The sequence below is a fragment of the Scyliorhinus torazame genome, chromosome 15 (assembly GCF_047496885.1).
Source record: "Scyliorhinus torazame isolate Kashiwa2021f chromosome 15, sScyTor2.1, whole genome shotgun sequence".
NCBI classification, from domain to species: Eukaryota; Metazoa; Chordata; class Chondrichthyes; order Carcharhiniformes; family Scyliorhinidae; genus Scyliorhinus; species Scyliorhinus torazame.
The window spans coordinates 116,997,948-117,142,126 of record NC_092721.1 but is presented as its reverse complement, the minus strand read 5'-3'; the positions used below and the strand labels follow the sequence as shown (position 1 = coordinate 117,142,126).

Below are 144,179 nucleotides of genomic sequence, written 5' to 3'. Positions count from 1 at the left end.
CTCATATATTTTACTTTTATTGAGTTAAATAATGGGCCTTCCTCAATGGCTTAAAACACAAGAATAAATCAATCTGGATTCTTCTCCCCATTATAATTTTGTAAAATTTGTACAAGTGAAGAAATGGGCAATGGTGAACTGGACTGGGGCAAGGTTTTGTTGAATTTTCAACAGTTTTATTCACAATTCCACACAAAGCATCGCCTGGTCTTTGATGCAGGATTTGATTTTCAAATGCTGAAATTTCCTTTGATTGTGAATGTGCATTATCCAAAAGCTTCTACCATTCACAGTGTTACACAGGCATGGCAAGTATCTGTAAATGTCATAAAAGTGGCCAAAAAAACAATATCCAATACTAGCAGAAGCTCTGCTAAAAATTTCCACGTTACTTTTAAGCTGAAAATTATGTCCCCCAGGGTTTTAGGACAGGTTACTGTCCATGTGGAGTTTGCACATTCTCCCTTTGTCTGCGTGGGGTCTCACCCCCATAACCCAAATATGTACAGAGTATGTGAATTGGCCACGCTAAATTAGAAAAAAAATGAATTGGATACTTTAAATTTTGAAAAATAGCACAGGGATGTGCCTTGGCTGCGTGTGTGGGAAGGCGGGGTGGTTTGGGTAGTTTAGGAATACCAGCGGTAACACAGGTCATAAGCAAAATTATATCCAATCCTAAAGTCACTGTAGGATCCTAATTTGCACATATATATCAGGATCCCGTCTGCATCCATGAGAATACTTGATGCCTCAATTGAGTCCAAAAATCAATCTCATTTTCAAATTCTCTTCCCACCATCTGAAAAAAAGGCAACCGTATTGAGATAAAAGAACTCAACAGTGGTTAGTGAGTAAAAGCTAAATGGGGTACAGTTTGGGGGAAGAGAAAGTAAGACAATAAAGAGGGGGGGGGAAAGGAGATTGAAGAGGAGCATCGTAAGAAGGGTTTTTAAGGCAGAGAAACAGATGGCGAGGAAGAAAGGGAGCTCCAGTGGCAGGAGAACAAGTAATGCATCATCGGTCTTGGCAGGAACAGAGGATGTGAGCAGTGACTTGGGGCTCGAGAGGCCCACAGAGCTAGGGAGAAGAAGGAAAGAAGTCAGTTGTTAATACAAGGAGCTGGTGGAATTTGCTGAAGATAGTATAGGGCCTCAGTTAGGGTGAAAAAATTGGCCACAGCGTTCTGAATGATTTCATTCAAGAGGATACAAACTTACATTTGAAAACGTTCTCAATGTGCACACGCTCCAGTCCTTCACATACACCTATTTCTCATTCTATATTCCTTCTCCTGTCAAAAATGAACATTTCTTTAAGGAAGTTTGTTTTTCTCTTCCTAAAACCTGTCATCTTTCTTTACTCTTTATTTGTTTCTTTTGGATTCTGCTTCCCATGACATGACAGCCTGATACCCAATTACTCCCTGAGCTATTCCTTTGTTCGCAATGAGCACTGTAAGTAGCTGTTGTATTGATGTTATATTTTGAATCCCAGCTTTTTCTACATTGGGTCTATTTTATATGCTGCAGGCTGTTCCTCGGTCAAATCAGAAATGTTATCACAATTTATATTGTACTGAAATTAATGGTTCATCTCATCATTTACAATTGCATTCTCAAAAGAGAACATAGCTGCCAAAACTTCTAGGACAAATGTAGAGTCTTAAAAACAAGTGGAACCAGGAATAAATGTGTAATTGTACTCAGTGTAAATGCAGGAGAATCCTCTGATCCGAATATGATATTTGCTGATCGATTTAACTGTTTGTGCCAGCAGGCATCCAGTAATGAAGAAGTGGCCTCCAGACCATAATTGGTTCTTTATGAAAATGAATATTCAACATGTGTGGCTCCAGGACTGGTTTGGAGGGGTCACCATCATTCCACTGGAAGATTATTACAAAGCAAACCCAGCAAATGTGGAATAGGTTCTAAAAGAATATTATTTAAAAGAAAAAGAAGCATTGTTTACGGTTTTTGTGGGTTCCCATTTTTTATCTTCGGACTGGAAAAGCTTTGTTTCTCGTTGATATATTGGCTGGGCATAGCAGGAACACGTTTTATCATTATTGATCCCATGAGCATTTAATGGCAATCCCTACTTGCCTTGAGAAGGTGATAGTGAGCTGCCATTACAATTTATGTGGTAACGGTGTTCCCACAGTGCCCCGAGGCAAAAAGTTCTAGGATTTTGACCCGGCGATGTTGTAAAATATACTGTATGATGCAATATGGGCAAAATGCCTCTTCTCCTTGCCAACATTTTTTGCCTACACTATGCCATGTGCTCTGCAAGAAATGTGAAGTGTTCAGCATTGTTACTAATCTTCAGCACTGTATTGTGTTAATGTGTGAGTGCGCTTTGACTCTAGAGATTATTTTGATAAAGTTCTGTTAACTTTCTTCAGAATTCTTTTTGTCTGCAAAGTTTTAAATGTTGTGCTAAACCCACTGTAGCATGCAACCTTTAGTAATTACACAGCGTTGTAACTTGAATTATACTAAGTTTGTATAGATGTACTGTACTGCTCATTTCTAAATCATCTTTTGTAATTGCTGAAACATGAAAAAGTCCCTGGGTTGATCACAGCAATTTACGAATGTTGGTTGTGATCAACTGTAACATTGATCATTGATTACGCTGGTAATACATACTGAGCTATGTGAGTAAAGAAATCTGTTGTCTGTCTGTGATACGTTAATGGTTTTTATCTCTTCTTCAGCTGTTGCATTGAAGGGTCTGTGGTATGTGTGATTGCATTAAAATTTATAAGAAATCATGTTTTACATTTTGCTGGCTAATATTAAAATATACTCAAGTTTATTGTGAATGAATTTTCCTAAAGAATATGTCAAAGAGAAAATATGCATCGTTTGACTTCATGGGCATGTGATAGACAAATAAAAGGTGCCCTCAGATCAGCCTGGAGTATTTGCCAATTGAAAGAGTTTCCACTCTGACCAATTTTCAGCTGGTTTGTGACTGGCGGAAGGTTTTCTTGCATTCCTGTGGTATTCTTGCATTCCTGTGCAAGATATTCTGGATTCTGCCATGATGTCTTGACTCTGCACCCATCCTATATCTCCCAGATCTTCACATTTCCAAACTTAATTCCTTGGAGACAAGTGTTACCCTCTGAGGAGGAGCTGAAGACACTTGTGAGAAACCCTACAACTAATGAATACAAGAGTGCTCATAAAGCATGGAATTTGATCTCTGAAAATGTGATTCAGATGCCTGAACAGATCCGGAGGCAGCCTTCAGTATGTATCAGCAACGGTCTCCATAATTCTAGTGGTCTCTGTAATGATATGTATATAGGCATGCCAGTGAAGGGTTAATTATTACATCTCAATGTAATTCAAACTCTAGAGGGCACCACCAGTTCCCAGTATAAATATCAGACCTCAGGGAATGCTTGGTAGTTAGAGGAGAGTTAGCAGAGGAGACAGATTGATCACAGCATGAGGAGTAGTTTAGAGAGAGAGTTAACACGAGGATATCATTAGTGACTACTAGATTATGGATTACTGCTAGACAGATTCAATATTACTTTATTACGAGTTATAGCTCAGTAGCGTGTGCTGTAGCGCACAAAGACTCACGAGAGACGAATAGAGATGAAGTCGATGAGGCTTTATTAAGCGTGACTTGTTCCCCGCAGTTCAGTAGCAGACTGGCCTGCGGGGTAGAACTCCTGGTTCTTATACTCCGCCTTCAGGGCGGAGCTAGAGGTCAACAGCCAACCAGGACCCGGGATCTGTCAGCCAATGACATCACGGCTTCACAGTCCCACATGACCCCTAATGCATACTACCACATTCACCCCTTGTTAAAAATGAACCCGGCGGGGTGGTGCTTCGTATGGTGGTAAGGGTTTACAAGGCTGGTCCCGGGAGGAAAACTTTTGCATGTCATCACAGCATGTACAGAGGTGTTTTTTTTTTGTTTTGAACTATTTACAGTAAAATGGGGAAAAGGAAAGAGTTCTCGTTAAAGTCCACAACATTGTAGTGTTACATCGATGCCACGAGTCGGTCGGGCGGTCTGGTCGTCCTCGTCGATCGCCTCGGCCCCGGTGGTGGTGCTTGTTCCCGTGTTGTCGTCTCCGGGAGCCTTACGGTTTCTGCTTCAGCTTCACTTCTGGTCGGACCTGGGAGGAGGACCGATCCTCCCGGGAAGGGGGCGCTCGCGGGGTGCGCCGGTGGCAGGGAGGGGGTGCGTGTTGCCGGCGGGCGCCAGATCTCGCAGGGAGACCGTGTCGGCCGTCGGGGTACTCCACGTAAGCGTACTGCGGGTTTGCGTGGACGAGGCGAACCCTCTCGACCAACAGGTCCGACTTGTGCGCCCGCACATGTTTTCGGAGCAAGATGGGTCCTGGGACCGCCAGCCAGGTCGGCAGCGACGTTCCAGAGGAGGACTTCCTGGGGAAGACAAGGAGGCGCTCATGAGGCTTTTGGTTAGTGCTAGTACACAGTAGCGACCGGATGGAGTGGAGAGCGTCCGGGAGGACCTCCTGCCACCGTGAAACTGGGAGGTCCCTGGACCGTAGGGCCAGTAGGACGGTCTTCCAGACCGTGCCGTTCTCCCTCTCTACTTGCCCGTTCCCCCGGGGGTTGTAGCTGGTCGTCCTGCTCGAGGCTATACCGTTGCTGAGCAGGAACTGGCGCAGCTCATCACTCATAAAGGAGGACCCCCTGTCACTGTGGACGTATGCGGGGCAACCGAACAGTGTGAATATGGTGTTAAGGGCTTTAATGACTGTGGCCGCTGTCATGTCAGGGCAGGGGGTGGCGAAGGGGAAACGGGAGTACTCGTCCACCACGTTCAGGAAGTATATGTTGCGGTCGGTGGAGGGGAGGGGCCCTTTGAAATCCAGACTAAGGCGTTCAAAGGGACGGGAAGCCTTGATCAGGTGCGCACCATTCGGCCTGAAAAAGTGCGGTTTGCACTCTGCGCAGATGTGGCAGTTCCTTGTGACTGTACGGACCTCCTCTACAGAGTAGGGGAGGTTGCGGGACTTTATAAAGTGGTAGAACCGAGTGACCCCCGGGTGGCAGAGGTCCTCGTGGAGGGTTTGGAGGCGGTTAATTTGTGCGTTGGCACATGTGCCGCGGGATAGGGCATCGGACGGCTCGTTCAGTTTTCCGGGACGGTACATGATCTCATAGTTGAAGGTGGAGAGCTTGATCCTCCACCTTAAGATCTTGTCGTTCTTAATCTTGCCCCGCTGTGCATTATCGAACATGAAGGCTACCGACCGTTGGTCCGTGAGGAGAGTGAATCTCCTGCCGGCCAGGTAATGCCTCCAATGTCGCACAGCTTCCACTATGGCTTGGGCTTCCTTTTCCACTGAGGAGTGGCGGATTTCTGAAGCGTGGAGGGTTCGGGAGAAAAAGGCCACGGGCCTGCCCGCTTGGTTAAGGGTGGCCGCTAGAGCTACATCGGAGGCGTCGCTCTCGACCTGGAAGGGGAGGGACTCGTCGATGGCGCGCATCGTGGCCTTTGCGATATCCGCTTTGATGCGGCTGAAGGCCTGGCAAGCCTCTGTCGACAGAGGGAAGGTCGTGGTCTGTATTAGGGGGCGGGCCTTGTCTGCGTACTGGGGGACCCACTGGGCGTAATATGAAAAGAACCCCAGGCAGCGTTTTAGGGCTTTTGAGCAGTGCGGGAGGGGAAATTCCATGAGGGGGCGCATGCGTTCGGGGTCGGGGCCTATTATCCCATTGCGCACTACATATCCCAAGATGGCTAGCCGGTTTGTGCTGAAAGCGCACTTGTCCTCGTTGTATGTGAGGTTCAAGGCTTTAGCGGTCTGGAGGAATTTTTGGAGGTTGGCGTCGTGGTCATGCTGATCGTGGCCACAGATGGTTACGTTGTCGAGGTACGGGAACGTGGCCTGCAACCCGTGTTGATCAACCATTCGGTCCATCTCTCGTTGGAAGACCGAGACCCCGTTTGTGACGCCAAATGGGACCCTTAGGAAGTGGTATAATCGCCCGTCTGCCTCGAAGGCTGTGTACTTGCGGTCACTTGGGCGGATGGGGAGCTGATGGTAGGCGGACTTGAGGTCCACGGTGGAGAAGACCTTATATTGGGCAATCCGATTGACCATGTCGGATATGCGGGGGAGAGGGTATGCATCTAGTTGTGTGTACCTGTTGATGGTCTGGCTATAGTCTATGACCATCCTTTGCTTCTCCCCTATCTTTACTACTACCACCTGTGCTCTCCAGGGGCTGTTGCTGGCCTGGATTATGCCTTCCTTCAGTAGCCGCTGGACTTCGGACCGAATGAATGTCCGGTCCTGGGCGCTGTACCGTCTGCTCCTAGTGGCGACGGGTTTGCAATCCGGGGTGAGGTTGGCAAACAAGGATGGGGGCTCAACCTTGAGGGTTGCGAGGCCGCAGATAGTGAGTGGGGGTATTGGGCCGCCGAATTGAAACGTTAGGCTCTGCAGGTTGCACTGGAAATCTAATCCCAGTGATGTGGGCGCGCAGAGTTGGGGAAGGATGTAGAGCCTGTAGTTTTTAAACTCCCTCCCTTGCACCGTTAGGGTCACTATGCAGAAGCCTTTAATCTGTACGGAGTGGGATCCTGCAGCTAGGGAAATCTTTTGCGCACTGGGACGGATGGTCAAAAAACAGCGTCTTACCGTGTCGGGGTGGATGAAGCTTTCCGTGCTCCCGGAGTCGACCAGGCATGGTGTCTCGTGCCCGTTTATCAGCACTGTTGTTGTCGTCGTCTGGAGCGTCCGGGGCCGTGCCTGGTCCAGCGTCATTGAGGCCAGACGTGATCGTAGTGCTTGAGCGTCTTCCTCGAACCCCGTGGAGCCGTCGACACTGGGGTCCGTTGTTGCCGTCCAAGATGGCGGCGGGGGTGAACAAAATGGCCGCCCCCATGCATCGCACATGGCTGGGGGGGGTCACAAGATGGCGGCGGGGGTGGACAAAATGGCCGCCTCCATGCGTCGCACAGGGCTGGGGGGTCCCAAGATGGCGGCGCCCCTCCTCCCCTCGTGGTGGCCGGGACCCAAAATGGCGGCGCCTGCAGGTCGCACATGGGGCGCTGGGGGGGTTGGGGAGCGTCAGAAACGTGCAGATCGCCTTGTTCTCCGGGGACAGCGGTGGCCAGGACCCAAACTGGTTGCGCCTGCGGGTCGTACATGGGGCGCTGGGGGGGTTGGGGAGCGTTAGAAGCGCGCAGGAATCCTTGTTCGCCGGGGACAGCGGCGACCTCCCGGGACCGGCACACAGCCGCGAAATGGCCCTTTTTCCCGCAGCTCATACAAATCGCTGCGCGGGCCGGGCAGCGCTGCTGGGGGTGTTTCGCCTGGCCGCAGAAATAGCAGCGGGCTCCCCCGGGACGACTTGGCGTCTGAACCGCGCAAGCCTGTGGGGTGGGGGGGGGGAGGGGTTTGCCGCGACGGGGGCCCACGGAGCCCAAGGGGCTGCCGCGCGGTCGGGGCCGTAGGCGCGGGCGTTTCGCGCGGCCACATCTAGTGAGGCTGCAAGGGCCCGTGCCTCTGAGAGTCCTAGCGACTCTTTTTCTAAAAGTCTTTGGCGGATTTGGAAAGAGTTCATACCAGCCACAAAAGCATCACGCATCAACATGTCCGTGTGTTCCATCGCGTTTACCGGCGGCCAGCTGCAGGCCCGTCCCAAAATTAGTAGCGCGGCGTAGAATTCATCTATCGATTCTCCGGGACTTTGCCGTCTCGTTGCGAGTTGGTAGCGTGCGTAGATCTGGTTCACTGGGCGAACATAGATGCTTTTTAGTGCTGCGAACGCCGTCTGGAAATCCTCTGCGTCTTCGATGAGAGGGAAAATTTCCGGGCTTACCCTCGAGTGCAGGACCTGTAGTTTCTGGTCTTCTGTGACCCGGCCGGGGGCCGTTCTGAGGTAGGCCTCGAAACAAGTCTGCCAGTGTTTGAAAACTGCTGCTGAGTTCACTGCGTTGGGGCTGATCCTCAGGCATTCCGGGATGATCCTGAGCTCCATAGTTCTTTTAAGCACGCTTAATAAATTGTAGCGCACAAAGACTCATGAGAGACGAATAGAGATGAAGTCGATGAAGCTTTATTAAGCGTGACTTGTTCCCCGCAGTTCAGTAGCAGACTGGCCTGCGGGGAAGAACTCCTGGTTCTTATACTCCGCCTTCAGGGAGGAGCTAGAGGTCAACAGCCAACCAGGACCCGGGATCTGTCAGCCAATGACATCACGGCTTCACAGTCCCACATGACCCCTAATGCATACTACCACATGTGCGAACTTCAAATAATGAATCGTTAACCAATAAATTAGTTTTGATTCAATCTAAAGATTGGTGGTTTCTTTGTCATCAACTCAACGGACCATTCTGGATCAAAAGGCAAAGAACATTGACAAATTACCACCAAAGGTAACGTGCTTCCAGGAGTGGAAATCTTTCAATTTTAATGGACCACATAATAACATGGGTACCAAAGAACAAAGAAATATACAGCACAGGAACAGGCCCTTCGGCCCTCCAAGCCCATGCTGACCATGCTGCCCGACTAAACTACAATCTTCTACACTTCCTGGGTCCGTATCCCTCTATTCCCATCCTATTCATGCATTTGTCAAGATGCCCCTTAAATGTCACTATCATCCCTGCTTCCACCACCTCCTCCGGTAGCGAGTTCCAGGCACCCACTACCCTCTGTGTAAAAAACTTGCCTCGTACAACTCTAAACCTTGCCCCTCTCACCTTAAACCTATGCCCCCTAGTAATTGATTTCTCTACCCTGGGGAAAAGCCTCTGACTATCCACTCTGTCTATGCCCCTCATAATTTTGTAGACCTCTATCAGGTCGCCCCTCAACCTCCGTCGTTCCAGTGAGAACAAACCGAGTTTATTCAACCGCTCCTCATAGCTAATGCCCTCCATACCAGGCAACATTCTGGTAAATCTCTTCTGCACCCTCTCGAAAGCCTCCACATCCTTCTGGTAGTGTGGCGACCAGAATTGAACACTATACTCCAAGTTTGGCCTAACTAAGGTTCTATACAGCTGCAACATGACTTGCCAATTCTTATACTCAATGCCCCGGCCAATGAAGGCAAGCATGCCGTATGCCTTCTTGACTACCTTCTCCACCTGTGTTGCCCCTTTCAGTGACCTGTGGACCTGTACACCTAGATCTCTCTGACTTTCAATACTCTTGAGGGTTCTACCATTCACTGTATAGTCCCTACCTGCATTAGACCTTCCAAAATGCATTACCTCACATTTGTCTGGATTAAACGCCATCTGCCATCTCTCCGCCCAAGTCTCCAAACAATCTAAATCCTGCTGTATCCTCTGACAGTCCTCATCGCTATCCGCAATTCCACTAACCTTTGTGTCGTCTGCAAACTTACTAATCAGACCAGTTACAGTTTCCTCCAAATCATTTATATATACTACAAACAGCAAAGGTCCCAGCACTGATCCCTGCGGAATACCACTGGTCACAGCCCTCCAATTAGAAAAGCATCCTTCCATTGCTACTCTCTGCCTTCTATGACCTAGCCAGTTCTGTATCCACCTTGCCAGCTCACCCCTGATCCCGTGTGACTTCACCTTTTGTACTAGTCTACCATGAGGGACCTTGTCAAAGGCCTTACTGAAGTCCATATAGACAACATCCACTGCCCTACCTGCATCAATCATCTTTGTGACCTCCTCGAAAAACTCTATCAAGTTAGTGAGACACGACCTCCCCTTCACAAAACCATGCTGCCTCTCACTAAACTCTCACATTTTGCTTCCAAATGGGAGTAGATCCTGTCTCGAAGAATTCTCTCCAGTAATTTCCCTACCACTGAAGTAAGGCTCACCGGCCTGTAGTTCCCTGGATTATCCTTGCTACCCTTCTTAAACAGAGGAACAACATTGGCTATTCTCCAATCCTCAGCAATTTCCTCTCCAGAAGTGTCTACTGTAGCTAACTAGTTAGTTTTTCTTACTAGATCCTCACAAAACTAAGACGCAACTTGAATTTCGAAGCACCAACCTGTTACTGCAAGACATCAACGAATCCAGGACTGATGGAGAATACTCACGCTCCACGACAACTCCAGATCAATGGTAACCGTAATGTTAACTAGCGCGTGTATAAACAAGAGTTTCAACTCTATCTCTCATCCTCTAATTTAGAAACTGCCAGAGATGAGCAAAACGCTGCCTTATTGTTACTAATGGCTGGGCAACAGGCCATAGAAGTATATAACACATTCCATTTTAGAGAATGATGCTGAAAAAAAATCTTTGAACTGGTAGTTAAAAAATTTGATCATTATTTTGAAAGTAATGAAGAGCTCATGAAAAACAACAAAAAATGCTGGCTCAAGATTCGATTAAAATGTGCAATGCGAGGAGACAATCTAAAAATAGAAGTGTTGAAATGTTAAATTGTCAATATAAACATCTTTTTTCCCTCCGTTGAAGCTACGGCGCAGTTGAAACTTAATCGCGCTCAAAAAGACAAATGTGCGCATGCACACGTGAAAAAAGAACGCAATCCAGAAGACAATCGATTTGCGCTTGCGCAATCGAAGTTTGCGCATGACGTCACCAACGTCATGACATCAGAATATTTTGGACACACCCACTTAAAGGGAAACTGCCCGAAAATTGAAAAAATGTTTTAAGGGCACAAAACATAAGTTTCCTTTACCTCGTAAGGTAGACATTGCCTGAATTTCAACAAACAGTTGAAGAAAACGTTTGGAGCACCATGGAACAAAACATTTGCAGCATGCAACATGAAGAAAATGTCAACAAATCTATAACTCAAGAAGATGAATTCTCCATTGAAGAATACTACTCAGGCATGGCTGAGATATTCGGACATGATGATCATAGTATTAGCAACACGATTGAAAATCTAAATACCACTCTACTAATGGTAGATGAATCCAATACCTTGATGGAATGGCAGATTGTTGATACATTGGATGACAGTAACCTGTCAACCTGTCAAATGAACAAGAAGAAAAAGACTCCACAGAGAGAGCACTGAAAGATTCACACACAAAGCACTGAAAGACTCCACACAGAGAGCACTGAATGGCTCCACAGAGAGAGCGATGAAAGATTCAACAGAGAGAGCACTGACAGACTCCAGAATGGAAGCAATGAAAGAGTCCAGAAAAAGAACAATGCAAGAAGACTACGAAGGGGTCTAGCTTATTTGATCAACAAGAAGACTGTGAAGGTCTATCCAACTTATTTGAGCAACAACAAGATAACTATGAATGTCTACCCACTGTATTTGTGAATAGTGACAGTGATCACAAGTAGCATACAAGATGTGCAAGACAACAGCGAGACCGACAGATCTCAGCTTGACTGTACAAACGGACATGACAATCAAAGTAAAACAATAAATGAACCAATTGAGACCACATCTATTCTTAACAACCTACAAGAAAATGACATCTTGGAGAAGTTGACTCCAGAAGAGGAGCACCAAGAGATCAAAGATGAATCAAATCATCCAGAAATGACTGATGTCACCAAGATCAATGATACATCAGATCATTCACAGGAACCTCAGATCATAAAGCTCAATGAAACATCAAATAATACAAAGGACACTGATACTAAAAAGTTTGAAAATGACTCAAACAATCCAGGTGGAACAGTTATTGAGCACAAAAACAGAAACAATGGAACAACAAACCGTACACAATGGTACGTCTCTGAAACTCAAGGACAACTTAACAACACAGTCCAAAAACAATGCCAGGAGTAGAAACATAACATGGACATTGTTCAGACAAAACAAATGTCATGCCAACAAATTTCAGGAATTCGTATTTGCTCCAAGTCAAAAAAGCAAACCAGTTTTTAAGGCAAATGACACAAAATCGTATCACAAGCACAGAAAAAAGACAAGGGGCGAAATTCTCCGGAAACAGCGCGATGTCCGCCGACTGGCGCCCAAAACGGTGCCAATCAGACGGGTATCGCGCCGCCCCAAAGGTGCGGAATGCTCTGCATCTTTGGGGGCCGAGCCCCAACACTGAGGGGCTAGGCCGACGCCGGAGGAATTTCCGCCCCGCCAGCTGGCGGAAACGGCCTTTGTTGCCCCGCCAGCTGGCGCGGAAATGACATCTCCGGGCAGCACATGCGCGGGAGTGTCAGCAGCCGCTGACAGTTTCCCACGCATGCGCAGTGGAGGGAGTCTCTTCCACCTCCGCCATGGTGGAGACCGTGGCGGAAGGGAAAGAGTGCCCCCACGGCACAGGCCCGCCCGCAGCCCCGGCGATTCTCCGACCCGGTGGGGGGTTGGAGAATGTCGCCCCATGTCTGACAACAAAAGCGGTTCAACCAGTCGAACACCTGATGATGACTTGTTGGTACTTCAACACACCATGAGTGAAGACTAAGGACAGTCTCAATTTGTGGATCGTTCCTGTTGAAATTCTTTGTTATTGATTTTTCTCTATGTGTCAAAGTTATATACATATCATGTATTGTAATAATATTATAAATTTTTTCCCTTTGTAAATAAAAAAGCAATGTTAAATGATATGTATATAGGCATGCAAGTGAAGGATTAATTATGACATATCAGATTAATTCAAACACGAGAGGGCACCACCAGTTCCCAGTATAAATATCAGACCTCTGGGAATGCTGAGTAGTTAGTGGAGAGTTAGCAGAGGAGGCAGATTGATCACAGCATGAGGAGTAGTTTAGGTTAGAGAGAGAGAGTTAACATGAGGATATCATTCGTGACTGCTAGATTATAGATTACTGCTAGACCGATTCAATATTACTTTATTACTAGTTATAGCACAGTAGCATGCAAACTTCATTTAATTAATCGTTAAACAATAAATTAGTTTTGATTCAATCTAAAGATTGGTGTTTCTTTGTCATCAACTCAACGGACCATTCTGGATCAAAAGGCAAAGAACAACGACATTATCACCAAAGGTATATAACAGTTTTCTGTGCCTTGCACATCATTGTGGTACAGAGGACAGGAGCTACAGGAGGAGGAAGGTGAGATCTTCTCTTCATCCTCAGTGGAGAAGTTGCAAGGTGAGGAGGAGCCTGAAATGGCCACAGAGTCTGAAAGGCCTGCAATGGAGTCATCCAGGTACAATTCAGGTACCCTGAGCGAATGAAGCCTAATGGTTCAACAATGCTGAATTCACTACTTACTGGCCCCTCCGAAACACAAATTCCCACAGTCAAAAATCCTTACAATTCATCCACACCTTTTGCTCATCTTCCACTCTGGTCACACCATTCTCTTCAAGACTAATGCCCATTTCGAAGGTGAGAGGCAACAATGGAAATGAATGGATAATTGAAACTTAAAATAAAGTTTATGAATCATTTATAATAGGCAATACGTTAACACAATGACAGTTTGCAATCATTAAAGAAAATTCCATTGTGCAACTAAAAGGTTTCCCCTTTTCTGATTACTTCTATATGGTTTTCCCCCTGTCATGTCTGCCGAGATAGAGGAAGGCTGCTCGTTCCCCTGCTCTGAAGGCCAAGATGTCTGGCATCCATTCACTGGCTTTTGGGGCTTGTGAGGACCCAGCCAAAGGCTGCACATATAGGGGCAGACTCAATCATCAGAGCAGGAGGCAGAATGTGGGCTCTGTCAATAGCTAGTCTGCTTGGATTTTCTTTTTCTAATGTATTTTTATTCACGTTTTATAATCTTTACAGATAAATCATCAAATTTTCTTTTTTTTTTAAAGTAAATTTAGAGTACCCAATTATTTTTTTCCAATTAAGGGGCAATTCTGCATGGCCAATTCGCCTAGCCTGCACATTGTTTTGGGTTGTGGGGTTGATGCACTGTCAATTACGACGAGACGAGAGTAGAGAGTAATCGAGGCTTTATTAAGCAGAGATGTGTTGCCTCCTCCAGCTTCTGACGAAATGGCTGCAGCTCGGTGAGCACACACATTTATACTCCGCCACCTGGGCAGAGCCAGCAAGCAGGGATCTACCCCCGTACCTGCAGTACAGGAGTCTTACCGTATTACTTCTCATATATGTCATATATACAAATAGTGGTGACTACCACAGGGGTTGAGACCCACGCAGACATGGGGAGAATGTGCAAACTCCACATGGACAGTGACCTGGGGCCGGGATAGAACCCGGGTCCTCGGCGCTGTGAGGCAGCAGTGCTAATCACCGCGCTGCCCAAATCAACAAATTTCTTGACAGATTTTCAGTCTCAGAGAATCAAAGGATATAGGGAGCAAACAGGGAAGTGGTGTTGAGGCAGAAATACATGATTGTATTGATTGGCGGAGCATGCTCAAAAGACCATATGGTTTACTTCTGCTCTTATTTCTTCTGTTTTCAGTTCTTATGAATGAACAGGGACCAAGGGATCAGAAGTGGGAGCACATTGACAGCCTCTTCCAAACCCATGACTTCTATCGCCCCAGAAAGACAACGGCGACAGGCACATGAGAACACTACCACCGCTAAGGTCTGTCCAAGTCATACATGATCTCTATTTGGAACAATGTCACCATTCCTTCACTGTCGCTAGCATAAAAAGTTGGAACTCTCTTCCTAGCAGCACTGTGTCTGTACAAACACACCATGGACTGCATCAATTCAAGATGGGTGGTTCACAATCATCTCAAGGGTAATTAGGGATGCAAAAGAAATGCTTCCTTTCCAGCGATGCCTTCATTCCACAAAAGAAAAAAAAGATCACTCATGCTCAGATCTGCATTAATTTGAGTAGAACTTGAAATGTCCTGTGGCCTCCAATAGGTACTCTCCACTCTGACCCTGCCCCCGGGGCCTGGTCTTGGTCCATTGTAACATGTGCCACACCATGTGACAATCTACCTACCCCCCTTTGAGTCCTCACCAGTGTGTATCTCCACTTGTAGTGGGTGTGCATGAGTGGTGTGATGAATATTTCCTTTGACTACACTACCTCTTCTGAGGAGTCCTCAGCGTCTTTTCTCTCCAAGTCTACAAGATGTGTAGCAATTTTCTCCAATTAAATATTGGGAAGTCTGAAGCTATTGTTCTTTTGTCCCCACTCTAAATTCCATTGCCTAGCTACCCACTCTTCTCACAGACAACTATTTGAGTCTAAGTCAGACTGGTCGCAAACATGGCATCCTATCTGACCTCAAAATTAGCTTCCAATCACATGACTACAATATCACTCAGACTGCCCATTTCTACGTCTGAGCATCCCTTGGCTGTATCCCGGACAAACCTTATTCACCTGTATCCAGGTTTGAGGGATCACATCCTGCTTAATGTTTGCTCACCAGAATTCGACCTCAGAAGATGGGAACTGCTAACGTTGTTCAATTGTTTCTTCTCATAGCAAGGTTCCTCTGAGCAGCTGTGCTGGAGGCTAATTACAAGGACCTGCAAAGAACAGCCTTGTGACAGAAATGGCCAGCTGAAGCCCGTCTCAGAAGAAACAAATATTAAAAAAAGAGTGTTATCCATACATTCATTATGTTTCTAAAGCCTTATATCTCTGAGAGTTCAGCTAAACTGCACTTAAGTGCCTCTGCAAAACCAGCACAAAATGCTTCAAGGGAACACAGTGTACATAATTAAATGTTTGAATTGGTCTTGAACGCCCAGAATATAATAAAAAGGAAGATTATCCTTATTAAAGTACTTATTTCCCAACAGTTATTGGTTCATGATAAAGACCTTAGGTTTGCTGAACAAATTCTAAATTATTAGTCTACATGAAAAACAAAGATTAGCATAAAATTGTTGATCTCAAATAAATATAAAAAATAACAAGCCCAGATACATAATAAATGAATGAGGAATAGAAGACAAATAACTGAGTAAAGTAATAGGTTTTCATTTTGTAAATTAATTTGCTCTCCATTCACTATATCTATATAAAATCACTGAACCGTTTTTAAAGCTATTCTTAATTCAGAATAAGGAAAGGGCAATTTATCTCCTACAGTACAGGAATTGAAATGAAAATCGCTTATTGTCACAAGTAGGCTTCAAATGAAGTTACTGTGAAAAGCCCCTAGTCGCCACATTCCGGCGCCTGTTCGGGGAGGCTGATACGGGAATTGAACCGTGCTGCTGGCCTGCCTTGGTCTGCTTTCAAAGCCAGCGATTTAGCCCTGTGCTAAACAGCCCCTAAAATTGTTGCATTCACTAAGGGAGAAAAAGCTTCAGGATATCACATTAGTGTATGATTTATAGGAATATGAAATCAGGTATGAATCACAAGTATGAATTAGCTGTAACAGTTTCTTCGGTTGAAATGTTACAGATGTGATCCACTTATTCTAAAGGTTCAGTTTGAAATATATTGCATGATAGATTGTGGGCTATCCATATTTAATACTCTGTTCCTCTTGTGTTCATCTGATATACCTGAAATTTAATGAAAAAGTGGCAGAATTGATTGGCTCAGGAGATGGTCATATAGAAAAGGGAGCAGCTATTATTTAAAACAATTCACAATAAAGTTTCACTGGTCTTTTATAGCATAACGCCACCTTGATTCCACTATTTAATGTCATGCAATGTTCTGCAGTGAGCACATATCCATAACTGTTCATGGGCCCAATATTTGCAGAGAGGGCGCTGGGAGGCTGGAAATGTGCAAAGATTTGGCAAGGCTGATGACAGGGAGACAAAATTAACAGTGGAACCTTTTTAGATGGGGGGTGGGGTTGGTGTGGGTGGTGGTGCATGTGGATGGGACACAGTGGGCAGGATTTTCCATTAGCCGACACCAAAATCGGGAAAGGCAATTAGGCGGAGAATCGGTTCCGACACCGAAATCACAGCAGATTCCAATTTGATGCTAAATCGCAATGCTCCAGCACCTCGACAGCGGCGTCAATGCCTTCCGGAACGCACGTACAATAAACACCGTTTGCATATTAGCGGGCCTGACCCAGTATTCTCCGGGGCCTCTGCGATTCTCCGCCTCCGATGGGCCGAGTTCCCAACCGCGTGGTTCACTTGTGTTTTCAAAAATCGTGAAACCAGGGTGGCTGCTGCTGAGGGAGAGAAGGTACGGAAGGTGTCCAACATCGCCATGTTTCCTGACAGTTGTGCTGCTGGCCGGGGGGTTTCTGCCAGGGCCAGGGGGCTAAGTGGGGTGTGGCCATGAGGTGGGCTGGGGGATTGGGGTGGACGGTCACAGAACATGTCGCTGATTGCCCACTGAACGTAGGGCCATGTGTCGTATAGATATCCCCTCTGACCCCAGCTGACCCATCAGCTGTATGAGTGTGCTCCAGGACAACCAGTGCCATCTTTTTGGCTGGGATAAATCTGTGTGGGGATGTAATGTGTATGTCTGGCTGCAGCTTGTCAGCCTCCTGAGTATCGATCACGGACCTGGCGTATCCTGGTCTCTCTTGGACAATATGCTGGTCCTACTCCATAAAGCGGGAGGGGATGATGCCGTCCCTAGCTCTCATGCCCATACACACACTTGTCCCCGCCTGGTCTCCATCCTCGGATCCTAGCAACCTCTTTCTCAACTTCCTCACGAAGATCTTCCTCATCTGAGGTTATGTGCCACTCCTTCAGGTCTTCCTCATGAAGGTTGTCACCCTGTTGCAGAGCCAGGTTATGTAGGGCATAGCATAGAATTTACAGTGCAGAAGGAGGCCATTCGACCCATCGAGTCTGCACCAGTCCCTGGAAAGAGCATCCCACTTAAGCCCACACCTCTATCCTATCCCCATAACCTAGTAACCCCACCTAACCTTTTTTTTGGACACCAAGGGCAATTTAGCATGGCCAATCCGCCTAACCTGCACATCTTTAGATTGTGGGAGGAAACCGGGGCACTCGGAGCAAACCCACGCAGACACGGGGAGAACGTGCAAATTCCATGCAAACAGTGACCCAAGCCAGGAATCGAACATGGAACCCTGGAGCTTTGAAACGACAGTGCTAAAAACGGTGCTACCATGCCACCCAAATGCAAATGCCAGAGACACTCTGGGTATTGTACTGGAGGGCCCCACCGGACCGTCAAGGCAGCAGAAGGGCATCTTCAGGAGGATGAAGCATCGCTCTATCATAGATCATGAGGCTCATCATACCAGGCCTCTGCTGTGGTCTCTGGCTTCTGAGCTGCTGTCATCAACCAAGACCTGAGGGGATATCCTAGGTCCCCTAGAAGCCATCCCCAAGCCTTGGGGACCCTCAAAAATGCCAGGAATCTGCGATTGGCTGAGGATGTAACTGTCATGCACACTCCCTGGAAAACGTGCATACAGGTGCATGAATCACATCTGGTCACACCAGCTGCACATTGTGGAACAGTAAGGGGATTCCCTGATGCCATGGGGCACAAAAAGTGACATGGGTGCAGTTGATCACCCCCCCCCACCCCCCTCACCTGTGGCAGAGCAGCTATGGTGCCGAATATCATCTTGCTGAACCTGGTCCAGGTCAAAATGAATAAAGTCCAAAGCCCTTTCATAGAGTGCATTAATGGCCTGCGAGATGCCACACAGATCACCCTTGAAGCCCTGGAACGACCCATTGTTTAATAGTTGAGGGCTTCCGTGACCTTCACAGCCACAGGAAGTGGGTGTCCGCCGCCGCTACATGGCGCAACGACTGCAAGGATGTGGCACAAGGACCGCACAGTGTCCGCGTGAGGCGGAGTCTCCTACTGCAGCTCCATGAAGGACACTCTGGTCTTGTACACCCTTGATCTCTTTCTGCACCATCATGGCCCCTGTACGGCTGGTGCGGTCTCCGGCCCCTGAGCCTGCCCTCAGGGCCGCACCTCTGGGTCTTCCCTGTGTGTCACCATACATTGCTGCTGGGGTTTGTGCTCCTCCAGCGTGTGATGATCCTCAGGTCAAATCACCACCAGTCAGCTCTCCCCCTCAAAGGGGAAAGCAGCCTATGGTCATCTGGGACTGTGACTACTTTAATTACTAAGAAGAAGAATAGCCAGCTTGACTGGCCCCATACCGATATTGCTCGGTTACCTGCAAAGGATGAGAGAAGAGAGAGAGTCAGATTGGTGTCGCAGCCGGTAATATCAGTATCTTTCCTGACTCATTGGCCTCCCGACCTGGAAGCAGCCTGCTCCATACCTTATCCGGTAGCTACCGCTCACTCAGGTGCCCTCTCATCACCATAGTATGACCTCACCCAGTCAGAGTCCCCTTTGACCTCCTGTCTGGTTCTCCTGTCCTTTATTTTCTATATAACTGGGGGGTTCTGTTAGGAAGTTTATATGCTCGCAAATCCCTAATAGGCAGGGTCAACTGGACAGAGATGTCCATTTTGTGAGCTAATGGACATGGCAGGCACTGGGGTCTGGCACATAAAAACCCTAGTGCCTCACGATCCCGTGTAAACAAGACCCAAACGCTTAGCCCTGAACCTTAAATATTAACTTCATTCCTTGATCTTGAGACTGCAGGAAGCTCTTGATGGTCAATTAGTTTGACGAGCATGAGTCTCAGGAATGTTATAGGGCACAGTTGCTTTCTGCTTCAGGGATAGGCAAAGTTAATAGGCACTCTTCTTACTGCATAATTCTGAGGTCTCATTGCTGCCATGCAGCTACACTCAAGACTCCTGGACAGCTACTCCAGAGTTTTTGCTTCCCGCCCTCTGTTGTCTTCTCTTTTGGGATCTCATCCGCCCATTAGACCCGGCTCCTTGCCCTTTATCACCTCCCACCCTCCACCCCATGTGGCCTGCAGCCACCCCATACCCCCATACCACTGACATCAGATTAACGCAGCCCTCGAAGAACCTTTAAACAACACAGGCAGCAGACTTCAGGACCATCCACGATCCCCGTCCCAAATCCCATTTTTGGCCTCTTGTGAGAGCAGCCGTTACGAATTTGAACCACGGCTAACGCGGTTGTTAAATCCCACCCCGCCTCTGTTCCACCATTCAGTGAGATCACGGCTGATCAGTATCCTAATTCCAACCACCTGGAATCAATTAGTAGCCTTTTCTAGCATAACTTTGTTGACCTTCGATTTTAAAATTATAAATTCAACTGCATCTGCTGCTTTTTATGGGAAAGAATTCCACACTTCTACCACCTTTTGAGTGAAGAAGTGTTTCCTAACTCTTCTGAATAGCTCAGCTATAAATTTATGTCTATGCTCCACATCCTAGAATCCCTACAGGTAGATTGGGCTGTAGTGGTAATGTCATTGGACTAGTAATCCAGAGAGCCCAGGCTAATACTCTGAGGACATAGGTTCAAGTCCTACCATGGTAGCTGGTGGAATTAAAGTTGTGGCCATGGCTGGAATTTTCTGGTCCCGCTGTGGGGTTTCCCTCATGGAGGTGCATTGATTCATTTAAACATTCAGCAGAACTGGAAGATCCTGCCAGCGGGATAAACTATATGCTTGCCGTTAGAACCCATCTGGTTCCCTTGAGGGAAAGAAATCTGTGTTCTTACCTGCTCTGGCTGACATGTGACTCCAAATACACACAATGTGATTGACTCTTAACTGCCCTCTGAAATGGGCTAGCAATCCACTCAGTAGTACCGAACATGACATTTTGATAGCCCACCACATCAAACCAGGAAATAACACTGGCACACTGTGCCCAGTTGATCAGAAGCCTAATTGAAATTGCCATATAAAGGCAGTGGCTACAAGATCAGGTTGGAGTTCTGCAGCAGTAACTCACCTATAACCGCAAAGCCTGTCCACAATCCACAAGGCTTAATCAGGCATGTTATGGAATACTCTCCACTTTCTTAGATGTGTACAGGTCAAATAACATACAAGACGCTCAACATAATCTGGGACAAAATAGTTGATCGGCACCCCATCCACCATCTTAGACATTCACTCCCTCCACGGCCACACAGTGGCAGCAGCGTGTACCAAATACAAGATGCACTACAGCAACTTTCCAAAGGTTCTTTCACAGCCTTCCAAACCCGCGATCTCTAGCACCTCTCAGAAGAAGGGTAGCAGACCCTTGATTTTTTACCAAAAACACATTTTTTTACAAATCCATGCTGCCTGTCTCGAATCAACTCAATTTCTCTCAGTGTTCAATAACTGTGTCCATAATTATAGATTCCAATAACTTTCCACAACAGAAATTAGATTAGCGCGTTTGGCTATTATTTACCAGTTTCTCTCATTGTCTTAAATTATAATTAATATCAAGTTTCAATTCCCTCGGAGGAACCACAAATCAAAACAACAAAATATACCAAATGACCCCAAATGAAGAAATTACCGTCAATGTTTATCTTTTTGCAAAAATTGCTTCAACTTGAATCAAAATCAATGTTAATTACACATGCAATAGTAGTTGCAACAAAAAGTACAACAAGCGTTTGCATCATTCCCACACAAATATAGCACCACGTGTAATCTCACAGTCTTTCCAACTTGGCCTCTGGTACATTTGATCTCACTTTTCTCACTGAATGAATTTGGTCTTCAAGTCACCTGCAATAGTAGTCCCACTCCTTCCAAGTTCCCTGGAGACAATCATTGCTGAAATGGCACACCTCTCAGCTAGGTTAATGACAGTCTTGATGTCATATATTCCCCAGAGAACCCTTTAGCTGACTCCCTTAATAAATATTATTGAATGGTCTGGTCAACATTGAAATGAAAATGAAAATTTCTTATTGTCACAAGTAGGCTTCAATGAAGTTACTGTGAAAAGCCCCTAGTCGCCACATTCCGGCGCTTGTTCGGGGAGGCTGGTACGGGAATTGTCCAATTCACAATTTTAGTCTAACTGTCTTCAAGTTTTTTCCCTTTTAACTGTATTACACACATCCAGCCCCTTGTAAATATGCCTTCACTATATTCTTCCCCTGTTGTAGCTTCTCTGTATCTGTCAGCCACATCTCTTAACTTTGTTCTTGCTGGTACTGCTTCCAAGTCAAGGGTTGCCAGGTCACATGGCCAGGTCACATGAACCAGTATTTCTCATTATCCAGAAAAATTACAATTGCTCCCTTTACAATTGATGTAAACACTTCAGAGTCCTTTCCAAACATTCTTGAAAACAGTTATAGATTCCACAGACATTTTTAAGAAATTTGAAATTTTACTTACTGTACTGTTTCTGAGTTAAAGTTTGTCACAATATATCTATACTTTTTAGGAATTCAATAGTTATTTATTCCTTATTCCAATTATCTTGCGGCAAAAACTTCTCACGCCTGCAACTGGACCTATGGGATCTTAGTTGTGTGATTCTTCTTTCAGTTTAGGTAATCAGTTTATGAAATCTGACCAACTCATGTATAAAGAACAGTTGCATACTGTGAGTCTGCCTTTATCTATGTAATAGTTAATATTTGGGGCTAGTGCTATTTTAATTCAATTTGCTGGGGACTTTAAAAATATGTGCTGCAATTTTGCGCTCATGTTTGCCATGAGCGTAAATGGTGAAATGAGCGCAAAATATCATGAGACTCACAAAATAAGCATTGCGCTGCGAGAATTTTCTGCTTCTCCCTGCAGACAAGTTCCTGTGCCAGGGAGGTCGGGAACCTCATTTCAATACATTTAAATACATTTAGCCGGCTTCCTCAGCGTATCAATCCCCCACATTTCAAATTCCCCCTCACCGTCATAAGACCAGTATCCGTAAAGATTTAATCACCTGCTAATGCTCGCATTCCAAGCATTGTTTGGCATCTTTGAATTTGTCTATATATGTGTTTCTGGAACAGACCTCTTCATTCACCTGAGGAAGGAGCAGCGCTCCGAAAGCTAGTGACATCGAAACAAACCTGTTGGACTTTAACCTGGTGTTGTAAGACTTCGTACTGTGCTCACCCCAGTCCAACACCGGCATCTCCACATCACGTCATAAGACCATTAGAGATAGGAGCAGAATTAGACCACTCGGCCCATCGAGTCTGCTCCGCCATTCAATCATGGCTGATATTTTTCTCAACCCATTCTCCTGCCTTCTCTCCATAACCCCTGTCCCCTTATTAATCAAGAACCTATCTATCTCTATCTTTTTTTAAAAATATATTTGATTCAAGATTTTTGGCCAAACATAACAGTACGTAGTGTTTCTTTTACACAACAATAAAGCAATATAAATAACAGTGGCCAGTTTTAAACAAGTAAATAAATAATATATAAACAAAAACAAAAACAAAACTGAATGGCAACTGCCTTGTCCAAAATAAATACTCTCCAAAAATACAATCCAACAATCCAATATACAATTACCTATAACAACTACCTATACATATTATACATATACAATAACATCTCTGAGAGTCCGTTCGATTCCTCCCACCCCCCCTCCCCCCCTCCCCCCCCCCCCCCCCCCGGGTTGCTGCAGTTGTCTACTTCTTTTCCATTCCCTCTATCTTTCTGTGAGGTAATCGACGAACGGTTGCCACCGCCTGGTGAACCCCTGAGCCGAACCCCTTAACACAAACTTAATCCGTTCTAACTTTATAAACCCTGCCATGTCGTTTATCCAGGTCTCCACACCCAGGGGTTTGGCTTCCTTCCACATTAACAATATCCTGCGCGGGGCTACTAGGGATGCAAAGGCCAAAACATCAGCCTCTCTCGCCTCCTGCACTCCCGGCTCTTCTGCAACCCCAAATATAGCCAACCCCCAGCTTGGTTCGACCCGGACCCCACCACCTTCGAAAGCACCTTTGCCACCCCCACCCAGAACCCCTGTAGTGCCGGGCATGACCAGAACATGTGGGTGTGATTCGCTGGGCCTCTCGAGCATCTCGCACACCTATCCTCTACCCCCAAAAATTTACTAAGCCATGCTCCAGTCATATGCGCCCTGTGTAACACCTTAAATGGTATCAGGCTTAGCCTGGCACACGAGGACGATGAGTTTACCCTACGTAGGGCATCAGCCCACAGCCCCTCCTCAATCTCCTCCCCTAATTCTTCTTCCCATTTCCCTTTCAGCTCATCTACCATGATCTCCCCCTCGTCCCTCATTTCCCTGTATATGTCTGACACCTTACCATCCCCCACCCATGTCTCTGAGATCACTCTATCCTGCACCTCCTGCGTCGGGAGCTGCGGGAATTCCCTCACCTGTTGCCTCGCAAAAGCCCTCAATTGCATATACTGAAATGCATTCCCTTGGGGCAACCCATATTTTTCCGTCAACGCTCCCAGACTCGCAAACGTCCCAGCTACAAACAGATCTCTCAGTTGTACTACCCCAGCTCTTTGCCATGCTCCAAATCCCCCATCCATTCTCCCCGGAACGAACCTATGATTGTTTCTTATCGGGGACTGCACCGAAGCTCCCGTCCTTCCCCTATGCCGTCTCCACTGCCCCCAAATTTTCAATGTAGCCACCACCACCGGGCTTGTGGTGTATTTCTTTGCTGAGAACGGCAACAATGCCGTCACCATTGCTTGTAGGCTAGTCCCCCTGCAGGACGCCCTCTCCAATCTCTTCCACGCCGCTCCCTCCCCTTCTCCCATCCACTTACACACCATTGAAACATTGGCGGCCCAGTAGTACTCACTTAGGCTCGGTAGTGCCAGCCCCCCCCTGTCCCTACTACGCTGCAAGATTCCCCTCCTTACTCTCGGGGTCTTCCCAGCCCACACAAAACTCATAATACTCTTCTCGATTCTTTTGAAAAAAGCCTTCGTGATCACCACCGGGAGGCACTGAAACACAAAAAGGAATCTCGGGAGGACCACCATTTTAACCGCCTGCACCCTACCTGCCAATGACAGGGACACCATGTCCCATCTCTTAAAGTCCTCCTCCAGCTGTTCCACCAACCGCGTTAAATTAAGCCTGTGTAATGTACCCCAATTCTTGGCTATCTGGATCCCCAAGTACCGGAAGTCCCTTGTTACCTTCCTCAACGGTAAATCCTCTATCTCTCTGCTCTGCTCCCCTGGATGCACCACAAACAACTCACTTTTCCCCATGTTCAGTTTATACCCTGCAAAATCCCCAAACTCCCCAAGTATCCGCATTATCTCTGGCATCCCCTCCGCCGGGTCCGCCACATATAGCAACAAATCATCCGCATACAGAGATACCCGGTGTTCTTCTCCCCCCCTGAGTACTCCCCTCCACTTCCTGGACCCCCTCAATGCTATGGCCAGGGGTTCAATTGCCAGTGCAAACAATAACGAGGACAGAGGACATCCCTGCCTCGTCCCTCTATGGAGCCGAAAATAGTCAGACCCCCGTCCATTCGTGACCACGCTCGCCATCGGGGCCCTATACAGCAACTGTACCCACCTGATATACCCATCCCCAAAACCAAATCTCCTCAGCACCTCCCACAAATAATCCCACTCCACTCTATCAAATGCTTTCTCGGCATCCATCGCCACCACTATCTCCGCTTCCCCCTCTGGTGGGGGCATCATCATTACCCCTAGCAGCCTCCGTATATTTGTATTCAGCTGTCTCCCATTCACAAACCCAGTTTGATCCTCATGAACCACCCCCGGGACACAATCCTCTATCCTCATTGCCATTACCTTGGCCAGAATCTTAGTGTCCACATTCAGGAGGGAAATGGGCCTGTAGGACCCGCATTGCAGCGGGTCTTTTTCCTTCTTTAGGAGGAGCGATATCATTGCCTCTGACATAGTCAGGGGCAGCTGCCCCCTTTCCCTCGCCTCATTAAAGGTTCTCATCAGTAGCGGGGCCAACAAGTCCATATATTTCCTAGAGAATTCAACTGGGTATCCGTCTGGTCCCGGGGCCTTCCCCGCCTGCATGCTCCCAATCCCTTTCACAACTTCCTCCATCTCAATCTGTGCTCCCAGTCCCATCCTCTCCTGCTCCTCCACCTTAGGAAATTCCAGCTGATCCAGAAAGCACATCATTCTCTCCTTCCCATCCGGGGGCTGAGCTTCATATAATCTTTCGTAAAATGCCTTGAACACTCCATTCACTCTCTCCGCTCCCCGCTCCATCTCTCCCTCCTCATCTCTCACCCCCCCTATCTCTCTCGCTGCTCCCCTTTTCCTCAGTTGGTGGGCCAGCAACCTGCTCGCCTTCTCCCCGTATTCGTACTGTACACCCTGTGCCTTCCTCCATTGTGCCTCTGCATTACCCGTAAGTCAACAAGTCAAATTCTACATGTAGCCTTTGCCTTTCCCTGTACAGTCCCTCCTCCGGTGCCTCCGCATATTGTCTGTCCACCCTCAGAAGTTCTTTCAACAACCGCTCCCTTTCCCTACCCTCCTGCTTTCCTTTATGTGCCCTAATAGATATCAGCTCCCCTCTAACCACTGCCTTCAGTGCCTCCCAGACCACTCCCACCTGTACCTCCCCATTATCATTGAGTTCCAAGTACCTTTCAATACACCCCCTCACCCTTAAACACACCCCCTCATCTGCCAATAATCCCATGTCCATTCTCCAGGGTGGACGCTGTTGTATTTCTTCCCCTCTCTCCAGGTCCACCCAATGTGGAGCATGATCCGAAATGGCTATAGCCGTGTACTCCGTCCCCGTCACCTTTGGGATCAGTGCCCTTCCCAAAACAAAAAAATCTATTTGTGAATAAACTTTGTGGACATAGGAGAAAAACGAAAACTCCTTACTCATAGGTCTACTAAATCTCCTGGGGTCTACTCCTCCCATCTGCTCCATAAAGCCCTTAAGCACCCTAGCTGCAGCCGACCTCCTTCCGGTCCTGGACTTCGATCTGTCCAGCCCTGGATCCAGCACCGTATTAAAATCTCCACCCATTACCAACTTCCCCACTTCTAGGTCCGGGATTCGTCCTAGCATACGCCTCATAAAGTTGGCATCATCCCAGTTCGGGACATACACGTTCACTAATACCACCGCCTCCCCTTGCAATTTGCCACTCACCATCACGTATCTGCCCCCACTATCCGCCACTATAGTCTTTGCCTCAAACATTACCCGCTTCCCCACCAGTATGGCCACCCCCCTGTTTTTTGCGTCTAGCCCCGAATGAAACACCTGCCCCACCCTTCCTTTGCGTAGTCTGACCTGGTCTATCAGCTTCAGATGCGTCTCCTGAAGCATAACCACATCTGCCTTCAGTTTCTTTAGGTGTGCGAGTACCCGTGCCCTCTTAATCGGCCCGTTCAGCCCTCTCACATTCCACGTGATCAACCGGGTTGGGGGGCTCTTTACCCCCCCCCCCCCCACACCCCTCCTTGACGACTAGCCATCTCCTTTTTCAATCCAGCTCCTCACCCAGTTCCCACGTAGCCGTATCTCCCCCAAGCGGCGCCCCCCCGCCCCGACCACCCCCCCACCACCCCCCCATACCAGCTCCCCCTTCCCCCCAGCAGCAGCAACCCAGTTTATCTATCTCTATCTTAAAGACACTCAGTGATTTGGCCTCCACAGCCTTCTGCGGCAAAATGTTCCACAGATTCACCACCCTTTGACTGAAGAAATTCCTCCTCATCTCTGTTTTAAAGGATCGTTCGTCCCTTTAGTCTGAGATTGTGTCCTCTGGTTCTAGTTTTTCCTACAAGTGGAAACATTCTCTCCACATCCACTCTATCCAGGCCTCGGAGTATCCTGTATGTTTCAATTAGAGCCCTCCTAATCTTTCTAAACTCCAACGAGTACAGACCCAGAGTCCTCAACCATTCCTCATCCGACAAGCTGTTCATTCCAGGGATCATTCTTGTGAACCTCCTCTGGACCCTTTCCAAGGCCAACACATCCTTCCTTAGATACGGGGCCCAAAACTGCTCATCAATACTCCAAATGGGGTCTGACCAGAGCCTTACACAGCCTCAGAAGTACATCCCTGGTCTTGTATTCTAGCCCTCTTGACATGAATGTGAACATTGCATTTACCTTCTTAACTGCCGACTGAACCTGCACATTAGCCTTAAGGGAATCATGAACAAGGACTCCCAAACCCCTTTGTTCTTCTGATTTCCGAAGCATTTCCCCATTTAGAGAATAGTCTATGCCTAAATTCCTCCTTCCAAAGTGCATAACCTCACACTTTTCCACATTGTATTTCATTTGCCACTTCATTGCCCACTCTCCTAGCCTGTCCAAATCATTCTGCAGCCCCCTTGTTTCCTCAATACTACCTGTCACTCTTCAGATCTTTGTATCGTCTGCAAACTTAGCAACAGTGCCTTCAGTTCCTTCTTCCAGATCATTAATGTATATTGTGAAAAGTTGTGGTCCCAGCATAGACCCCTGAGGCACACCACTAGTCACCGGCTGCCATCCTGAAAAAGACCCCTTTATCCCCACTCTCTGCCTTCTGTCAGTCAGCCAATCCCCTATGCCAGGATCTTACCCTTAACACCATGGGTTCTTAACTGATTTAACAATCTCCAATGGTGTACCTTGTCAAAGGCCTTCTGGAAATCTAAATAAATTACGTCAACTGGTTCTCCTTTGTCTAACTTCCTTGTTGTCTCCTCAAAGAACTCTAACAGATTTGTCAGATATGACCTCCCTTTGACAAAGCCATGCTGACTCAGTCCTATTTTACCATGCACTTCCAAGTACTCCGCGATCTCATCTTTAATAATGGACTCTAAATTCTTCCCAATGATCGAAGTCAGGCTAACCGGCCTATAATTTCCTGCCTTCTGCCTCCCTCCCTTCTTAAACAGTGGTGTTACATTAGCCACTTTCCAGTCCTCGGGGACCCTTCCTGCCTCCAGTGATTCCTGAAAGATCATCATCAATGCCTCCACAAACTCCTCAGTTATCTCTTTTAGGACCCTGGCATGTAGTCCATCCGGTCCAGGTGACTTATCCAACTTCAGACCTTTCAGTTTCCCCAGAACCTTCTCCTTAGTGATGGCCACTGCACTCACCTCTGCCCCCTGATTCTCCTGGAGCTCTGGCATCCCACTGGTTTCTTCCACCATGAAGACTGCTGCAAAGTAACTATTCAGTTCATCTGCCATTTGTTTGTTTCCTATTATAACTTCTCCAGCCACGTTTTCCAGTGGATGAGACCACAGGCGACTGACGCTGTCGGGAACTCGGCCGGTCGGGGGCGGAGCTTCGAGGGGTGGGTCTCAGGCAATGTCCTGAGGCCGTTGGTACGGCGCGCCCAAGTACACCACTTTGGAGAGTGCGGAGCATCGTGAAAGTGGTGCCGCCCCCGATTCGGTCGTGAACGGAGATTCTCTGGCCAATCGCCGAATGCGATTTCGGCGACCGGAGAATCTCGCCCCAAATCTCCTGGGAGAGATTAAATAAATGTAGGTCACTTTTGGGAAAAAACTCACGGCTTCTGAAGGGTAATCAGGCAGGTTCTAGGCGCTTATGCTGACAAATAGTTCTTCTCCATGCCAATCTACCTATCTTCTATAACTCAGGATGTCTTTCACTCACAGGGACTTGCTCCATTCTGTTTTGAAGAAGACCTGCAGCAACTTCACACTCATCATATGGACTGTCTGCCCACAGGTCACCAACTCTATAAGAAAAGTAATCCTTGACATCTGATCTGACTCTTTTGTAACTAATCCTCCACTACTTGTCCAGGTCAAATAACATTCCACTTGGACATAATGTAATCCTGTCAGTTCAAAGACCTCAATCATATCTCCTCCATATCTACACCTCTCCAGATTAAAACGCCACAGCTCTCCAAGCCCATCTTAATAAATAAGGGCCCTTTATGAGAAATCAACTGAGAGTGGTGCTTCTCTGAACTTTTTCCCAAGGTCATGTTGGGAAATGAAAACAGTATGCTACATGTGGTAGAACCAAGAATATGGCACAAATTACATTTTTAGTTTTTTCTTTAAATGTCCCAATTTGTTTTTGTGATACTGATATGGACCTTCAATGTTTTTTCTAAATTACAGCCTCCCCTTTTTTCTTCTACTGTACACCCTGTATGTTGTATCCATGCTGTAATTGTCCTCACCAAAATGCATCATCTGCTCAACATTCCTCAATGCAACTATAATTGTGTTGTGGAAAAAACTAGCCAAAACTTTGAGGTTTCGCAAAGGTCTTTTATTATAACACGAAGTTCGTGGAGGGAGTTAGAGTGACCACCGTCCTTCTAATTGTCCCCACCTTACAAGAGTATAGCAGTACTTTATATGGTTTAATAAGCAATATTATGGAAAAACGAGGCATTCCTTTGATAAGCCCAGACACAGACAAGCGAACAGAGTTAAACAACAGGCCTTGAATTCCCAGCCGAAGGACAATAATAATCGTCTACTCTCAGCAAAATGTGCAGCTGTGCACTTGTTTACATAGTCTGGCCTTCTGCCTTTTACATGCAGAACTTCTTGACTGAAATAAAGCTAATATATCCATAATGCTTTGCCAAATGCCTATTGCCATGAAATATAGTCAAGCAGCCAGGTAAGAAGGAGTACAGGGTATTAAGGCAACTAATCCGACAACTAAAGTTCCTTCTACAATTCCCTCCTTGTTGATCATATGATCAACACATTGTTAGTACATCACAGTGTCCTCAGCAGCAAAGGGTGGGTTATAATGTACGGGGAATGGGCGTATGATAGACACCTGTTTGTTATGTGGCTGGGACCATGGAGGCAAAGCTGACATCCGCGCCCCCTGACAACATCCCGAGCAACATTTAAACAGTAACCATACAACAATCAGGATTACAATAATGATTATAATCCAAATAACAACCCTCTGTCCTAATGTTCCCAACCACTTAAAGCCAAAGTCCCATCCCTCATCCTCATGCAACTGTGCCACCTCTCGACGAATGTGATCCACCAGGTTATCAATTTTCTCTGAGTTATCAGGGATGTATGTGCAGCAGTCACTGCCAATCAGGGCACAAGTACCTCCCTTCTCTGCTAACAAGAAATCAAGGGCCATCCTATTCTGTAGGGCAACTGCTCTTATAGCAACCATCTCAGTCTCTATTTGGTGAACAGCTTCCACAGTGTCATTAGCTACCTGCTCAAGGATGTCTCTTAATTTGCGTAGTTTGTATGCATTAGCGGCTATTCCTAATGGTGGCATCATGATTCCCAGCATTTGTGCCCATGTCATAACACTGCATGTCGTCCTGTGATTATGGATGGTCCTTTAGTTGTTGGACGTGATGTACATAAGGGAATACGTATCCCAAATAGCAGGAGCCCTCCCAATTTTCTGGTAACCATGGGTACGCCTTGCGTCCACAGATAAAGTATGTGCCGTTATATGCAATCAGGTTTCCTTCACTATCAGTCATCATTAGTCTAATCGGGTCCCCTCCCCAGGGGCCTCCATTAGTACGATTTTCAACCCCTGACCAACCAAAGATGAATAGCCCTTTAACTGTAAGGCGGGGCATAGGGGGTTGCCAATTCAAGGTCTGGTCGCACTGACTTGTGCCGACTGGGTAGGTCCCTTATGTTTTATGTTTCCTAAAGCATATGCTACCTTTTGGGACTCCAGTATAATTGGGAAGGATCAAACAGGGTGGCTGGCGTGTCACATTAAATCTAGGCCCCCACCATTCCTCAACCCTATTCATGTCGTATCCAGCTAATCTCCAATCAAACATATTCTGTGTATCTTCATCATGCCCTGTATGATTCCGTCACAGCGCCCACTCTGCTATCTCGTTACTAGTGAATGGGAGAGGTCGCACAGGGAAGCCCTCCCCCAAGCATCTAAGAATTTGTGTACAAACCCAACAACTGAATTTATTTACCCTCGCTGCGTATGAGTGAGACATGTATATTAAGGTGTCAGTATGCAATTTACTCTCTACATGATGTTGGATTAATATGATAATATAGAAACATCAACGGTGTCATTCTCTTCAGGTCAGCGTTTCACTAGTACTCTCAAAGTTCTGTATGATGCAGTTTACACGAGTTGCGTGGATCCCATCTGGCTTTTCTTTTACTTTAATGGCTGTTCAGGTTGTTAGCAGCACTTGGTGGGGTCCATTCCACCGAGGAGAAAAATAATCTTTGTTTAGTGCTTTCACATACACTTGATCTCCAGGTTTAAAGGGTGTGTATTTCCCTCTTTTGGATGCATCTGAGCCTTTTGCACCTTTTCATATTTTTGGTTTTTTTTTCTTTTTTTTCCCAGCGGTTTCACACATGACCTGGGCATACTTTAGTGATGCCTCATCTGCCCATATTATGGCTACTGCCGCTGGAGTCATTGGGGGTTTAGTTCCAGTTGTCGTGGGACATTCCAATTATTTTCTCATACGGGGTTAAACCCATATTACGATTTCTCTGATTTCTCAGGGCATACATTACTATGGGTATGGCATCTGGCCATAGCAGCCCATTTTGTTGACACACTTTTGTAACTGCAGTTTTAATTATTCCATTCACCCTTTCCACCATTCCTGAGGATTGCGGCTGATATGGTATATGCAATTTCCAATCAAATCCCATGGCTTCGGTTCGGGCTTTGGTCAATTTGCTAGTGAAATGAGTTCCCCTGTCACTGCTAATACCCATTGGTATCACAATCCCAGGATATTCATCCTTCAACACTCCAGTTGTCTGATTTTCCACTGGCTTATCAACCACAGTAGGCATCACTCCCACCTGCGATCCAGCTCTATCATTACCCAAGATAAACTGTCTTCCTGGACCAGATAATTTCTCTATTACTCCTACTACCACTTCACCACTCTTCGCTGGACTTTCCAACCTTACCTTATATAACTGAACACTACTCCTCTCACTCTGAATTCTACGTATTACCACCTTTTCTGGCAACATTCTTCCCAGACTACATAACTCCTCATCTCCAACCATCAAGGATTGACTAGCTCCCGTATCGCTTAAAATTGTGACTTCATTACCTGCTCCTCCTGATACACATGGGTAAACTTTACCCACACAAGTAAATTATTTCAAAAGATCTGGCACCTTCTTATCAATCAACTCTTGGTCAGGCTGTACAATCTTTTGCACCTCCTTCGCTTCACTTGGGCTTTCCTTTACCACTTTAACAAACCCCACTGTCTTATCCTGTTTTACCCCATCAGCCTTCCCAGTGCTTTTCTTCAACCACCAACACTGTGACTTTACATGGCCTAGTTTATTACAGTGAAAACATTTGAAACTTTTGACACTGTCCTTATTATCTCCCATCAGATCATCTTTACCTTTGCCACTTGAGTATTGGTTTATTTTCAAAGCCCTTATCCACCTATCAATATTGTCTTGATAGCAACCTGCTTTTAGACAAGAGCGATGCTCCTGTAGAGAGGCTTGCTCCTGTGCCTTTTTTTTTACTTTGGTGCTGTTATGGTGGATGGAAGTTCAACTGCAGCCGCTTGCAGTTGTGGCTGCTGTTTGAGAGCCACTTCCGTAGCTATTTTATCAGCAAATCTATTGCCACATGAGACTTCATCATCTGCGGTAGTATGCGCTTCTCACTTTAAAACGGCTATCTTGCTGGGCTGAACAGCATCTAGTAAATGTAAAACCAATTTAGCATGTTTCATAGGTTGGCTGGAGGAAGTTATGAATCCCCTGCTTTTCCATAATTGGCCAAAATCATGTACTACCCCAAAAGCGGATCGGGAATCAGTATAAATATTGACTGGTTTATTTTTAGCTAGAATGCATGCTTTAGTAAGGGCAAACTATTCGGCCGCTTGAGCAGACGTTCCCGAAAGCAGAGCAAAAGCTTCCACTATCTCGAATGGAGTTACTATTGCATCACCGGCCAGGAGAGTTGTATCATTTGGTCGGTTCACGGACCCATCAGTAAAAAAATGATGTCTGGATTTTCAAGTGGGTGGCTCAATAAATCAGGGCGAGGGGTTGTGGTGGCTTCAACCAATTGCACACAGTCATGATGAAATAAATGTTCTTCATCCGAGGGCGCGGGTAAGAGTGTAGCAGGGTTGATAGCTGGTGCTCGCTTGTAGACATAGTTAGTCTTAGAGAGAAGGATTACCTCGTACCCAGTGCGCGAGACGCAGAAAAATGCTGCGTTGCGGATGAATTAAGCAGGAGCAAAACTGATTTTTTTTCTACTATGGCCGCTGTGGCTGCTACTGTTCTTAAGCAATTTGGCATACCGTTTACCACTGCACATAGGGTGACCGAGTAATAGGCAAGGGGTCTTTTCCCTCCTCAATGCTCTTGCACCAGGACCCCTGTTGCAAATCCCCCTGCTTCATTCACATAAAGAGTAAAGGGCTTGGCGTAATTAGGAAGTCCCAAGGCAGGGGCACTAATCATGGCTTGTTTCAAATTTCGAAATGCTTGCTCCCTCTCTGGGGTCCAGGTAACAACTGATCTTTATGGGACTCTTCTTGTGACTGGTTCTCATGCCGACCTACTGCCATTAATAATTACCCATTGTCTATATGAATGCACCCAATGTGTTAACTAACATAAAATGAACTTACCATTCCCACAAGTCTAACTTTACTGAGCAACCTTCTGAGAAGCATTTTATCAATGTTTTGGGGAAAAATCTAGATGCATATCTATCCTACATTTATTGTTCAGGAATTTTGTAATATCTTCAAAAGAATTCTCTCAAACTGATGATACAGGACTTCCTTTTTACAAAACTAACTGTCCTTTAGCTTCTCTGGAGCTTGCTTTCATGTCCAATACTCCATTGTATAGTTGTCCTGCTTCTAGCAGAGCTGAGAGCTGTTCTCCCTCTAGTTTAATTTTTAAAAATCCCTTTTTGAATGTGTGATTGAATACTTCCACATGCCATTGTACTTGGTCCCATTCATTATTCTTGGATTGACAGTGATATTGATTTTTCTATAGAACATACAGTGCAGGAGGCCATTTGGCCCATCGAGTCTGCACCGACCCACTTAAGCCCTCACTTCCACCCTATCCCCGTAACCCAATAACCCCTCCTAACCTTTTTGGTCACTGAGGGCAATTTATCACGGCCAGTCCACCTAACCTGCACGTCTTTGGACTGTTGGAGGAAACCGGAGCACCTGGAGGAAACCCACGCAGACACGGGGAAAACGTGCAGTCTCCGCACAGACAGTAACCCAGCGGGGAATCAAGCCTGGGACCCTGGCTCTGTGAAGCCACGTGCTATCCACTTGTGCTACCGTGCGGCCCCAAGATCTTGCCTGTGCCTAAGATGCTGCGAAATTGGCTTTTTGAAATATTTTCAGATACTCAGTTGAAAAGTGGGAGTGCTGTTGAAGACCAAAAGTGGCCAGCTTTTAGACCTTAGTTGAGTAGTCACTAACCTCTTGATGTTTGTAATTGTTAAAAATCTACTTAGCTGGGAAAAAGTCACTTCAGTTCTACTTGTAATGGAGCTTAGTTGTATGGGAATTGGCTATAATCTGGGTGTACTCCCGTGATGAACTTTTCTACCTTTTGTAGGCTGGATTGAAAGTGGTGCTCTGACATACCCACGAATGTTGGATTTTAATTTGCTAACTAGCTGCTTTAACATGCATGGGGCCATAAATTGGAGACTAGTTAGAATAACCCTTGCATGATTGAAATGTCTTTAATCAAGTATAAATGCCAGAGTTAAGTTTAAGGGATTGTAATAAGCATTAGTTTCCAATATTTTTATATTAATATTTAGTCGTGATGATACTGGAGGGAGGGAGTCAGACAGTTTTTCCTTCAGACTTTTGCAGGTTTATACACAAGATTGAGAAGTAAAAGGATGAATGGTAAAACTTGCAGCTGTGACTGAATATCTTTGATTCTTCGGCCTTTTTTCCCCCAAGACTCTCCCAGCCTGTTATAAACCCTAGGTAATCCCAATTCTGCCAAACATCGAGTGGGGTTCTGAACTCGTCTAATGCAGATAAGTTGTGCTGTGCATCTAAATGAATTTCATTTCAAATGGGGAGGGGGGGGGGGGGAAGGAGAATGTCTTTCCTTTCTTTTCCAGATACATAAAGAAACAATTAGAAACTACTTGGAGATTCCTAGCACATCTGATCCAGGTAGCCTCACTCAATGCTGTAGGTCATATTTGCAAGCAGCATGTAATACAGTTGTGGTAGTCTGTCAACTTGTCGCTAATCGGAGTTTGGGAGAAGCCAAATTACTTCCAAGTTTGACAAAGTAATGACACCCCAAGAAAATCCATCCGGTAAGCAAACCCAATCAACAATTTTAAACCCAGCCTGTTCACTATAAATTTAGATAACATTTTCCGATAGCTCTTAAAACGTTAATCCACTAAATATTGATATCCTTGCATAATATTTAATGTGTATTTAATTTCGGTACATTTTGTGGTTCAAGGTATGAACTAAATTCAGACCTCGTGGGGTTAGGGCTGTGCAATAGTACTCTCAGTTTTTCTTTCAGATATCCATGCTCTTGGCTGCTCCAAGTGGAACTGGACACTTGATGGATGCTGAAATGCATTCTAGAAACGTTGCAATGAGGTTTAGGATGGGAAGCAGTCTGTTAGGTTTTTTTTCAGGTATCCAGCCCTTGCTGTTATGTGGGGAACTGCGTTGGAACAGCTGACTAGAAGGTGCTGTGAATCTCAAATTCTCAACCATTTCAAGGGTGGGCAATATTCTCTTTAGTTTTTCAGGATTCAAGTTGGTGCTGCTTAGACACAGGTGCTGAGTTTCATTCATTTCAACTATTTCAAAGGGGTTTAGGATGGGAAATAATGTTTTTTTTAGTTTTTCAGATCTCCAGTTTGAGGTGCTTAAACAAGTGGAACATAGCCACACTGGACTTGGACAGGTGCAGAATCTCATTTCCATTCTTTATAACTATTTAGAGGGTTGAGGGCAGGGAACGACTTTGTTCTTAGTTTTTCAGGTCTCCAGTTCGTACTGCTGATTGTGCTGCTGATTTTGAAGAAGAAATATATGGCTACTCTTTTTTTTACTGTGGCGTACACCAATATATTTCTCAGAAATAAGCCATGCACATTGTAATTATGAAAAGTACTTTAAACATTTTTCTTTGGTAAGTAATAATGTGCCTAAGATAATGTAGTAACTTGTAATTTGTAAAGAGATTTTCAGTTTTTTTTTAGGGTTATACACTGAAATTCACCCTAATCGGGCCCCTGGTTGCTAAGCAACATCTCATTCTTTTCTCAACCTCGTGTTTACTTTTCCCGTCGTAAACTCTCGCAGCACGATAGAAGCGCAGGCCGTGATTCTCCTGAATCAATTCGAAGTGCTGCCACCAGCGGGGAAAATTGTGCATTTCCCACTGGCCCTGGCAGCGCTAACAAGGCCCAATTCAACGCATGCAAATGAGGCAACTCTCTCCCCACAAGAATCACGCTGGGCCTGACTCCCCAGGCACGTGATTTTCTGGAGTCAGGAATCATCTGTTTGCCTCTGACACGTGGGAGCATGATTTAAGCACTCCCCGCAGCACTGGCTGTCAGTCCAAACAAGAAGATGGCTGCAAGAAGAGCTGCCCCAAGGTTACTGGATGCTGAACTTGACCACATGTTGGATGCAGTGGAGGAGAGGCGGGCCACCCTATTCCCAGATTTGGCAGAAAACCACCAGGAGCTCCATGAACGGTGGCTGGGAAGCGGTGGCAGAGGCTATGAATGCCGGCATCCAATGCCAGAAGAAGATGAATTATCTCCTTTGAGCAGCATGGGCGAGTACCCACCTGTCTGCCCCTGGCATCATTCCCGTCCCCAAGACCCAGCATCTCATCATTAACTCCCTCTATGCCACTTCACAGCCTCCTAACAGCCCACCTTGCAGCATCTTCCTCAGAACCGCTCCCCCCCCCCCCCTGAACAATCCTCACTACTTTGGCTAGGCACCATACCCACACATGTCACTTGCTACAAACCCTCCCCACCCACCAGGCTTCTCATTCACAATGTTCTCTTTGTATCCCCGCAGGGGAAGATAACCCACAACAGGAGCGAGCAAGAAACAAGGACGCCCATCCCATAGTCAGTATGAGGCGGGAGGTCAGTGGGCTTTCATCAGGAAGACAGGAGTCAGAATTTCCCAGAATCTAAGAGGCACCACAGCTTTCCTCACAGCAAGTCGGCATCACCCTCCTGCCCCTGAGAAGAGTCCCGGTGACACTGCCAACCCAGGCCAATCACCCTGTTGTGATGTTAAGTTGAATTTTGGAGGGAGGGGAGGGGAACACTGGCCATGGAAAGGGGGAACAGGTTAAAGGGAAAGGATGGCAAGGTTTTGAGGAAGGGAAAGAAACACAAGGATGATGGGAAGGGGAGGGGGGAACCCAAGGTTGATGGGAAGGGGGGGAGAACCCAATGGTGATGGGAAGGAGGGGGAGAAGCCAAGGGTGATGGGAAGGGGTTGAACAAGGGTGATGGGAATGGAGGAAAGAAGGGATTGGACAAGGCAGTGTTAGTGGGTAATTGGGGTGTTGTGGTATGAGTTGCCAGACAAAGACTCTCCTAGTTGGTGAATCTGGACGTTACAGGGCCTTCCTGGTCCTCCAGCCATGTTGGATCTTTGCCCTGCCTTTCCACCATCCACCAGGGCCCCTCCTGGTCCTGCTCCTCCTCCAACAAGGCCACATGACCCTCCTCCTTCACCATCATGTCACCCTGCTGCTGTGCCAATTTGTGGAGGACGCAGCATGCAGCCACCTTCTGGGAGACCCTCAGGTGGGGGGGGGGGGGGGGGGTGCTCCAAGCAGCGGAACCACATTTTCAGGAGCCCTATGCCCTGCTCTATGATGTCCCGGGTCTCCTTCTCGGTCTTGGGCCTTGGCACTGTCATTAACCATGACCTGAGCAGGTAACCCTTGTCCCCCGCTAGCCAGTCCCTCAGCCCAGGGTGACCCTCAAAAGCTCCGGGTATCTCCGAATGCCCTAGGATGTAGGTATTGTTCACGGTCCCAGGAATGCGTGCACTGACGTGCAAGATAAACATGCGGCGGTCGCAGACAATCTGAAAGTTTACATAGTGGAATCCCTTTGTAGAAGTCAACTATTTTTTAACACACCTGATAGATAAAAGATAGCTATTTAGGATAAATATCAAGCCCCCGTTTTACCCATTTTAAATCAAGGATTTCAACACTCTCATAACCTCAGGTCATCTCAAAACATACAGCTTACAAATCAGCATAACACAGCATAATTCACTTTACTCCGTTATTCTAGCAAGACAGTACAACATAAAAACAACAGAAACACAAAAAGAACCTGATACATGCAAAAGCAGTAGATTAAAACAAACACTTTAACTGAACTACTGAATACATTTTTCAAGACACTGTCCAAGGACAGGGCAGGCTCCATAGCAACAGCATAGCAGTAGTACAGTAACATGAAGGCTCTATTGTTATAACAGCTAAGGCAGCGAAAGACCAGTTCAAACTGGTCTTGATAATAGCACAATATCGCATTCCTTAACATACACAAGTATGCAGACACAAAACAATTAAAACTAATGTTGCATATTAAAGATGGACGGCTTGCTGTCAAATCAGATGTGTTTGAGTCTAACCAAAACCAATTAGCATTATATTGGGGTATAATTAGATGGCTAAAGACAGATAACTGTGAAGTTCCGGTCGGCCATTTTCAGCTGGAGCTGGAGCTGGATCATTAGCTGGATTTCTCGCTCCTTCATGAATCATCTGTCCTTTGATCTGAACTATTCACTGTCTCCCTGTCTTCATATTCCATTTTTAGACTTTGACTTCTAAAGTTATTGCGAGCTGTTTGCCTAAGCAAGAAGATAATTTCTGTGATTCTTTGAAGGTTTCAATTGCCTGCGAATTGCCTTTTAAATGACTTTCAATTGTAATCAATAGAAGACAAATAAAACAATTCTTATTTGCACCTGAGAAGTTTTAACTTAAATTTCTACTGAGTTCTAGTAATCGCAAAGTGCTACTAAAACCGCATGGTAGATCTATCACCCTTCCTGTTGTTGAAGGGCACCCCCTGTTGAGATGGCGACTTGGGTGCCATCAATTGCCCTCTGGACGTGGGTCATCCCAGCTATGGCTGAGAAATCTGCTGCCCGGGCATCCTGGTGGGCCTAGTCTAGTTGAAAGGTGATGTGGTCTGATGCCCGGGCATCCATCACATCCCAGATGCACCTGTGCACTGATGTTTGTGAAATTTCACTCATGTTCCCATTCGAGCCCTGGAAGGAGCCTGAGGCGAAGAAACTCAGGGCCTTCACGGCCACTGGGAGTGGGCGTCCTCCTCCTCTTGGTGCCAGGTCTGTGAGGACTTGGCACAGGTGCTGCACTGTCTCCCTGTATGGACATAGTGTTCAGCGGCACATGTTGTCCGACAGCTTATTAAAAGACCAGCACCTCCAGTAGACCAATAGCCTAAAGTTGCACTGTCTTCTTACACCCCCCCCCTTCCACCACCACCCCGGCATGGGTGGCATAGTGTTTAGCACTGTTGCCTCAAAGCCAGGGACCCAGGTTCGATTCCGACTTTGGGTGACTGTGTGGAGTTTGCACTTTTTCCCCGTGTCGGCGTGGATTTCCTCCGGGTGCTCCAGTTTCATCCCACAGTCCAAAGATGTGAAGGTTGGATGGTTTGATCATGCAAAATTGCCCCTTAGAGTGGGATTGGAGGAATAGGACAGGGGATTGTGTCTAGGTAGGGTGGTCCTTTGAAGGGTCGGTGCAGACTCGATGTGTTGAATGGCCTCCCTCTGCAGTGTAGGGATCCTATGGTGGGTGGCTGGGTCTTGAGCTTCTGCAGGGGCCCCAGTTCTTCACGTATTGACTCAACTGGTGCCAGATCAGTCCTGGGTTGGCCCTGGCGCTCTCACCACTGTCTGTCTACCTCAGCAGCAATCACCAGGACTATCGCAAGCTGGACCGGCTGCAATCCAAAATTCATCATTAATCTGTGAGGAGGTGGAGAAGGGGAGAGAGAGAGCGAGACAGTCAGCAATGTCAACCACCTCTGAACACTCAAGTCCTCTCATTGTCACCCAAGGCATCCTGTCCCGCTGATTCATTCACATCTTCAGTAATGGTGAGCATCCTATCCTGGTGAAAGCGCTCCCCCCCCCCTCCCGCCCCCCCCCACCCCCCCCGCCCCTGTGGCTTCATGGTTCCTGAATCCACAAGTGCAGTTGTGTAGTTGATGATGTGAGGCACCAGATGACCCCTGACTATGCCTGGCCCATGACCCTCAGGTCCTGCCTATGAGTTTCTCTTCCCCTGAGCCTTATTTGGTGTTGAGGCTGATGCGATAACTGAATTATCAATGATAATGGGCAATTGATTGGAGTTTCATGACTAGTGAGAATTCGAGGGGGTACAGGTGCTCTGAGGTGAAGAAGATTGCCCGATGGATGCTCAGGTTTGAACATCATACCACGTTCTTCCTGTCAAGTAGCTACACTCCATACAGTAGGGTAGCTGTAGAAACTGACTTCAAGAACTAATGACAGAGTACTTTCCACCCCTCCCTCCCTCTCCAACTCTCCCCAACTTTCAGGACATAGTCTTGACAGTATAGCCCTGTCCCCATCAGTGAATTGTATACAGCTCCTTGCTCTGAAAAGTTTCAGGCTTCACAAGACCTCCCGTCCAAATCAGGAACCTAGATCCCCCAGTTACAGTGGCAGCAGCATTAAGGTGGTTGAGCTGGGTTCTGAGGCCCTAATGGTGAGATCTCTAGGGATGTCCTCATTGTGGGAGTCTTGTGCTTGCTTCATAGAATTGCAGAATCCTTACAGTTCAGAAGGAGGCACAATCAAGTCTGTACTGACTCTCTGAAAGAGCACTCCATCCAAGCCCACTTCCTCACCCTATTCCTATAACTCCTTAACCTAGCCTACACATCCCTGGACACTCAGGGGCAATCAACCTAACCTGCACATCTTTGGACTGTGGGAGGAAACCAGAGCACGCGGAGGAAACCCACGCAGACAAAAGAAGACCTTGCAAACTCCGCAAAGACAATCACTGAGGCCGGAAGTGAAGCCAGGTACCTGGTGCTGTGAGGCAGCAGTGCTAACCACTGTGCCACCATTGTGTTGTGGCAGACACTAATATGGTGAAGATGTTTCTACTGTCCTGGCATGCGACTCATTTTTAAGATGTTGAAGAGCAGCAGCAGCCTAAGGATTAGTGTCATTGAAGGATATGTGCATTTGTTGGAAGCTTGGCCAAGATGAGACAAGAAGCATTTGGAGAATAAAGCAGTCAAAAAATCTTTTCCAGTCTTGCTAGAAGTTTTGCAGGCAAGAAAAAAGCCATTGTCTTAAAAAGAGTGATATTAGAAAGCATTTCTCAATCAAAGCAGTTCAAAGAGGTTTCAGAACAGCTGGGCTCATTCAAGCTGGAAAGGGCGATCCCTTCTCTTGAATGCTGCTACAATTTAGAAGAGCATGGAGTTCAATCTGAGCCAAGGTACTTCTAAACTCTTACATAAAACAGACAGGAATCAACAATATTATCCGTAAAGTGCCTGACATTTCAATCTTAAGAGTGATTAGCTAGTGTTTCACAGCAACATGGAGAGGTCCAGCCAGGAGACCCCCATCCTGGACTGACACCCCCATCCTGGGCTGTTAGCCGTGGGGAAGTACACGGAGTGTCTGGTGGTGCAGTCGACGATCAGGATATGGAACCAGTTGAGTGGGCATTTTGGGTTGGATAAATTGTCGGTGTTGATGCCACTGTGTAGGAATCACAGGTTTAAGCCGGGCTGGATGGAAGGGATGGATGGGAAGTGGAGGGAGGCGGGGCTTGAGGGGGTTAGGGATATGCTCTCGGAGGGGAAGTCGCGAGTTTAGGTATGTGCAGGGGTGTGGGACTTTGCACAAAAGGAGTGGCGAACGTTCCCTAAACTACCGAGTACACATTTTTGGAGCAAGTGCTGCGTCCTGACGATTTGAAGGAAGGTAGGATTGGGGCTATATACAGGTGGTTGGGGAGATGGGGAGGCACAGGTGGTGAGGGTCAATAGCAAGTGGGAGGAGAAGTTGGGGAGGGAAATAGGTTGGGGACTTTAGAGTGAGGCATTGCGGCCAGTGATCTCAACCTCCTCCTGCGCGAGGATAAGCTTGTTTCAGTTCAAGGTGGTGCACAGGGTGCACATGGCTTGGGCGAGGTTGAGTGGGTCCTTCCACTGACTGATGGGTGTGACAAGTGTGGGTGGGGGCCAGCGAATCACGCTCACATGTTCTGGGGTTGCGAGAACCTAGAGAGATTTTGGGAGGCGGTGTTAGGGATGTTATCCAGGATAGTGGGAGTGGAGGTCAGGCCGGACCAATGGTGGCCATCTTTGGAGTCTCAGAGGAGCCGGAGCTGCTGGAGGGGAAGGGGGCTGATGTTGTGGCCTTCACCTCTCTGATTGCCCGGCAAAGGATCCTGTTGAATTGGAGGTTGGATAAGCCGCCAGGGGTGATGGCCTGGCTGGAGGACGTGTACAACTTTCTCTGGTTGGAGAAGATCAAGTTTGAGTTGAAGGGGTCAGGGGAGGGTTTCAAGGTGTGGTGGAGGCCGTTCATGACCTTATTTGAGGAGTTGTTCATTGCAGGGGGAGGGGAGGGATTAAAATGGGTGGGGGGGGGGCGAATTGTACAAACTGTTGACTATGCTTTGATGGACTGTGTATTTTGTTGATGTTGTGTATGTTTGGAATAAAATATATATTTTTTAAAATGTTAATGACAATTACAAGTAGTGCTGTGGGTGTCATTTGATACCAAAATGGCATCCATGCTATAAACATACACGCACAATAACATGATCTGAGGCAGATGCCATTTTTGGTGACAGCATTAGGGTGGGTATTAGATATGTGCACCAATTTGCAGAGTACGCACGCGTATTATGACGTCGATCAGTTTGCAACATTGATTTTATGCCAGTACTGTCATTTTCGATCATGTTGTTCAAGCTCTTACACAAAAACAGCTTAACTTGTCTTCAGCAGCAGAAAGGAGTCTCACTTGTATTACTTAAAGGGATCATTAACAATTTGCAGGTTTGTTGCTGATTGATTTCCACTGGCTCTGTCTGAGTTTTCTACTACTATTAAAGGATGGCAAAGACTGTAGGGAGGTGATGCTGTACATGGAGAAGGCCTTAGTTTTGATTTCAAGGGTTCAGCTCACGCCACTCACTCACAGTCGTGGGTGCTGTATTTATGAACCCTTTTAGGTGATACCATGGGTGGGAGTTTGAGCAGAAGCAGACAGAAGAGGACAAACTATTCGCAGAGCAAGGAGGAGTAGGTGGAGGGGAAGTATGGCAGAAGACTTTATCCTCCCAGGTCTGAGGAAATCTCCCAGCTGCCATACCACTGATCTCCAGACTCTTTCCCTCAGTCCTAATTTCCAGCCTCCATTTTTAAAAATTCATTTACAGAATGTGAGCCTCTCTGGCTCGGCCAGTATTTATTGCCCATTCCTTGTTGCCCTTGAGAAGGTGGTGGTGAGTTGCCTTCTTGAACCGTTACATTCTCTGAGGTTTAGGTACACCCACAGTGCTGTTACTGAGGGAGTGCCAAGATTTGGCCCAGCTACAGTGAAGGAATGGCAATATATTTCCAAGTCAGGGTGGTGAGTGGCTTGGAGGGGAACTTCCAGGTGGTGGGCTTCCCAAGTATCTGCTGTTCTTGTCCTTCTAGATGGTAGTCATCGTGGGTTTGGAAGATGCTGTCTAAGGAACCTTAGTAAGTTCCTGCTGTGCATCTTTTAGATGGTACACCCGGCTGCCACTGTTTATCCTGTGGCTTCTGGTCAGGTTATAATAGCGGCCATCCTGGATGGCCCCCAAACAAAGGGAAACCCCAGAGTGCAGGGGCACATCCACATGGTGAGTATGCTGACACTGCTGGGGCAGGGGATAGAAACCCCCATTAGGATAGTCACTTGGAATGTCATTGGACTCAATGACCCGGTGAAAAGATCCAGAGTATTCGCCCATTTGAAAAGCCTGAGTGCCGACATAGTCTTCCTCTAAGAGACACACTTGAGGGACAAGAGAGTAGGAAAGAACTGGATAGTACCAAATGTGCTACGGGGTGAGGGCTAATGTCGTCAATAAGAGGACGACATTCACAGGGACAAAGACGGGGACAGACCAGGGGGTCGGTATATCATGGTTAGCGGTGTCCTCGAAGGGGCACAAATGGTGCTTGTAAATGTGTACACCCCCAACTGAGACTGCCACCAATTTAATATTTGGTGGGGGGGGGGCTCAACTGCCTGAGCAGACCCATGGGCAGACAGATCCAGCCCCAAATCGGGGAAACAATCAGCATGGTGACAAGACTGAATGCCTTATGGAATAGATGGAGGCAGTGGACCCATGGAGGTTCACACACCCAAGGGAGAGAAACTTCTTCTTCTCCTTCTCCCAGATTAAGAAGGCCTACACCAAGATTAACCCCTTTGTAGTGAGAAAATCGGTGCTTCCAGGGGTGGTGGGAGCGGAATGCTCTGCAATAGTAATCTCGAACCACGCACCACACTACATGGAGGTTGGAGACAGGCCGGGCCCAACGCCCCCCCGCCATGGAGGCTGGACACAGCCCTCCTCGCTGACAAGGCATTCTGTAAGAGAATGTCACAAGCCATCGACTGCTACGGAACCTGCAACCAGAATGGGGAGGTCTCACCCTCCACATTCTGGGAGGCACTGAAGGCAGTGATAAGGGGGAAAATAATAGCATAAAGGGCACCCAAGGACAGAAAGGAGAGGGCTGCTAGGCAGCAGCTGGTCGACTCCATATTGGAGGTGGATCGACGGTACTCCATGTAGACTGTGGATCGACTGGCAGAGAGGAAAAAAGTTACAAATGGAGTTTGACCAGCTCTCCACCGGGAAAGCAGTGAATCAGCTCTGGCAGACATGGGGGACCTTCTATAAGCATGGAGACAAGGCCAGCCACCTGCTGGCTCACCAGCTGAGAAAGCAGGCAGCCATGAGGGAAATAGCGCAGGTAAAAGACAGGAACAGCAAGCTAGTCGCAGCACCTGATGAGATCAATGAGGTCTTTGCGGCTTTCTACCAAGAACTGTACACCTCCAAGCACCCGGAAGGGGGCTCGAAGATGAAGCCGTTCCTCGATGGGCTGGACATGCTAATTATGGGAGAGGAAAAGAGGCAGAGACTGGAAGCACCACTGGAACTGGGCGAAGTCATGGCGCGCACCACTCCATGCAGTCAGGGAAGGCACTGAGTCCAGACAGATTCCCGGTGAACTTCTGTAAAAAACATGCACTAGCACTGGCCCTGCACCTGTGGGAGATGTTCAATGACTCACTATCGATAGGGTCCCTGCCACCCATGCTGGCACAGGCCTCGATATCACTGATCCCGAAAAGAACAAAGACCTGACAAAGTACGGGTCATACCGACCCATTCCGCTCCTAAACACTGATTCCAAAGTCCTGGCAAAAGCCCTGACAAGGTGGCTGGAGAGTTACGTGCCAGAGGTAATCATGGAAGATCAGATGGGCTTTGTCAAGGGCAGTCAACTAACAGCGAACATCAGGTACCTGCTGAACGTGTTCATGACCCCGCCCGGGGAGGAAATACCAGAGGTGATCATCTCCCTAGATGCAGAGAAAGCCAATGGAGGTACCTCGGGTACTGGAAACGTTTGGGATCGTGTCATGGGTGAAACTACTGTACTGCGCACCTATGGCCAGCATACGGACAAAGACCACCAGCTCTGAATGCGTACTGCTGCACAGTGGCATGAGTCTGGGATGCCCACTTCCCCCGCTATTATTTGCAAGGCATCCAAAAGGGAGACGGAGAGCATGGAACATAGAACATTACAGCGCAGTACAGGCCCTTCGGCCCTCGATGTTGCGCCAACCTTTGAAACCACTCTAAAGCCCATCTACACTATTCCCTTATCATCCATATGTTTATCCAATGACCATTTAAATGCCCTTAATGTTGGCGATTCCACTACTGTTACAGGCAGGACATTCCACGCCCTTACTACTCTCTGAGTAAAGAACCTACCTCTGACATCTGTCCTATATCTATCATCCCTCAATTTAAAGCTATGTCCCCTCGTGCTCAACATCACCATCCGAGGAAAAAGGCTCTCACTGTCCACCCTATCTAATCCTCTGATCATCTTGTATGCCTCAATTAAGTCACCTCTTAACCTTCTTCTTTCTAAAGAAAATAACCTCAAGTCCCTCAGCCTTCCCTCATAAGATCTTCCCTCCAGACCAGGCAACATCCTGGTAAATCTCCTCTGCACCCTTTCCAATGCTTCCACATCCTTCCTATAATGCGGCGACCAGGACTGCACGCAATACTCCAAATGCGGCCGTACCAGAGTTTTGTACAGCTGCAACATGACCTCATGGCTCCGAAACTCAATCCCTCTACCAATAAAAGCTAACACACTGTATGCCTTCTTAACAACCCTCTCAACCTGGGTGGCAACTTTCAGGGATCTATGTACATGGACACCAAGACCTCTCTGCTCATCCACACTACCAAGAATCTTACAATTTGCCCAGTACTCTGTCTTCCTGTTATTCCTTCCAAAATGAATTACCTCACATTTTTCTGCATTAAACTCCATTTGACACCTCTCAGCCCAGCTCTGCAGCTTATCTATGTCCCTCTGTAAAGTGTTACTTCCTTCCGCACTGTCCACAACTCCACCGACTTTAGTGTCATTGGAAAATTTACTCACCCATCCTTCTTCGCCATCCTCCAGGTCATTTATAAAAATGACAAACAGCAGTGGCCCCAAAACAGATCCTTGTGGTACACCACTAGTAACTGGACTCCAGGCTGAACATTTCCCATCAATCACCACCCTTTGCCTTCTTCCAGCTAGCCAATTTCTGATCCAAACTGCTAAATCACCCTGAATCCCATGCCTCCGTATTTTCTGCAATAGCCTACCGTGGGGAACCTTATCAAACGCTTTACTGAAATCCATATACACCACATCAACTGCTTTACCCTCGTCCACCTGTTCGGTCACCTTCTCAAAGAACTCTATAAGGTTTGTGAGGCACGACCTACTCTTCACAAAACTGTGTTGGCTATCTCTAATTAAATTATTCCTTTCCAGATGATTGTACATCCTATCTCTTATCAACTTTTCCAAGACTTTGCCCACAACAGAAGTAAGGCTCACTGGTCTACAGTTACCGGGGTTGTCTCTACTCCCCTTCTTGAACAAGGAGACAACATTTGCTATCCTCCAGTCTTCTGGCACTATTCCTGTAGACAATGATGACATAAAGATCAAAGCCAAAGGCTCAGCAATCTCCTCCTTAGCTTCCCATAGAATCCGAGGATAAATCCCATCCGGCCCAGGGGACTTATCTATTTTCACACTTTCCAGAATTGCTAACACCTCCTCCTTAAGAACCTCAAGCCCTTCTAGTCTAGTAGCCTGTATCTCAGTATTCTCCTCGACAGCATTGTCTTTTTCCTGTGTGAAAACTGACGAAAAATATTCATTTAGCATGACGAAAAATATTCATTTAGCATAGAGTCTCATTCTACGCAGCTGACCTGCTCCCCTACATCTCAAACCCCCTGGCCAGAATGGGAGGAATAATGGAACTGCTAAGGGAGTTCGGAGCCTTCTCAGGTTACAAACTTAACCTGGGCAAGAGTAAAATCTTTCCTGTGAACCCACAGGGCACGGGGAGCAGGTCTTAGAAAGTCGCCGTTCAAGCTCGCCCGGACCACATTCCGATAACTAGAGATCCAAAATAGCCCACAACTGGACGCGGATCCACAAATGAAACCTGATGGGTCTGGTGCTGGAAGCAAAATGGGGCATAGAGGTGGTACTAGCTCGAGAGAAAGTGCATCCGATCAAGGTGAACGTACTGCCCAGGTTCCTCTTCCTGTTTATATCCCTCCCGAACTTCATCTCCAAGGCCTTCTTCACCAAAGTCGACAAATTGATTGTGACATTTGTGTGGGGATGAAAGAGCCCAAGGATCAGAGAAAAGGTTCTACAAAGAAGGAGGAATATGGGGGGCCTGCCCTCCCAAAGCTCCAATTCTACCAATGGGCTGCTATCGCAGAAAGGGTACGGGGATGGGTCAAGGAGTCGTGGGCGGAATGAGTTAAGATGGAGGAGAGTTTGTGTACAGCCTCACTCCCATCTCCACCCACATAGCCAGATACTCAAAAAGCCCAGTGATAGTGGCCACGCTGAGAACATGGAGGCAGTGTCATAGTGGTATTGTCACTGGATTAATAAACCAGAGGCCCAGAATGATTCTCTGGGGTACCCAGATTCAAATCATGCCATGGCAGATGGTGAAATTTCAATTCAATAAAAATCTGGAATTTAAAAAGTCTCATGATGACCATGAAGCCATTGTCGATTGTGGTAAAAACCCATCTGGTTCACTAATGTCCTTTAGGAAAGGAAATCTGCCGTCCTTACCTGGTCTGGCCTACATGTGACTCCAGACCCACTGCAATGTGGTTAACTTTTAACTGCCGCATTCAAGGGCAATTAAGGTTGGGCAATAAATGGTGGCACAGCCTGCGATGCCCATGTCCCAATCAATGAATTTTTAAAAATTGTGGCACCACTTTGGTATAACCGTGATGTCCGACATGGCCCCCATCTGCAAGAACCACAAATTCACCCCCACGATATTGGACGCCTCCTTCAAAAGGTGGAGACAGAACGATGGGACACTGATGGTAGGAGACCTATACGTGAATGGCAGAATAGTGACCCTGGGGGAACTCATGGACAAGCTGTAACTCCCAAAAGGGAACGAGCTGAGATACATGCAAATTAGAAACTTCCCCTGAAAAGAGATGATGACGTTCCCCCAGACACCAGGACACACACTGCTGGATAGGCATCTGACCATGAGCGAACTAGGGGGTAGTAACTGCGCTGACATATACAAACGACTACTAGAGGAGGAACGTTCACCCCTTGATGATACATGGGAGAAAAGGGAGGAGGAACTGGGCACGGAGATAGGGGGTGGACTAGTGAAGCACTGCATGGGCGAACTCCGCCTACATATGCGCAGGGCTGAGCATAACGCAGCCAAAAGCCGTGCACAGGGCGCACCTAACTACAACAAGAATAGCATCTTCTACCCGGAGGTGGAGGACAAATGTGAACGGTGCCAGGGAGGCCCAGCCAACCATATGTTCTGGTCTTTCCGCAGGCTTGTCGGGTACTGGTTAACTTTCTTTGAGGCCATGTCCAAATGGTTCTGGGGGTGAGGGTGGGGCCGTGCCCACTAGTGGCGGTTTTCGGGGTATCGGAACTGCTAGATCTCTTCACGGGGAGAAGAGCAGACACCCTAGCATTTGCCTCCCTGATCGCCCGCTGGAGACTCCTGCTCGGCTGGTGATCGGCTGTGCCACCTAAGGCTTCTGTCCGATCCAAGCAGGGGGAAGAGAAACAAAACAAACAATGGAAGATAGAAAGGGAGAAGAGGAGGGAGGTGGGTGGGGGGGGGGGGAAAGACACCAAGGGAAACACAGAGCAAGCAGGATGGAGAACCGTAAGGAACAAAGGGTGAGAGTGCAGGCAGAGGCGACCACAACGGCGGGACCAAACCATGTCCGGCTGACACCGAGCACGCCCCCTCCTCTGGCAGGTTTCAGTAACAGGAAACAACAAAGACGGGGGGTGCGGGGGGGGGGGGGGGGGGGGGGGGGGGGGTCAAAACTACACAGTGGTGGCAGCCAATCACCAGCGGCCCGCAACCCCCCCCCCATGTTGGTACATAGGCTTTATCTCAGCGGGACACAACTAGCTATTTGCCCCACAGGAACTACAGGAATTCAGGATTAGGATTATTGATCTGGAGGCCGAATTTGCAGATACTGCGCAACATAAGGGAGAGGGAGGAATACCTAGGTATTTCATTCCAAGATGAGGTCACGTCTCTGAGAACAGGGTCGTCTGTTTTGGTCAACGGTGAGGGAAAGGAGGATGTGACAATGAGTGACGCAGGTAAAGGAACCAAGCAGACAGTAGTGGAGGAGCCCGAGGCTTTGCATTTAGGAAACAGGTTTAAGGTGCTCATAATCTGTATGGGTAGAAGTGAGATCTGCAAGGTGGATGAGCAGGTTGGCCATGGGACCACTGGATAGGAAGCCATTCAATCTGGGGGGAGCAAATAGGAATGCAGTTGTAGTAGGGGACAGTATAATGAAGGGCATTGAACGCTTCACTGCAGCAAAAAGTGAGAGTCCAGATGGCTGTTTTCCCTGCCATCTGCTCAGAGCTGGAGAAGAACTTGTAGTGGAAGGGAGAGGATTGGGTTGTCATGATCCATTAGGTACCAATCACATAGACAGGACAAGGAAAGAGGTTCTGCATAGTCAGTATTAGGAGCTAGGCATCAAATTAAGAAGCTAAACCTCAAAGGTAATAATTTCTGGATTATTGCCTGAGCCATGTGGAAATTGGAATAGAGAAAATAAGATTAGAGAGACAAATGCATGGCTGAAAGACTGGTGTGGGAGAAGTGGGTTCCAGTTTGTGGGGCACTGACATTAGTACTGGGGAAAGTGGAGGCTGCACCGTTGGGATGGTCGACACCTGAACCATGCAGGGACCAATGTTTTAGCGAGATGCATAACTGGGGAAGTAGAGAGGGGTGAGGGATCAAGCGTGGGTAGATGGAGCAAATTAAGGGGTAGAGTCAAGGTAGGGGACAACATAAATGGGAAATGTGGGTCAGAAAAAGACAGGAAGGGACAAAGAGAAAAAAACCTAAGACTACACCAACAGTCAAGATTAGATGTTACAAAGATTTTTTTAAAAGAAAATTCAAGGCTCTATATATGAATGCACACAGCTTTCATTAGAAAATTAATGAATTGATAGCGCACATTGAAGATAATAGATATGATCTAATAGCAAAATACGAAGACGTGGCTGAAGGATGATAAGGATTGGATACTGAATACTGATGGGTACATGGCATTCAAGAAGAATAGGAAGCTCGATAGAGGTGGAAGGGTAGCACTGTTCATCAAAAATGGCACTGGTGCAAGAGTTACAGGTGACCTTTGTTCAACAGATCAGGATGTAGAATTGATTTGGGTGGAGATGAGGAATAGTAGGGGAATTAAGTCACTAGTGGAAGTGGTCTACAGATCTCCTAACAGTAACCACAATGTAGGACAAAGAACGTACAAGAATAAATATTAAGTGCTTGTGATGAAGGGACAGAAATAATCATGGGTGATTTCAATTTACACAAACTGACAAAATCAGATTGGTAGTAATGGCCTGAATGAAGAGTTCTTAGCATGTTTTCAAGATAGTTTTTTAGAACATCACATTCTGGAACCAATCGGGTAGCAGGTTATGTTAAGCTTGGTATTGTGCAATGTGCCTGGATTGATCAATGACCTCAGAGTAAAGGTATCCCTAGGTAGTGGTAACCACAATAAGATTGAATGTTACATCCAATTTGAAAGGGAGAAGAGTGGGTCTAAGGCTAGTATTTAAAACTATGTGGGTCTGAAAGCTAGCTAGCTGAAATCAACTGGAATACTAGGCTCGAGGATAGATCAATTGTGAAGCAGTGGCAGACATTTAAGAAGGTATTCCAGAACACTCAGAACTAGTAGATTCCTACTATAAAGAAAACTTCTGAGGGGAGGACCCACCATCCGTGGTTAAGAAAATAAGTTAGGGAAGGCATCAAACGTAAGGAAAAAGCATATCACTGTGATATATATATTTATTAAAGTTTTTTAACACAATTTTTCTCCCTTAAAAACAATAACCCCCCCCCCTCCCCCCGTAACAAAAAATAAATAAAAAAAATAAAAAAATGAGAAATCGCGCAGAGCAAGATATATACATGGCAAAATGATATATTTACACAGCTTTGTACACTGGCCCTCACCCGTACGTGCCAGTTTCCCCAACCCTTCATGTTATCTCTTGGTGGCAGGATAGATTAATGGTCCGAATATAAAAAACAGCAGAGATAGACTAAAAGGTTAATCAGGAGGAAAAAAATTACAACGTGAGAGAAAGCTATATAGATCATAGAAGTTACAGGCAGAAGGAAGCCATTTGGCCCATCGAGTCTACCCCGGCCCTTGGAAAGAGAACCCTACCTAAGCCCATACCTCCACCCTATCCCCACACCTCCACCCTATCCCCGTAACCAAACCTACCTTTTTTGGACACTAGAGGCAATTTAGCATAGCCAATCCACCTAACCTGCACATCGTTGGACTGTGGGAGGAAACCGGAGCACCCGGAGGAAACCCACGTAGACACGGGGAGAACGTGAAAACTCCGCACAGACAGTGACCCAAGCCGGGAATCGAACCTGGGACCCTGGAGCTGTGAAGCAACTGTGCTAACCACCGTGCTACCATGCTGCCCTAAATTAGATCTATTATTTTTAACCACAAAGTAGGGCAGTTAATACTTCCAGATTTTATGAATTGTATTTAAATTCCACCAGCTGCCATGGTGGGATTTGAACCTATATCTCCAGATCATCAGCCTGTGTCTCTGGATTGCAGACACTGCCACGATGCCACCATCTCCCCAATTTTGAAATCTAGAAATGTAAAAGCAGATAGCAAGTGTTTCTGCAGGTATTTAAAAACAAAAAGAGAAAGTAAAGTGAGTGTTGGTCCTCGGTGAAAGCTCGTGATTCCAAATAAATCTTGGAATTTAACCTGTTTTTTTATCATAGAATTTATCATAGAAGGTGCAGAAGGAGGCCATTCGGCCCATCGAGTCTGCACCGGCTCTTGGAACGAGCACGCTACCCAAGCCCATACCTCCACCCTATCCCCACACCTCCACCCTATCCCCGTAACCAAACTTACCTTTTTTGGACACTAGGGGCAACTTAGCATAGCCAATCCACCTAACCTGCACATCTTTTGGACTGTGGGAGGAAACCGGAGCACCCGGAGGAAACCCACGCACACACGGGGAGGATGCGCAGACTCCGCACAGGCAGTGACCCAAGCCGGAATCGAACCTGGGACCCTGGCGCTGTGAAGCAATGTGCTATCCACAATGCTACCGTGCTGCAGGTGTTGTAAGACTTCTTACTGTGCCCACCCCGTCCAATGGCAGCATAGCTAGAGAGTGAGAATGAGGAGTTAATAATAGATAATAAGGAAATGGCAGATAAAATGAACAAACATTTTGCTTTTGTGTTCACTACTGAGGATACAAGAAGCATTCTGTAGGAGCGTTTCCAAGGCCCGAGTATTGAGCCAGCCTTTACGTGGGGTTCCTCCCTCATAGTTATGGCTTAGCTTAATAAACAGTGAGCAACAGGCACAACAACCTGGTTAAGATGGCGTTATTATCCCAAGTTTGGTTTTGTGTACAGGGAGAGAGATCTGGATAAATGCCAAGATCAATCAACCTAACACTGATAAAAATACACTAATCATAGTGTTTTCTAAAAATCAATAGCCCACTCCAGTTGGACTTGATCCAATCCTTGGAGCTGTCACTTCTATATTATCCAATAAAATTATTTTAAACAAAATGATAATTTGTGATCAGCTCATGATTTACCCCCATCCTATCACCTGTTGTTTACTAGGATCTTGTGTACAGTCTAAAGCTGTTTTTCAGACTTTCCCAATCTTGTATCACAGTCAGTTCCTGTCCACTTGATTGTTCATCCAGTGGCAGGATACCAAAGCTGGTTTCCTCTTTACTCCATGGATTGTTTGAGACAGGATATTGGGGCCACTAATAAAACCTGTTTACCGAGTTGACTATATAATCTGCTGACCACACAATCCTATTTATCTCAAAAACATGGGCAAGTTAGCTATCTTAAATCCCATCATGCACTGTGGCCACTGCTTGTAGCTAGAGTTTAAATGATTATTACTGCTGTATCCTAAAAATACAGGTTTAATAGTTAATAATGATTACTGGGTATACTTTCTGTGATCAATCTCAATCCTTAATAAACCAACTTATGTAGAACCATTCTAGTGTTATCCTAGCTATTCAGTTTTAAGAGGTCTCATCTCTGGTTACCCCCTTCACATTCCAGTAATAGCTGTAAATCAAGAGATGGAAGAGAGAGAGGAAATTGGTGAAATTGTATTCACCAGGGAAGAGGTGGCTAATGAGGTAGTGGACACACTGGTGTTAATTATCAAAAATCCCCCAGATTCTGGGAAGGTTCCATCGGACTAAAAGTTGCAAATATAACCCCACTATTCAAGAAGGGAGAGATACAGAAAACTTGAAATTATAAGCCAGTTAGCTTGATATTTGCTGTGAGGAAATTGTCAGAATTAATCATTAAGGAGGTTATAGTTGAGCACTTAGAAAAACTTAAGGTAATTGGACGGATAAGCATAGTTTTGTGAAAGGAAATCAGAGTGGTTTCACAGGTCGGTGCAACATCGAGGGCCGAAGGGCCTGTACTGCGCTGTAATGTTCTATGTTTAACCAATTTGTTGGAGTTTTTTGAAGGAGTAATAGGTGCTGTGGATAAAGGGGATCCTATAGATACGCTGCCGTTAGATTTCCAGAAGCCAGTTGATAACATGCCACATCAAAGATGGATGCACAAACTAAAAGCTCATGTTGTAAGGGGTAACATATTTGCCTGGATAGAAGATTGGCTGGCACAAAACAGAGAGTATGCATGAATGAGTCTTTGTCAGATTGGCAGGATGTAATGAGTGGAATCCCTCAGGGGTCTGTGCTGGGGCCTCAACTTTTTACAATTTACATCAATTACTTAGATGAGGGGAGTGAAGGCATGTTTTCTAAATTAGCAAATTAGGTAGAAAAGTATGTGTGAAGAAGACATAAGAACTTTGCAGACGGATATGAATAGGTTAGGTGAGTGGGCAAAAATCTGGCAGATGAAGTATAATGTGTGAAAATGTGAAGCTGTTCACTTTGGTAGGAAGCATAAAACAGCAGAATATTACTTAAATGGAGAAAGACTATTGAATTCTGAGGTGCAGAGCGATCTAAGTGTTCTCATGCATAAGCCCCAAAACATTAGTATGCAGGTGCAGCTTGTAATCAAGAAGGCGAATGGAATGCTATCCTTTATTATAAAAATAATTTAACATAAAAGTAAGGCTGTTATACTAAAATTAATACAATTAATTGGTGAGATCACATCTTGAATAATGCGTGCAGTTTTGGTCTCCTTATTTAAGGAAAGATGTAAATATATTGGAGGCGGTTGAGAGGTGGTTTATGAGATTGATTCCTGGAATGAGCAGGTTATTTTAAGAGGGTAAGTTAAACAGAGTGGGCTTGTTTCCACTAGAGTTTAGAAGAGTGATGGGTGACTTGATTGAAGTGTATAAGACATTGAATAGTCTTGAAAGGGTGGATATGAAAATGATGTTTCCTCTTGTCGGTGAGTCCAGAATTGGGGGATGCGCTATTTTAAAATTAGTGGTCATTCTTATAGGACAGAGATGAGGATTTTTGTTTCCCAGTGGGTTGTGTGACTTTGGAACTCAGCGCTTCATAAGGCTGTGGAGGCGGGGTCACTGAATATTTTTAAAGTAGAGGTAGATGGTTTCTTGTTAGGCAAGAGAATCAAAGGTTATCAAGGTAGATGGGAAAGTAGAACTTGAAACATAAATAGAATAGCGGAGCAGGCTCAAGGGGCCGAATGGCCTACTTCTGCTCCTTATTCGTGTGTCCTTACACAGTGTAAATTGTTGCCCCCTTTGAAATTTGTCATTCTTATGTCTCTTCTCATAAGTGTAAGGGGAAAAGACATGGCTGTTTTTTTTAGCAAAACTCAAGATCAATATTACCAAGCAATGTTATATCAATCGGGTTATTTTAACTGACCCCATAAACTGGAATATCTCAGCCATCCAGAATCTGATTTAATAAATGTAATGCCTAACTGATTTGTAACCTAGTACATTTCATAACTGATCTTGGCATGGCAATGACAGAACCCTAACATACCGGGAGTTGAAGCAGAGGCATCTCAGGATGACATCAACTTTATTCATGTTGTGATTGGAGCAAACCAATACTCAATTTTACCACTTTAAATGGGCCTAATTTAAAGGGTTTAAACTAAGGAAGAGATTAATAATGAATTGTAGTATTCATGAAAACCTTGCTGAATAGCCAAAGGGTAACTTTCATTTAGAACATGGTACGGAGCAAGGAAGATAAATACAGGCTAAGCAAGAATGGTGCTTTTGTTCCTTTTCCCATCGCCCTCCCATCACACAAGTCACATTCGCTGCAAGACAAATTGTCCCACATCTACATGGAACAGCATGTAATGTTCTTGCTTAAGTGGTGAGTGCTGTTGACCTTACTGAGGAAATGGGTAGAAGGCTGTTGGGCTCAGCTTTGCTAACAATCATGTTTTTGCATGGTACTTATGATTTTCTTGCCTTTCCATCCTGTTGTGAACTCAGGTCTCTGACACTGTTACACTCAACTGCTACAATAACTCCAGTGGTGTCACAAGTATGAACTGTTTACACAAAGTATTCAACAACCTAATTAGGGACATAATTGAATAAAATTAGGTTCACTATTATTTCTTTTAAAGAGGATATTAATAGTGAAATTTACTCTAAACTGCTGTGCCATGCAGTCACCATTGTCCAATTATATATTATCTATCCCCACAGTGGACTACTTTGTAAACTTCACTGACCCATGTTGTTCATTATATAAAATCAAAATACTGTGGATGCTGGAAATTTGAAATAAAAACAGAAAATGCTGGGAACACTCAGTAGGTAGGATAACATTTGTGGAGAAGCAATTAATATTTCAGATTGATGAAACGTTCACTCCCTTTCCACAGTTGCACCTGTTGAGTATTTCCCGCATTTTTTGTTGTTTGTTATATACTTGTAGCAATCTGTATCTCTCGCTGAAGGGAATCTCTTTCTGAGTAAAATTTGCTTCTCTATATCCCATTTAATGGCTCGCCTCCGGCATGGAGCAGAGTGATTCAAGTTCTCCGACAACCATAATTCCCTCTCCTAGTGAGTCTCAATATCAGTTCAGCTGGTGATAGGAACTAGCGAATGAAGCTGCAGTGATTCCCCAAAAGAGAGTGGGTAAATCATCTCCTACCAGTCATGTATGCAGCATCAGTTAATTTGCACATAATTATTCCCAATGAATAAAGAAACATACTGTGTGAAAAATATATTGGGTATTTTTGGCGAGGAGGAGCGTTTGTTACAAATAATGCGCAACATAGGGCAATCAAATCACAATGTAGCGTGGCCCGATTGTAACAAAGGTTATATATAGTTCTTCCGACTTCTCTCCTCCGCGGAAAATGTTGGCGAAATTATTTTTCATGCCAGTATCCCTTTAATTGGAAAAGAAGCGTAACATTTTGAACATTTCCCCCATGGGTCATTTTTGAGGACCGTGGATGCTTGTAACATGGAGCAGCCAGATGCTGGGAGCACAGAGTCATTGGCAACTTGCAGCAACTCCCATTGAGCGTCACAGTTCCCCGTCTGTTACTGACGTCAACCCTATTAAAGTCAGGTCAGAACTGCATGGGAATGTAAAAGGGAGAGTCAGCAGCAGCAGACTGAAACCTGGAAGAGAGAGGCAACAGGAAACGGTTGAAACCTCGAGTCGGAGTGGAATAGACAGGCGGAGTTGGAGGCGAGGGCGTCCACAGTTAAGACAGATTGAGACAGGTCGAGATACGCAGTCAACCGTGAGGGCAAGGGTGGAACAGCAATAGCTGAGAAAAAAGAAGCTGGTACACTCAGCAGGCAGAATCTGGGAGTTAGAAAGGCAGTGAGGTTTAAGGCAAGAGCGTACAGTGTCGGGATTTGACAGACACCGACGAAAAACAGCAAGGGAGACAGACTAGATTATATATAAAATTGGTGATTTATACAGATTCAGGGTACATATACAAACAGACACTGGTGAGTGAGCGCATGTCAGACAGGAGCGTATACGTGCAGCCAGAGGCCGGTGTGAACATTGCAGGAACTGTTGCGACAGGGGCCGATGTGTACAGCCAGTGTGTATACTGAGGGGCTGGTGTGTACAGGCAAGGGTAGGTGTGTGTGTGTAGTCGGTGTTATACTGAAGTGCCCGTGTGTACAGTCCGGGGCCGGTGTGTACACTGAGGAGCCGGTGTTTAGTCAGTGTGTACAGCCAGGGGTCAGTGTGTGCAGTCAGTGTGTGGTCAAGGGTTAGTGTGTACAGTGAGGGGTCAGTGTGTACAGTCAGGGGTTAGTGTGTACAGTCAGGGGTTTGTTTATACTGAGGGGTTAGTGTGTACAGACAGGGGTCAGTGTGTACATCTCGGGGTTAGTGTTTACATTGAGGGGCCGCTGTGTACGGAGTCGCTCAGGCCGGAGCCGCGATCTCTTGCCTGAGAAGTGAAGCTCCTTTGCTAAAGACTGAAACCGGGGATCGGAGAGACGATGCGGTTCTGGGCCCCGGGCCTGTATTTCCCGTTCCTGCTGCTCCTGGTGACGGTGTCGTGCCGAACCGCCGAGTGGTACACGGCCTTCATCAGCACCGCCTACCTGGATCCCGACACCAACATGACCGTTTCGGCAAACAGCGAGAGCGGCAGGTAAGGGAGGGGGTGGGGGTGTGGGGGTATGGGGGGGGGGGGGGGGGGTGTAATGTGGAGGGAATAGTGGCGAATGGGGGGGGGGGTGGAGGGGAGGAATGTGGAAGAGGTGGGAGAATCGGGAGGGGAGCGGGGGAATGGAGTAGAGGATGGAAGGGGGTGTAGGGTGAGGGGGAAGGGAGTGGAGGTCAGGGAGAGTGGGGAAGGGGCATTTTAAGGATCTACCCAAATCGATGTGATCTAACCCTTGCCTTGGAGATATCGGGCGAGCGCCGTTCAGTGCTGGTCTCCACAAACAAGAACCAGACGGAACAGCACTCGTGGGGCTCTCTCACGGGTGCTTTCCCTCTGGGCAGGATGGCATTCTGGCACTCCTGTTGCAATCTGGTCATCCTCACAGTGGCAGTCTGGCAATGTCACCTGGGTGCCAGCCTGGCAATACCAAGGTGCCCAGGTGGTACTGCCAGCTGGCAGACGCACTGCCAAGGTGCCAAGCATTTTTCCCACACTGTGGCTCCGGGAGGCTGGGGGTATCGTGCACAGGTGTGGAGGTTGAGGGGGGCGGGGAGGGGGCTGAAGACCCCCTTCTAGGTGAGTTGGAGATTGTGGTGGTCATGCGGGGGTGGGGGGCGAGAGACAGATCAGGATTCCATTAAAAAATCCAATCTCCTTCTGTACTCAGGAGTTCCGGCGAGCGAAGCTCCTCAGTGCAGTAAATGGGACTAAGTGCGACCTCGTCGGTGCCTTCCCCTCTGAGGCTCCTGTATCGCCCCAAATGGACGTTCAGTAGCGTGGTGCTTCTTGGCGTTCCATGACTAAATGTGCTCGCTAAGTGGCTCTGTTCCCATTCGGGCCCATATCTCCATTTTCAGCTTTTAGTCAGCTTACATTGCTCTTACCCGCTACCTTCCCTTTATATAACTGTAATATTTCTTATTGATTTTGATATCCCTTGCAAGTTTACTTTCATAATTCCTTTTGTTAGCTCTTATAAGCTGTGTTGTTATCTATCCCATTCGTCCAGATCTGTGCTATGTTTTTGAATTTTCGTAAGCCCTTTTAGTTTTTTATTGTCCCTAACCTTTCGTTGGCCATGGCTGTTATTTTTGTGAAGTGGATCCTCTTCCTCTCAGGGGTATATACTTGCCCTGTATCTAGTTAAATGTTTCTTTAAATATTATCCACTGATCTTCAGTCGTTTGACCCATGAACAGATTTCCCCTGTTGACTGTGGACAGTCTCTGTCTCATCCTGTTAAAGTCGACTTTACCCAAGTTTAAAATTCTAGTCTCTGAATTGTGCTTACCACTTGCAAATGCTGCACTGAATTCAATCATGTGATCACTATTTGATAAATGTTTGTGCACAGTTAGGCTACTAATTAAATTTGGCTCATTACTCATAACTAAACCTAATATTGCCTGTCCCCTTGTTGCATCTAGAACATATTGCTGCAGGAATCTATTCCGGTCACAGACCAGAAATTCATTACCTTTCTTTAAAAAAATATATATTTTATTCAGACGTTTGCATAAACAAACAATACAAATGAAAGCAGAAGCAAAATTATACAATGTAATAAATACCCCCCCCCCCCCCCCACCACACCACCACCACCTTACCCCCTCCTCCTGTCCTGCCACTCTGCTGACAACTCAATCCTCCTTAAAGAAGTCAATGAACGGCTTCCACCTCTGAGAGAACCCATCAACCGACCCCCTCAGGCTGAACTTGACCTTCTCCAGCTTCAGGAGTTCTGCCAGGTCACTCACCTACACCCCCGTTTTCGGCGAACGCATCCCTCCACCCAAGCAAAATTTGTCTCCGGACTATCAGGCAGGCAAAGGCCAGAACATCGGCCTCTCTCACCCCATGGACTCCCAGGTCTTCCGACAACCCAAATATCGCTACCTCTGACCTCGCGGCCACCTTTACCTTGGACATTACATCTGGAAACCTCGGCCAGAGCCCCTTCAGCTTCGGACATGCCCAAAGAATGTGGACATGATTTGCGGGCCTCCCCGCGTACCACCTTCACCTGTCCTCTACCCCCTGAAAGAACCTACTCATCGTTGCCACCGTCATATGGGTCCTGTGAACTACTTTAAACTGAATAAGACTGAGCCTCGCACACGACGAGGACTCATTCACCCTCCGCAGAGCCTCCTCCCACTGGGCTCACGGAGAACCTGGCTGGCAAGAACGGTAGAGTCGCCGTTAGCAATGTCCGCAAGCTCGTTCCCCTACAAGAGGCCGCCTCCATCCACCCCCTCCCCCACTACCCATTTCCTGACCATAGTGATGTTTGCCGCCCAGTATTAATTCATTATATTCGGCAACACCAACCCCATTTTCTCCCCCCCACCCCGCCCTCCTTGCCCCCGCACCAAAAAAGTCCTTTTGATCCGTGGGGTCTTCCCCGCCCATACAAACCCCGAGATCAGTGCTTTCTTCTTCTTAAAGAATGACTTCGGGACAAAGTTCGGAAGGTTCTGAAATATGAACAGGAACCTTGGCAGCACCTTCACTGTCTGCACCCGTCCGGCCAAGGACAGTGGCAGCACATCCCACCTCTTAAATTCCCCCTGCAGCCAAGTCAAACTTAACTTGTGTAGCTGTGCCCAACCCCACGTCACCTGAATGCCCAAGTATCTAACCACCACCACCTTGAACAGCAGCTCCCTGAACCTCCTCTCCTGCCCTCCGGTCTCAATCGGGAACACCTCGGTCTTTCCCATGTTCAATTTATACCAGGAGAACCTGCCAGATTCCTCCAAAATTCCCATAATGCCCCAATGCCCCCCAATGGATCCGAAATATATAACAAACCGTCCGTGTACAGAGAAACGCTGTGCCCCCCCCCCCCCCCCCGCAGAATCCCGCTCCAGTCCCTCGACGTTATAAGCGCCATTGCCAATTGTTCTATAGCCAAGGCAATAAACAATGGGAAATGCGGGCACCCCTGCAGTTCGTAATGTCCCAAACTCATCCGGTTCATCCGTGCACTTGCGACTGGCACTCTATACAGCAATCAGACCCAGTCCATAAACGCCTGCCCGAACCACCCCTGCACCTCCCATAGATACTCCCACTCCACTCGGTCAAAAGCCTTCTCCACGTCCATTGCCACTGCCACCTCCACTTCTTGCCCCTCCAGAGCATCATAATCGCATTAAGCAGCCTCCTCACATTTGCCAACAACTGTGTCCCTTTCACAAATCCCGTTTGGTCCTCACCTATCACCCCCGGAACACAGTCCTCAATTCGCGAAGCCAACACCTTCACCAACAACTTAGCGTCCACATTCAATAAACAATATCAGACTTTGTGACCACACTGCTCTGGATCCTTATCCTTTTTCAAAATCAGGGAGATGGATGCCTGCAACAGTGGAGGAGGGAGTTCCCCCTCCTCTCCCTAGCCTCGTTGTATGCCCTCGCCAGCAGCGCCCCCAGGTCCCCCCCAAACATATTATAAAACTCCACCGGGAGCCCATCCGGGCCCGGGACCTCCCCTGCCTGCATCGCCCCATACTCTCCCATCACTTCCCTCAAACCAATAGGGGCCCTCAATCCCTGCACCTGCTCCTCGTCCAGCCTGGGAAACTCCAATCCATCCAGGCACTGCCGCATTCCCTCCCTTCTCAGCTGGAGGCTCCGACACATACAACCACATATAAAAATCCTCAAGCAATCCATTCACTTCCACCGGGTCCAACACCACCCTTCCCGTCCTGTCCTTCCCTCTACCAATCTCCCTCGCTGACTCCTGCTTCCTCAGCTGGTGGGCCAACATCCTGCTCTCCTTCTCCCCATATTTGTATATTACCCCCCTGGACCTCTGCAACTGTCCTACCACCTTCTCTGTGGATGCCAATCCAAACTCCGTCTGGAGCTTTTGCCTCTCCCTCAACAACTTTGCCTCCGGGGCGTGCGAATACCTCCTGTCCACCCTCAGAATATTTTCCACCAGCTTTGCCATCTCTGCCTGTTCCGCCTTTTCCTTATGTGCCCAAATCAAAATGAACATCCCCACCCTCCCAAACCACTGCCTTGAGTGCCTCCCACAGCGTGGAGGCCATGACCTCCACCATATCACTCCCACCAGCAACGCCTTGTCCACAAAAAAAAAAGGCAATCGGGGAGTACACCCTCTGCACATGGGAGAATAACGAAAATTCCTTTGCCCTCAGCCTTTCAAACCTCCATGGGTCCATCCCCACCCTATGCTCCATGAACTACTTCAGCTCCCTGGCCGCCGCCGACCGCCATGATAAACCAGTGCGTGTCCAGGTCAGGGATCTACCCCAGCGCCCGCCTCATAAAATCCACATCATTCCAATTAGAGGCATAAACATTTATCAGGGCCACCGGCATCCCCTCCAGCTTCCTACTAACCATCACGACCCCCCCCCCCCCCCCCCATACCCCCTGGATCTGCCACAATGTTCCCCACCTCGAACACCACCTGCTTAAATCACCAACACCACCACCCTCCTCGTCTTCATGTCCAGTCCCATTGGAACACCTGCCCTACCCATCCTTTCCTCAATCTTGTCTGATCCCTAATCTTTAAATGCGTCTCGTGTAGAAAAGCCACATCCCCCTTCAGACTCCCCAGGTTCATGAACACACTTGACCGTTTGACCGGCCCATTCAGCCCCCTCACGTTCCACGTGACCAGCTGGTTGGGCGGCTCCCCACCCCCCTCCCCTGCCGATCAACCATATCCCTTTTTGGGACTGCCCCCGGTTCGTTTCACGTGACCCTCCAGGCCCACCCTCAGATGTCCATCACCATCACTCCTTTTCAAACTGTACCACAACAACCACACCTTTGTCTGCATGTACCCACCCCTTCCCCCAAAAAAACAACATCCCCAGCCCCTCCCTTGCACCTTCCTCCCGACCATCCCCACTGTGCTCCCATTAACTAGCCCACCCAGCGAGCATAGCAGCCCCCACCCAAGGCCTCTAAACCTCCTACCCCCTGATTTCATCCCCCATCCACACTTCCACAAGAAACAAAGAAACAGAAAAAAGGAGCACTCACCCTCGATGCTCTCCAAGCACCCTGCCACCAAGCACATCAAAACGTTTCAAAGGGAAAACAGTTTTCCAAGAACAACAAAACAAAAATCTCCTCGTACCTCCTCAAAAGTTCAGTGTCCTTCTCCTGCCAGTCCATTGTCCCTCAAAAACTCCATCACCTCCCCTGGCGTACCAACGTAACATTCTCGATCTTGGAAAGTCACCCAACGGCGGGCTGGGCACAGCACTCCAAACTTCAGCCCCTTCTTGATAAGGACAGTCTTGACCTGATTAAACCTGGCCCTCCTCTTCGTCAGCTCTACAGCCAGGTCCTGGTACACTCACAGCTCGTTCCCTTCCCAGGTGCATCTCCTCATCTGCCTCGCCCACCAAAGAATCTTTCTTTGTCTAAGAAGCGGGGCAACCGCACCACCATTGTCCTTTATGGCTTGCCCACCTGAAGCTTCCTCATTAATGCTCTGTGCACTCGTTCGACCTCCAGGGGCCTCTCCCCCATCAGCTTCTCCAACAATTTGGCCACATATGTGATGGTCTCTACTCCTTCGATGCCTTCGGGCATCCCCACAATCCTCAAATTTTGCCTTCTGGAGCAGTTTTCAAGGTCCTCCACCTTCTCCTTCAGCTTCTTTTGGGTCTTACCCGCATTACCCCACCTCGGCCACGAGAGAGGCGAGCTGCTTCTCGTGCTTCCCCACCGCTTCTTCCAGTTTCTGGATCGTCCGGCCCTGGGACTCCAGCCTCTGCTCCACTTGCTCAATCCGTGCTTTGGGCGGCTCTACCAATTTGGGCAGGTGCTCCAGGGCCTCCCTCCTCTGCTGGCTGAACTACTCATTTGAAAGGTCCACCAGCTGCTCCGTTGACCACTGGGCAGGCAGAACAGACCCTTTGTCCTCCGCCATCTTAACCTGTTGCGCACCTCGAAGACTCTCCTGCTCCAACAGCTCCCTTCTTCCCGATCCACTCCTAGTTCACGGATCCATCCACCAGCCACACCAGAGGAGTTGCACCTTCTCCTGGCACTCCTACACCTCTTTCCATCCAAAATTTTCATCCCTCAGATCGGGAAAGGACCAGGACATTCCACTTTGAATGAGAGCTACCAAATGTGCGACTGCTCACTCCATGGCGACCGGTAGTCAACTCACTACATTTCTGAGAGGTGCTTGTCTGCTTCTCCCAATCTAGTGTAAGTTGAAATGCCTCATTACTGCTTTTCCGACTTTGCTGCACACTTGCCCAACTTCTGCATTGATGCAATCTAACACCTCAGAACTACTACTTGAGGGTCGATACTCAACACCCATTACAGTTTTAGATCATTCTTTGTTCCTCAGTTCCAACCATATGGTCTCCACTGGATGCTTTCCCCTCATTATATCCTCTCTTACCATTGAGGTGATAGTATTTCTAAGGCTATTCCACCCCTTCTGCCATATTCTCTTTTCCTCCTATAAACTTTATAACCAGGTTTATTTAGTTCCTAGTCCCAACCATCCTGCAGCCATGTCTCTGTAATAGTTACCTCATCATAATCTTGACTTTATATTTGTGCAACGGTGTGGTAGGGGGAACGGTGAGGGGGAGTGTGAAGGGTGAGCGGGCCAGGGGTCGGGAGTGATAGGGGCAGGAAGGAAAGGGCTGGGGGAGGAGGATGGGTGGTGGGAGGGGGGATGGTGTTTAGGGGGCAGCGAGAAGGTAGGGAGGGGTTAGAAGGGTGGGGTGGAGGCGTATATAAAAGGGTTGGGTGGGGGGAGAGAAGGGTGTGCTGTAGAGAGGGTGGAGGAATCACTATTGCGGTGAGAAGAGTGTGGGATCGGTGTGGAAGTTTGGTTTGGGGTGGGCTTTGGGGGATAATGTGTGGTGGGTTGAGAGAGGTGGTTAAAGGGGGCAGGTGGGGAGGAGTGTAAGTTGGGGAAAGAAGTAAGGGTGCGAGAAGGACAGAGGTTTGAGCAAAGGGAGAGGTGGAAGGGTACCAGGGAGGAGCAGGGTGGAAGGACAGTAGCAGAACAAGTGTGGAAGCCAGGGGAAGGGAATGCCATCGGGAAATGGGGAGGTCCAGGGCAGCATGAAAGTAGTGCTAATGCATTAGGTCGGGGGCAGTAAGATGTGGATGGGGGAAAGATGGTCGGGGGGGGGGGGGCGGGGGGGCGGTAAGCTGTGGATGGGGGAAAGGGATGGAAGTGGATGCAGACTGAGGGAGGGGAGTAAAGTCTGTGGAGAAACAAATAGAGTGATGGGGAGAGAGGACAGAGAAGGGAAAAGGTGTGAGATGAAGGGAAGGAGGTTTATGCAGGATGTGGCATAATTATTAGATGTGTAGGGACTAGGTTGATGGGTGTGAAAGAAAGGGGAGGGAATGGGTGGAGGACAATGGGGATCAAGAATGGGGAAGATTGGTGATGAGAAGTGAGAGAAACTGATTAATTTTTATCTGGGAGAAATGGGTGGCACGGTAGCACAGTGGTTAGCTCTGTTGCTTCACAGTACCATGGTCCCAGGTTCAATTCCCAGATTGGGTCACTGTCTGTGTGGAGTCTGCACGTTCTCCCTGTGTCTGCGTGGGTTTCCTCCGGGTGCTCCGGTTTCCTCCCACAAGTCCCGAAAGAAGTGCTGTTAGTTAAATTGCACATTCTGAATTCTCCTTCTGTGTACCCGAACAGGCACCAGAATGTGGCGACTAGGGGATTTTCACAGTAACCTCATTGCAGTGCTAATGTAAGCCTACTTGTGACGATAACGATTATTATATTATTATGAAATTGGATCAGCCATGAGTTTGCTACAGTCTTTGTACTTGTTTTCTAGGTATGGTGACAGTTCTCCTAAAGATAGTGTGCAGGGAGTGATTGGAATCCCCAGGGCCAACCGGGACCAATTGGGATGTGACCCCAACACGGAATACTTCATATCCAGATCAGGAGAACCATGGATAGCTCTCGTCGCTAGAGGGAATTGTACTTTCAAGGAGAAGATTTTAAATGCTGCAAAAAAAATGGCATCTGCAGTTGTGATTTACAATTTTCTTGGGACTGGGAATGCAACAGTCACCATGAACCACATTGGTAAGTTTTGGCCCACCCACACATCCCACCGTAATCATTTGTGGAAACAGTAAAGTATAAATGACAAATCTTGTTTTAAATTGCAGCTTGGTCCTTTAGCAAAACACAAAAAGTGCCTCTTTGTCGTAAATGGTGCAATCTTGTTACCAAAATAATGTGGGTAATTGAGCAGCTTAGTACCACGGGAAATGAATAGTTTTTATGTTGTCATGAGCAATTGTACATCAGCTGTCACTTGACACTGTCAAAGCATCCTATCAATTAAAAATCAGTAGAGCTTTAGTTATTATTGAGAAGGTTTGAATTGTTTTGTTCTGTTTGCATAAAGATCAGATTGTGTCTCACAAAAAAAGAATCAGATTGGATGAATTCCTTGAAGTAGTTAGCAACATTGTTCCTTTTGAGCAAAAAAGAACTGGTTCATGATATTGTGAACATTTGTATTTGCAACACATTTATGTTAAGCATTCAGAAGTTACTGTGTATTTGGCCTTGTTTCTGAAATCCATTCTGTATTGAAAAGAAGTGGCTGAGAAAATTGTCAAAACGTGAGTCATAACCTTTTAAAGTTCTCTTGATTAGGAAATTACGACATTAAATTTGAAATTTGTTCATGTCACTTTGTTATTTAAGACGGTTGGGGGGGGGGGAGAGAGAAACTAAGTATCTACAGGCCTGTGAGTTCATCATTAGTTATGGGAAGGTGACTCAAATCTGTCACCTGTGAGAGAATCAGCAAAACCCAACATGTCTTTGTTAAGGGCAAGTCATGTCTGAATAATGAATTTTATGAAGAGATCAGTAACTGTAAAGTCTCACGCAAGCGACCACTCTGAAGCAATGACTGTAGAAAAGTTTTGATTTATTCTCCTTACTATTTACACCTCCTACTCCTGGAAGGGTCTACCGCACCTGGCTCACGCCCAGGCCGGGGTATTTATGTCCCAGCAGTCCTAGGAAAAGGGGGGTAGCCCCTCACCCCCACCATCTGGGTAAATCATACTCGGGTGACACCACAGGGACTCTGTGCAGATCCCTGGACCTCCTGTAGGGTTATAATACCACATCACCCCCCCCTCCAATGTCCAATGCGTCATCCACTTTGATGGGATGGGGAAATCCTTTGCCCTCTACGCCTGGGGTTGTCTATCCAGTGTCCACCGTTCCGGGCTTGGAGTGTTTTTTCCCGGGACCCACATTTGTCAACTGACCGATCTTTGGGACCCACGCTGGCTGATCTCCACATTCGCTTTCCCAGTCTATCCTGAGTCAAGGCAATGTTTAGGACACTAAGGTTTTCTTGCCCTCGGCAAGGAAGGGAAGAGAAATCATCTAGTTTTCTTTTCGCAACCACAATGCTATAGCTCTTGGTGCATTTAATTTATGCCAGAATTGAGTGAGGACAGGATGAAGCATGTGCAGCTGAGATTGATGTCCTCCTATCTATGAAAATGCATTGTTCAGGGCCACACATAAGAGACGCAGGAGGTATTCCACCTTAATGAATCTTTAATCCTTGGTGGAAGGACATTCTGTGCATGATCAACGAATGGCCTATTTTCTCTGCGTGCTCTCTGTCTTGGGCGCCAAGCACTTATATCGTCTGTTGCGAAATCCAGGAATAAAAGTAACAGACAACGATTCCCACGTAGTGCAGGAGCAGTCGCAGCTCCTTGCTGGGTATTTTCTCCATTGAGGATTTGGCCGCCTTGCCCGACGCCTCCGATTCCCCGGCAAGAACGTTGGCCGATCCTTCCGCGGCAAGAACCTCGGCCGATCCTATCGACCCTCATGCCCGTTAGGACCCCGTTACTGCACCGCACTCCCTGGGACTCAAACTGGAGCATGAGAACATTCACTTTTTCAAAATCAGGCCACCAGTGAGCGTCACTGATATTTCTTACCCCAGACCAGTCTGGGTTTTGAAATATTCCAATTTTCACAAAGCAACTCAACATCAGCTCCACACCCCTGCTTGTAGAAAACATTCAGTCCAGTACAAACCACCAGCTGCATCATATTCATCAATACGCAGGGACCTCGTGCACAGAGTTTGCGCCGTCCCCTCACAGCGTGACCAGTCTATATTGCCTGGCAGAATTGCTTTTCCGAAGACTTTCCAATTATATAGATTAGAAACGTGCTGTGAAAATGTTATTTCATTCCAATCTGTTGCAAGTGAAGCATGTTTTTTTTAATAAACTGCCAATGACTGAATAATTTGCTCACTGTCAGGCAAACCCGTGACCGGCGATCGAGTGAAAAATCAAATGGATCCACTGACTGCCCAGTGAATTTGATATTCTGTAAGGACAAGGAAATTAAAAATCTTCCTACCTGACGCTCAATCAAAGATTCCTTTGTGCTTCCAGCAAAGATGCTAACACCCAGGAGTTGTTGCTATGCTAATTAGCAGGGGGAGGGGGGGGGGGGGGGTGCGGCGGCGGGGGTTGAATGGTGTTGTTGGGAAGAGGACAGACTTTGAACGCAGCTTTCATGTGGCAGCTCCAGCTGGTCGCTGAGAGAAACTTGTCGGGTAGCTGGATGCAAGGGCACATGAGCGGGAGTGCTGGCAGCCGCGGCACCTCACCTCTGCTCTTCGTATCCAGTTAATGGCTTGTTAAACTCTTGTTCTACCAGTGGAGTGGCTACTCCCGATGAAATACAGAATTGTTACCGGCCGCAGGATCTGCGACCCTTCTGACACCCGCCCACGACACACCCGAGGGTCGCGGTCCCCACTTTGAAAAACCCTGGTATAATGGACCAGGGAGCTTCGCTTCCTGGTCGAACATCTGGGTAGTTACTCAGATTTTCAATTGGAGTCTTTACCTTGTACCCACAACATATACGAGATCAGCCCGAATTGTTTTATTATCGCTCCCGGAATCCATAATGCCTCATCTGCAAATTTCCGGATGTAAACGGTGTCGCCTGCAACAGATTCTCTAATGGGCCTGGCTTGCTTCGCTCTGACCTGTTCCTATTGGTTGCGGATCCTATCCCCGATGTATGGCAAAATGAGGCTCAATCGTGCGCGCAACCAACATCCCATCAAATGTTCCACGGCCGTCACCCCGGTGGTAGAGTGCGGTGTAGTTGTATAATAGAACAGGAAATGGGCGAGCCGGTTTCTGAGGAATCCAAAGTCTGTTTTCGCATCCCGAGAGTGAATACCTGTACAGCACGTTCCGCATATCCATTTGAGGACATGTGATAATGAGCGGTATGGACATGATGGACCCCATTTTGCTTCAGAAAATCCGCGAACTCCGAGCATGTAAAAATGGTGCCATTGTCTGATACAAGTACCTCCGGGAATCAACACTGAGATGCTCAGTGGTGGCATATGATGTAGTCGTCGTCATCCGGTGCACGTCCATCCATTTGGAATGCACGTCTATTATAATCAGGTACATCGTCCTGAAAAGGCCCCGCAAAATCTACATGGAGAAGGGACCATGGCCAGCCCGGCCATTCCTACCGGTGAAGTGGAGCTGCTGGGGGAAGCCTTTGGTACCCCTGGCACCATGTATGCTGTTTTGCCAACTTCTCGATATCCGCGTCTATGCCGGCGATCACACATAGCTTCGAGCCAGCATTTTCAATTTGGAGTCGCCCGGTCCGCTATGGAGGTCTTGCTGAATTGCTGCCTGACCGCATTCGGGGATGACAACCCATGAACCCCACAGCAGGATGCTGTCCACTACGCTGAGTTCCACCACTGTTATGGTAAATATCCTCAGGGAGGGCACTGTGCTGGGGCTCGTACAGCAGTCATTTTCAAACCCAGGGTGGGCACTCGCAGGCAGGTGTTGGGCCCGGGGGGGGGGGGGGGGGGTGTTGTCGCAGGGCGATACACTGCTGCGTTCCCTTTCGTGAGATCATGTGTCAATGTTACCGATCGCTGGAATAAGTGCTCAATGGCACGACCAGCTTTTAAAAATGCCGGCCGCGACAGACTTTCAGAATGCCAGCCGTTCCGTGCATGCTTGCCCCCTGAGCAGTGCGCAGGCCCAGAGCCTAGCAGGACCAAATACCACCTCCTGATGTCAGCGCACTGACCCAAGAGCAGATTTTAAAAAAAAATTGCTGGAGTCTTCATGCCTGGGGCATGGCAGAGAGCAGGTCCCGCTGATGTCACGTGTTCTGGACACAAGAGAAATTCCTCCATTTTGCAGCTGCCAGCAGTGCTGGTGTGAACTCCTGAGTCTCTTGTGAACAACCCAGGAAGAAGAAGCTGAAATCGGGAACAAAGCAGCATAAAGATGATAACTTGTTATGGGCTATTAATTCTGGCAAATCAGGATTCAAAGTTCATGTATGTAATAAGCAGGGAAGTACTGGCAAATGGAAGTTTAGAACACTCAAAACATCAAAAGTCTAAGCATGGCGAGTTTGGAGTGAGATCTTAAATCATCAGCTGAAGGCACTAACATTGAATAACAAAACAAGTGAGATCGTGAGGACCAAGCAGGCTCCCCTGTCACATTAAAGGTAAGCGAAAATGGTGGGTCGCGCAGGTCGGCCGGCGTGGGTTGCGAATGATGGCCAGTTGGTAAAAATGCGTCCCGGGCAACAAATTTTGAAAACACTGCCATATGGGACCATGTGGCGGGCCCTGGCCAGCAGCAGGTCTGTCTATGTCCGTGCCTTTACTTCGGCCGCAGTCACAGGTAAAGAGTCTATAAAACGTAAAGTCATGACTACTTTGTCCGATGCTGTCGGCATTGGCGTACTGGTGGGTAGCGGGAGATGGCTGAGAGCGTCATGTGGGGGATTTTCGCCCCTGGGTGATTTTCCAAAACATACTCGTATGCTGGCAAGCGGAGAGTCCAACGTTGAATGCAGGTGGATGCAACTGGGAGAATTGCCTCATCCCCTTTGAACAATCCCAATAGGGGTTCATGGTCTGTACGCTGTGGACACATGTCCATAGACATACCGATGGATCCATTTTACGCCGAACACCAGTGCCAACCCTTTATGTTTCTGAGCATAATTCCGCTCTGCTGCTGCCAAAGTGCGGGAAGTGAACGCAATGGGTCGCTCGGTACCATCGTCCATCTTGTGTGCCAGGATGGCCCCGATTCCAAGGGGCGAGGTGTTGCACGTGAGCAACAAAAGCTTTGATGGGTTGAAGTGAGTCCGCGGTTATGAGGGCGACAGTCGTTTCACTTCGTCGAAAGCATTCTGCTGCTGCGGGTCCCAAAACCACCGCTGGTCCTTCTTTAACAACAGATGCAGTGGGGCCAACACTGTCACCAAGTTTGGAATGAACTTCCCGTAATAGTTTATATAAGGCCCAAGAACGAGAGGAGTTCTGTAGTATCCTTCGTTATGGGCACCTGCCGGATAGCCTGCAATTTATCGTCCAATGAATGTAATCCATGCCTTTCAACCCTGTAGCCTAAATAGATCACCTCCTTTGCATGGAAAATGCACTTTTCGCTTCGCAAGTAGACCCCAGCTGCCTCAAACCAATGTAGCGCTTTCTCTAGATTTTTCAGATTCTCCCAGCCCCAGTCGGAGGAACTGGTAATCAGCACATCTTCCAGGTAGACTGCCACCTATGGCAATCCTCGGAGGATATTTTCCATCTCTCTTTCGAATATGGCACATGCTGAAGAGACTCTGACAGGCAGCCTGGTGTACTCATACAATCCTCTTTGCATATTGATGGTTACACATTTGCAAGAGGACGGGTCTAAAACCAATCGATTTTGCCAAAAGGCCCTGCAGTGCTGATCCAAGGCAAGAGAAGAGCTCCTATATGACTGCTTGGAGTCAGTGGACTGGTCCATATTTAAGAACGCAGCGACCAACCTAAACGAGTATGCCACCACCGTCACAGACTTTATCAGCAAATGTGTAGACTGCCTGCCAAAGAAAGTAATGTATATGTTTCCCAACCGGAAACCATAGCTTAATCGTGAGATTGACTCCCTACTGAAGTCCAGGTCTGTGGCGTTCAAGTCAGGCGACCCTGACCTCCACAAGAAATCCAGGTACGATTTCCACAAAGTCATCGGGGATACCAAGAGACCAAGCTAGAGTCACAGACTAGTGTTACAGACTCTCGTCGGTTGTGGCAAGGCTCAAACAACATAACGGGCTACAAAGCAAAGGCGAGCAGGATCTCCGGCAGCAGCGCACCCGTCCCTGAAGAACCCAATGCATTCTATGCTCCGTTCGAGCAGGAAACCATCAAACAGCTGTCAACAGCCCCGGATACACCCGTACTCACTGTCACAGTTTCTGAAGTCAGATCGATCTTCTTGAAAGTGAACCCTCCGAAGACGGCGTGGACTCAGATCCTGCGCAGACCAGCTGGCAGATGTGTTCGTGGACATTTTCAACCACTCCTTACTCCGTTCCAAGGTCCCCACCTGCTTCAAGAAGACAACCATCATACCGGTTCCAAAGAAGAACCAGGAAACTGCCTCAATGACTATCGTCTGGTGGCCTTGACATCGATCATAATGAAGTGCTTGGAGAGGTTCGTCATGAGGCCCATCAACTCCATACTCCCAGAATACCTAGATCCACTGCAATTCACATACCGCCGCAACCGATCCATAGCAGACGCCATCTCCCTGGCCCTACACATCCCACTCGAAAAACAATGAACATAGAACATTACAGCGCAGTACAGGCCCTTCGGCCCTCGATGTTGCGCCGACCTGTGAAACCACTCTAAAACCCATCTACACTATCGTCCATATGTCTATCCAATGACCATTTGAATGCCCTTAGTGTTGGCGAGTCCACTACTGTTGCAGGCAGGACATTCCACGCCCTTACTAATCTCTGAGTAAAGAACCTACCTCTGACATCTGTCTTCTATCTATCTCCCCTCAATTTAAAGGTTTGTCCCCTCATGCTAGACATCACCATGCGAGGAAAATGCTCTCACTGTCCACCCTATCCTATCCAATCCTCTGATCATCTTGTATGCCTCAATTAAGTCACCTCTTAACCTTCTTCTCTCTAACGAAAACAGCCTCAAGTCCCTCAGCCTTTCCTCATAAGATCTTCCCTCCATACCAGGCAACATTCTGGTAAACCTCCTCTGCACCCTTTCCAATGCTTCCACATCCTTCCTATAATGCAGCAACCAGAATTGCACGCAATACTCCAAATGCGGCCGCACCAGAGTTTTGTACAGCTGCAACATGACCTCATGGCTCCGAAACTCAATCCCTCTACCAATAAAAGCTAACACACCGTACGCCTTCTTAACAACCCTCTCAACCTGGGTGGCAACTTTCAGGGATCTATGTACATGGACACCGAGATCTCTCTGTTCATCCACACTGTCAAGAATCTAACCATTAGCCCAGTACACTGTCTTCCTGTTATTCCTTCCAAAATGAATCACTTCACACTTTTTTCTGCATTAAACTCCATTTGCCACCTCTCAGCCCAGCGCTGCAGCTTATCTATGTCCCTCTGTAACTTGTAACATCCTTTCGATTGTCCACAATTCCACCGACTTTAGTGTCATCTGCAAATTTACTCACCCATCCTTCTACGCCCTCCTCCAGGTCATTTATAAAAATGACAAACAGCAGTGGCCCCAAAACAGATCCTTGTGGTACACCACTAGTAACTGGACTCCAGTCTGAACATTTCCCATCAATCACCACCCTTTGTCTTCTTCCAGCTAGCCAATTTCCGATCCAAACTGCTAAATCACCCTGAATCCCATGCCTCCATATTTTCTGCAGTAGCCTACCGTGGGGAACCTTATCAAATGCTTTACTGAAATCCATATACACTACATCAACTGCTTTACCCTCATCCACCTGTTTGTTCACCTTCTCAAATAACTCAATAAGGTTTGTGAGGCACGACCTACCCTTCAGAAAACCGTGTTGACTATCTCGAATCAAATTATTCCTTTCCAGATGATTATACATCCTATCTCTTATAAACCTTTCCAAGATTTTGCCCACAACAGAAGTACGGCTCACTGGTCTATAGTTACCTGGGTTATCTCTACTCCCCTTCTTGAACAAGGGGACAACATTTGCTATCCTCCAGTCTTCTGGCACTATTCCTGGCGACAAAGATGACATAAAGATCAAAGGCAAAGGCTCAGCAATCTCCTCCCTAGCTTCCCAGAGAATCCTAGGATAAATCCCATCCGGCCCAGGTGACTTATCTATTTTCACACTTTCCAGAATTGCTAACACTTCCTCCTTATGAACCTCAAGCCCTTCTAGTCTAGTAGCCTGAATCTCAGTATTCTTCTCAACAACATTGTCTTTTTCCTGTGTGAATACTGATGAAAAATATTCATTTAGCACCTCTCCTATCTCCTCGGATTCCAAGCACAACTTCCCACTACTGTCCTTGACTGGTCCTACTCTTACCCTAGTCATTCATTTATTCCTGACATATCTATAGAAAGCTTTAGGGTTATCCTTGAATCTACCTGCCAAAGACTTCTCATGTCCCCTCCTGGCTCTTCTTAGCCAATGAGTCAGAATACATAAGAGAGATAGAGAACCTAGTGGAGTGGTATGGTTTAACGACAACAATTTCTCCCTCAATGTCAGCAAAGCTAAAAAGCTGGTCATTGACTTCGGGAAGATTATATGAAACCCCCACCCCCCCATGCATTTACTTTGTGTACACCTCCCGCCGTCTTGGGAAAGCGGGCAGCATAATCATCAAAGACTCCTTCCATCCACTTATTCACTCTTCCAATCCTTCCATCTGGTAGGAGATACAAAAATCTGAGAACACAGACTCCTAAACGACCCTCTTATTGACTGATCAGATGTCTTCACACATCTTCTCTACGGAGGAGTACTACACTCCTGTATGCTTCACCGATGCCTGTGTCTATGTATTTACATTGTGTATTTTATTTTATGTTTGCCTTATTATGCATTTTCTTTTCATGTATGGAATGATCTGTCTGAGCTGCACGCAGAACAATACTGTACCCTAGTACACATGATGATAAACAAATCCAACATCCAACAATTGAAGATGGGCGCGGCTCATCTCGAGCTTGGTCCTTCCTCCACTGAGCCTTGCATATAGGTCCATGATCTTTGCACTGGGTAACAGTCCAGACGGGATGGTCATTTTATAATCTCCGCAGAGGCGGATGGAACCGTTCGGCTTCATAACCAGCGCAGCCCAATCTCCAAATTACAGCGGGTGGATGATTTCCAACTTCTCCAAATGGTCCAGTTCTGCATCGAGTTTTGATTTCAAAGTGTAGGAAACGGGGCGGGCCCATAAATAGCGTGGTCGGGCCTCTGGGTCTACTGATATCTTGGTGGAGGCCGCCCGGATGGTCCTGTAATATCCTCGGAAAACGTGCCAATACGTGCCCATCGGGGTGCATCTGGCATAATTGCTGCCTGTGCACCAAGAGAAGTTTTAGCCAGTCACGCCCCAGCAAATCTGGGCCCGAACCTTTTACCACAACCAAAGGTAAGTTCGCCGGCTGAGCCTCGTATTCCAATGGGTACTCTGAGGTGCCCGCAGTCTCCAATGGTTCCCCGATATTCGGCGCCAGCCGGGCATCGGTATCTCGTAATGCCAAAACGCGTATCCCTGAGCGAATTTGGTTGTGCGTGCGGTGGCTGATCACTGAAACCGCTGCACCTGTATCAAGCTCTGTCCGTGTTGAGAAACCATCGTTCAGGACCTTAACTTGGATAGGCGCTACTCGTGGTGCCGAAATTCAGTAAAGGCGGTGAGCCTCTTCAGGTTGGCCGCCCTCTGGCACAGTCATCGGGGAAGCGGTGGCAGATGGGTATAATTTCTCTCTGGCATCTGCCCCGTTGACCCCCTCTGGTACCGGCGCATTCATCCCTTACATCGGGGTCTCTGGTGTGCGGAAACCACGGCGTTCCTCGACAGGAAAATGTTGCCGTTGGTCCTGGTCACCCAGAGTGCTCCCCGAGTGGTGGGTGTACGGAACTGCAGCACCGGAGAGGGGCACTCCGCACCCTGTTGGGCGACCGGGGTTCAGGACGACCATCCCTCAGAGCTCCTGGACACCGTGTTCTGCGCCCTCCTGGGAAAAAGCTATTTTGGTTGCTTTCTTCGGGTCCAGATTAGTTTCACCCAACAAACGTTCTTTGGTCGCCCCATCTCCTGATCCCGCAAACCAAACGGTCTCTGAGTGCCCCAGATAGTATCGGACCGAACTCACAGGACTCGGTGAGTTTCCGCAACCGACCCAGAAATTCCGTTCCAGGTTCGCCCAGGTGTTGAGAAACCATGTGGAAATGAAAACAGCAAACGATTAGTGGCGGTTTTGGGTCAAAATGTTGCCGACCAGTGTAACGAGCACAGCAAACTGGCAGGTGATTCGGGTGAAGTTAAACTTGTGATAATGTTGTAAATCTTTGCACCGCAAACTGCGAGGAGGGTCACCACCTGTCTGTTGTCCCCAATGATGTGTTGGGTGCTCTGGATCCATGGAACACATACAGGCCACCAACACTTAAAATAGTACAACACTATTTTATTAAGTTAGAAACTGTTGAACATACTTTCACTGTGGGTTAACATGATGTTAGATTAAACTAAAGACCTATGCCTGTCCTAACCAGTCTATGCACTCAGCACATGGTGAAGATCTGTGCTGTAAGCTGTAAGCTCTGTCCTTCTGAGAGGCTGCATCCCGAATGAGCGGGAACTCTGATGCCCCCTGTCTTTATAGTGAGTGTGCTCTAACTGGTGATTGGCTGCGGTGTTGTGTGTGTTGATTGGCCTTGCTGTGTGTCCATCAGTGTGTGTGTCTGCACCATGAACTTATTGATGTCATCGTGTAGTTGTTTCAGTGATTCTTCGCCGTGGGTCCAAAGGAAAAAAATGTCATCGATGTATCTGGTGTATAACGTCGGTTGAAGGTCCTGTGCGGTGAGGAGGTCTTGTTCAAACTTGTACATGAAGGTGTTGGCATATTGAGGTGCGAATTTGGACCCATGGCTGTTCCGTGCGTATGTAAACACTTAATTAACTGCAAATGCTCACATTCTAAGCATTGTCTTGCATCTTTGAATTTGTCTATATATATATGTTTCTGGAATATACCTCTTCATTCACCTGAGGAAGGAGCTGTGCTCCGAAAGCTAGTGTTTGAAATAAACCTGTTGGACTTTAACCTGGTGTTGTAAGACTTCTTATTAAGAAGACATAGTGATGGGTTGAAACAAGAGGGTGCAGGTTGGCATGACAGATTGGGAAGAAGATCGTAAGGGATCTAATGAGGGACACATTTTCTTTGTAGACCCCATCCCAAATGCTAGTGATGACTCCTTCCTTTCTCACCTGAAAGAGAAGGGAACACCAGAATAACACCGAGTGTAACAAAAAGTGTGTGGGAGAAAACAGGAAATAAGAGAGAAAATGGTAAAATAACAGCAACATTAAGACAAAAGGAAAAGTAATATCAACAACTTGCATTTATATAATGGCTTTAGCACAGTAAAACATCACAAAACACTTCTCAGGAGTGTTATCAAACAAAATTCTACTCTGAGCCGCACATAGAGATATGAGGACACGTGACCAAAAGCTTGGTTCAAGAACTAGGTTTTAAGGAGCGTCTGGAAGAACAATGAAACCGATCAGCAGAGAGGGTTAGGGAAGAAATTCCAGAGCGTGGGGCCCAGGTAGCTGAAAGTACAACCACCAACAATAGGTTGATTAAGATCAATGATATGTAAAAATTGACAATTGGAGAACAGAGACTGTTTTAGATCTGAAGATCTTCCTAACTGTTTGGGATCAATTTATACATTTGGGTGAAAATGACGATAATCTCTACCAGCAGCCTCGCACTGTAAACAATGAGACAAATGGCCACTAATTTAAGTTTTTGGTGATATTGTATTGGTTGAGGCGGAAATGTTGTCCAGGATGCTAGTGTTCGTAAGTTAGTATAATTAGATTTTAACATGCACTTAAAAAGGTAGGTGAGAACTTGTTTAACTTCTGTTCTGAACGATATTTTCTCCTAAAGATAATTACGCCAACCAGTGGTAGCAACTCCGATTCACGAGCTCCACTAATTGGCTCTAACCAGATGTATTCCACAAATTACACATTAATCTAACTAAGTATAAACTGTCATTTTGTGGTGCATTTGATCATCAGTGCCTATTCCTCTGTTCTTTAACTTGATATCCCTTTTAAAGGGATATTTATCTACTTCATGATAAAAGACTTAACTTACATAGTATTAAACACTTTTGCTGAGTGCCATTGTACATCTATTTATCTGTGAGAAGGATAACTGCTTGTTAATTTTGTTTTTCCATCTTCTAGTTCTGTGATTATTATTAAAGTAAAATAAACATCTACAGTTAATAGCTAATGTCCCAGCCCATCTCTTCCAAATTAAGTTCTATGAGTTATTTTTGTAACTTTAAGCCTGATGCTAGAAAGATCTTGATGGTATTTATTTAACTATGCCCAATGGAAAGTAAAGAATTTAGCAAAGAATAGTTAAATAAAGGATAAAGCTGATTAAAGTTGAAAAAGGAAATCTTTTTAGAGGAGAATAGAATGGTAGAGATGAAAGAGAAAATGCTGGAAAATCTCAGCAGGTCTGGCAGCATCTGTAGGGAGAAAAAAGAGCTAATGTTTCGAGTCCAATGACTGTTAAAGAATGGGAGAGATATTGCACTATTACTTTACCTCTTTTTTTCAGGGGAAGTAACAGTGGAAATAAAAGGGAGGGTAAGGTGGAACAATAATACAGTACAGAAGAGGCTCCTTGACCCATCGGGTTTGCACCAACATGTCTACATTGATCCCACGTTCGAGTGCTTGACCCATAGCCTTGAATGTGATGACATTTCAAGCGCCCATCCACATACTATTTAAGGGTTGTATGGTTCCCTGCCTCTACTACTCGTTCAGTCAGTGCATTCCAGACTCCACCCATCCTCTGGGTGAAATATGTTTTCTTCAAATCCCCTCTAAACCTCCTGCCCCTCACCTTAAAATGATGCTCTCTCGCTATTGACCCTTCAACTATGGAGAGCAGTTGCTTCCTATCCATACACCTCATAATCTTGTAAACCTTAATCAGGTCACCTCTCAGCTTTCTCTGCTATAAAGTCCATCCAGCCTCTTCTCGTAGCTCAAATGTTCCTTCTCAGGAAACATTCTGGTGAATCACCCCTGCACCCTGTCCAATGCAATCCCATCCTTCCTATAGTGAGGTGACCAGAACTGCACACGGTACCCCAGCTGTGGCCTAACCAAAGTTTTGTACACCTCCAGCATAATCCCGCTGCTCTTATAATCTCATGCAACGACTGATAAAGGCAAGTGTCCTGTATGCCTTCTTAACTACCCCATTAACCTGTCCTGCCACCTTCAAGGATCTGTGGACAAGCACTGCAAGATCCCTCTGTTCCTCAGAGCTTCCTAGTGTCCTTCCATTCTCATTAAGTACTCTCCTGTCTTGCTAGTTCTTCCAAATTTCATCACCTCGCACTTTTCAGGGTTAAATTCTGTCTGCCACTAATCTGCTCATCTGACCAACCCATCTATATCTTCCTGCAACCTATCTCTATCCTATCCTACACCATCCTGTTCATCCATCACCTGTATCTTTGCTGGTACACATTGGCTCCCAGTCCTCCAACAAATCCTTTGATAGCCTTATACAGCTCTCTGTATTCTCCAGCCTTGCAGCCTCACCGGAGCTCTTAATTCCTCCAACTCAGACTTCTTGTGCAAATCACCCTTTACTTTGCCCAATACTGGCAGGTGTGCCCTCTGCCACCAAGGCCCCACACTCTAGAATTTACTCCCTAAATGCCAAGAAGCATTTGGGAGCAGAAGCTAGCATGAATCAATATTTTTTCTTGACCCTTAGCAGACTTTCTTTCTATCATCAGAGTGGCATAAAGGACCTCTAGTTTTCTCACTATCTGTCAGGGTGTGTTACAACAGATGTAGGCCTCTACCCTGAGAATGCTAGTAAGCACACACCCCAATTTGGGAAAGAGTCTGGGTTTCTTGCTCAGGTGGATTTGCAGCCAATCCATCACGCTCCATGGTAGAACAGATCTGTCAGAAGACCAGGCTCTATAATTCTGTTCTATCAACGGCTTTTGAAGGTAGAATGTCTAACATTGCACTGAATCTGCATTGTGCGGTCAGACAGCTTTCCATGGTTAAAGGAACTTGTTTTTACTTGCAGTTAAAAGTCTCTGCCAAGGATTTGCTCAATGAGCTTTGTTGGTATTTTCCTGCTGACCAGTTATTTTGGTGAATGGGCTATAATCGCACTTTAATCCTTATCTTTTTGCATGTCAGCTGTTGTTCACAATTCACTGTATATGCATATTTCCCACTCAAACATGCACAACCTTCCTTTTGAGTGCTAAAACCCATTTGCCATTCCAAAGCCTATTGCCCATGTTGATATCTCTATTTTAACTCACTCAGCATCAATTAGTGTTTGTATAATGCCTTTAGCAAAATAAAATATCCCAAGGCATTTCACATAGACAGAGTGATAGTCAGAAGGGTTAGAGAGTGAATGAATGGTTGCCAACAAGGTCTGTGCGGATTAATTGAAAAACTGGAAGAGAGTAGCAAGGGTTTAATTCTGGATGACTGGAAGCTCTCCCACCAACTGAGGCGAGTGGGGATACATGGATCACCAAATTCAGATGGACTTAGAACTGGAGAAAATTGGACTTGGGTTATAAACCAATTTAGAAGTTTTGGGGGAGCTGAATAAGAAGGATTTGGTTTTTCCAATGTTTAATATAGGGAGCAGGTCCAATGAGGAAGAAGCAGTGTTGTAATGGAAATAAACATAAAGACTTTCTTGAACTTTTTTCCTCCTAGCCTGTTTAAAAAAAGGTGATCTATTCGCACCACTATGCCACCTAGTGAATTGCAGATGAGTTAGACTTATGCCATGATTTACAGCCAAGCAGACTATTATACAGCAAAAAAAAGCAAACAACTGGACAAAGTCTACTTAGAGTCTATTTAAAAAGTGAACTATGAACTGCAACAAACCTATCTCATGACTGAAATTGCAGCAACTTCTCCCAATAAAATCACTCCAGCAAAATGTGTGGAGGGTAGTTACGTAATACAATTGTATTTGCATAAAATCAATCCGTCACTTGCAACAAAGGCATGATTGATTGAGGAATTAACCAATCCACTTCATTTTTGCTGGAATAATGGTGTCACTGAACGCAGCCTTTTTAACATTTCCTGTCTTCAGGCCCTGTCCAACCAGCATTGTTTACTGGGGACGGGAGGTTTTGGTATAGTGGTAATATCACTGCACTAGTAATCCCAAGGCCCTGGCTAATATTTTGAGGACACGGATTCAAATCCCATTACAGCAGCTGGTGAAATTTAAATTCAATCTATAAATCTGGAAGAAAGAACAATGCAGCACAGGAACAGGCCCTTCAGCCCTCTACGCATGTACCGGTCACAACACCACCCTTGGCCAAAAGCCTCAGCACTTCCTAAAAGAACAAATATAAAGCTAGTCTCCGTAGCTTTCACTGATTATTTTGTAAAAACGCATCTGATTCACTAATGTCCTTTGGATAAGGAAATCTGTCAACATTGCATAGCCTAACTTTATCCTGACTCTTAGCTACCCTCTGAAATGGCGCGAAAGCCACTTAATTCAAGGGCAGTTAGGATTGGGCAATAAATGCAGGCCTTGTCAGTAGCTTCCATATCCCATAAAATAATTTTTTTCATGGTTGGTTTTGGTTTTACTTTTACTGACAAAGTATAAATTGCTAAATTCCAAGCTCATTGTCTACAGAGCTGCAGTGCTAACTGCCCTCTTCAGAGACACAGACAACATACAGCAGATACATAAAATCCTACAAATTCAGTGGCAGGATTAGCGCTCCAATATTAGGAACTTCTCTCAGGCCAACATCCCCAATATCAAAGTACTGGTTATGGTTAATCAGCTACCTTGGGAGTGGGGTCGTTTGGGGGGTGGGGGGGGGACGACGACATTGTCTGCATACCTGACACGACACCCAAAATAAACCCTCTACTCCAGGCTTTGTCATGGCAAGTGGGTATCAGAAGAGCAGACAAAATGCAGCAGCTCCAGCGGCTTGTGGGAATCTCTTGCTCGAGGCCATCCCAACTGGAGCAGAAGCATCCACAAAAGTGCCAACCATTACAAATGCATCTGACAGGCCCAGGTGGGGTAAAGTGCAAACAGCTGAAGGGGTGCACCAAAACCCAAGCATCCCATCCACCTGTCTCATCAAATGCTACCTGCCCCTCTTGTGGCGTAGAGTGTGTGGATCTAGCATTGGACATTTTTTCGTCACATCAGAATTCACAACCCCTGAGTGGAAGAAAGTCATCCTTGGTCCTGAGGGACTGCATGAGAGCAGACGATAAGTTGCTAATAAAAATAGAAAATGTGGAGAATAGTCAGCAACATCTGATAAGATAAGAACAGAGCTGATGTTTTAGATTGGTGACTTTTCGTCAGAACTGGGAAAAGTTAGAGATGCTACAGGTTGTAAGCATGTACAGAGGCAGAGAAAAATCAGGTGGCAAGGGGTTGGGAATAGCATTAGGGTAGCTCTGTAATCAGTGTGACATTATGTATAATGTCGAGCACATTAAGGGTTAATGTAATACTCTAACCGACCACTAGATGGAGCTGGGGAGCAGACCTATAAAAAGGAATGCCCCTCAGGCTTCTGGGAGAGTGTGTGAGGAGAGCTAGAGAGAATAGGAGCAGAGCAGAAAACAATTTAAGATAGAGTACACGAGACAGGTGTTAGTATAGTGTAAATTGTAGTTTAGTTTAATATTGCTTGTTTTAAGAATAGTGATCAAACTGTATAATAAGTAGTATGATAAATTTAGCTTTGTTTATTAGACGTGCCTTTTTCTTGTCTTTGTGTACACTATGAAATCCATCCTGAGTAATAGCAGCACAAATAACACCACAATCGGGTGGACTGCAGGAGTGGTTAAATGGCAAAAGAGATGATAGTGCAAGCAAAATGTGGTGGTAACGGGACAAGAAACAAAAGATGGTTCTACAGGAGCTGTAAATGATAATAGTACAATTGCCAAAAGCTGCTATCTGGAAAAATGGGGACAAATAAATATTGTTCTGTTTTGATTTTGTATAAATGGATTCTACCAACAATGTTAAATGTGAATGTTCTACTATTGATACAATAAAATGATTTATTCCCATATTTGTATATGTTAAGTTTTTTTGTGTTTGACTTGTGATTTGAATTGGACTTTATACAATTGGAATTTAATGTAGATTCTGTTGTAGCATTTTTTTTCACATGATGCTTGGAAAGTAAAACATTCAAAAATAACTAACCATCTCAAACAAAAGACTAGAATACAATTCATTTACATTGAAATATATTGATAGTCATAACAAAAAGCAAACTTTATTGACTTGGTGCATCACCTAATCGCAACAAGACATCTTGGATACACCCCCATTCTTATGTATTGGTTGTAATTGATTATGCCATTAACAGCCTGATGGGCAGCTGGGATGTGTGTCGAACAAAAGTGATGTGCAGAATTGACTGCTGGACTGACCACCATCCTATAATTTCAAATTAAGCATCAAAATCCACCTCCCTTGATGCCCTAGGGCATGTAGGTCCAGGAGCATCTCAGTGTCGTGAAGTTCAAATAAGCAGTTGTGAATGAATCACTCTCAGAAAATTGATTAACACACCATCCACCATCTTCAGTGTTCACTCCCTCCAGCACTGAAGCACAGTGTGTACCATCTACAAAATGCACTGAGCAATTCACCAAGGCTTTTTTGACAGCACTTTCCAAACCTCTGCCAGCGCCTAGAAGGATAAGGGCAGCAGATGCATGGGAACACCACAACATGGAAGACCCCCTCCAAGTCGCACACCATGCTGACTTGAAACTATATTGCTGTTCCTTCATTATCGTTTGGCCAAAATCCTGGAACTCCCTTCCTATTAATGCTGTGGGTGTACCTACATCACATGGATTGCCGCGGACCAAGAAGGTAGTTCACCACCTCCGAGGCAATTAAGGATTGGCAATAAATGCTGGCTGAGCCAGTGACGCCCACACCCTATGAAAGAATAAAAAATCAATTTGAGAATCATCTGTGTACAGCAAAAATGGACGTTTGCTGTGCGAGGGTAACTGGACAACCCTGATAGATATCATGTACTCCACTGCTCTAATGGCCCTTAGTGGGCGGCACGGTAGCACAGTGGTTAGCACTGTTGCTTTGCAACGCCAGGGACCCGGGTTCGATTCCCATTTTGGGTCACTTTTGTGAGGGCCACGAAGAATCCAGCACGAGTTGAAGGATAGAAAGAAATAACATTTATTTACAATAACATATATACAACAGCAGCAGCAACTCCTTGCTATTCACTCTCCTCTAGCTGGTTCCAAACTGGCCAGCTTTATTTATGCAGGGAATCTGCTAATGATTTCTCCGCCCCACTCATTGGGGAGCCTCATATTCCCAAAGGATTATGGAATTGCCATTAGTCCTCAGCCAGCAGTAAGCAGACAGGTTACAACATCCCCCCCCCCCCCAAAGTCCAAGGAATCCACTGAAGACCCTGGCGAAGGAGAACGGCGGACTCGTTTTGCCGCAGGCCGGACACCATTTGCACGAGGCACTGGATCGGGCGGCGTGTAACGAGACGGAGAACAGCGCTTCTGTGATGAACAGCGTAACTGTTGTACATCCATGGCTCGTGGGCCTGAGGATTCCCCCTCTGTGGCATTCTGTGTCTCCATTTCGGAGTCGGAGTCCGCTGCCTCCGTCATCTCGGCGTCTCTATCTCCACGCGGTTCTGCAATGACCTGCGCAGGCTTTGAGTGCGGCACCAGAGGAAGATTGTGTGGAATACTTTCCACTGTGTCTGGTCTCTGTGGCTGTAGAAATGAACTCCGGGGGCGGGGAATCTTTGGAAGGAATGGTCTTCTGGAACGAACGTGGTCTACATGCTTGCGCTGGAGATGACGCTGGGCTTGCACCTGGTAAGAGCTAAGGCCCGTTTTGCGAAAGATTACGGCAGGGACGCACTGGGCACCACCAGCAAAATTCCGAACGAACACTGGGTCACCGGGCGCAAACAATCGGCCGATACCGAGAAAAACCATGTCCCTGCCGTTCTTGTGTGTGGCGTACTTTTGCGGCAATATCCGGGAAAACCATGCTAAGGCGGGTGCAAAGTCTCCGGCCCATTAGGAGTTCCGCGGGAGCTACCCCAGTCGTTGCATGCGGCGTGGTCCTATATGAAAACAAAAAACGAGCCAGTCTCGTGTCCATCGACCCAGAAGACTGCTTCTTTAGGCCACGTTTGAATGTCTGCACTGCGCGCTCCGCCATCCCATTTGAAGCCGGGTGGTATGGGGCGATGCGGATATGGCGTATTCCGTTCACCTTCATGTACCTCGCAAACTCCTCACTTGTGAACGGAGTGCCGTTATCCGTGACCAGCACCTCGGGGAGGCCATGCGTACTGAAAGACAAACGCATCTTCTCGATTGTTGCGCAGGATGCTGTGCCTACCATCTTATGCACCTCTAACCATTTAGACTGGGCATCGATTAATAGAAGAAACACGATCCTTGAAACGGGCCAGCGAAATCCGCATGCAAGCGCGCCCAAGGCCGCCCTGGCCATTCCCAGTGATTGTAGGGGCGCAGCCGGCGGAAGCTTCTGATGCTCCTGGCAAATGGAGCAGTTTTGGGCCACCTTCTCAATGTCGCGTCGAGGCCTGGCCACCAAACATAATTCCGGGCCAACATTTTCATTTTGGTCACACCCGGATGCCCATTGTGCAAGTATCTTGGTATTAGCTCCTGTCCTTTTTCCGGGACAATCACACACATCCCCCACAAGAGGATACCGTCTTCCACGCTAAATTCTGACAGCTGGGAGGAAAATGCCCGCAACTCGCCTGGGAGCTGTCTATGCTGCCCCCCATACAGGACTATGTGCCGAACCTTTGACAGGACTGGCTCCGTCTGGGTCCACTCAAGGATCTGTGATGCCATGACAGGCAAGGTGCCAATAAAATTTAGGGTTGCAACCACCTCACCGGTCGTGGGGGTCGACATGGGTCCGGTCGATAAAGGCAATCGGCTCAGTGCGTCGGCATTTGCTATCTGGGTTCCTGGTTGTGCTCCAGAGAATACTCTTGGACAGCGAGCAACAAAGCCCAGCGCTGGATCTGTGCGGAAGCAATGGGCGGTATTGGCTTATCGTCTCGGAAAGTCCCAGCACAGGCTTATGATCAGTCACGATAATGAAGTGGAGGCCATACACGTACTGGTGGAAGCGTTTCACCGCAAAGACCACCACCAGGCCCTCCTTCTCGATCTGCGTGTATTTCTTTTCCGCTGCAGTCAATGTGCGGGAGGCGAAAGCTATCGACCGCTCGGCCCCATTCTCCATCTTGTGGGACAGATCGGCCCCAATACCATCACATGTGATGAGCAAAAACTTTCCAGGATCATAGTGGGTTAGTAACCCAGATGACGACAATTGTTGTTTTACCTGCCGGAAAGCGGTTTCTTGCGGTTGACCCCAAACCCAGGTGTGATTCTTCTTTAGCAGAAGGTGCAACGGGGCCAGCGTAGTTGCCAGATTGGGGAGGAACTACCCGTAATAGTTTACGAGGCTGAGAAAAGAACGAAGAGTCAGTTGGGGCGGGGGCCTGTTGAATTGCGCGCACCTTCTCTGCGACGGGGTGCAAACATTTGCGGTCCACCCGATAACCCAGGTAGACTACTTAACCCAGGTAGACTACATCCTTCGCCTGAAAGACGCACTTTGTGCGACGTAAACTGACTCCAGCCTCTGAAAAGCGACAAAGGACAGCCTCCAAATTTTCCAATGTTCCTGCTCCGACATCCCTGTAATCAAAATGTCATCTAAGTAGACAGCAACACGCGGTAAACCTCTCAAAATGCCCTCCATGACGCATTGAAAAATAGCGCAGGCAGAGGATACTCCAAAAGGCAACCGTGTATATTCATACAGGCCCCGGTGTGTATGAATCGTTACATATGGCCGGGAGGCAGGGTCCAGCTCCAACTGTAGGTAGGCGTGACTCATCTCTAATTCCGCCTGCTAGCATCGCGTAGAGATCCTCTATGCAAGGCATTGGATATCGGTCGAGCCAGTAAGCCGTATTCACTAAGTTTATAGTCGCCGCACAAGCGAACTGTGGCATTTGGCTTCATTACAGGTACAATTGGTGCTGCCCAGTCAGCGAAAAGGACGGGCCTGATAATACCCAAAGTCTCCAAACAAGTGAGCTCCCCTTCTACCTTCTCGAGCAAGGCGTAAGGCACCGGGCGCGCCCGGAAATAGCGCAGTGTGGCTCCTGTTTTGATTTGGAAACGGGCTGTGGCCCCTTTTATTTTCCCCAAACCGGGCTGGAATACATCTGGGTACCGTCCTAGCACCTCAGTCAACCCTCCAGGAACTGTTTGGAGGATGTGCTGCCACCGCAGCCGCAAATGTCGCAACCAGTCCCGACCCAACAGGCTGGGCCCATGGCCGCGCACCACGATAAGTGGGAAACGCCCCTCTTGGCATCCATAAACAACAGGGGTCATCATAGTTCCTGCAATGTCCAATGGTTCTCCCGTATAGTTGGCCAACCTGGCCTGTGTGTCGGTCATTGTAAGGGTCTGTATACCCTGCTTGATGCGGTTGAATGTCCTCTGGGCGATCACGGAGACCGCTACGCCAGTGTCCAACTCCATTTCAAGCGTGTGACCATTGACCCGTACTGTCACCTTAATGGGGGCCACACGGGGAGCTGCCACACAATGCAGCTGCAGGCAGTCGTCCTCCGTCTCCACGTCCTCGGGAGTAGTATCCGCAGGTTCATCCAAATGGAAGGTACGGCCCCTGGGCTGGCCCCAGTTTCTGTCAGAACGATGGCCCCAGGACCGGCGTCCGCGACCGGGTCGGCGCCCACAAGTCTGACAAGGACATGGCTCCTCATTCATTGGTTCTGGAGAAGGCTCCCTTCGGGGAGGAATGTCCGACAGCCACTGGCGTCGATCCGGACGTCGCCTCGCCCAAGGTACCGCAGGGGTGCAGGGGGACGCTTTCGGGCGGAAGGGGTTGCGCCCCAAGGCATGCACCTCCATTCCCTGTAGCTCCTGCACTCCTCGTTCTGCACTCTCCCGGGACAAAACTATTTGAATGGCCTGCTGAAAAGTCAATGTTGGCTCAGCTAACAACTTTCTCTGGGTGGCCGCATTGTTAATACCGCCAACCAAACGGTTGCGTAACATTTCTGACAAGGTCTCACCATAGTCACAGTACTCCGCAATCCTGCGTAGCCTGGATAGAAAACGGCAAGGGATTCTCCTCGGGTCCATTCAGCGGTATTAAACCGGTAATGCTGGACTATCGTGGACAGAGTTGGGTTAAAATGTTGCCCCACTAAGTTCACAAGTTCATCAAACGTTTTTGTGTCCGGCTCAGCTGAGTACATAAGGCTCCTAATCACCCCAAACGTATGCAGGCCGCAGGAGGTGAGGAATATGACCACCTGGCACTCGTTTTCGGTGATGTTGTTTGCCCGGAAATAGTAATGCATCCGTTGTGCGTACTGGTTCCAGCTTTCCAGCGCAGCATCAAAAACGTTCATACGTCCATGGTGTAATAGAAAACAACTTCCAACCTGTATCCAACAAAAATCCAGTGAGGTGGCTTCAGCAGTGTAGACAGCTATTCACTTTAACCCTCGTCGCCAGTTTTGTGAGGGCCACGAAGAATCCAGCACGAGTTGAAGGATAGAAAGAAATAACATTTATTTACAATAACATATATATATACAACAGCAGCAGCAACTCCTTGCTGTTCACTCTCCTCTAGCTGGTTCCAAACTGGCCAGCTTTATTTATGCAGGGAATCTGCTAATGATTCTCTTCTCTCTTCCCCCCCCCCCCCTCATTGGGGAAGCTCATACTCCCAAAAGATTGTGGGATTGCCATTAGTCCCCAACCAGTGGTAAGCAGGCAGGTTATAACAGTCGCTGTCTGTGCGGAGTCTGCAACTTCTCCCCGTGTCTGCGTGGGTTTCCTCTGGGCGCTCCAGTTTCCTCCCACAAGTCCCAAAAGATGTGCTGTTAGGTAAATTCTCCCTCCGTGTACCCGATTCTCCCTCAGTGTACCCGAACAGGTGCCGGAGTGTGGCGACTAGGGGCTTTTCACAGTAACTTCATTGCAATGATGATGTAAGCCTACTTGTGACAACAATAAGGATTATTATTATAGCTGTGCCTCTCATAAATATCAAGATAAGTTTCATGAAAATAATGAAAAAATTCAGAAACTACTGGAGAAGAAACATTGCCTCTACATGGTTCACCTCTGTGACAAGATGATGCCTACCAAGACTGTCCAGTGCAAGTTCAGAGAGATGCAAAAACACTGGCTGGACAGGAAGAAGACCAATTTCAGTCATATGCAGACCACAGAGGGTGGTAGAGATGCTATGATCCTCTGAAATCTGCTACAGGCCTCAGTTAACTGGTTCATCACCAATACTTGGTGCAAATGGGTCATCATTGCTCACAAAGCCCAAATTCTTGAAAGAAAAGCAGAACACTTTAACCACATCCTTAATCAACCTTCATCCATCAATGAAAAGGCAATCAACAGACTGCGACAGGTTGCCATCAACTATTCTGTTGATGACTTGAAATAACAAATACAATCAAACTCCTGCTTAGTGGCAAAGCTCCAGGGTCTGATGCTATCCCAGCTGAGGTCTACAAAGCTGGACATCAATTCATGATCAAGAAACTCTTTTTCAGTCTATGTTGTTGCTAACTTTTGGTTGGTTCAATTGGCTCTGTTTTATAACCTTTGCACTTGAGTCGCCAGGTATCTTTATGATACCGCCACGAGGTTCAAGTTCAAGTAATGATCAATGACTCAATACACCGATTAGTAAGATTCAAATCAAAGCACATTTATTATACACCGTAATCGCTACTCATGCACAAATTCTACGTCTACGCTACTTCTATGACTAACAGGCCTATACTTAGCTTTGGACTGGCCCACCAGGTCAGGGGAACAAATGGCCTTTCGTTCGGGTTCTGAGTCTGCGGGATTCGAAGTTGGTACAGATTGGTAGCTGGGAGCGCCAATCTCGTAGCGAGCGTTGACTTAAGACTTACTGGATCTCGGCTGCAATTGAAGCGGTCACGGTCAAGGTTGGTTTGCGTTGCTGTGTGACCCGGTCAAGAAGAACGATTTGAACTTGGGGGCTTAACTTTATAGTCCCCAGGGGCTTCCCGCCTTTCGGGGTGGACCCTGTACCTGGTTCCAAGTGATTGGACTTCGTTCCAATCGCTTGGTTCGATTTCTCCAATACTGGAGCGGCTCCCTGATCGATGGCCGGTCTTGAGGTGTCCGTTAACCTCGTTTGTGTTGGCTCCTGCTGGCGCCAAGGAGTCTGGCTTGGCTTTGTATATCCCAAATGTTTCGATTGTACCTGGGGATCGCTCATTAGCTGTGGACGGGGTGTGGTATGCTGCGTCGAGCATGACGTGATGTGTGTGGTTAGTCTGTGTCCATATGCCTTCAGCTGGTTGATATGGAACCACGCAGTCTTTCCATTGGGGTACTTTATTTTGTAGACGGAAAGGCTTACTTTGTTCGCAATGGAGTACGGACCCGAGTACTTAGGTGACAGGAATGTGCTGGGGTTGTATACGGAGAGCGTGACTTGCTGTCCTACACTGAACTCAGTCGCATGCACTGTCTTATCGAAACTTGTGCCCAATTTAACTGCGGCTGCTAGCTGAGCCGTTTTAACATTCTCCACTAATTGTTTGACTGCGTTCTCGTGTGTGAGGGTCGTCACTTCGGGGCTGGTCAAGCCTGCGCCTAATAAAAATTCTGTGCCTTTCATGGGGCGTCCGGTCATGAGGGTGTGTGGGGTGTAACCTGTGGATGTGGAAACCGTATTTCGCAAAAACATCAGCGCAAAAGGGAGGACTGAGTCCCAAGTGGTGTTGTTTTGCTGGAACAGTTTTCTGAGGGTTGATTTTAGGGTCCGATTCATGCGCTCCACGATACCACTCGACGGGGTGGTATGCAATGTGGAATTTTTGGGTAATGCCAAATATCGTGAGGACGTTCTTCATGACACGTCCCGTAAAATGGGAACCTTGGTCGGATTCAATGCTGCGGGGGAGTCCCCATCTCGTAAAGATGTGGTGGGTGAGGATCTTGGCTGTGGTCTTTGCCGTGTTTGTTCTGGATGGGAATGCTTCCACCCATTTCGTAAACATGTCTATTACCATGAGTACATATTTATAACCATTCCTGCAAGGGGGCAATGGTCCTATATAATCAATCTGGAGGTTAGTCCAGGGGCAGTTAACGGGTCGGGTGTGACTGAGCTGAGCCTTTTTGGTGTATCTGTCTGGGTTGTTCTGGGCACAGATATGGCAATTCTCAATGTAGTGATTTACATCGTCCTTTAAACTCGACCACCAGTAGAGCTGCCTGAGGTGGGCTGTACAGCCTCCCCGAACAGGCGCCGGAATGTGGCGACTAGGGGCTTTTCACAGTAACTTAATTTGAAGCCTGCTTGTGCCAATAAGCGATTTTCGTTTCGTTTTGTAGTGGGATCGATTCCCTGATGTCCATGACTGTCATGGAACAAACAAATCAGTTGATTCCTGTCTTGTTCAGGAACCACATAAAGGGTGTCTTTTAACACCACACCGTCTGTTTAAATTGCTGGCTTTGAAAGCAGACCAAGGCAGGCCAGCAGCACGGGGCCAGCAGCACGGTTCGATTCCCGTAACAGCCTCCCCGAACAGGCGCCGGAATGTGGCGACTAGGGGCTTCTCACAGTAACTTCATTTGAAGCCTACTTGTGACAATAAGCAATTTTCATTTCATTTCATTTTCATGTGTGGTCAGTGTATTCTTAAATCTCTCGTAGGGTGCTGGATAGTTTCCTTTCAAAATCTCCCTGAGATTGCTGTCCTGCTTCTGGGCCTGCACTAAATCCTCGATCTTAGTCTGCGAGACCTGAACTGCATTCACTGGTGTGCTTTCGGGGGGTGTCCAAAAATATCCATGCCTGGAACCAGCTTTAGCCAGTGCATCGGCTTTTACATTTCCAGTGGGGGGGAGGAACGATGGTGACTTCGAACTTTGACTATCCCAAAAGTCCTGTTCTGTGCTCGCTCTAAAATGTGATTGGGCAATGGGGCTGAGGGGAGGGGTTTTCCGTCTGCGGAAACAAATCCTCTTGCTTTCAACAGGGATAGGAATTCCGTAAGGCTGTTGCAGACATAGAGGCTGTCCGAGTATATGTCTGCTGGGCTGGGGAAGGAATATGGGTGTTCCACTATGTGTGCGATGGCCGCAAGTTCTGCTGCCTGTGCGCCTAAGTGTCCTGGAAGTTTTATTGCTATTTCTTCTAGGACGCGTCCCTGCGCGTCCTCGACATAAATACCGCATCCTGTTATGCGCTTCCCTTCTAATATTGTGGAAGATCCAGCCACATATATCTTTATGGGTTTGCACGTGTCTGTGTGCTTGGGGCTCTGGGTTGAACTACCTATCTTTCTGGGGGGTGTTTTAGTAATAAAGGGGCCTGTATTGTGGTGTGGAGAGATAATTTCACATTCATGGGGGGTTCCGGGGTACTGTAAGTTGTCGGCTAAAAAAGTGGGTCTTTGTCCTTTTTACAGGGATGTCCCGTCCCTGCAAAAGAAGGGTCCATCTGGCTGCTCTTATCTGACTGACTGTACCATCCTTGAGTCGTCCGTCAAGTAAAGGTTGGGTGGGGGGGTGTTCTGTGAGGATTGCGATGGGGTTCAGTCCGGTTATGTACGTAAAATACTGTACTGCCCAAAAAACTGCGAGCAGGTGCCTTTCACAGGCTGAAAATCCCTGCTCCACAGAATCGGAAACTCTGGAGGCGTAAGCCACGGCCTTAACTGTTCGTGCCGTTCCAGAAGGAGCACGGCCGAAAGGGTGCGGTCTGTGCTTGCTACCTCTATCGCACAGGGGGAAAGCGGGTCGGGAACTTGTAATGCGGGGGCTACTTTGAGTGCTTGTTTCAAAGAGTCCACAGCATCCGTATGCTGCGGAAGCCACTCCCAGGGGCTCCCTTCTTTAGAAGGTCTGAGAGGGGCGCTGCCTTGCTGGCGAAACCGTCAATGTGGTTTCGGCAGTAGCCAACCAGTCCTAAAAACGACCGGAGGGCTGAAACGTTCTGGGGAAGGGGCAATTTAGCAATCGAGTCAGTCCTTTTGTGCTCGATCTCGCGTTTACCATGTGTGATAATTGTACCCAAATATATCACCTTATCTTCCAAAATCTGGGCCTTTTTGGGGTTAACTTTACAACCAATTGAATGTAAGAATTCCAGGAGTTCGGACAGAAGCTCAATGTGCTCTTCCTTGGTGTCTGTCTGCAGTAGTAGGTCGTCTACGTACTGGACCAGACATTCGGGGCGAGAAAATTTGGCTAAACCATTTGCCAGCTGTTGGTGGAAAATGGAGGAGGAGTTGTGGAATCCTTGTGGAAGGCATGTTCACGTGTACTGTTGGTTTTTAAAGTTGAAGACAAATTTGTACTGGCACGCCTTTGCCAATGGAATGGACCAGAATCCATTACTGATATCCAAAACCGTAAAGTATCGGGAATTGAGTCCCTGCTTGAGCATGGTCTCGGGACTTGTTGCTACTGTGGGGGCTGCTGCGGGGGTGACTTTGTTGAGTTCCCGGTAATCGATGGTCAGTCACCATGATCCATCGGGCTTTCTCACTGGCCAAATCGGGGCATTATTAGTGGAGGCTACTGATCTAAGTACGTCCTGCTCTAATAAGCTGTCGATTACTTTTGCGATTTCTCCCTCTGCCTCTTGGGGAAATCCATATTGTTTTTGGGGTCTAGGGTCAGGTCCTGTGATTTGTACTGAACCAGTCATCCGGCCACAGTCGTGCTTGTGGGTCACGAATGCTGTCCTGTTCCTTTGTAAAACTGCCCCAACCTGCTTGTCCGTGCTAAGTGTCGTCGGGTTAAACCAAAATTCGCCTACTGCGCTAAGTTTGTTGGCGTATTCACCTATTGTGAGCGTTGCGGGGGCTATTGCAGATTTTGCCATTTTCCAGACACATTGGTTGACTGGATGAAATGATAGGTTGTGGGAATTCATAAAATTGATTCCCAGAATGTGTTCTGCTGTGTGGGGCAGATCAATTAAAACTACGGGGTGCTTGGTGGTGATGTTGCCGATTTGAATGGGTACAGGGGCTGTGAAGTGTCCCTGCTGTGAGTGGCCTGTAAAGCCGCTGAGGGTGATAGTGGCTGTAGTGGGCCACGTGTCCTTTTGGAACATGGTGGAGGAATTTATTGTGGAGCGGGACCCTCCTGTGTCCCAGAGAAACTCGATGGGCTTTCCCCGTATTTTCGCTGCAACTACCGGTCGCCCGGACCTGTCCCAAAGGGTGTCGCAGACCCATCTGGGGGAGCCCGAACACCGTCAGTCCGTTCCGTTCAGGTCCGTCTGATCTGAACGGGTGCTCACACTATGTATGAGCTCTGTCTTATTCTTAAGAGTGCCCGTCTGCTGGGCTCTCTGTGGCTTTCGTGGGGCATTGCACTCTCTTGCAAAGTGTCCTAAATGTCCACAGTTGTAACACTCCTGTGACTTTGGTGGGGGGCTGTACTTGCCTTCATTTACCCATGCGGGATTCTGGTGTGTTTTAACGGCTTGTATGTCTGCTTCTGCCTGCTTTTCCTCGGGATTTTCAACTGCGGGTTTGTTTTGAACGGACTGCTCCCAGGTGCGGGACAATCTTTTTACGACCTATTTCTCGTTATGAGCCTCCTCTGAGGGATCATAATTCGCGCAAGCTTTTTGTCCTGTTTCTGTGGCATGGGAGATAAGGGTGCTTCTGCAAGGGTGCCTCCTCCTACATTCTGTGGGTCGGGAAGGGCTGCTACGACCGAAGGGTCTAGACTCAAAACTGTGAGCTTCACGTGCTCTCGCTCATCCAGGCCGTACATGGTCACCTGCTGCTTTACTCTGGCAAAGAAATGGTGGGGGTCTGAGGTGGGGAGGAACGGTGTGATCTTCTCGCACGCGTCCCGTAATTGGGTCACTGTTAAGGGGGTGGTGTACAGAAATTCTGTATCGTCTGATGTGGCTGTGCGGTGGGTGGTTACAAGGTTCATTGGAGCCTGAACTCTCTGCTCTGTGGAGGGTTGGGGCACTTTTCTCGTTTGGGGCTTTCCCTGCGCACATGTTCTCTGCGCTGTCTCATTCAACTCTTCCCAATCAGGGCCATCTTCCTCATCTAATTTTGCTCCAAAGGTTTCCTGGAATCCTTTTTGGACTGAAAGCAGCGATTGCAGCTCTGCAATCTGCTTCCGGCACTTTGCGTGGTCTAGTGAGCTTTGTCTTTGCTCCGTGGTGGCAGAATGGAGTGCTCTTAACGCTGCCTTCAGGTCACTACACTGCCTCTGCAATGCTTCTACCTGCTTCTCGGTTTCTCCTCGTACCAGGACTGCACGTTGCGTGTCCTGATAGGCCTTTTCATACTGGGACTGGAAGCTACTTAAGTGCGCCAGACAAGACTGGTGTGCCACCACTTGGCATCATCCACCTCTCCATCTTTTGCTGCCAACTTCCTCCTTAATTCTATGTTCTCTCTTTCTACCTCACTAACATCGACCTTGCTCATTCGATGTATGCCTTCTATCCCTTTCCGGAGGGTCCTAACGACCTCCTCTGTGCCTCGCAATTGTGCCAAGCAGGACACGATTGCCATCGGCTTGCGAGCTTTCCCTCAGCTCTTCCTGTGAATCTCACTCAGGTTCTCCGACCAAGTATGTCCTGTACTCCCGGGACCTGTTTCCTCGTTGTTACAGAATTCGCTCCAAAGGGGCCATCCTTTCCCTTTGAGGTACTTCCTGATTTCTTCCTCCCATACGGGACATTGTCCTACTCTACTGCTGCTGGTCGCTGCGACCGCAAATTCTTCTGGGTTCATGAGGGCCTGCATTGCCATCTTTCTTATCCGAATGCTTCTTTTAAATTTGGAACGGGGAACTAAGGTGGTGCTGTAAATACGGGTACGGCTTTCGCTAATTTCCGAAATACAAACTCCCGACAGTGTTGTCGCAATAAAAAATCTATCCGTTTATCTTATAGCCCTGTTAGTTACGCATGCATACACACACTTCCGAATTATGAGGATTGATCAGAACTGCTTGAACACTTGTGGTTTTCTGTTCCCAATTGGATCTCTAATTCAAATTTTTGGGTTCTCCCGGCGTGGTTAAGCCACTTCTAGTTCGGGTCCCGTCACGATGTCGCCACTAATATGTTGCTAACTTTTGGTTGGTTCAATTGGCTCTGTTTATAATCTTTGCTCTCGAGTCGCCAGGTATCTTTATGATACCGCCACGAGGTTCAAATTCAAGCAATGATCAATGACTCAATACACTGATTAGTAAGATTTAAATCAAAGCACATTTATTATGCACAGTAATCGCTACTCATGCACAAATTCTACGTCTACGCTACTTCTACGGCCTATACATAGCTTCGGACTGGCCCACCAGGTCAGGGGAACAAATGACCTTTCGTTCGGGTTCTGAGTCTGCGGGATTCAAAGTTGGTACGGATTGGTAGCTGGGAGCGCCTATCTCGTAGCGAGCGTTGACTAAAGACTTACTGGATCTCGGCGGCAGTTGAACCGGTCACGGTCAAGGTTGGTTTGAGTTGCTGTGTGACCCGGTCAAGAAGAACGATTTGAACTTGGCGGCTTAACTTTATAGTCCCCAGGGGCTTCCCGCCTTTCGGGGTGGACCCTGTACCTGGTTCCAAGTGATTGGACTTCGTTCCAATCGCTTGGTTCGATTTCTCCAATACTGGAACGGTTCCCTGATCGATGGGCGGCCTTGAGGTGTCCGTTAACCTCTTTTGTGTTGGCTCCTGCTGGCGCCGGGGAGTCTGGCTTAGCTTTGTCTGTCCCAAATGTTGCGATTGTTCCCGGGGATTTCTTATTAGTATGTAGATGGCTGCTATATTATTATGCAGATGGCTGCTTGTATCGATGCTGCCTGGGCTTTTGCAGAGTTTAATACACAGTAACTCGCACCTGCTGGTTTCTGCCTGTGTTGGCTGAATTTCCCTTCAGCCTTTGCTGTTCTCCATTTTAAATCGGCAGTTGGCCAACCCAGGTGGCTACAATGTCTAGGCAAAGATCCATCTGCAAAAAAAAACAATGTCTCAATTTTCCACCTGTGCAAGCGGAAAGGAACTCTCAAATCATGCGGCACTCGTAGAAGAATCTCATTCTTTTCCATTGCCGGCAAAATCTTCACCAGACTCCTTAATCACTTAACATGGTCAATCCACCCAACCTGCACACTTTTGGACTGTGGGAGGAAACCCACATAGACATGGGGAGAATATGCAAACTCCACACAGTCACCCAAGGTCTGATTCGAACCTGGGTCCCTTGTGCTGTGAGGCAGCTGTGCTAACCACTGTACCATCGTGCTGACCATTATGAGCTTTCTGACGCTGGACAAAATTTGGGAAATAAGTTGGCAGGGGGCGGATTGTGGTCCCCTACATCAAGTGGCGGGAATATATTTTAATGTCATGCGTACTCTTTAAAATACATGGCTGAACTGTTGGATAGAGCTTGGATGGTGGCTGCTCCGGCAGGTCGGGGCATGGTTGTCCACGAGATAGTGGGCCGAGGTGGCTGTAAGAATGTTTTTGAGGGACAGGGGAATGGAGTTAGTTGACAGAGGGAGGGTCGATCTCTGCCAAAAGCAGTTCAAGTATGATTGAGGGAAGACCCAGTGTGATTGAAGGCAGGTCAATGGTAAGAATGTAAGGAGATTGGAGAGTAATGGAGAGCAGGTAAAGGGTGCTGGAGAGTGGGTCAAGGGTGTTGGAGAGTGGGTCAAGGGTGCTGGAGAGCAGGTAAAAGGTGCTGGAGAACAGGTAAAGAGTGCTGGAAAGTGGGTCAAGGATGATAGAGAGTGGGTCAAAGGTGATAGAGGGTTGGTGCAGATGATGGCTTGTAGCTCCATGGATCCAGGTGTGGTAGGTGTGTAGGTGCTGGCAGCATTTCAAGTTCAAAATCCTCCTCTCAAGACAGGCAGAATGAGGCTACCCTGCAATGAGTAGATGCTGTTTAAATGTGGCCTTCCGCCATGACGTAACGGTGGGGTTGGTGAGTTCATACTGCCTCAGTCTCACAATTGGCTGTACTCCTCGACTCTGCATTGCTAATTGGTTGGCCACTTTGCGTTTGAGTGTGTCCAACTGTCCTGCCCCATGTGGAAGTCCTGCTGCCTTCCAGTGCCACTGTCTGGATGCTCACCATTGCAACAAGATTATACTTGTGGTGGAGGGAAGGAAATCTGGAAAATTTCTCCTTGGGCAATCATAGCTAGTCCAGGAAACTCTGCCTCTGATCAGTGTTGGGACAAGCTAACCTTTGCTTCAGCTGCAAACAGGTTTCCTCTCCAGATCTTGAGCCTCTTTAAAGAAAACATTTAGTGGGCGTGGTTTACACCATCACTCTGGTAGGGCGGTGCCTGTTAGAGCCGACAACTGGCTCCACAGTAAAGAGGCCCTGATCAGCACTGAAACATAATGCCCCCCCCCCCTCCCCATGTAAGACTCATCTATGGCACCAACCCCTATCGCCAGCATTAGCCCCCCTGCCAACAGTCATCACCAGCATTCTTCCCCCACACCACCAACAATTATTGCTGGCATTCCCCTTCCGCACCCGCCACTGCGGAAGTATCACTGGCATTCACTTCCACTACCTCCTCCTCCCCCCCGCCCTCAGTGCCGCCCTCCCCCCAAGCCCCAGTGCACATAAATGAACTCCCTCCCCCATGGGGCTCTTACTAGGTACAGCCCCAGCACAGGTTGCCATTGCCTTTGCATGATGAATGAGGTTTCAAGCACAGAATCTGGCGCAGGATCTTTGAAATCTTTACAGCACATTGTCCACTTGTTAAAGGAAATGTCAATTTGAAACTGTCCATGTTGAACGGAGTTTGCATGTTACAAGTTTGGAATATGACATGCCATTACTGGGCTTAAATACCTCGATATTTAATAGCCAGCTCTGAATATGTCACTTATGTGTGAGAACATGATATAAAATTCTTAATTTTAACATTGTCCCATTCCTCTTTTATAATTGCAAGACACAAGCTGGAAAATAAGTTTATAGAGTTGTCGATACACTATTCCTAACTCTGAGAATTGTAGAAGTTCTCTGAGATACTAATACACCACTGTGACACCTCAGATCAGTGTCATTTCCTTATCATTCTGAGCACTGACTTTTATACAACTGCACAAATAACTCTTTTATGAAATGAGGAACCAATCACTTGAAAGTGCAGGCATGTGAATTTGCCTGGGCTATACTTGCATTGTGAATATAAATTGTTATTGTCCTGCATTGACATGAACAATTGGCATTACCTTTGTATTGTTTTGAAAGCTCGATTGTGTTACAGTTTCTATGCAACGTGTTTATTGTTAACCTCATGGGATACTGTTTTGACCCTTGTCAAACTGCAGAGTATGCTAGAAAGCAGAGGCTTGTTTAGATTTTAGCGTTGCAGACCATGGATTTCAACCTTTCACCAATTTGATTGAACAGTTGAATCTGTACTGGTGGCAGTATTAATGTAAATCATATGTGCAATGTGCTACTTGCACTCATTCACAATTAGTGTGTGAACTTGGGTATTGGATCAGAAAATCTCTAAAGTGAGCTCTGACCCTACTCAATATTGGGATCAAACTTGGAATATTGTGCACAATTCTGGTCGCCACACTACCAGAAGGATGTGGAGGATTTGGAGAGGGTGCAGAGGAGGTTTACCAGGATGTTGCCTGGTCTGGAGGGTGTTAGCTAGGTGGAGAGGCTGAATAGGCTCGGATTGTTTTCATTAGAAAGACAGAGGTTGAGGGGTGACCAGATAGAGGTCTACAAGATTATGAGGGGCATGGATTGAGTGGATGGGCAGGCACCCTTTCCCAGGATGGAGGGGTCAGTCACCAGGGGGCATAGGTTTAAGGTCCGTGAGGCAAAGTTTAGAGGAAATGAGCGAGGCAGGTTTTTTACGCAGAGGGTGGTGCGTGCCTGGAACGCGTTGCCAGGGGAGGTTGTGGAAGCAGATACATTAACTGCTTTCAAAAGGCATCTTGACAAAAATATGGGTATAGAGGGATATGGCACAAGAAGTGCTGAGGGTTTTGGCAAAGGTTGGTATTCTGACCGGTACAGGCTTGGAGGGCCGAAAGGCCTGTTCCTGTGCGGTATTGTTCTCGGTTTTTTGTTCAAACCGACTATAATTTTGCAATCTCAATGCAGTCTTGGAAAAGGAGCTATTTGTTAACACTTGTGCAAGCTTGTTAAATTGCCTCAAATTATGCTGTTGTGGGTGAGACTTCCCCATTCCTTTTTCATCTTGATGAGTTGCAAAAGAATTGCTGACTGAAGGTTAAAAAATCATTTGCACATTTTGAAACTCACTTACTGGCCTTCGACAATGGATTGACTTATTTGGGCGTGAGCAAGAGAATGGATCTTTGTGTAATTCGTTTGCTTTTGTTTTTCACTTCCTTTTTTTAATTTTTCCAATTGAGGGGCAATTTAGCATGGCCAATCCACATACCCTGCACATCTTTGGGTTGTGGGGGTGAGACCCACGGAGAGAATGCGCAAATGACATGGACGGTGACCTGGGGCCAGAATTGAACCTGGGTCCTTGGTGCCGTGAGCCAGCAGTGCTAACCACTGTGCCACCTTTTTTTCACTTTCCACCATTGTGGAGAGCTCAACTCATAAGCTCCAGGAGATGGTAAGAAAGACATTCCCTTTGGAATTTGTCATACCTAAAGGAAAGTGCAGCAATAGGTCCACCTACATCTATGGTAGCTAACTGCACTTATTATTTTAACCATCTAAGTTTCCCCCAAGAAGAAATGGGAAAGCCACACCATCAGGAGTAATTTTAAGTCGGGTCAAGGAACATGTGGCAGGATCTTGCTTCAAGGGCTTCTCTTGGCCTTATTCTCTGCTTTCTCTTCCTCATCTTTATTGTCATTTTCATTGTCCCCTGCAGAGAATTTTCATGTCCTCCTCCTCCTCTTCCTCACCACCACAAGATCATCCTCTTCCTGAATTGCTGTTGGTAATAATAATAATCTTTATTGTCACAAGTAGGCTTGCATTAACACTGCAATGAAGTTACTGTGAAAAGCCCCTAGTCACCACATTCTGGCGCCTGTTCGGGTACACAGAGGGAGAATTCAGAATGTCTAAATTACCTAACAGCACATCTTTCGGGACTTGTGGGAGGAAACCGGAGCACCAGGAGGAAACCCACGCAGGCATGGGGAGAACGTGCAGACTCCACACAGACAGTGACTCAGCGGGGAATCAAACCTGGGACCCCGGAGCTGTGAAGCAACAGTGCTACCCACTGTGCTACCATACTGCCCTGCCCTGACTGTGGTAGTTCAGCAGAAAAGGAGTGCATAAATTTAAAATTGGTGCGCACACTTGATGGGATATAATGAGGCCGGTCTGATGTCCGCAGGGTTGTCATGCGAAGTGTGACTAGGTGTGCACCTAATCAGATGCCAATTACACTACCCCATCAATCTTGCCAACTCCATAACTCCAGTTGAGTAAGTGTAAAGTCACCAGAGTCCCAGATGACCATAGGCTGCTTTCCCCTTTGAGGGGGAAAGCTAACTGGTGGTGATTTAACCGGAGGATCAGCACACCTCAGGCGAGGGGCAAGGTTGAGAAGGTGGGCCTTCAGAATAACCTCAGCCGGTACAGGATTTGAACCCACACTGCTGGTCTCGCTCATGAACCAGCTGTCTAGCCAACTGAGCTAAACGTCTTGTGACACTGCTCTGTAGTCCAGGGGTGAGAAATGGCAGTTAGTACCACAGACAACCCTCTCCACTTGGCAGCTTCCTCCCTTTGGCAGTCAGTCTTTCCTTTTAATGCCTCTCATCCCAGAGTGTACATAGAACAGTACAGCACAGAACAGGCCCTTCGGCCCTCGATGTTGTGCCGAGCATTGTCCGAAACCAAGATCAAGCTATCCCACTCCCTGTAGAACATAGTACAGTACAGCACTGTGTCTGGTTTCTTGAAATGTTATGCATTTTTTGACCTCTTTGTAATGCTATGCTCCTTTTTGTGCCTTTGTCAGATCTTGCACTTGAAATTATGCTTTAAAAGTGCCACAAAATCTCATATGAGTCCACTCTGATATAGTTTTGAAAATTGGTTGATATTTTGGCAGCTTCCCCAGCCAGCTGCTTCAATTTTATTCCATTGTAGATTAATTTTTAAAAATTTACTTTAACTCCTATGTTGCATGGTAATTAGGTAGTTAGGTTCAGCCAGTGAAAGAAGACTATGTAAGTGAGCTGCCCTGACTGTTTATCAGATGGACACAACACGTCTGTTTTATAAATTTAAAGTGCCCAATTATTTTTTTCCAATTAAGGGCCAATTTAGCGTGGCCAATTCACCTACCCTGCACATCTTTGGGTTGTGGAGGTGAAACCCACGCAAACAAGGGGAGAATATGCAAACGTCACACAGACAGTGACCTGGGGCCGGGATTGAACCCGGGTCCTCTGCGCCGTGAGGCAACAGTGCTAACCACTGTGCCACCATGCAGCCTGGGCACAACACTATGCTTAATTGTTTGCAATATTTTTTGCTAAATCATTCTAATTAAATTGAAGGACATAAGCGCTAAGGAATGCATCATTTTTTTTTTAAAGTATATTTATCGAGGTTTACCATTTTAGAGATTAATGCAGCAAAGTTACAAAATAATACATCTCCATAAGTACGAAGAAGAAAAAAAGCAGCTTAACAGACATGAGTACAGAGTGGAACAGGAGAATGAAATCACAATCGGCTGGATACAATCAGTAGACAAAATTAGGCATTCATTTAGCCCCACCGCAGACCGAGGGATACACTGGATAAAGTCATGTAAACATGATCAAATGGTGCACTCCCTCCCACGCCCCACAGGCCCACATCACCTTGGAAAATTATGATGAGTCTCCCTTGCCATGGTCCGATGCGCAACAATGTCCATCTCCCTCGCGTCCAGCAACGCCAAAGATACCACCGACCCATCACAGCCTCCTCTCTTCAGATGTCAGACCCATCTTCATAGTTTCATAGAATTTGCAGTGCAGAAGGAGGCCATTCGGCCCATCGAGTCTGCACCGGCTCTTGGAAAGAGCACCCTACCCAAGGTCAACACCTCCACCCTATCCCCATAACCCAGTAACCCCACCCAACACTAAGGGCAATTTTGGCATCTACACCCATGAGAAGCTAAGAGCAGATTCATCCTTGCAAAAACAAAAACAAAATGCATGAAAAGCCCAGTCTTAAGCGGGAGTTACAGACATGCCACGCAACACAACTAAACTCCAATCCAGGCCTTAAGCCGAACCAAAATCATTCCAAATAAATGTAAAGAGAAGACTGGCAGCAACCGTTCAGATTACAATCAAACCGACAGGGTCTACCAGTGGGACAACCTCCTCAACAAGGAGAAGTAGAAGTCCACCAAGGGAACGGTAGCCAAATGTCCCTCCCATATTTTGAATGCACCCATGAAGAGAGAGAGACCCAAGCAGAGAGAAAGAAGGGAAAAAAAACCTCAACCACAAGGGAGAGTCAAAAGGAACCCAGTCTACCCCAGGATAAAGAAATCTGCCCAGGCCGTCGCAGGATAAAGACCTGGATTCTTAAATTCGATAACTTAAAAAGAAACAAAATAAATAATTAATGCCAAAAAAAAACCGTAACAGATTAGCTCTAACTGGGGAGCTAACCTCAATCTAATCAAGGACTGAACTAACCCTACCAACCCAACTACCCACATCTCTCCCTTGCCCCAGCCCCACTCATTCTCCCCAATAACCAAAAGGAGTGAAATTGTGCACAAATCACATTCCTCATAACTGCCTCAATATGATTCTGCTAGATCAGGATAATCAACAATACAGGCCATCATAATCACATTTTGCACCTACTTGCAAGAGAAAAGACAACAAATAATCAACAACTTGCTCAACAGGGAGCAACGTCCAGGAGTACAGAAGAACTGCAGGGAAATTTGCAGGATAAAGACATCTTCCATGTTGCCCAATTAAGATGAAGGATAAGGCAGGGTCAACGAGCACTCTTCAGGATCTTACGAGGATTCCACCAATTGAAGCACGAGACACCATCACTCTCACCATGCCATCTGTCCAACATGCAGGTGGTCCACAGCCTAGGCAGGGGGGAATGACTTGACCAGCTCGGTCACATCCAACCCCTCCTGGCAAGCATCGAGAACAGGGCAATAAAGGTCCAGTGATCGGTGGGCCAAACCAACCCCTGGCCTTGAAGGCAGGATACGGTGTGCTCCATCAAATCTGATGCACCCAGTCTCCAAATCAAGATTACCAAAGCATGGCAGCTAATTTTTGAATTCAATTGGGAACTCGCCTCCCACTTCTCGCCAGGGACAGGACTCGGGGCCATAGCCCGCCCGGCTCCCCTCTCCTAAACAAGACAGGCTGGACGACACACTATGCCACAAGGTTTCGACAACACAAGGACAAGCCCTCACCAGGGACAGTGCTCTTTCAAGTGCAAGAACCTTCTCAGCACTCTCCTAAAGGTACCCTGCAATTCTTCAAAGTGAGCCTTAATGACCTGCACCGCAGAGGCAAGATCCTCAGCCAAGACAACATCTTCGCTGGAGGCTGTCATCCAGATGCACGCAGCACCACCTAGCGAGAGGCACTCGGCAGCGACTGTGTCACTGCAAGCCGGGCTCCACCATGCCCATTCTGACTGCCTCAAACAAATAAGGATTTTAACGTCTCATCTCTGTTCTTCCTCACAGAACACCAATCAGATACTTCCAGGAACATAGCATATGCCATGTACCCCCAAAGAAAGACTTAACTCTGCCATGTACCCCCCAAAAAATGCTAAAATGATGTGTGCATCAGGATACAATGATGGATTAAAGGATGAGCAGAACCGGAGCTCTCAAAAAACACAATGCTCACGTCACGTGACCCACCCCAGAATGCATCATTTTTGATGGAAACGCTGCATAATTTCAATTCCGCCCATCTCTGTCTATTTTTAAATAGAATCCTTTGAATTGAGTCACTTTCAGTTACCCTAGCCTTGCCTCACATTTGGATATGCTTTGTTACCAATATTTGTTGTGTTTTCTTTGTTTTCAGGGACTGGAAATACTGTTGCAATCATGATCGGTAATTCAAAGGGAATGGAAATTCTGGAGTTAGTTCGTCGAGGTATCCCAGTGATCATGTCCATAACCGTTGGTACCCGTCATGTTCAAGAATGGATGAGCTCTCAGTCAGTAGTATTTGTAATTATTGCTTTCATAACAATGATGATCATCTCCCTGGCTTGGCTCATCTTCTACTACATTCAGAGATTCCTATATGCAGGATCACAGTTTTCAAACCAGGTAAATATTTACGAATGATAATTTTTAATATATATATTTTATTCCAAACATTATAAAATTCTTACATATAAAAGCTTAACTATATCATACAAACAGTTTGTCACTTTTACTTTAACAAAGTAATACCGGGACTTCCGGTGGCGACATGGTGTGAGTGGTTGCACATTTGGTAGCTCCCGTTCGTGGTGGACCTTTCCCCCCGATTTACGGTGGATTTGATCGACAAAACAAGGGACTGGTGAAGTAAAAGAGGAGGATTCCCCATCAGTGTATGGATTTGTGGACCAGAAGTGGTCTGAAAGGAAGAGAACTTTGGTCGAAGTTGGGAGCCGGCGACACAGGGTAATATGGTGGAAGGTCAGGGACCGATGCTGCCGGCCCAGTGGTCAATGGAGCAACAATGGAGCAAACCTTTCTCCATGAGAAATTTGCTCAGCAGACAAAAGAATATCTGGATCCGATAAAGGCGGGGATTGATCGTGTGGAGCAGAGATTGGAAACCCAGGGCCAGGCGATCTAGAAGGTGGAAGAGGCGGTGGCAGAGCACGACGATCAGCTGGCGGCGATGGCGTTGGAGTCGGGACTGTTAAAGGACCACCAGAAGAGGCTGCAAGATAAAGTGGCGGATCAGGAGAACAGATCACGTAGGCAGAACCTGAGGATCGTTGGTCTGCTGGAGGGCAGCGAGGGATCGGACGCAGGTACATATGTGGCACGTATGTTCAAGAAGCTGCTGGGGGCAGGTGCGTTTGCTCGGCCCTTGGAGGTGGACAGGGCACACAGGGTGCTTATAAGGAAGCTGCTGCAGAACGAAACGCCGAGGGCAATGGTGGTACGAATGCACCGGTTCCTAGATAAGGAACAGATCTTGAGGTGGGTCAGACAGATGAGGAGCTGTTTATGGGAAAGCAACGAGCTGCGTGTCTATCAGGGTGTTGGGGAGGGTTCCGGACCTGGATAAGCATAGGCTGATCATGGGGGGTCTTTAATACGGTTATAGATCCTCGAGTTCGAGGACAGGGAGGGTGCCAGCTGCGGCGAAGGAGCTAAAGGGGTTTAGGGAACAGATGGGAGTGGTGGATCCATGGAGATTAGGCTGACCGAGATCGAAGGAGTTTTCTTTTTTCTCCCATGTACAGAAAGTGTACTCCGGGATCACCTTTTCCGTCTTGGATAGGGCTTTCCTGGCGGGGTAGGTAGACGCCGAGTACTCGCCGATTGTAGTGTCAGATCATGCCCCACACCAGGTAGATTTACGGGTGAGCAAGGAGGGGGGCCAGCGCCCGCAGGGGAGATTGGATGTAGGACTGTTCGTGGATGAGGAGGTGTGGGTGAGGGAGGCCATCCAGAACTATGTGAAGATAAATAACACAGGAGGTTTCAGCAGAACAGTATGGAAGGAACTGAAGGCAGTAGTTAGGAGGGAGTTGATTTTGGTACGGGCTCATCGAGAGGAAATGGAACGGGTGGAAATGGACAGGCTGGTAGGGAGATTCTCCAGGGGGACAGGAGGTACTCGGAGGCCCCGGAGGCGGGCCTGTTGAAGGAATGGCAGACATTGCAGATGGAGTTTGATCTGACATCCACAGGGAAGGCGGTGGGGCAATTGAGGAAGGTGAGAGGGGCAGTGTATGAGTATGGAGAGTGGGCCAGCAGGATGTTAGCGCACCAGCTCAGGAAACAGGAGGCAGCTATGGAGATAGGAAGAGTGAAGGATAGAGGGGGGGGAGAACACAATCTTGGGCCCAGCGGGGGTGAACGGAGTGTTCAAGGAATTTTATAGTCGGCTGTACGAGTCGGAGCCCCCAGCTGGAGTGCGGGGGGGGGAGGCAGATTTTGGAGGGTTTGGTGTTTCCGAAGGTGGCGGAAGGGTTGGTGGAGGGTTTGGGAGCCCAGATCGGGCTTGTTGAAGTAGTGGAGCGATTGGAGGCAATGCAGGTGGGCAAGGCCCTGAGGCCGGACGGATACCCAGTGGAATTTAGAAGAAGTTTTCTGGGGTGCTGGGGCCGTTGCTGGTGAGGGCATTTAACGAGGCTAGGGAGTCAGGTGTTCTTCCCCCAACGATGTCACAGGCCTCAATCGCACTGATTCTGAAGCAGGAGAAGGACCCAGAACAATGCGACTTGTATAGGCCAATCTCCCTACTGAATGTAGATGCCAAATTGCTGGCCAAGACTTTGGCCTCTCGAATAAAGGATTGTGTTCCAGGGGTGATAGGGGAGGATCAGATGGGATTTGTAAAAGGAAGACAGTTAACGGCCAACGTTGGAAGGCTATTGAATGTTATCATGATGCCCTCCAAGGGTAGGGAGGTGGAAGCATTGGCTGCTAAGGACGCGGAGAACGCCTTTGACCGGGTGGAGTGGAATAATTTGTGGGAGGTCCTGGGGAAGTTTGGGTTTGGGCAGGGCATTGTAGACTGGGTCCGGTTACTGTACCAAGCATCGGTGGTGAGTGTGCAGATGAACCGAGTGAGCTCGGGACGAGGCAGGGATGTCCACTCTCCCACTGTTGTTTGACTTGGCTACAGAGCCATATGGAACTGAGAACGTCGAAGGACTGGTAGGGATTAGTCCGGGGGTGGGGGGGAGGTGGAGCACAGGGTCTCGTTGTACGCGGTTGACCTACTACTGTATATTTCTGACCCGTTAGGGGGAATGGGAGAGATTATGCAGATCCTAGGGGAGTTTGGCCGGTTCTCGGGGTATAAATTGAATATGGGTAAGAGTGAGGTCTTTGTGATCCAGGCGAGGGGGCAGGAGAGGAGGCTGTCATTTAAAGTGGTGAGAGAGAGTTTTCGATACTTGGGTATTCAGGTGGCATGGGCATGGGAGCAGCTACACAAATTAAATCTGGCCCGGTTGGTTGAGCAAATGAAGGAGGACTTTCGGAGGTGGGATATGCTCCCCTGTCACTGCTGGGGAGGGTACAGACCGTAAAGATGACGGTTTTCCCAAGATTTTTGTTCATTTTTAAGTGTCTCCCTATTTTTTCCCAAAAGCTTTTTAAAGAGGGCCAATGCGGTGATCTCTTAGTTTGTATGGACGGGTAAAACCCCGTGAGTAAGGAAAGTGCGGCATCATGTAGGGGCACAAGTTTAGGGGCGCTGGTAATGGCACCTCTGCCGTTCTCGCCAGCTCGGTACTCCACAAGCCTGGTGGTGGTGACAGCTCTAAGGGTGTGGGGACAGTGGAGGAAGCATACGGGAGTGGAGGGAGCGTCAGTGTGGGCTCCAATTTGTGGAAACCACCAGTTTGTGCCGGGGAGGTTGGATGGGGGTTTCAGAGGTGGCAGAGAGTAGGGATTGAGAGGCTGGGGCACCTGTTTCTTGATGGGAGCTTTCCTTGTTTGGAGTTTGAACTGCCGGGAAGGAATGGGTTTTGTTATCTGCAGGTGAGGGGCTTTGTATGAAGGCAGGTTTTGATCTTTCCACTTCTATCTCCCCAGGGGATACAGGAAAAGGTAGTTTCGAAAATGGGAGTGGGGGAGGGGAAGGTCTCGGAAATTTATAAAGAGCTCATGAAGTGGGAGAGAACCCAGGTGAGGGAGGTAAAGCGCAAGTGAGAAGCTGAGCTGGGTAAGGAAATAGGCGCTGGTTTGTGGGAGGATGCTGTTAGCAGAGTCAACATGTCCTCATCATGTGCCAGGCTCAGCCTGATACAATTTAAGGTGGTCCACCGGGCACACATGACGGTGGCCCGGATGAGCAGGTTTTTTTGAAGGGGTGGGGGACAGATGTGGGAGGTGTGCGGGAAGGCCCGCAAACCATGTCCACATGTTTTGGGCATGTCCGAAGCTTAGAGGATTCTGGCAGGGATTTGATGATGTCATGTCCACGGTGCTGAAGACAAGGGTGGCACCGAGTCCAGAGGTGGTGATTATTGGAGTGTCGGAAGACCCGGGAGTCCAGGTGGTGCGAGAGGCTGATGTTTTGGCCTTTGCCTCCTTGGTAGCCCAGAGACAGATCCTATTAGCGTGGAGGGACTCGGAGCCCCCAAAACCGGGGGTGTGGGTTAGTGTCATGGCTGGGTTTCTCAGGCTTCAGAAAATTAAGGTGCCCTAAGAGGATCAATGTTAGCGTTCGTCTGGAGGTGTTAGCCGTTTATCAACTTCTTTGGGGAAAACTAAACTATTCGCAGATACAATAGGAGGGGGTGGGGGGGTTAGGGAACGTGAGGGGGGGTGGTGGGGAGATAGATTAATTCAGGCAGGATTCACGAGAGGAGGAGGTGGGACTGGGGAATTGTCGGTATAAGCCATTTTGGCTGGGTATGGTGGGGGGTGTTATGCACTGAGTTATGTTTACATCCCCCTCAGCCCCACTGTCCTTCCTCTCGCCCCATCCCACTAACTGCTGGTCATGAACAGGTCCTTAAAGAAAGTGATGAACTGCATCCACCTGGAATAGAACCTTTCTTCCAACCCTCTCAGGGTATATATAATCTTTGCAACAGTAGGAATTCTGCCAGGTCACTCATCCATGCCGAGGCCCTGGGTGGCACCACCGACCTCCATCCAAGCAGGACGCGCCTCCGAGTCACCAAGGAGACAAAGGCCAAGACGTCAGCCCCCCACCCCCACCCCCACCCCCTCCCCCCGCCCCCACGACCTCTTGGAGTCTGACACCCCAAAGATCACCACCAACGGACATGGCTCTAGTTTGATCCTAACGATCTCCGACATGATCTCAAAAAACGAGAAGCAGAACCCATCTAACTTGGGGCAGGACCAGGACCTGTGTGAGTGATTTGCAGGCCCCCTGAACAACGCTCACACCTGTTTTGCACCTCAGGGAAGAACCCACTCATACGTGTCTTAGTTAAGTGCACTCTATGTACCACTTTCAATTGTATCAGACTCAATCGAGCGCAAGAGGAGATAAAGTTCACTCGATGCAGGATCTCACTCCACACCCCTCCCTCTAGCCCTAGGCCCAGCTGTAATTCCCGCATCCCCCTCACCATCTCCGGCAAACATTCATATATATCAGAGATCTTCCCTTGCCTCATCGCATCCTGTGATAGCATCCTGGGTGCGATTCTCCGCTCCCGCGCCGGTTTGGAGAATTGCCTGGGTCGCCAAATTTTCCCGCCACGCCGGTCCGACGCCATCACGGAAGCAGCCAGATCGGCACAATCGCGTTTTGCGCGGCGCGGTCCAGCGAATCGCCCGAGACAGCCAAAACGGCGATTCACCGGTACCCCCACGATTCTCCGTGCCGGATGGGCCGAGTGGCCTGCCCAAAACGGCGGGTTCCCCCCGGCGCCGTCCACACCTGGTCGCTGCCGGCGGGAACAGCGCGGGAACGCTGGGGGGGCGGCCTGCGCTGGGGGGTGGGGGGAGAGGGGGGATCCTGCACCAGGGGGGGCCTCAAATGGGGTCTGGCCCGCGACCGGTGCCCACCGAACGTCGGGCCGGCCTCTCTGAAGGAGGACCTCCTTTCGTCCGCAGCCCCGCAAGATCCATCAGACATCTTTTTGCGGGGTGGACTCGGAGAGGACGGTAACCATGCATGCGCGTGTGACGCCAGTTATGCGGCGTCGGCCGCGTCAAGTATGCGGCGCCGCCTTTACGCGGCGCCAAGGCCTGGCGCGCGTAAACGACGCAGCGCCGCTCCTAGCCCATTATCGGGCCCTGAATCGGTCAGGATAGGGGCCGTTTCGTGCCGTCGTGAACCTCAACGGCATTCACGACGGTGCGAACACTCTGCCTCCATTTCAGAGAATCCCACCCCCTATCTATCAGTGTGGGTCTCGTCAACTGGGGGAACGAGGACAACTCAGTCCGAGTAAAGTTCCTTACCTGCAAATACCTGAGTGCATTTGCCCTCGGGAGTTGAAATTTCTCCTCCATCTCCTCTAGGCTCGCAAACCTACCTTCCACAAATAAATCCCTGAAAGTACTTTAAAACTACCATAGATTTTCTGAAATATTCACTTGAGGCTTTCAGTTTTATATCTTTCAAATAAAGCATCACTATGGATGTCAGTACTCTCGTGGCAGTTGATTTGGTTGGCATTTTGTGAAATAATATATGTAATATAATCACAGTATTGGAAAATGAATATGATTTCTTTAGAAATATTTTGGTAATCTTGATTTGGAGGCTGGGTGCATCAGATTCAATGGAGCACACCATATCATGTCTTCGAGTCCAGGGGTCCAGGTGGAAGGGAGATGACATTAGTGCATCTCAGGAGACAAATGGCAATGTTTACTCGCGTGAGGCTTGAAGAATGACTGTGTTTTGAGGGTTCTCACTTTTGTCTGCAGCCCCCTTGTCGCCCTCTGCACAGGCACAATCCTGCTGCTCCCCCCATCAGCTCAAGGACTCTTTCCTTCAAGGGGGTGAGGCATCTGAGCTGACGCCTGACTCCGGTAGGCTGTGCCCACTCACGCCTGTTATGCTCAAGTTTATCCTGCTATGAGACCGATGGGGAGAGTGTAGCGGAAGTCCTGTCAGTTCAGATGTTGATGAGGTGGGGCATGTGTGGGACTTGAGTGGAAGTGGGGATGGGAGGAACAGATTAGATATTGGGGGTGACCATGGGGATCGGTCTGGGAGGGGGGGGGGGGGGAGAGGGGGGGATGTGGTGGAGAAGTGGGCCTCGTGACAGGTGTTGGCAACCCGCAAGGTAGCTGGGTAAGAAAATACCTTGGAGGTGCGAGGGAAATCTTGAGGGGGTGCAGCAAGAGACTGGATGTGTCACAGTGGTTAGCACTGCTGCCACACAGCACCTGGGACCCAAGTTCAGTTCCTGTCCAGGTGACTGTGTGTGACGTGTGCACACTCGCCCCGTTTCTGTGTGGGTTTCCTCCGGGTGCTCCAGTTTTCTCCCACAATCCAAAGATGTGCAGGTTAGGTGGATTGGCAATGCTAAATTGTCCCTTGTGTCCAGGGATGTGCAGGTTGGTTACAGGGATAGGTGGAGTGAGCGATGGAGTGAACTTCGATGGAGTGCTCCTTTGGAGGGTAGGTGCAGACCTGATGGGCTGTATGGCCTCCGTCTGCACCGTAGGGATTCTATGGACTAACTTCAGCTGCGCAAAGAAGGTTATTCATCTTTTTGTGGCTTTGCTGCTCGCTCCTCTTCTGCAGTGAGCTGCCACTGACCAGGGCTGCCACTGCCTCCCAAGCTGGGGTGATCACCTTGCTGGTAGGATGTCTGCGTAACTGTGGATAGAGGACATTCTGTCTCTGCTGCACACCATCCAGGAATCTGGTCTAGACTCCCTCTGAGAAACATGGTGCTGGCTTCCTGGCAGCCATCTCCTCGAATGGTTCTGGAACAAGTGCTGGGGAGGTGTTTATATGGAGCTCCGCACTGATTGCAGTGTTTAAGTTGCCCTGAGCCGAGTGAATCAGCGGGAGGCCATCACAAGCATGGTGTGATTCACATGGTAAAAAAAACAATTTGTTAAAGAGTTTCAATATTCTGTGAGATTTCCCGCTGGAATTTGCACCAGTTTTCATACTGGAATCAACACTTTGCCAAATTTTGGTAAGATTCCTCCCTAGATACCTTTACATATAGATGGTAATTCATTCACTTGCCCTGCCAAGTGCTGACAAATCACAGTTTGAGATGATTGGCAATCCTTCAACTTGAACTCAGTTTTCTACTTGAGAGGCAAGCAAACCAAACTTAGACATGGAGGTCAGAGATCCCCTGGATTATTTAACAGAAGAATCAGTGAAGGCTCATTTCCATCTAGGCTAACGGGCCCCAGCTCCGACACAAATGTCTTAGAACTGGGATGGGAACCCATTCGGACCCGAGCCTTCCCCGTCTGCATCAACCCCACACAATCTATTACCTCCCTTAGCCCGATTGGGGCCCCCAATCCCTACACCTCTGCCCCCGCCACCCTCAGGAACTCCAGCCCATCCAAAATCCGACTCATACCCTGATCCCCCACCGGAGGCTCCGATCTATACAATTTCCGGTGAAAATGGCCTGATGACGCTTGTTTTCTGGGCTGGCATGTGGAGTGCGGTCACTTGAATGAGACAATTGTTGTCCATACCCCAGCCACAGCACCGTGGATATTCCATACATGGGCTGCAGCAGTTCAAGAGGGCAGTTCACCACCTTCTCAAGGACAATTAGAGATGAGCAATAAATGCTGGCCTGGCCAGCAACACCCACATCCCTTGAACGATTTAAAAAATCCAAAATAGGCTTATTTTTCAACCAAGGGAAGTTTCACTAATTAACATTAGGGAATTGAGAAGGAGGGGGTGAAATGGGTTGTGCCAGCAAGTGGGCATAATCTGACAACAGGATACAATCTCATCATGCCACTTTACTTAAATCTTTGAGCTGCTTATCTCCAGACAAAGCCGATTTAAATTTCAGTCAATTTTCTTGTTGACAGCAGCCCTGAGGTAGCTCCTGCTCCTCCCAGCTCCACGTTCATGTAATTTTCTTTTGGTGGTGGCCTCCAGTGGTTTCTTTAGCTGGCACAAATTGGATTGCATGTGGATTTGGTTATCCTTTTTTTTTAAATTTAGAGTGTCCAATTCATTTTTTCCAAATGAGGGGCAATTTAGCATGGCCAATCCACCTGCCCTGCACATCTTTTTTTGAGGGGTGTTGGGGGCGAAACCCACGCAAACATGGGGAGAATGTGCAAACTCCACATGGACAGTGACTCAGAGCCAGGATCGAACCTGGGACCTCGGCACCGTGAGGCAGCTGTACTAACCACTGCGCCACTGTGCTGCCCTTGGGTTTGGCTATCCTGATATAGCTGGGCTATTGCTGGCTATGGCCTGGACAGCTGGGTTTTGAGAAGTGGACAGCTATGCATTGGGCCTCAAGCGGTTTTAGTTATGGCTGAAGACACGAATACTTCAGCCGTTACCAGAACAGAGAGTGGTGCAATTTCAGTGCAGAATGTGTGCTCACCATTAGGGGTGGTTGTACATCCATTTATCCATTTTACTTCCTTAAAACAAGTACAGTATCGATCAATGTTTACGCCAAGTGCAAAACAAACGGCCTGCATTGCTGGGGTTTGGAACAGGCTCTACCAGTTCAGAATTAGACTCGAGATTAGGTTAAAAGATATTACAGCCTCATTTTTAATGTAATTATTTTTTTTCATCTATTAGAACAAGAAAAACAAGAATAACAGGAAAGAAGCCAAGAAGGCTATCAGTAAACTGCAGCTGCATACTGTCAGGCATGGAGATAGGGTAAGAGCTTATTATTGAATTCTTTGTCTGTTGACAGGATTTTGATTTTCAACTTTTTTTTAAACAATGGACAGAGTGAGGTCCTGCCGGCAGTGCGGCCCTCCTAAAAAAAATTGCCTTCTATCCACATGAAGAGCATAATCAGGTTATTTTTCAGAAAGTAAGATTTCCAGTGGCATTATGAATTTTATTTCAAACATTTTTATATATTTTGTGTATTTTCTTGTTTTCATGCACTACCTGCAGCACAGATTGTGGGCCGATGCACCCGCCCCCACCACCTGCTTGCGACGGTGTATGACTTTCACTCAGCGTTTTCCATTGTGGGGTGGATAAGATGTGGGGAAGGAGTTAGAGACATAAACCCTTGTCCCACTTTGTGACGCCCATGGTATGTTTAAATGGCCAATAGAAAGAGAGTAATTGCATTCAGACAGCCTTTCTCAACCTCAACGCCCTTTATAGCCATTGAAATCTAGAGAATATTGTAATGTAGGAAAACGCAGCAGGCAGCTTTCCCACAGTAAGGACCCCCCGCCAGCAATAATACAAATGAAAAGATTATCTGCTTTTGGTGGTGTTGATTAAGAAATAAATATTTGTCTGGGTATCTGGAAAACCTGCCCCCACATCCCTTTTCTTTTTCCAATAATATCTTGGGATTTCTTTACATCTATCTGGGATGGCTGTTTAATGTCTCTTCTGAAAGATGGCATTCGTTAATAGTCAGTCTTGTTCGCAGGACCACACTGAAGTGTCAGCCAAGATTATATAGCCAAGTTTATATAGTCAAGTCCTGAATTGAGACTCAAATCTATGACCTTGTGATTTAGAGGCAGGAGCACTAACACTACAAATCTGATATTTGGAATTGAATGCTCTCTCTGGGGAATTAAGTCTTCTCTCTAGCACCAGAGTACATACATTTCAACTGGTTTAAAACCAATCTAATACTCCGGCCTCTTTTGCATTGCTTCCCCCTTGTGTTCTTTGGCTTCACCGGTTTTCTACCTGTCCTGCAGTTCTGGAGATGTCAAATATTTTGGAAGGAGGAACAAATAGTAAGAGTTGATATTCATGTAAAAACTCTGAACAGTGTGAATGAACATAAAGACCTGGGGTTTAAATACAAAATTCACTGAAAGTACAGAGCTGGTAAATGCAATCCTAAAAAAGACCAACAGCTTTTTTAGCTTTATAAATAGGAAGAAGGAAATAATGGAAAATTCATGCAAAACATGAGTTAGGCCACTTTATTTGTAGTTTTCGGTGCTCGTTATAAAGGGCATTAGAGGACTCCTTCGTCAAGTAGTAGGCCTCTTGTATATGATGCACCGAGGCCTAATGGTATTTTAGGTAACTCACAAGCACTGACCAATTTAGTGCTGACCCAAAAACATCTCTGATTGGTTGTGTGCCTTTCTGTTGCTAACTTTATCAGTATTGTGCCCCGAAGTCACCCAAAAACACCAGGCAGAATGCATACTAATTTTTATCCCAGTATCTTCTCTAGCAGAGAAGTGCTGAGATGTGACAGTTACTCCAAATGGCTGCCCTATTTGTCTAGTACAACTATTTAACTATTTAGGTGATTTCCTATGAAACAACCATAAAGTTCTCCAATTATGCTAATGTGAACCTTAAAATAGACAACATGGGGAAAATGAGACAAATATTATCCAAAATTGGACTATCTACAGCTCAAATCCAAAAAATACACACTTATGTCTCAGACATATTTGTTCAGTAGTGTAAAAAAAAAATCTTAATCCTTTAAAAACATAAACCTTTTGGTCTTTTAAAAGGAGCTGATGTTTACACTCTCAACTGTAGAAAATAACTCCTCTATATCAAAAATGATTTCCAAAGAAGTTTTGTATACAATATCTAACTTCACACTTTTACTCTTATTAGGAAGTAGATTTGGACATTGATGGTTGTGCTGTGTGCATTGAAGTGTATAGATACCGAGATGTTGTGCGAATTCTTCCATGCAAGTATGTACCTTTTAATGTAATGTGCAATACATTGGTTTCAATATTTTAACCTGAAGTAATATATCTGTATAATCTTAATTTATAAGATAAAAACAGAAACAAAATACCTCTAATAAAGTGAAAAGGAGTTTCAGAATATTTTATGGACTCTCTTTTTGCTACAATAAAAATTTGAAGTTGGAACTTAGCATTGCAATGATCAGCTTGATTCTACATAAGAAAATGAGCCCTTATCTTGGTGAGAGAAGAACTCCTCCACAAGAAGAAATGGAAATCAGCATGTAACTCACACAAGCGACCTGGGCAAAACATTGGGTGGAAAAATCTGACTTTAAAAATAAAACATCTGCAGAGGGGATAGCATGTGGTGGGTGGGGGGTAGTAGGGCCTCTTGAATCTGATGTACTATTATTGGGCTGCAAATGCAGAGGAGATTCAGGAATGGAGTAGGGAGGTGGGGGCTTTGTGGGTAAGGATGGAGGCGGGCTCATGTGACGGTTGCGGGCGCTGGCAACGACACCGCTCCTGATTGGCCCAGGGAAGTATTCGGTCAGTCCTGTGGTGGTGGACACGCTGAAGATTTGGAGGCATTTTGGCAGCATTTTAGGTTGCGCGGTGTGCGAGGCTGGAAAGGTTTTGGAGGGTGGTTTTCAGCACCATTTCGGGGGTTTTGCATGTTGATGTGGAACCCAGTCCCCTGGAAGTCATATTCGGGTGTCGGACTGGCCGGAGTTGCAGACGGTGCGGGGTAAGATGTAGTAGCCTTCTCCTCGCTGATTGCTCGTAGGTGAGTCTTGTTGGGTGGAAGTCGGCATGGCGGGGGACCTGCTGGGGCTTTTAGCCCTGGAGTAGGTGAAATTTGTTCTGGGGTGTGGGGGGGGGGGGGGGGGGGGGAGCGGACGACAGGCGGGCGAGTGATGGGTTTTAGAACAGTTGGGGAAGGTTCATTTTGCATTTTGGAGAGTTGGTTGCCGTTGACTGCTGTGGGAGGGAGGAGGAAGTATAGGTGGGTGGGGGGTTTAATGTGTTGGCACATTTTGTTATATTTGTAAATTGTAAAAGTGCTGAAAATTTGGAATAAAAATACTTTCAAAAACAAAACAATCTTGAAGGTAGTAGAGCAATGGATTCCCATCCAGGTGATGAAACACGAGTCTGGGGCTCAGTGGCTATCTTTCAATTTGCTATTTTACTTTAATTGGGTCATGCGTAGCATATTTTATTTGAGGGGAAAGGAGAGGTGAGAGAAGAAAGAAGAAGAGAGACATATAGATAAGCAAACCTGGAAAGATTGTGGAGTAATGCAATCTCATTCATATCTGGTACCACATTCCAATTTCGTTGTGATGTGGAGATGCCGGCGTTGGACTGGGGTGAGAACAGTAAGAAGTCTTACAACACCAGGTTAATTGCAATAGGCTTGTTTCGAATCACTACCTTTCGGAGCGCAGTTCCTTCATCAGGTGAATCACAATTTCATTGTGGCAGCGATGTCTATTTTTTAGATGCATTTTCATCTGATTTTGGGAAATTGTATCTGGAAATGTCAACAACTAGTGTTGGGCAAAAGATAGCAATTGTTATTCTATAGAGGAAGTAGTTTAGTGAATGAAGGCAAGATTAAATGAATATAGATGGTGAAGGGTGGGTTTTAGGGGTGCAATGTCTATAATTTGGCATTGGGTCTGTAACCTGACTTTGCACAGAACAAATGCAAAGTCGGCCTGGATTTCATGGTACTGCTTAAGTGTAGAAATTGATCCAAATTAACTTTATTTAAGCATTACATTGCTTCAGTGTTTACGCCGGCGTCAACACTTAGCCATGTTTTTGGAGAATCCTGGCCCTTATTCCCCAATATTCCAGATTCTCAGTAACTACCCTGTCGAACCCCTGAAGAATTTTATATATTTTAATAAGGCTACCTATCGTTCTTCTAAACTCCAAGGAATATAGGTTTACTATACTCGATCTTTCCTCATAGGACAATCCCGAATCCCCAAAACCTTGGGCGGGATTCTCTGACCCCGGGCCGGGTTTGAGAATCGCCGGGGGGAGGGGGGGGGGTTGCGGGGGGGAGATTCTCCGCGCGGGCTGGGCCGCGTGGCCGCCGAGAAAGGCCGAATCCCGCCGGTGCCGTTCACATGTGGTCCTACCCAGCGGGACCTTGCCGTCCATCCTGCGGGGGGGGGTCTCCACCATGGCCTGGTCCGCGATCAACGCCTACCAATCGGCGGGCCGGCTTCTTCTGGTGGGGGCCTCTTTTACTCCGCGCCGGGTCCCTGTAGCTCTACGCCATGATGCGTTGGAGCCGGCACGGAGAAGGCAACCAGCGCGCATGCGGGTGTTCACGCCAGTCGCAGCACACATGCACAGACCCAAGGAGCGAGATTCTCCGACTTCCCGCCGGGTCGGAAAATCGCCGGGGGCTGGCGTTAATCCCACCCCCACCGGTTGCCGAATTCTCCACCACCGGATATTGGGCGGGGTGGGAATCGTGCCACGCCAGTTGGTGGCCCCCCCCCCCCCCGCGATTCTCCGGCCCGAATGGGCCGAAGTCCCGCCGCTAAAATGCCTGTCCCGCCGGCGTAAATTAAACCACCTACCTTACCGGCGGGACAAGGCGGCGCGGGCGGGCTCCGGGGTCCTGGGAGGGCCGCGGGGCGATCTGGCCCCGGGGGGTGCCCCCACGGCGGCCTGGCCCGCGATCGGGGCCCACCGATCCGCGGGTGGGCCTGTGCCGTGGGGGACTCTTTCCCTTCCGCCTTCGCATGCGCCGCCCGGAGATGTCATTTCCGCACCAGCTGGCGGGGCACCGAAGGCCTTTTCCGCCAGCTGCAGGGCGGAAATTTGTCCGGAGCGGGCCTAGCCCCTTAAGGTTGGGGCTCAGCCCCCAAAGATGCGGAGCATTCCGCACCTTTGGGGCGGCGCGATGCCCGACTGATTTGCGCCATTTTGGCCGCCAGTCGGCGGACATCGCGCCGATACCGGAGAATTTCGCCCATGGTGTCCGTTTGACACCGGTATCAGCAGCTAGAGCTGCGTGAGTCGCTCCAGTGCCGTGCTGGCCCCCTGTAAGGTGCAGGATCCCTGATCCTGGGGGCTTGTTGACGCCGTCGTAAAATGCGTCAACACTTAGCCTCAGGATCAGAGAATCCCGCCCCTTAATTTCAATTCCGAAAGTAGGGAGACTAAGGGGATGATTCTCCAGGGCCGTTAGCTTCATGCGGGAATCGCGTTGGCCCCTTTGAAGCAGGCGCGAGGGCTATATCGGGATTCTCACCGGGCGTCAAACCCATTGCGAGCCTCCCGGCTTGCTCTGCCGGCCCCGATCAGCTTCCCGCCCAGAGCGGACGAGAACATGCTAACTATAATATATTTTAACCTAATTACTGGCTTTGAGACAGGATGCTGCGAACTCTGGTATGCTCCGGCGCCCCACCAGCTGGAAGTCCCGCGGGGGTAAATTATTACTGGTCCTAAGAAGTGGGGACCAGGTGCTCGAGACTCCAAGGGAGGAGCAGGGTGTGAGTACCCTCTTTGCAGTCACCTCCAGGTTCTGAGGGGGGGTCCTTCAGGGCAGATGGGGGTTAGGGATCTTCCCGGTTGGGCTGGGCTGGAGAGGGGCAGGATGGGGGCCATGTAACATATCTTCCCTCTATAGCTTTGAAAATCATTAACCTGTCTTTCAGCATGTCACATTGTAGTTAAGCCTTCCCTCTGATGTGTTGGAACCCTTTGATGTCTCTCCCAGCAAGTATGGAATTCTCACTAATACTCTAAACGATTCACAATTTGATTTTAGAAAAGGTATCGTGTGTCAAATTTTAGCTGAAGAATAGAAAGTAGGAGAATGCTTGAATTGTGCTGCTGTTTCCTCAGGTGATTAACATATTTCCAAATCTGATTTCTGTACTTTTCAATGAATGAGTTTAAATTAAGATCATAAATGAACTTATTGTGCTTTACTAATCAATGTAAGTATCAACATTGTTGCAATAGAAATTATGCATTCTGAAATAGATGTTCAGATATTCTTTGCCTCTTGTTTATATAAATTGAATAAGAATTGAATCGATGCAATACTTATAATCTAATTTGTGGAGTGCATGACCAGCAAGAAATAGCTGGCTAGCTGTGATTTGAAATCAGTTCATGTATATACTGCAATCTGTTTATGATTTTTACCTGTTCTTTAGGCATGTTTTCCATAGAATATGTATTGATCCGTGGCTTCTTGAGCACCGAACTTGTCCAATGTGTAAACTTGATGTCATCAAAGCACTTGGCTTTGTGGTAAGTGGTGGAAAAATAATTGGATGAAATAATGGGTTATTTAAATGCCCAATGTTAAAAGAGAGAATGTGTAATTTACAATTTCATATCAAGTCTCATCCTTGGCTCAGAAGTAGCTCTCCTACCTCTGAGCCAAAACACTGGGTTTAAGCCACCCTCTGGAGAGCTGAGTACATAATGTCAGCTGACTTTTCGGCATATCTCCAAGGAAGTACTGCACTATTGAGTGGTGTCGTCTTTTGGATGAAATGTCAAACTGGGACCATATTTGCCTGCACAGGTGGCTCTAATAGATCCCTTGGCAGTGTTAGAGAAAGAACAGGGAGTTTCCACTGTTTCTTGATCAACATTCAGCATGTAACCACCACCAAAACAGATTATATTTTCCATCTAGGTCATTGCTGTTTATGAAACCTTGCTGATGAATTTGTCTATAATACAGCAGTGACTATACTTCAAAAGTGCTTCACTAGTTACAAGTGCTTTGGGTTATACTGAGGATATGAAAGGTGCGATAGAAATGCAAATTATTTTCTTGCTTACTGAACATGTTGTTGTGTACTTTTCAGTAAGCAGACTGAATAATTCCCAAATGACAATTGAGAATATTTGCCAATTTATTTAATCAGTTAATTCACTTCCGCCTCCCCTCCCCCCACCTTTTTCTTCTTGCCTATCTTTTTCACTTCACTTCTCCCCTGGACATTTGCTCCTCAGAACTGGGCTGGGAGGTTGAGGGACATGCCATCTAATTGGGCAGGAAGGCTTGGGATGGAGAGTCTGTTGCCTTCCAGACTTTCCCCCAATTAGCTCTGGGGTGGGAAGGGTCGAGAATAGCCTTCATGCCCAGAGGCCAATTGAGGCCCTTAATTGGCGACTTTAGGGCCACTTTTTCCTGCCATTGGTGGAATATCAGTGATGGGGTAGCTACACCATGTGGACAAGCTGCTAGCTATATACCCTGATGGGCCTGACAGCAGACTTGTGAGGGAATGCCTCCCCAGCAAGAACCGCCTCCATGGGAGGACCCTCTTCCCTTAAAGTCCACCTCCCATCCCGGCCTTTAAACTGACCACTTTTGCCTGTGTTCTGGGCATCTATAGCTGCTCCTCATTCTGGATATAAGGGGCGCGATTCTCCACTCCCACGCCAGTTGGGAGAATCGCCTGGGCCGCCAAAATTTCGGGGGACGCCGGTCCGACGCCCTCCCGCGATTCTCCCAAGCGGCGAGAACGGCCCGGTCGAGTTTCGCGGGCCGGAGAATCGCCGGAGACACCCAAAATGGCGATTCTCCGGCACACCCGCTATTCTGAGACCCGGATGGGCCGAGCAGCCAGGCCAAAACGGCGGGTTCCCCCCGGCGCCGTCCACACCTGGTCGCTGCAGTCGTGGGCAGTGCATGAACGCTGGGGGGGCGGTCTGTGGGGGGGCGAGGGGGGATCCTACACCGGGCTTCACCTGGAATGTGGGGTGGCCCGCGATCGGTGCCCACCGATCGTCGGGCCGTCCTCTCGGAAGGAGGACCTCCTTCCTTCCGCAGCCCCGCAAGATCCGTCCCCCATCTTCTTGCGGGGCGGATTTAGACAGGACGACAACCACGCATGCGCGGGTTGGCACCGGCCAACCCGCGCATGCGCGGATGACGTCCGTTATGCGGCGCCGGCCGCGTCATCTATGCGGCGCCGCTTTTACGTGGGCGACAAGGCTGGGTGCGTGTAGATGACGTGGCCCCAATACTGGCCCATTGTCAGGGCCTGAATCGGTCGGGACCGGGGCCGTTCCGCGCCGTCGTAAACCTCAACGGCGTTCACGACGGCGCGGCCACTTCGGCGTGGGAGTGGAGAATCCCGCCCATGATCTCTTATTCTCTCTTCTAATAAGAGTCAAAAGTCCGGTTGATTGGAGGTGTCTAAAATACAACTTTATTTGCTAATCATTCATCTTGATTCACTTGCATAACAACTGAATCAAAAACATTGATCAAAATAATACATAAACTGGTCAGAGCATAGCCAAAAGCTTTAAACAAAAAGCATAAGAAAAGTAGAAAGAAAATTACTTCAAACAAAGAAAGTAAATAGATGGTTCAGAATTCATGAAAGCATAAATTTAGAACAAAACCTTAACCACAAAGTCTTACTCTTAAGGAAGTTCTTATTGACGGTCTAATCCCTCATTCACTCTCATTGGCTTCTAATTCTTAGCTGAGACCTCCTGATTTATTCAAATAAATGTCTGTCACTTCAAAAATGATTTATCAATCAATCATTGCTCATTACTTAGGATTTACTAATGTCCGTCAAATTAATTCAGTGTCTACGTGTGTCAGCCACTGTACGAAGTTAAGGGGCAGGATTCTCCGTAGCTCAATGCCGAAATCGGGAACTGAGATCGAACGGAGAATAGCTTCTGACGCTGGAATCGGGGCAGACAACGGTTTGACCCCGTTCACGATGCTACGCCCCTTCCAAATCGGTGTCATCGACGCGTGGGCAGCCGCAACGCCGTTGGCGCGTCATCAACTGGCCCACCCGCGATGCTTCGCCTCCGATGGAAAACCAGCAGGACTGGTTTAGCTCAGAGGGCTGGACAGCTAGTGTGTGATGCAGAACAAGGCCAGCAGCGCGGGTTCAATTCCCGTGCCAGCTGAGAATTCCGAATTCTCCCTCTTGTGTACCCGATCAGGCGCTGGAATGTGGCAACTAGGGGCTTTTCACAGTAATTTCATTGCAGTGTTAATGTAAGCCTACTTGTGACAATAAAGGTTATTTATTTATTTGTGGCCCGAGTTCCCGATGGCAAGGGCCACGTGTTGTCCCAGCTGTCGTACGCCTGCCGTGCCGGCTGTGGACAGTGTCCAGCACCGCCACACTCAGCTGAGATCCATGCTGCTGCCCAGGGGGCTTCTGCTAAGGCTGTTGGAAGTAGAAGGGGGTGGGCTGTGGGGTTGGGGTGGGTGGGTACTCGGTCCAGCGTGACCGGAGTATGTTTCCCGGCGTGACCGGTCGGTGAGAGTGCGCGCCTACAGCTTGTCAGCCCTGCGCCTGCGTGGCCCGGGACACGCCGCTCTCCACGCGATCCGTGGCCGTTCCACACAGCGCTGGTACTAGCCCCTCACCGGTACCGGAATCAGTGAGGAATTCATGCTGATTCTCCCATCGTGGAACACCATGGTTTTTCCGTTGGCGCCGGCACTTAGCCTCAGAAACGGAGAATCCATCCCATGGTGCTTGCATTAACCTTGCTGTTGGTAAGTATTTGATACATTTTCATTACTAAATGTACTGGAATACAATGGTCTATTCATTACATCAAACATTTATGTACCATTATCTGAAATAATTACTATCTTTTCACAGTCATGACCTTTTGAATAATTCCATTCTCTAGCTATGCACTCAATCAATCATAGAATCATAGAATTTACAGTGCAGAAGGAGGCCATTCGGCCCATCGAGTCTGCACCGGCTCTTGGAAAGAGCACCCTACCCAAGCCCACACCTCCGTCCTATCCCCATAACCCAGTTACCTCACCCAACACTAAGGGCAATTTTGGACACTAAGGGCAATTTAGCATGGCCAATCCACCTAACCTGCACATCTTTGGACTGTGGGGGGGAAACCGGAACACCCGGAGGAAACCCATGCACACACGGGGAGAACGTGCAGACTCCGCACAGACAGTGACCCAAGCCGGGTATCGAACCTGGGACCCTGGAGCTGTGAAGCAATTGTGCTAACCACTGTGCTACCGTGCTGCCTTTAAAGGCACCAAATAAATCAATGAATCGACAAATTCATAATCTTATCGCTGGGTTTCCTGCAGTACTGACAATGGGCACTGTTCGTTGTGCCACTCCTGGGCCCTAAATGGCTAGCAGCTCTTGGAGGCGAGATCTCCACCCTGCAGGACCTAGGAATACCGACTCTGACAAAATAGGTGTCTGATTGACTTTTATTTGCATCAGAACATCTGGGAATGACTCCTGTGGGGTTGCCATCAACTCTCCAGCTGGTTCAACCTATTGGCTTGGTTGCATAATAAAACTACAGTTGGGATTCATCCGTTAATACTTATTTCCTATAAGTAGGAACCTTACAATCAATACAGAAAGGACATTTTCCATCATCCTAGTTGGAATTAAATTTCGATCCTGGAGATAAAAAGATAGTTTAACTAACCAATTGGTTAACTTAGGGGGCACAATGGCATAGTGGTATTGTCGACTTCCGATGACGGCATGTGAGAGTAGGTCGCACGCAGGATGGCGCCTGCCAGTATTTTGATCTCCTTTGCCTGTTTTTTGGGGAGATTTTGAGTTCTAACCCAGTATGCTGATGTGGAGAACGGAAAGGCGACAGACATGTCAGGCGCCTCAGAGAAAAAGACCATGGGAAAGAAACCCCCGGCTGATAGCCCGACAAAGGAATCTGGGGGAGAAAAGGTGATTGAGGTGGCCGCACCCATCATGTTAGAGACAATGGGGCGGGTGATGACGTAGGAGTTGGAGAAGTTTGGAAGGCAGATGGATGGGCAACTTGAGCGACAAGAGAAGGAGATTAAAGCGTTGGTCAAAGTTAACATCGAGGAGCTGGTGGGCCTGACAGAGCAGCTGGGCAAGACGATCACAGCTGTGAAGGAGCAAGGGGAAACCCTGAAGGGCATGGTGGCAGTCTTGTCGAGGCACGAAAATCAGCTTGCCTCATTGGAAGCTGAAATGCTGCTCATGGTGGACAGGAATAAGGGCCTGAAGGTCAAAGTTGAAGATCTGGAGAGCAGGTCGAGGCGCCTGAATCTCAGAATGGTGGATTTGCCAGAGGGAGTGGAGAGTCCAAGGCTAACTGAGTATTTTTCAGAAATGTCCTCGATTGGTGGGAGGAGGTGAAGTGTTCTCTCCTCTGGAATTGGACAGGGCACATCGGGCTCTGCAGCAGAACCCACGGCCAAACGGGCCGCTGCGGGCGGTGATCATCCGATTTCACCATTACCAGAGGACGGGGGCGGGCCCTGGAGAAGGCCAAGAAAAATCGGCACATTGATTGGATGGGTATACGGTGCACATCTATCAGGGCATTGGTATCGAGCTGGCGAAGAGGAAAGCAACCTTTAATAAGGTGACGGCAGTACTGTACAGCATGGGTGTGCATTTCGTGGTGATGTATCCAACGAAGTTGAGAGTCACGCTGGACTCGAAGGATCACTATTTTGACACCCCCGGAGCAAGCTGAGGCCTTCATCAAGATCAGGAACTGGTTGGAAGAGGGCTAGTGGGATTTTTTTTTTTGTATATGAAAGTTGGGCCGGGTGGTTGTAAATATTGTAATATAGGGCGCAATTCTCCGGAAAAAGTTCCAAATGTTGCAGCGAGCGGGAATTGCCGCTGGGGTTCCTGGCGCTCGGCCCAGCGAAACCGGCAATGCAATTCAACATTAATTAGTCCACTTAACAAGGCCTCACGGACTTCTTGCCAGCATCGGGACAGTGCGCGCCAGCCCCCCGGCTAGCAAGGTTGAGCAGCACTTTAACTGCACTTGCCTAGCCAACCCCAGCCAGCTTGCAATTATGGCGCCAAGAAGACCGGCCGAAGATTCGGGGACCCTGACCTGGGTAGACTCATGGGTGCGGTGGAGGCCAGGAGGGATGTTCTGTTCCTCCGGGGGTCCCGGAGGGTCAGCCATAAGGCAGGCCTGGAATGAGGTGGCAGCAGCTGCTAGTTCCAGCAGTATGATCAAGAGGACTGGCCAGCAGTGCAGGAAGAAGGTCAATGTGTGAGTAGACATCAACATCTTGCAGGCAGCATAAGGGACAGAGCAGCATGACTCTGTATGCGCTGCCGACAAGTGAACCAGGGCCCTCCGGCCCCAGAGGAAGCCTGCCAGTGGCATCGAGGGCCACGGGACAAGGTAAGCAGCTGGCTGCCTCCACCTCAGATATGCATCCTGGGGAAACACCAAGATGCAGTAGTAGAGCTAGGAGGGCCAAGCACGTTGAGGATCACTGAGGGCACCAGGGTAAAGGGTGGGGAGGGGTGGTTGTGGGGTGGGAGGGTGGCACTATCGGGAATGGGGTATCATACAGCACATTGAACAACTTTTTGCACAACCATTATGATGCCTCTGTCACTTTCTTCAGCATTGCCCCCCGCCCCTGTGGTTCTCACCAAGCCTCCGGCTGTGGGCATGTCCCCAGAGCTAAGTCCCATTCCCTGGGTGCTTCAAATGTTGTCTGCTGCGTGTGTGGTGTTGCCTCCCGCAGTGTCATAAAGGTGCGATTGGAATGCTAGGCAATAACTCCCACATGCTATATGGCCCGCCCACCCACGGGAATCCACTTGGCATGTATCAAGTTCTCACTTACCCACGATTGCCAATTCCTTATTAGCAATAGCCTTCAGCTGCGCTGCCAGCGTCCTCAGCAGTTGGTGGGGGTTATAGCTGATCGATCGGTGGGGCAGACGGAAGGGACAAGGGTTGCCCCCGGATTGTGGTGCCACGAGCGATTGCCCCCCAACCCCCACCCCCCGACAAGCACTGGGTTGGCAGACCAGCACACCCGAGCACTTTGCCTGTGAGCAAAGATTGCTACTCTCCTCCTTGGCTCCCCACAGATGCCCTTCCACCAGGTTCACGTTTTTCAAAAGGAGTACTAATCGGCGCCAGCATGAGCACTTGCTGGGGGCCGCTGAATGACGGGAGGCCATTGGATATTGGGTCACTCTCGTTGATTGTATGGAAATGGGGTTTAAGTGGTGATGGGCGGCACGGTAGCACAGTGGTTAGCATTGTTGCTTCACAGCTCCAGGGTCTAAGGTTCGATTCCCGGCTTGGGTCACTGTCTGTGTGGAGTCTGCACGTTCTCCCCGTGTCTGGGCGGGTTCCTCCGGGTGCTCTGGTTTCCTCCCACAAGTCCTGAAAGGCATGCTGTTAGGTAATTTGGACATTCTGAATTCTCCCTCTGTATACCCGAACAGGCGCCGGAATATGGCGACTAGGGGCGTTTCACAGTAACTTCATTGCAATGTTAATGTAAGCCTACTTATGACAATTAAGAGTATTATTATTATTATAATTGGTTTCTTGCCACACTATGGCGAGATCCCGGTTTTTCCAACTGGAGTGGGCCAGTGGGATTGCAAACTGTTTTGTATGCGGCACGGATCTCGTTTTTGGCCTCTCCCCCTATTCACCGGTCTCGTTATCCTTGAGCGTGAGCGGAATGGGGCCAGAGAATCGCACCCATAGTGTGTAATGTCTTTGTTTTTCTTTTTCTTGGAGGTTGTTGGGGAGGTTTTTTCTGGAGGCCAGGTCATAGGGGATGGCAAAGCGGGAAGATTGATATGGTAACTGGAGCGAAAGAGGAGCATTGTAAGGCTGCTGGGATTTGGACAAGGGAGTAGGGATGTTGGGCTTGGGGGATGATGGTGCTGGCGCATTTTGGTAATTTTTGGGTAACCTTGGCGTGGCGGCAGGTGCGGGGACACCTTGCTAGCACTAAGAGGTAGGCTAATGACCGGGGGGTGGTGTGGGGGGGTGGGGTTGTGACTTGTTGGACCAGTTTGGCGAGGCCTGCTGAGTCTAGATTGTATGTGTGGGGGGTTCGTTTAGGCGGCAGGCAGCCTGATGACTTGGGGGACGAGGGAGGAAGTATGGGGAGGGGGGCGGGGGGGGGGGGGGGGGGGGGGGGGCGGAGAGAGGAGTAGGGAGCATAACAGTGACCAGGGGATTTTCTTTGTCTCACTTGTTGGGTGGGGCAAGTGACCATCTTAGGGGGGCCTGGAGCCTAGGAACTGGTGGTGAAGTTATGACCCATCACAGTGGTAATGGCTGTTTTGAAGATGATGGAGGGGGGGGTTAGTCACCTGCAATTTGCATGGCCCGTTGGGACCAGCAAAGAGTATGGAGCCAACGTGTTTTTACAAGACACATATGAGGGTACAGGTGAGCCAGGTGTTTCACTCGGGCTTTATAGGGCCTAGGAGCAGGTGGGGACTGGAGAAGGTTATAGCTGATAACTGTGGACGGTAACGTGATGTTTGCAGGGGCATTAGAGGGGAAGTCGGTGGTTTTAGTGAATGTATATGCCCTGAATTGGGACGATGTATCATTTATGAAACGGTTGTTGGCTACAGTACCGGATCTGGACACCCACCAATTGATTTTGGGGGGCGATGTAAACTGTGTGTTGGACCCGAAGGTGGATAGCTCCAGGCCAAAACCATTGGTCCGGGGGGGCGTGGCAATTGGAACCTTGGCTTCCGGAGGTAGTAGGCGAAGATCAGACGGGATTTACAAGGGGACGGAAGCTGTGGTCTAACGTGAGGCAGTTGTTGAATGTGGTGCTTACCCCTGTGGCCGGGCCAGAATCAGAGATCATTGGATGCACTAAAGGCATTCGACTGGGTGGAGTGGGGGTATATTTACCCATGAGCACGGGATCTTTTCAGTTGCATCGGGGTATGAGGAAAGGGTGTCTGTTGCCTCCCTCGTTGTTTGCGTTTGCAATTGAGACGGTGGCCACTGCTTCGTGGGTCTAAAATGCGTGGAGTGGGATCATTAGAGGTGGGGTGGAACATAAGGTTTCGTCATATGCTGATGATTGGCTGCTGTACGTTAGGGACCCGGTGTCTACTATAGGGAATATTATGGGTATTTTGCAGGGTTTCGGTGCCTTCTCTGGTTACAAGTTGAATATAGGGAAGTGAATATTTTGTAGTCAGTGCATCAGGGTCGGGAGCCGGATTGGGGGGATGGTTTTGGTTAGCGGGGACTAGTTTTCGATACTTAGGGGTCCTGGTGGTGCGGGATTGGGCACGGCTCCAGAGGTTGAATTATACGAACCTGCTGAGCAAAGTTTTTAAGGTGTACTTTCAGAGGTGGGCTAGTCTCCCATTATCATTGGCAGGCCGGGTTCAATCAGATAAGATGAATATTTTGCTGAGGCTTTTATTTATTATTTCGATGTCTCTTGGTGTTAGAACAAAGAACAAAGAAATGTACAGCACAGGAACAGGCCCTTTGGCCCTCCAAGCCCGTGCCGACCATGCTGCCCGACTAAACTACAATCTTCTACACTTCCTGGGTCCGTATCCCTCTATTCCCATCCTATTCATGTATTTGTCAAGATGCCCCTTAAATGTCACTATCGTCCCTGCTTCCACCACCTCCTCCGGTAGCGAGTTCCAGGCACCCACTACCCTCTGCGTAAAAAACTTGCCTCGTACATCTACTCTAAACCTTGCCCCTCTCACCTTAAACCTATGCCCCCTAGTAATTGACCCCTCTACCCTGGGGAAAAGCATCTGACTATCCACTCTGTCTATGCCCCTCATAATTTTGTATACCTCTATCAGGTCTCCCCTCAACCTCCTTCGTTCCAGTGAGAACAAACCGAGTTTATTCAACCGCTCCTCATAGCTAATGCCCTCCATACCAGGCAACATTCTGGTAAATCTCTTCTGCACCCTCTCTAAAGCCTCCACATCCTTCTGGTAGTGTGGCGACCAGAATTGAACACTATACTCCAAGTGTGGCCTAACTAAGGTTCTATACAGCTGCAACATGACTTGCCAATTCTTATACTCAATGCCCCGGCCAATGAAGGCAAGCATGCCGTATGCCTTCTTGACTACCTTCTCCACCTGTGTTGCCCCTTTCAATGACCTGTGGACCTGTACTCCTAGATCTCTTTGACTTTCAATACTCTTGAGGGTTCTACCATTCACTGTATATTCCCTACCTGCATTAGACCTTCCAAAATGCATTACCTAAATGTTCCTGCCAAAGTCATTTTTACGAAGGGTTGAGTGGCTTATTTCTGGCTTTATTTGGGCAGGTAAGGCCCCGAGGATTTGGTGGGTGGTCCTCCAGAGGGAGAGACAAGCAGGAGATGTAGAGCTGCAAAATTTACTGTATTTTAATTGGGCAGCCAATGTGGAGCAGGTGTTCAGGTGTTGTGGGGACCGGGGGCACTCTGAGTTCAGGTGGAGGCGGGATCATGCAGAGAGACAAGCTTGGGGGCATTGGTAATGGCGCTAACGACTCGAAGAATCCAGTGGTGATGTCCACGCTAAAAATATGGAGGCAAGTCCACCAGCATTTCAAGTCGGGGGCAGATTAGAGGCTGGCGCCTAATTGTGCTCGCCACCTGTTTGAGCCGGCAAGGCTAGATGCCACGTTCAGTACACAAAAAGAGAAAGGGCTGGAGAGAGGGGCGGTTTGCTAGCCTGAAGGGGCTGATGGAGAAATTTGGGCTGTCGGGCACGGACATGTATAGGTACCTCCAGATGTGGAGCTTTGTTAAGAGTTTTTTTTCAGATTTCCCAGTGGTGCCACCATCATCCTTATTGGGCTAGACAGCTGGTTTGTAATGCAGAACAAGGCCAGCAGTGCGGGTTCAATTCCCGTACCGGCTCATTACCCGAACTGGTGCTGGAATGTGGCGACTAAGGGCTTTTCACAGTAACTTCATTGCAGTGTTAATGTAAGCCTACTTGTGACAATAAAAGATTATTATTATTATTGGAGAGGAATCTCTCCTGTTCGGAGTCGGAGGAGGGCAGTACGTCCAGTATGTATGAACAATCATAGGGGAAGAGTTGAGTTCGGTGGAAGGGATAAGAGGCTAAATGGGTGGAGGAATTGAGGCCAATACTGGAGGAGAAGGTACGGAATGAGAGGCTGCGGAGGTTGAATGCTACATTGTGTGCGAGGCTGAACCTTATCAGCTAAAGGTAGTGTTTCGAGTGCACCTCCATAAAGTTAGGATGAGTTGTTTTTTTGCGAGGGTGGAGGATAGGTGTGAGTGCTGCTCAAGGGGGGTTGAATTTCACCATGACAGATGAAATTTGAATTCAATAAAAATATGGAATTAAAAATATAATGATGACCATGAAACCATTGTTTTTGGCGAAACCCATCTGATTCACTAATGTCCTTACCTGCTTTGGCCTACATTTGACTCCAGAACCAAAGCAATGTGGTTAACTCTGAGAGAGCGGTTAGGGTCGAGCAATAAATGTTGGCCCAGCCAGCCCATAAATGAATTCAAAAATACTTTTTTAATAACTAAAATAAGTTATCAGTGATTCTGAGGTGGTACATGGCATGCTTGAGTCCAACTGTGCAATAAAGAGAGGTAAGTAGGATATGCAGTTTGAGTCTGTGGGGTTGGCTTGTACTACCTTTGCCTGGAGTTAATGGCCTAAAAAATTGGATTGGTAGCTTTACTGCACTGTTAATACCAGTGATAGTCATCTGCATTTGAAAGGGGTCTGCCATCGTGTGTCACCTGCCTGTTTCTGTTAATGGGCCACATTTAATATGTATAGGATCCTGATTAGGATTTCTGACTTGAAGTGGTTAGAGTGATCAGTTCCATGGATGATGGAATCATAGAAGACCGTTAAAGGCATGCATTAATTTATTTTGTAGGCCCCAGATGAGCAGGAGTGCCCACCTTCATGATTTACATCTTCATCACATCTTTCCTTGAAGTCCCTTCCCTAAATTCAGCACCCTCTTCTCCTGCCTAAGTCTCTTCCTCCATAACTCTCTTTCACCGATATTCGCAAACATCCCCTAAACCTCATCATCTCTGCCGCCACGGTCTTGATCATTGGCAGGCAGTTCGCAATCTCTTTTTTCAGGAGAGAGAGAGAGAAAGGGAAAAAGAGATAAAGAGAAAAGAATTCCAGCTCTGAAGATTGGAAATGGAGTTAGCAGCTCAAAGGGAGGGCAAGAAAGAAAACAAACAGCTGGAGACTGCAAAGGAAAACCCCCTTCGTAGCCCTTATGTACGCTCAATTCATTTCCAAATTGAAGAAAGTGGCATCTTTTCTCACCACTTTTGATCAAGTACCAGGTCAGTTAAATCGGCATCCGATATCTGAACGTTTTAAATTCAAGGGTAGCTGTCAGCAAGTGCCCAAGAGGTTGATTCCATGCTAATGCCTGATGTGTCCAATAATTATGAACAGACCAAGGCCGAGTTAAACCCAGAGACAATTCCAGGTAGTTGGCAAATAATGAGGATACCCATGGACTGGTCAAGTGAGCAGAGCAGTGGCAAATGGAATTCAACCTGCAAAAGTATGAGCTCATGCAATTGGGGAGGGCTAAAAAGGCCAAGGATTACACTATGAATGGTAGGACCCTGGAAAGTACTGAAGATCGCAGGGACTTTGGGTAGATAAGGGGATTGAGAAGGCATATAGGATACTTGCCTTTGTTAGCCGAGACACAGAATACAAGAGCAGGATGGTCGTGCTGGAACTATATAAACACGGGTTAGGCCACAATTAGGTACTGCATGCAGTTCTGGTCAGCACATTATTGGAAGGATGTGATTGCACTGGAGAGGGTTCAGAGGAGATTTACAGGGATATTTCCTGGGCTGGAGAGTCTGAGATTTGAGGAAAGATTGGATAAGCTGGGGCTGTTTTCCTTGGAGCAGCAAAGGTTGAGAAGGGACCTGATAATAGGTACAAAAGATTATGAGGGGCACAGATAGGATGGATAGGAAGCAACTTTTTTCCATTAGTAGCTGGGTCAATAACCAGGGGGGGGCATAGGTTTAAGGTTAGAGTTGAAGATCAACCATGATCTTGCTAAATGTCATAGCAGGCTTAAAAGGCCTACTCCTATGTCCATATGTTTCTGTACAGTTGACCCATTCTAACTAAATTGCTCACCACCTAACTGGGTCTCCTGTAAAATGACATTACTTTCTTTCAAAATTGCTGTCATCATACACCCACCCTCGGCCACTCTGTTCTTGCAAACTGCAGTCCTTCAGAAACAACCCTGCAATTGATATTCTGCATTCTCTATGACTGTGTGCATTATCCCTCCTCATCCTTCTTGACCTCACTGCAACCTTTTGACATGGGGATCCACACTGACCATCACCAATGCCCCTATTGCGTTTTCCAGTTTGCCATATTTAATGACCAACGAAGCCAGCGGCTGTAGGAAGGATAAAGAAGTATTTTACCTTAAACATCAGGTCTGCCCACAACAGTAACTATCTACAGACCCAGCCCCATTGGGACAACCAGTATGCTGGTCCCTGCTCAGACCTGCCTTTATGCTTGGTTTAATGAGCCCTAACAGAGTGGGCTTCTGCCCACTATGTGGGAAACTCTAACTCCACGGGCCCCATGGGGAGATCGATAATGGTTTCTCCGTGGGCCTCATGGGGGTTATGACACTATAGATCCTTCTTTCTGTTTCCATTTTTAGCTATCTGATCATAATCACAGCATCTCAAGCAATGGGGTCTGTTCTCCTCCATGCGTTGTTACATTCAGAGTCCACAAACTGCTATCCCTCGCCTCTTATTTTTCTTATCTCGATGCTTCCCCATGTGCTTCATCCTTTGCACAATTAGCAGCAGTCTTTTCAGCCACATATAGAATCATAGCATTTACAGTGCAGAAGGAGGCCATTCGGCCCATCAAGTCTGCACCGGCCCTTGGAAAGAGCATCTCACTTAAACCCCACAACCTTCAAGCGGTTATTGGATAGGCACATGGAGCACACCAGAATGACAGGGAGTGGGATAGCTTGATCTTGGTTTTGGACAATGCTCTGCACAACATCGAGGGCCGAAGGGCCTGTTCTGTGCTGTACTGTGGGATAGCTTGATCTTGGTTTTGGACAATGCTCTGCACAACATCGAGGGCCGAAGGGCCTGTTCTGTGCTGTACTGTGGGATAGCTTGATCTTGGTTTTGGACAATGCTCTGCACAACATCGAGGGCCGAAGGGCCTGTTCTGTGCTGTACTGTTCTATGTTCTAACTCCAACCTATCTCCTTAACCCAGTAACCCCATCTAACCTATTTGGACACGGAGGGTAATTTAGCATGGCCAATCCACCTAACCTGCACAACTTTGGACTGTGGGAGGGAATCGGAGCACCCGGAGGAAATCCACGCAGGTGTCCCATACACTGAAGTTTCTTCTATAAACCCTTCTGCTTCTCCACTTTTCTGTTTCTTTATGATCTTCGTAAAAACCCAGGTCTCTGACCAAAATATTGATCACTTGTCCCAATCTCTCCTTCTTTGGCTCAGGATTTTTTTAACATGCCTATAAGGTGGTGTGGACTGTTTTTTTAAATATTGAATGTGTTTTGTTATTTTCTTTATTGTTTACCGCTGTTTAAATTGTTTGCATAGGTGGACGCGCAAGAAAATGTTGAAGTAGTTATCCCAGAATCAGTGCCTGGTAATATCCCAGTTGGCAATTCAGATGGTGCTTTAGAAGAAGGAGCAGGAGCTGAAACAAGCAACTTCCCAAGCTCTCCAACCTTTGAGTCACTGCAGCACGATGATAGGCTAATGGAAGAGGATGAAGCTGCATCTTTAATTGGTAAGGATTATTGTTCAATGTGACTGACTGTAATAAAGTCCAGCTTCAAGTAAGTCCACTGCAGATTAAAGCATGAGGTGTTGCTAGGATGCAAGCATTGATCAAAATCTGTATCAATAACTTTTAATGGATTCTTTCAATTATTTGATGAGGTGCTTCGCAGGAAGCTTGTTGATAAAATTAAGGTCACAAAGAGTGTGGTAGCATAGATAGGAATTTGGTTAAAGGAAAGAAAATTGTGAGTAAAGCTTATTGGATGCATTTCAGCCGAAAGGAATGCAAACATTAAAGTCAGTATTGGATCAATTACTTTTCTTTCTCACCCTCTGTGGGTATAGGAAGACTTTATATAATAGCAAACATAAGAATGGGACTGTGATTAATAAATTTTGATGAACAACATAACTGGCTCTGAAAAATATTTCGCAATCTTGGAGTGCTGTGAAATGAATAATTTGTAGATTTTTAAAGCTAAACTTTAAAAATAGTTTTCTCTGAATATTTTAGCAACTATCCTCACCCCATGTGCATGTTCCAATTTTTAATTTGTTCTGTGTAAACATTTTTTTAAAGTGGTTTTATTTTAGTGTTTTCAGTTTCTTGTTTGAGTGTTTGTGAAAATTGTTTAATGTGATTGGCTGCTTACACAGCCTGATGATACCACTGCAGTTCCATGCAGTAAAGAACACTGCAATCATTTGCAGCCCCACTGTATTATGATAGAGGTGAAATCCTCACTTGATGTCTCAACAGGACTTACTTCAAAGAATCTGGTCCAATATATGGTCAACTCTTATTTAAAACTTCTCTCCTTTTTGTTTCTAGAAGCGAATTTAGAAAATCAAATAAATAGTGACAGTTCGTCTTGTCCCATTGGATGTCCAGACACCAGATGAATATTTTTGAAGAAAATAATTGGGAATTTGGTTTTGATTTAAAGCACAAAAGAGGCCATTTGTGGATTCTTAGAACGGAAATAAAAGTACTGTTTAATGTGCAACAAAATACTAGGTCATGCATTTTTAATTAATTTAATTGCAGCTCTTACTGATTAAAATAACCTTTGCTGAAATGGGGAAAAAAATGGATTATACTTTATAGAGATGAATGTGTTCATTTGAAAATACATGGGACTCCTGCTTGGTCGCAGCAAAATTCCTGTTCTTCCACTCTATTAACGAAAGATACTTTGAACTTATGGTGTGTTTACTGAAACTGGAATTGATAGCTTTTAATCACTGTTTGATTTCAAATGTGTTCATTTCATCGTCATATATTCTTCTATGTATGTACCGTGCAGCCTATAAAATATATTTGTAAATATGCTTATTTTCATTGAATTTATCCTTAAGCAATTTTCCTGATGTTTAGAGAGCTAAAGGTCTACTTGTACTGTACCCTGTTGTCCGGTATCGTCAATAATTTTAATTGAACTAGTAATCTATAATGTTCTAAAGCAGCATTAATCTATAATACTGGTTTGGTCCTCTATTTTGTTTAGTAGTTTTGTCTGTATGTAACCAATCTTCTTTAAAGATATTGGATGGTAATTTAATTTTTGAAGCTGTACAGATAAACCTATAATGGTGAAATACGTTCTCTATTAAAGTGCACTAAAAAATATTGAAGAATTTTAAAAAGCATATGTCAAACTTCTGATTACCACTGCTGTTGTAAAAGATTTCATGATGTATTGAATCAGAATATATTTTACAGCGGCCCAGTTATTGCGCTGAATTAGCCGTACAGCAGAAATGCCCTGGAGCAGATTTTGCAAATTGTTTGGCAAAGGTTTCCATAAAAATGATAATTGTAATAAACTTAAGAGCCTCAGTCGTTATGCAGCAATGATGCACCTTTATCTAGATAAAGCCCATTACAATGGGCGTTATTGCAATACTGTGTCACCACATCGTACAAAATAACTAAAGGACATGACTTGAAAGTGACAATATTTTCTAATTAGGCCAAAGAATAAAGATCTTGTGCTTGTATTTCATTTCAGTGTAAAAAAGCAATAAAACCTTATGCCTTATGCCAACAAAATACACTTTATAAATGGATAATGATTTATCATTATCTAAACCTCTTAGTTATGCAATGATGTGGATATCCATTTGGAAAAGTATATTAATTTTAGGAACACTTGTGATAGGATGCAACATTATATTAAGTAATTTGAAAGCAAGTGTAACAAAACAATGAATTCCCAATTGTTATAGCATTATTCTATATTAACCAAATGTGATGACATTAATATTGCTAAATTATGGAATTGTAAAGAAATTTCAATTTGGACAGTAAATTACACAGGCGACAATTGACTAGTATTTTATGTTTAAAGTGAGGCACAGATCAACCAGTGAAGTGCCAGGTGTCCAAAAGGTACTGAGGCTTTTCTACTGAACAAATTAAATGCCAGCAATGCATTATGACAGGATGCAATTTGTTGTAAGAAAGTTGTAGCAAGACTCTATGTGCCTGCAGCTCCTTTATTGGAATTTGCTTCAATCTGTCATTTTATTTCATTTGTGCCTGGCCAATAGCGCCGTTTAAACATGTCTGTTGTAAAAGCTCTCAAGTCGATTTATAATAATTGTTGCAAATAAGTATTGGTATTTGCAAGGATTTTAACGACTAGCTTTTTGGTGAGTTTGTATACATGCAATAAACACACTTTGAATTGCGCATTATACTAGATTTTTATTGTACTTTTCAATTACAGTATGTTTTTTAAATAAAACAAACTGTTCAGAAGTACAGATTGTCAAAGCACAAATTCTAGGCTTACTGTCCATATAGCTTTTCACTTCGTCAATGTTCTTTCTAATTTTATGATTTTATCATTTTCTATTGAGAAAATATTAGGATGTAGTAGTCTTCATTTTTTTCCAGTTTCAGTTTTTATTGTGTTGAAATATGTAATTTGGCATCACAACTAAGTTTACCCTTGTCCATGTGTAAGCATTTAATCAGTGTCACCAGCCCACTATTTTTCACCCATTCATTTAAACACGAGATATAAACAAGCAAATTTGGAGTCAGAAAACTCTGGCTTTAAATCCCATGGCATGATTCAAAGACGAATGGGGAACAAACCTCGTATCCTGCCTTTCCTTCATCAATTAACAACACCGAAAAATATCATTCAGTTTGCTACTGTATTGTTTGGTTGAGCACGGTGGCACAGTGGTTAGCCTCACAGCTCCAGGGTCCCAGGTTCAATTCCAGCCTTCGGTGACTGTCTCTGTGGAGTTTGCACTTTCTCCCCGTGTCTACGTGCGTTTCCTCTGGATGCTCCGGTTTCCTCTCTCAGTCCAAAGATGTGCATGTTAGGTGGTTGGGCCATGCTAAATTGCCCCTTGGTGTCCAAAAGGTTGGGTGGCATTACTGGGTTACGGGGATAGGGTGGTGTGAGCTTAGGTGAAGTGCTCCTTCCGAGGGCCGGTGCAAACTCGATGGGCCGAATGGACACGTTCTGCACTGTAGATTCTATAAAATACAATTTTTAAAAAATATATTTATTAAGAATTTTTAAACAAAATTTTCAACCTTACAAACAACCCCCCCCCCCCCCCCCCCCCCCTCCCCGTAACACAAATGAAAGAAAGTTTGCGTAGAGAGACATGAACTTGGCAAGTCAATATGATACAGAACTTTGTACATTGGATTCCTCCCGTACATTTCAGTTTTCCGGATCATTCATGTATTTTCTTGCTCAAATGCCCCCCAGAAAAAAAAACCTTCCCCCTCCCTCCCTCCTCCCCTCCTGGGTTGCTGCTGCTGTCCGACCTTCATCTAACGCTCCACGAGATAGTCTAGGAACGGTTGCCTCTGCCTGTAGAACCCCTGCGCAGACCCTCTCAAGGCAAACTTTATCCTCTCCAACTTGATAAATCCTGCCATACCATTTATCCAGGCTTCCACGCTGGGGGGCTTCGCCCCCTTCCACATTAACAAGATCCTTCGCCGGGCTACTAGGGACGCAAAGGCCAGAATACCAGCCACTTTCGCCTCCTGCACTCCCGGCTCGTCCGCTACTCCAAATAGTGCTAACCCCCAGCTTGGCTTGACCCGGACTTTCACCACCTTAGATACTGTTCTCACAGCTCCCCTCCAGAACCCCTCCACTGCCGGGCATGACCAAAACATATGGACATGGTTCGCCGGGCTTCCTGAGCACCTCCCACATCTGTCCTCCACCCTAAAGAACCTACTCCACCTTGCCCCCATCATGTGCGCTCTGTGAACTACCTTAAACTGTATCAGGCTGAGCCTGGCACACGAGGAAGAGGAATTAACCCTACTTTGGGCATCAGCCCACAGCCCCTCCTCAATCTCCTCCCCCAGCTCCTCTACCAAAGCCTTCCCCTCTTCTTTCATCTCCCGGTATATCGCCGACACCTTGCCCTCGCCAACCCATACACTCGAAATCACCCCGTCTTGAATCCCCTGTGCCGGGAGCGGGAATTCCCTCACCTGCCGCCTCACAAACGCCCTTACTTGCATGTACCTGAAATCGTTTCCCGGGGGTAGCCCAAACTTCGCCAGCGCCCCTAAGCTCGCAAACGTCCCATCAATGAACAGGTCCCCCATTCTTTTAATCCCTGCCCTATGCCAGCTCTGAAACCCCCCGTCCATCCTTCCCGGGACAAACCGATGGTTGTCTCTGATCGGGGACCACACCAAGGCTCCCATCTCCACTGCCCCCAGATCTTTAGCGCTGCCGCCACCACCGGGCTCATGGTGTACCTTGTCGGCGAGAGCGGCAGCGGTGCCGTCACCAGCGCCCCCAGGCTCGTTCCTTTGCAGGACGCCATCTCCAACCTCTTCCATGCCGCCCCCTCTCCCTCCATCACCCACTTTTGGATCATCGCCACGTTGGCTGCCCAATAATAGCCACCCAGATTCGGCAACGCCAGCCCTCTATCCCTACTTCGCTCCAGGAACCCCCTCCTTACCCTCGGGGTCTTACTCGCCCACACAAAGCTCATAATGCTCCTGCCTACCCTCTTAAAAAAGGCCTTGGTGATCACAATTGGAAGGCATTGAAATACAAAAAGAAACCTCGGAAGGACCACCATTTTAATCGACTGTACCCTGCCCGCCAGCGAGAGCGGCAACATGTCCCACCGTTTAAAGTCCTCCTCCATCTGCTCCACCAGCCTCGTCAAGTTAAGTTTGTGCAGGGCCCCCCAGCTCCTAGCTACCTGGATCCCCAAGTATCGAAAGCTCCTATCCGCCCTCCTCAGCGGTAGGTCGTCTATCCCTCTTCCCTGATCCCCCGGATGCACCACAAAGAGCACGCTCTTCCCTACATTGAGCTTATAGCCCGAGAAGTCCCCAAACTCCCTTAGGATCTGCATGACCTCCACCATCCCCTCCACTGGGTCCGCCACATACAGCAACAGGTCGTCTGCATACAGCGACATTCGATGCTCCTCTCCCCCTTGGACCACCCCCCTCCATTTCCCAGACTTCCTTAATGCCATGGCCAAAGGTTCAATTGCTAGTGCAAACAACAAGGGGGACAGGGGGCACCCCTGCCTCGTCCCTCGATACAGCCGAAAATAGTCTGACTTCCGCCGATTCGTAGCCACACTCGCCACCGGGGCTCTATATAGGAGTTTAACCCAACTGATAAACCCCTCTCCAAACCCAAACCTCAGCAACACTTCCCAGAGATACTCCCACTCTACTCGGTCAAAGGCCTTCTCCGCGTCCATGGCTGCCACTATCTCCGCCTCGCCCTCCACCGATGGCATCATTATCACATTTAGGAGCCTTCGCACATTGGTATTTAGCTGCCTACCCTTTACGAATCCCGTCTGGTCCTCGTGAATCACCCCCGGGACACAGTCCTCAATCTCGTAGCCAACATTTTTGCCAGCAACTTAGCATCTACGTTGAGCGAGATTGGTCTATACGACCCGCATTGCAGTGGGTCCTTATCCCGCTTCAGAATCAAAGAGATCGTCGCCTCCGACATTGTCGGGGGCAGGGTCCCCCCTCCCTTGCTTCATTGAAGTTCCTTACCAGCAACTGGGCTAACGGGTCTACATACTTCCTATAGAATTCCACCGGGAACCCATCCGGCCCCAGGGCCTTCCCTGCATGCTCCCCAGTCCTTTAACCAGCTCCTCCACCCCAATTGGCGCCCCCAAACCAGCCACCTCCCGCTCCTCCACCCTCGGGAACCTCAGTTGGTCCAAGAATTGTCGCATCCCCTCTTTTCCCCCTGGGGGCTGGGACCTATACAGCTCCTCGTAAAAGGCCTTGAATGCCTCATTCACTTTCACCGCACTCCGCACTGTAGTTCCCCTGCCATCCTTGACTCCACCTATTTCCCTCGCTGCCATCCTCTTACGGAGCTGATGTGCCAGCATCCGACTCGCCTTCTCCCCATATTCATACATCGCCCCCAGTGCCTTCCTCCACTGCGCCTCTGCCTTCCCCGTGGTCAACAGGTCGAACTCCGTCTGGAGACTTCGTCTCTCCCTGAGTAGCCCCTCATCAGGGGCCTCTGCATATCTCCTGTCCACCCTTAAAATCTCTCCCACTAACCTCTCCCTTTCCCTGCCCTCTCCTACCTATAAGCCCTGATGGAGATTAACTCTCCCCTGACCACCGCCTTCAGCGCCTCCCATACTACTCTGAAATACAAGTTTGAGGACAATCCAAAATGTGGCCTATTACTTGAGGTTACATTAAGTAAATTACATTTTCTCATAAAGAAAATTTGGAATTGAAAATAATTATTTAAAATTTGGATTTTTTTCCTTGGTCCATTACTTGTAAATCAATTTTTATACTGACCTTTCCTTTGTTTCTATTACATCAAAACCTTGAATATGTAAAACCACCTTTCTTCAAACCAAAACTAATCTGATCTGAATTAAGTACTGCTATTATGCGTTATTCTTGCAATCTAGTTAAAAAGTGCTTAATCAAGCATGTTATTGTTGAGCAATTCCTTTGTTACTTCGAGTAACTAGTAAAGAAAAATGGTACGTTACTCATTGAAGAGTTGCTAAATTAAACAACAGCAATGTAGAAGATCTTTTGATCGATCAGTTTAAGTAGATCTTTAATATGATTCGTAAGTGTAAGCAGAATGAAGTTATGTGGTTCAGTGGTGAAACAGTGGGGGAGAAAAAAAAGAGACATCCTTTCCTA

The 144,179-nt window shown here is 47.4% G+C and overlaps 2 protein-coding genes across 6 annotated transcripts in view; both read left to right on the top strand.

Moving 5' to 3' along the window:
• Positions 1-2,826, top strand: part of creg2 (cellular repressor of E1A-stimulated genes 2) — a 64,091-nt gene extending 61,265 nt beyond the window's left edge. For 2 of the 5 annotated variants that reach the window (XM_072476618.1, XM_072476615.1), the window contains one exon: positions 1,780-2,826. In XM_072476618.1, coding sequence (XP_072332719.1) covers positions 1,780-1,930 — 151 coding nt within the window. In that variant the 3' untranslated portion in view covers positions 1,931-2,826. Of the gene's footprint in view, positions 1-1,407; positions 1,458-1,776 lie in introns of all 5 variants that reach the window. The other 3 variants (XM_072476617.1, XM_072476613.1, XM_072476616.1) reach the window with 2 other exon arrangements.
• Positions 2,827-58,310: 55,484 nt separating this feature from the next.
• LOC140391764 (E3 ubiquitin-protein ligase RNF149-like) lies at positions 58,311-139,691 on the top strand. The gene is made up of 8 exons (XM_072476612.1): positions 58,311-59,383; positions 67,239-67,495; positions 106,887-107,137; positions 116,256-116,339; positions 118,254-118,336; positions 122,536-122,632; positions 136,811-137,003; positions 137,829-139,691. Exons 1-8 carry the CDS (start codon positions 59,229-59,231, stop codon positions 137,897-137,899), a joined length of 1,191 nt encoding a protein of 396 aa, XP_072332713.1. The 5' UTR covers positions 58,311-59,228; the 3' UTR covers positions 137,900-139,691.
• The last annotated feature ends 4,488 nt before the right edge of the window (positions 139,692-144,179 follow it).

Coding starts and splice junctions, on each gene's coding strand:
- LOC140391764 (XM_072476612.1), top strand. CDS start 59,229: ATGCGGTTCTGGGCCCCGGGCCTGTATTTCCCGTTCCTGCTGCTCCTG. Junction 107,138..116,255: donor GATCACAGTTTTCAAACCAG/GTAAATATTTAC, acceptor TTCATCTATTAG/AACAAGAAAAACAAGAATAA. Junction 137,004..137,828: donor TGAAGCTGCATCTTTAATTG/GTAAGGATTATT, acceptor TTTTGTTTCTAG/AAGCGAATTTAGAAAATCAA.